Genomic DNA, 103,087 nt, shown 5'->3' with positions numbered 1-103,087 from the left:
CTACCGACGTTTTGTCGACGGCTTAGCTAAACTGGCCGCTCCCTTACATCGCAGAGTGGCCGAGCTGACCGGGAGTCGGTTGGGTAAGAGAACCTCTCAGCGTGCTGCAGTCCCTTGGACTGAGGAGTGCCAGCAGAGCTTTGAGACCTTGAAGGCCAAACTCACGTCTGCCCCACTGCTGGCATATGCAGATTTTTCTCTTCCCTTTATCCTGGAAGTAGACGCCAGCCATGTGGGCTTAGGCGCAGTTCTCTCCCAGGAGCAGGAAAGGAAAGTCAGACCCATCGCATATGCTAGCAGAGGACTCCGACTTACAGAGCGGAATATGTCCAACTATAGCTCCATGAAACTGGAGCTATTGGCTCTTAAATGGGCATTGACGGAGAAGTTCAGGGAGTATCTGTTGGGCCACAAGTGCGTGGTCTATACAGACAATAACCCCCTGAGCTATCTCGCGTCTGCTAAACTGGGTGCTGTTGGGCAGCCCAGTTGGCGTTGTTTGATTTTGAACTGAAGTATCGATCGGGTAAGTCGAACCGGAATGCTGATGCCTTGTCCCGTCAGCCATGGCCCTCACCCAGGGACGAGTCCGGGGTAGCAGCAAGTACCTCTCTACCGCAGCCATTACAGCAAGCCTTGCAGGGGGTGCAGACGGTGGCAACTCAGTCTGTAGTAACAGTCTTCCCCCACCATTCCCCTGCTGCTCTTTATACACTCCAGCAGGCTGACCCAATCATTCAGGAGATCCTGACTTTCTGGGTAGAACAGCGCTGGCCCACTCGTGAAGAGCGGCGTGTCCTCTCTCAGCTGGCCTCGGTTCTGGTGAGTCGGTGGGACCATCTGGTGGAGCTGGGCGGTTTGTTGTACAGGCAGGTGTTCCGCTCAGACGGTGGTGGGGCAGTTTGCCAACTCGTCCTGCCTAGGGCCTTGGTTTGGGAGGTCCTCAATCAGGTCCATCAAGACCATGGGCATCAAGGCGTGGAGAGGACATTGGCTCTGCTTCGCCCCCGCTGTTATTGGCCAGGTATGTCCCAGGAGGTTACCCAGTGGTGCCAGGCTTGTGAGAGGTGTCAGTTCACAAAGAACAATGATCATGCGGCACATTCCTTCATAGGCCACCTACTCTCTTCAAGACCAAATGAAATTGTGGCTATTGATTTTACGCTGTTGGAGCCAACCGCAGCTGGCCTAGAAAATGTTCTTGTGATGATTGATGTCTTCAGCAAGTACACAATGGCGGTGCCAACCCGCGACCAACGTGCCAGTACGGTTGAACAGGTTCTGGTAACGGAGTGGTTTGGCAAGTTTGGGGTTCCGGCCCGCATCCACTCTGACCAGGGCCGTAATTTTGAGAGCCAACTGATCCAGCAGTTGTGCAGTCTGTATGGGATTGTGAAGTCGCGCACTACTCCTTACCACCCTGCTGGTAATGGGCAGTGTGAGCGCTTCAATCGGACACTGCACAACTTTCTGCGTGCTCTGCCTGTGTCCCGTAAGAGGGACTGGAGCGCTTGCTTGCCACAGGTGCTCTTTGCCTATAACACCACCCCACATCAGTCGACTGGGGAGTCTCTATTCTTTTTGATGTTTGGGCAGGAACCGCGGCTCCCTATCGACATCTTGCTGGGACAGGTACAGGACCCACTTGGCTGGACTGTACACGAGTGGGTTAAGGAGCACCAGGCCCGTCTGCAAATGGCTTTCGATGGGGCAAGAGAGAAACTGCGTTTAGCTGCTGCCCGTAGAAAGGCAACCCACGACCGACATGTCCAGGAGTTACCCCTTAATGAGGGCCAGCTCGTGTTGCTCCGGGACTACGGTGTGAGAGGCCGCCAGAAAATTCAAGACCAGTGGTGCCCCACTAAACATGTGGTTGTGCAAGTTCCACATGAGGGTGGAACTGTGTACACAGTTGCCCCAGTTGGACAACCAACTAAAATCAAGAGGGTGCACCGCTCCCTGTTGAAGTGCCTGATCCAGAGTGAGGTTCCAGATCTCGCTCCAGCATCAGTCCCTCCAGTGGAGCCCACGGTGCGAAACCCTGAAGAGGGGTCGTCCCACGAGGGCGATTTGTTTCTGCTTCCGCAGGCTTTACCACCCGTTACAGAGGTAACACCATCTCAGCTGGCTGCAGCGCTTGAACCACCCTCTGGGGCAATATGGTGCCCTTCCCCAGATGCCGCTGGACCCATTTTGGTTCCACCTGATTCCTTTGCCGACCAGCCCCAGTTTGTGACAGTCACTACCACCATGACTGGTCCAACTGAGCGGTCCGTGCGTAGGTCCACAAGGCCAACAGCTGGCAAACATCAGAACCTCCATCTCCCAAGACAAGCAAGTCAGCAGCCTCAAGGGGAGTCAGAGTCCCCGGCTCCTTCCACAAGTGCCAGCTTCAAGGCTGTTTTTAGGCCATCGGCGGGGCGCCGATGCAGATTGGGGGAGTGGATGTGGCCATATCGCATTTTGGGCCGCCCTTAGATCTGAGCCCGCGTTCTCATTGGCCATTCATGCCGGTCGCCATTCATAAAAATGCCCCCCCTGATTGTTACGCTCCCTCTGGCCTCTCGCATTGTGCCCGCCCACCGGCGCCACACTTCCGCGTTCCTCCAGCGCCTCAGGGCAGGTAAGCGGAGCTCTGTCTCCCTCCTAAATTTTGTGGACTGTCTTCTAATCTTAGACTCCTTTTTGTTAGCACGGACAGTCACCTGTAACAACAGATGCTGGTCACTCACTACCGCAAGCTTAAGTAAGCGCCCCTCATGTTGAGATCCGCGATCGTCTGACGCGCTTAGGCTCTCGTATTTTATAGGCTTTGACGCAGCTGTTCGCTCTCGCCTCTCCCTCATCGGAGCTCTAAGTCGCGCTCCGAAGTGTAAGTATGCCTGGGTCAGTGGCAAACTAGTGTTAACAACCAACTTTAGTGTTTGATTCCTCCTGTGTATGTAAGAGCTGCCGTTCCGCTTTGTCGCTGCTTGGCCGCGCTGCCGCTTTGCTGCTGCCACTGTGCTCGGAGGAACCCGCTTTGCGCAGACTAACATCCTCCTGGTCGGACTGACGGTGCAGGCCGGCGCTTGATTGTGCCCCCACGCTGCCCGATTGTGCTCTCCCGTGGTCTGTACCAGCTCTACGCTGGGTGTATCGCGCTAACGCGCATGGGCGCGATATAGACATTTTTCTGCTGCTCTACCTGTATATCCCTTTGCCGTGCCTACACTGGACTCAAATTATGTACCGCTTTTAATACATGTTTCTGTGTTATAGGGGCTGATGGTCTGACACCGTGGTGGATTCCCCTGGTGGTGGTTCCCGCGTTTTGGTTTGTGGTGCACCGTTTTGTTGTTTTGGCGTTTTCTTATTAGGTTACTGCCCCATTTGTTTTACCTCCACGGCTAAACCTCAGCCCCCCTCCAACGGTCTTATTGAGTTTATTCATATGTGTGTGTGTGGTGTTGAGTGGTAGCATTTCAGCTTTTAGATTAGATTGTTTAAAAATATTATTGTCTTGCTTAAAATGTGTTTTAGGTTGTTAGCATTATCTATTTAAATAATCATGTTGTAATTTATGGAACTGTCTCTGTCATCAGTAATCCTTATCTGCGTGCCTTACTAATTTTCCCAGGTTTAAATTGGGGTGGTGTTGTTGGACAACTTACCATTCAAACAATATCAAAACACTCGTACTGCCACATAGAGGTGATCCAACTTGGCAAACGCTTAAACATTTATGAATTTGCGGGTTCCATTGTGGTCCATTAGTGCTGGGTTTGCTAATTGTGTGTGTCTCTGCTGCCCATTCACACACAAACATGCAAACACACACGGGTCCTGCATGCACCTGTCCAGGACACCTATTTCAAAGCACTATTCATCGGACGCATTATATTCGTCATTGTACATTATTCAGATTTAAATCAAGGGCTGTCAGCTTGCACATCTAGACTCGGGATTTAATATTGCCGCCCAGAATAGATGTGACGGGACTTTTGGGTGCGATCTGGTGAGTTTTGAGACAAATGTGCGGCACCACGTTGTTCTCTCTGCTGTCAAAAATCCCGTGGTGTCTGTCACGACGCAGTTCATATCCAAGGTGGCCTTCCTAATCAGGGGACCAGCTGTTTCCTGTGATTGTGTCCCCCACCACGCTTGTCAATCTGGGCTGTGCATGGTGGGCCACTGAGAAAATGCATGCTAGAGGTTTATGTAAGCAGGAGAAAGCTGTTCTTTAATGGAAACTTTGGAAAACGTTGCAATTCTTGTTAAAGTGGTTGGACTTTAATTTGAATATTTGAGAAGGATTGTGCGTAATCATTCCAAGATCTAATTTATGCACAATTCCTCTAAACCAGGGGTGGGCCATAGTTTATTATTTTTTTGCCCATAGGCATCTGTCTTGCACTTAATACATACGACGTGAAATGAATTAAATAATAGATTAAATAGCCTATATTTTACAGAAAAGTGATTTTATTTTTAATTAATATTTTTTTTCTTCACACCAATGATCGCGAGCCGGCCCTCTGCTACTTGCCTGGATTCGAATATGGCCCTCGGAGGAAAATAATTGCCTACCCCGGCTCTAAACCGATCACTAATGCTATTTCAATAAGATTTGTACTTTCACCTGTGGGATTATTAAGAGTGATGTCATTTCCTGGTCCAAGCAGCGCAACAAAACTGCTGATTTTCTTTTTCACACTATAAATTAAATAAAATAAAAGGGCACATTTATGTAACGCTTTTCTTCCTTCAAGCCACTCAATGCGATTTTATTTATTTTATCTTTATTATTTTTCCCCTCCATCCCTTGTTGGGAAATGGGAGGTTTTGTCTATAGGAGTTTTTGTTTATAAGAGATCTTCTATTGAGAGTGTTTTTCAAACTTCCTATAAGTGATCTGTTCTTTTCCTCTGTATCTACCTGCATTGCAACAATGAAATTTCCCCATGTGTGGACAATAAAGGATTATCTTATCAAAGCACTTTACATCAAGGTACCAGTCACAGTTTCATGCACCAGACATTCGAGGCTCAGGTTAAGTGTCTTGCCCAAGGACACAATGGCAGTATTCACCTGAGACAGCTGCGATCACACTGCCAAGCTGTGAGTCAGTGGATCTGGTGGATCTGACCGCTCTGCCAGGATGTTAATGTCGAGAGCGGGATTCGAACCGCCCATCAGAGGATGAGCCACTGAGCTCCTGCCGCCCATGCCTTTGCCTCCGTGTTATGCTTTGTTTTGGTCAAATAAATCAGCCGTCAATGTAAATAGGACAGAGAAGCTTTCCTTTCATCAATTTCCGTGGAATAAGGATAAAGATGTGGCTTGAATTTATAAGGTGACCTGAAACAAAGGCCTGGATGGAGAATTGTAGAAAATAAAGAATTAGACAGAAGAGCTGTCCTTAAATATTGTTTAAAGACAGCCTGAAAGTTGTACCTGATGTCTACAATCTTCATTACGAGCGTCCTAATTATTCCGTTTTCAAGTGTTTTCACAGCTTTCGGTGTGGAAATTACCGTCACAGTAAAGGTGACAACTAGAACGATAAGGGCGCATTTCCAGTTTGAGTATGAATCATTCTTTAATTTGACACAGACAACACAATGTCTCAAAGAGCTGCTTTTATAATGTATTTATAATAAGCGAGAAATATGCAGAGTGTTAAGTCACACAATCCCAAAGTCTAAACCCCACCCACATAATAAGATTTAAACTTTATTTGACCACATTATTATACGGTCCTACACTCCCATGCGGAGTATACTAACTGTAAATATATTTCAGAAAGGACAATGAAAGGTCCGAGAGTCGTAACTCAAACCAAACTTGGTTTCATTTATAGTGGCAGTTTGGATTTTAATTTGACCTTCTATTGAGACATAACTGCATGTAAGGGCTGAATATAAATGGTGTGTATGTATAAAATATATATTATTTGAATATGTGGCAGTTGATTGTGCAATAATGTGTTTTTTTTTATAATTGTATTTTTTTATCGATGGCCCTTTTGTGAACCCTACGGCGATTATCTGGTGTGTTTACATTCATGTTGTCATATCTGTGCACAACTAAACATTTATTAAATAAAACTACCATTGTATGCTGTTCTTGCTTTTTAACACTTTTTACTGTTTGCATTTTGGTATATGTTGTCAGATGTAAAAACGTTTTCCTCTTCAAATCATTCTGTAATGTTTTATTTAATTTTTTGGTCCCAGGGAAATATGTATTTCATTTCTTTCCAACTCATTGCAGGTTCCCTCACTAATGTCTGACTTGAACCAAACTAAGTGACACGATCCGTGCACAGAATTATTCATCACTCATGCGAACACACATGGTTTAATAGGAACATGTTATTCTGGACATAATATGTTTAATCCCATGAGAACACACAAAAACAAAAATACATCAGCAATGGTAATATAACCTCTTTCTTGCGTACATTGTTTCGCAAGATGCACAGTGAAATTATAACATAGAAAAAAACATTAAAATAAAATAAATAACTGGGAAAGTTAAATGTTTTTCTTAAATTGTGATCACATTACATCAGTATTTGCATGCCTAAAAATACCCTGTTCTTCTTCTATTCAATGTTTTAAGTGATAGGGGCATGCAAGTTTGGTTGTTAAAAAATACATAAATAAAAATGTTAAATCCTAAAATATCTTCTGTAAGTCCAAATAAACTGAAAATGGATTACTAATTATTGGCAATAGATACTACCATTCTTCATTTCGTATTGAATGATAATAACAATAAAACATATATCATACATACATTTTTTCATTTGTAATTAAATATTCATTGAGCAATGTAGACAAATTAGGAAGATTTCAAGTATTCTTTTTAAAAATATATATAAAATATCAACATCTTCATTTAAATGTCATTCGAATGAGATGTGACATGCATCGATAGGGAACAGTGGTTTGTCACTGTGGAGAATTCTCTCAATAAAGTGTGCTTCAGGTCCCAATATGACACACAGTTATTGTATCTGTGTGGCTGTAGTTATAGACAGAAATATATTAATAATGAATAGCCCTATGGTCAAGTTGAACTAATATACCGGTAATTCAATGCAAAATTACACTGGCATAAACATGTTGAAGCATTGGGATTGATTTGCTGAGTATTGAGCCTCAATAAACAGAACAAATCATCTGTTTTCCTTCCAACAAAGTCCAAGCAAGGCAGTGGACTTGTGCAACTTTTATCTCCCAAAACTATGAACCTATTCAAATCATCAGTGAATAAATATGTCAAGATTATCATTAAAACAGTGTCAACTCATTTTGCACTTTTTTCCATCAAAAGTGTCACTGATTGTGGAAGACTAGACAAAAAACAAGGTGAAAGTAACTCAAACTTATTTTCCAAATATGATAGACACATCTGACATACAGGCCATTAAAGATAATACTGTGGGCAAAGAAAAATAAATCTCAGTTTGCTGATTTTGTAACGTTGTTCTGATACTCACAGCGTGATTCAAATGGAGTAAATATCGTTAATAAACATACAAAAAACAATGCCATAGGAAAAATACGTTTCCACAAGTCAAGGGACAAGAGGCACTGCCCTCTTGCAAGTTTTAGACAAAATTATACAAAAAATGAAATAACCAAACACATAGACAATATAGATATTAAGTCCTTATAGTACTCGGATATGGCTACAAGTGTCCACTCAAGTTTACATAATAAAACTTGGAGTGATTATAGCAGTAAGTGGTCTTTGCAATTATAAAATCTGAAACAGCAATGTTTCATTGTACAGTTGTAGATATCTAATGTGCAAGTGTGAGAGCAATCTACAGAAGACTATAGATTGGCTAGTTGTGGGGTATTGCATGGGGATGAACAAAGATGTCTTCCAAAGCACTGCAATGAAACAAGCTGATTAAATTAAGCAGTGTATCGTCCCACGTCCTTTTGTCCTTTGTCTCTCCTGGGTCTTTCCTGTGTCCATCACTGGGGCAGCCCATCTAGAGTGGACACTTGCTCCAAAGCTGAAGCAGAACCATTGCTATCCCCTCTTTCCTCTCTTATCTCTGTTTCCACAATGCCCTCTTCCTGGGTTAGCGGATCCTGATTGCTCAATTGATTCAAGGGGTCAAATGTATGTGTTTTGGGTTCGGGGCTGAGCAGAGATAGCTGAGGTAATAGCGGGCCCTCGCGTAGCTTGGCGGCGAGCTCCTTGGCGCTGCACGCCGGGGTGTTGGTTTCGTAGACGTCGTGGAAGTTGTTGTAGTCGACCTCGTAGAAGCCGTTCTCCAGAGACAAGACGGGAGTGAAGCGGTAGCCCCACAGCACCTCAGTGTCCAAGTACGAGCTGCGCGCCTGGCACGTCATGCCTACACCAGGAACATAGAGGAACTTTATAAATACTTCATCACCTAAAAATACTGCTAGTAAATATTAAAAAAAATAAAAACAACATGATAATAATACTACCATCAAGAAGCCATGATTTGCTTCATTTATTAAAAAAAACTCTAATTCAAAGCTGTTCTGTTAAACAGTAGTGTTAATTGTCTCCATTAATAATTAAATATTTGCATATTTGGCAACATTAGAAACATGCATCTCTTCTGTTCCTGCCTACTTTGATTCCTACTCAGAATAAAACAATATGAATATTTTTTTTACAAATAATCTGTCTTTAGGTAAGAGGTGAATGTAGACACCAGTTTGTCTCTGTGGTAAGACAAACAGGTCAGCTGATCCCACAGGCATTAGTGAAAGCACACGATGATTTAACAGTAGAACGTAATATCTATTCTGAAATGATTGATTTGTTTACAGTGAGTGCATGATCAGATTAATATAATATAGCCTATAGCCTAAAACGGGGTCACAAAAATAAACCAAGGTCCAGTTTGTGAACATTTCCACAAGCCAAGGTCCACTTCACTCCACTTTAATATGATCATATGAAGAGGATTACGATAGATTGTATTTGATATCAAATAGCCTAATAGTGTTTTTAAATGAATGTAAAATATAATGCTTTCCTCCTCTCAAAACTTCACTGAATGCAGTGATGTGATTGGCTGATTGGGTTACGCACCTGCCTGCTGCAGTACACATGCAGCAACATAAAGTACAATACATAAAGTGTTGGAAAGAGAACTCTCTCTCTTCTTTACAGACATTATGACTGATTTTGCAGTAAAAGCTTTCTCTGGTGGCGCAGTGATCTGTCGCAGGATAGTGATGTTCTGACCCGGTGTGGGGGTCGGGACAGCTGATGAAATGAGCCTTCATAACGTGGCAAGTTGAGGCTCATAAAGTGCCTCTATGGTACATGAGCACCTTTGCATTTTATTAGTTTCCTCGTTAGACTCGTTTCTCCGTGAATATGAGTCAGATTGTAATAAAACACACATTTCACAAGCAACTGTTAAGAATAAGAAAGGGAGAGAGACCGAGACGGGATGTGAAGGCGAAAGACGAAACCAATTTATTTTAAATGGAATTAGTCCCAAACTATTTCTTCATACCGACCCATCACTAACACACAGTACCACGCACTGCTCGTTCCCTGTAGAGGGGCTTATGCTTAAGGTTTGTGTCGGAGGAGACGATGCTTGGATCCGGATCTGGACCAGAGTCCACCTATAAGTGACCTGAGGCCTACAAGATGGAGCATGCATCACATCTAATGTTAGTATTTTCATTAAGTCCCAAATTTGACTTTTTTTTTTTTTTTTTTTTTTGCCATATTCACAGTGTAATAAACATATTCACCATACACGGAGAGCCCCTGAAGCTTTTGGGATGTTTCCTGGCTCTTGGTTCTCTTTTTATATTATTTGGCTAATGCTTATCTTTGGACATTCAACAAACTTGTAATAAACATGGCGGTTTTGACACGTACTATCTTTGAAGTGCAATCTCAAACTATTGTATTAAAAAAGAAGTGGAACATTTTGAGAAACAATGTCACAAATCTAATTAGGAACAATAATTTGATCTATATGAGATAAAATAGACATTACAATGCACAAATATTGGTATAATTTAGTATTTTGTCTTTTTCCTTATTTGAATGACAATACATTTTTGCTTTGGTTTCATAACCATGACCTCATCATCAGTAACATCTGACTCACCAGCGACTGCCTGTCCAGCTGTTTCATTATGTAACATGCTTCTTTGAATGCACAACTAACCAATGATTTAAGGCACACTTAGAATAGACTTCATGGGCACGAAAACATATGGGCATGAGTCGTGAAGGAAGTCTCTTTTGCATCTCTTCTTCTGCTTTTGAGAGTGGCCTAGTTTCCACATTTAGCTTGCAAAGTGTTTATTTTAGTAATATAGATCCCAGATGACAAAAATGTAGTATTGTATAAAATAGCATTATTTTGTATAGACTTGCATGGGAAGAGAATACAAACTTTGTTTTTGTCAGCAGCAAGGAAACTGAAATCGTTCTTTTTCGTGAAGCAATGTTTGTCTCTGAAGCATGAATTGGCTTTTTTCTCTCACTGTATTGGAAAAGTGTTTTTTGTGCCAGCATTATAACTCTGCTTCAGGCTGCTGTGTTAGAGACACTTGGCCTGTAGTGTGATTTGGAGCTTTGAGACACCAAGACTTGCTTTTGGAAAATACTTCAAATATTTGTTAAAACATGGTTACCACTTTAAGATAACTGTACCTTAATACACACTCGAACAAAGACTTAATTCATAATGAACAAATAGTTTATTAATAATGCCTCAGGCTTAGTAATTAAGGGGTTAGGAATTAGGGTATTAATTGAGTTTACATAACTTACTAAGTTACTAAGTTCCAAGCCTGTGAATTTCTTTCACTTACAATGTCAGTACATCTTTTCAGTTTCTTTCCCTCTGCCGTGAGACTCATGAACACTTCCCGACACCACTTTAACTATAATTTAATCAACAGCCACTCACTGCACTGTTCACTTTCTGCACTATATCTGTAAATGTAACTGTAAATTGAATTTACATACTAAATCTATTTTTATCTTATTGGTGAATTTATATTGTTTTTCTTTAATGCATGCCTTATTTGATGTATCATGCTTTTACTCTTGTTCATTGTTGTATGATGTACCAAATCACAAAAGCGCATTTCTAGCCTAAACATTTAGATTTTTGACAATGGTAATAAACCCAATTTAAAAAAATATATATAATTATAATAAATAAAAATGATACAATAAAAAATAAAAAGAAACAGAACCAGACACAGAGAGCAAAAAGACAAAAATAAAGACAGTCGGTTCCATCCCTGTCTAAAAGTTTTTTTTTTTTAAAGCAGCCAAAAGTACATTCCGCAGGTATTTATTTATTGTTTCCATGGTTGGAGTTTCAGCCTGAATCAATCTGAATAGACAGTTTGTTCTTTATTTATCAATCAACCACAATCAGTCTAAAATCACATTATTTATCTGTTCAACTTTGTTTGCACGAGCGCCAGCACAAATATGGACGCTACACAAAAATCCAGAAATACACATGAATCATAACACATAACATCATGCTGTATTAAGGCTAACTAAGTAGATTTGCAAATTAAATCATCATTCAGATCACATGTACATTTGAGAGAACACTCAAATCTGAATCCCACGCATTCCCCAACAGATTTGCAGAGGTCTAAACGCCCGGTTGTGCAGATAAGATCGGACAGGTCATTCATTTCTTTGCAGAAGACGATATGGTGCATAAATAACTTCAGCCTTTGTCATTTTTTGTCACATTTTGCCTTTTTTGCCATGACGGTGAAGCTAACAAACATTAGTATGCTAAAGGTGCACTCGCTGCCAGAAAGAAAAGCTCTCATTTTCACCCGAATAGATGCGTTTACAATATATCTTTACTGGAGCAAAACAGATTTAATTTAGTTGCATGCAAAAGCCCTTTAATTAATCGCATACGTTCACTTTGATTAACTTTATACTTTCTCACATACACTTGGGTTACTGTGACAAAGTGGTTTTACAGTTTTAGTTACCACCATCAAGAGAAGTGGTTTTAAGATTGCACCTGATAATTTGGCTTTTGGTCACGTCTTACAATAATATTTATCCTACAACTGTTTTATTCTCTATACATATCAAAGCTCACATGCTGTTGATCCTTTCATACTACGTAATGTATATGCTGGCCAACATGGCTCACTCCAGTGGAAAAAGGTAAAAACAATGGTGTTTTATGGTGCACTGAACCCGAATGGAAGGGTTTGGATGTCAGAGTTTTCCTGCAGGATTATTTGTTTATTTTGTTGCTACCACTTTCACCTTTACAACGCTCACCTGGTATGACTCATGTCTGCATTCAGTATTTTCACTGCTTTGTCAGTCAGTTTGTTGAGGCTACCTTCCAAAAGTAGGTCATAAAATATCTGCGCCTATGTGAAAAATAAATTGATGTACAATGATGCCTCTGCGGATTTTAATGAACTCTTTTTCAGCTGTCAGTAAACAGTCACATGATCTGTTCAATACACATGCAAGAAAATCTGAATAAGAAATCAGAAAGGGGTTTATTACCATTGCCAGTGAACAGAATTCATAAACTACCAACCAATTGACAAATGCAGTGATTATCAGGTGCAAGAAAAGATAAAGATAATACAATTGAACGTATGTGATTAATTAAAAGCGCCAGTACCCACTTTACTTTGCTCTAGTACATATTCATTGTAAAAGCATCTATTCGGGTGAAAATGAGACCACAGCGCCTTCTCTGCATCTAATTATAAAGCGCTTTATTCTCTGTGAAGCAGGGAGTGCGCTGTTAACATGCTAATGTTTGTTAGCTTTACCATCAGGGCAAAACTCGCTCTGGGCTCAGAGTTGTGAAAAACACATATAAACTCATCACAGTGAATATTTAGTTTTACTTTCTAAAGAGTTTTTAGAAAGTTAAACTCACGCATTTAACCAACCACACACTTTGACCTTTACAAGTCACTATATAGGGCCTTCAAGGAAATGCTCCATTGTTTTGTTTGTAGGGCAACAAAATAATGCTATTTTTTTTGGATTCGGAGAAATGGCACGAAGTGAATCTGTATTTAAAGTATAAACAAAGACAAACTAGACATAGATATATGCATTGTTTTATCAGCAGAGCAAATTGCTGTCCTCTAGAGAAAGTAATACATTTCACAAATTACAGTTTATGAAAATCTTCCTTGTACTTTTTATACATTATATCATGAAAACATTTTTATGCAACTATAGCCTGACATTTTTTAAACAATCCAAATCATTCAAAGAATCAATTTGCTTTATTACAAAATGTTCAACGTGATTCATTGTAATGCACAAGGCTCATGGAGAACCACTATGAAGTATCATAGTATCGTCTGGACTTTTTAGAAAAAACAAAACGTTTCATCTCTTCGAGCCATTCTTGATCTGCGAATCGATTATGGGATCTAAGGTATTAAAAACACCAGGTTAGAAAACAAAAATAGCGTAACAATATCCATGCACCTTTAATGCAATAGAAAATAGAGGAGCTTTTTCTGATTTCTCTTTTGTCCACACAGATCACATGGAGCATAAAACCTTTTGAAACAAATCAAACCATCCATTTGAACTTCCACCTTTTCCTCTGCTCTATCCAATCATTACAACAGGAACAGGGTGAGGATTTTTCATTCTGGTTTATAGGAGATTGGTGAAGGACACCGATGCCATAACAACGGCAGGACTCCAGTGACTGTGCTGTGACGCCAACTGTGATTTAATATGTGAGTGGAGAATCCAGCAGCGCGAGGAGAAAACGGGATGACTACTGGTGCTTTTGGAGGGGGAAAAAAATTGTAAATGAAATAGAGCAGAAATGTTCGTGTACATGCAAAATGGTGTCTGCCACATTAGTGAAGGTCGGTTGCTTATGTCAGTGTTTTTTCCACCTTTAAAGGAGTCACAACAGTATTTTTTATGTTTTTTTCTGTGGCACAAATTGCTCAAATGTGCCAAAAGCCAGCGGTAACAAGGTGAGGTTGGTAATATCGGTTATAATATAATATAAAGTGCAGACTAAGGAATCAGATGGAGCTGTACATGATCAGTGCAGGGTTGACATAGCACACCAGCAATTGTTAATGACACTGTATCGAAAATAATGCATCACTGCTTAAATCTGTACCACTGTCTCTTTGAGTGAGGTTGGTTTGTTTCTTTTCATCACCATTTCCTTTGGTTGAGTCGTTTGCTCAGGGTTTGTGTCAATGACTTTTGGAGAACACAATACCTAACAGCTCAGTATCAACCACAGCCCAGTTATGGAGAATTATGAGCAAAAGTGTGAAATGAGGACTGGTAATCAACAAGGAATGTATGTATCAATTTGAAAATGCACTTGGAAAACAGTTTGAATATTTGGGTTTAAGTGTGAATGATTTCAAACTATTTCTATGGCCTGTAGTACTTCAGTGCTCTTGGATGAGATATTTTCTTATTTCTACTTTGAGCAGAGTTTGTTCTTTTGCTGCTTCTTTAAATCCAAGCAAGGACACCCTAAATGTTTAACATTATGAAGAACTTCCTATTTTTCATAAAAATACACAATCAAAACTGATTTCTGGATATTTTAAAGAAATTATCATTTGTGCGTCCATTATAACTGTTACCAGCCTTGAGCATTTTTCAGGCCCATCTGTCATGTACTTAAAATATAGATGAACTGGGTAGCTTTATTCATTCTGAAATAGACAATATCAAAGACGTAACCTTGGACTGGCAACAGTGTGGACGCGGGCGGCGTGAGATTGATGGGAACCACTCCCAAATGTAGCAGTAAGAGACGGCGCTCACATTCAGCATTATGAAACACAGGATAGGAAATGTTTATAGAAATGTAACACACAGTATACATTGAAGATTTATTACCAATGTTTCAAAATGGTTTCTTCATTTGCCATCTACATTGTATGAAAATAAGAAGTCATTGTTAATTGTCTCCACCATTACAATAACAACATTGTTTACAGTGCAGCACTTACGGATGTGGATTGTCTGCTTCCACCTCTGAAAGCAATGCACCTTTATCAATAAGACATTCCTTTCTATGGAAGCATACTATCAGCTCATTTCCGGTTTGTTCGTCAACGTAAATACCAATGAAACTCTATTATCCCCCTTCAAGGACAAGACCCACATTTAGTCGGTGATGAAAATAGTCATTCATAGTATTTCAGGCATATTTCTAACATGTTTTTTTGGAGAGAGATGAATCCTAATGTATAATAATGTGCAATAATGTAGACCTGTAACAGAAACAACAAAACAAACATTGGAGTTTTAATGCTACTCTACTCAATGACCCTCAATTTAGAAAAAGTCAAATGACATTGAGACTTATGTTGAAGATAACGACAATGGGGACGTTTCTACACCCATTCTCTGGGATGCAGCTAAGGCAGTTTTGAGGGGTAGTGCAATTGCGGTCGTCTCGGTCAAAAAGAAACAAAGTAAACAATTTACAGAACAAAGTAAAGCTGTTGGAGGCCAAACATGCCAAAAACAAGGCTCCTCAAATGCTATAGGAAATGAAAAAAGATATTAGGTGCTGCCCAGTGGTCGAGTGGCAGTGCCAGGCTTCAAGTGCAGCTGGCGGCAGTGTCTTGAGATTGAATCCCGACTGCATGTTCTCCCCTCTCTCTCATTCCCCATTTCACCCTGTCCTCTCCTGTCTAATAAAGCCTACAGGCAACAAAATATTTTTAAAAATATATACATATTTTTTATTAAAAAAGAGACAAGATTAATGACCAGACCTACCAAGATGTAATAAAAAAAAAAAAAAAACCTCTTCACCAAACAAAGTTATTATAAAATTGGTTCAAAGATCATATACAATCATCTTTTGAATTCTTCTACTAAAATATTAAGTATTCAGGGACAGCTATTCTACTAAATATATTAAAAACAAATGGGAAAGAGAAGGTAATCTTGCTTTGACAGACAAAGAGTGGGAAAGTGTGTGTACATCCCAGTAGTGCACAAAATCATGCTCATTAGTGCACAGGGAAACGCTAACTGTTGGAGAAATTGTGGCAGCCAGGAGGCAAACCATAATCATGTGTTTTGGGACTGTCCTGTTGCTCAAAAATATTGGACTGAAATCAACAAGGCACTGAAGACTGTTTTTGACATCCCACTCAATTTCAGAACTCTGAATAATGTACTTTTGGCTGCAGGAAAAAAGGCAATCTCAAAGAAATGGCTGACACAAACCTCACCAATCATCAAGGACTGGACTGACATGGTAGTAGACATTAGAAAAATTGGAAAAATGATATTTGGACTGGGAAATGCACAAATTTGGACCAAGTGGAACCTTTATTTTTATTTAAATGTGCCATGATTGTGTTTCTTTGGATGTTCAGTCAGTGTTTATTTGTATTTTTATAAACATGTTTGCTCTTTGGTCGTGTTCTGTGTTTTATGTTTATTCTTAAAAAATATAATGATGATAATAGATAAATAATGACGACTTTATGTATTCATTAAGTCTATTAAGGGTAATTATTATAAAATGACCCAATGACCAAACTCTTCCAAACATAATTACAGAAATATACATACCCGTTGCCTCCACCATGCCTTCCAGGATGACCACGATCTCGAACTCCTCTTTTTCCATCTGAGGCATGGACAACTCCCAGAAGGGGCTCTTTTCGTTGATCTCATGGGAGATGATAAGCGGAGACACCAAGAAGAGCCGATCGTCACCGGTGTCAAATCCGATGTTAATATCTGTCTGGTTCAGTGGGATGAACTCTCCTTCTTTAGTCTGCTGAGATCGGATCAGCTTGGCCCGGATCGACGCCTCTACGATGTGGGAATTCCTCAGGTCTCCCACCCGGAACATCAGGCACATCTTATTGTCCCGTACGGATATAACAGCATTGTGCGAGAACATTAGAGTTTCTGCGCGGTTCTTTGGCTGGGATATTTTGACAAACATGCAGCCTACCATCATGGCGTTCACGATGGATCCCAAAATGGCCTGCACTAAAAGCAAAATGATACCTTCGGGGCATTTTTCCGTGATTACCCGATACCCGTACCCAATGGTTGTCTCTGTTTCAATGGAGAACAAGAAAGCGGAGACAAAACTGTTGAGGTTCTCCACACAAGGGGTCCAGCCCTCTTCATCAGCGTGTAACAAGTCCCCACGAATGAGCGCAATCAGCCACCACAGGAAGCCAAAGAACAGCCAGTTAACGATATAGACCAAGGTGAAAATTAAGAAACTAAGTCGCCAGCGTAGGTCCACAAGTGTAGTGAACAGGTCGCTGAGGTACCGGTAAGTCTCTTGGACGTTTCCGTGGTGGACGTTGCACTTGCCGTCTTTCTGAACGTAGCGCTGCCGTGGCTTCTTCACGGGGTCTGTGATCAGATGTGTGCGGTCCGTTGTGATCTGGGGGTCTCGTAAGTGTTTGGGTAGTTTCTTAACCTGTCAGAGAAAGCAAAACCATCAAAAAACATTATTCAAGAAGAAACTGTAGACTGTAGGAGAAACTGATTGTCAGATTGACACTTTCAAAATTGTCTTAAGAAGCAGAATTTATACTTTTTTTTTTCTTTTGTAGCTTCTGCATTTTTCTCATATCCAAGAAGAATACATCTAGATAGACTTACTTCCTTTTAAAGTTGACATTTTGTTGCCAATCCGTGTCTGTTTCAGGCCAGCCTTTCATACATTGCCTCCTTCAACCTTCTTTCAAACCACTGAGTTCCATCCACTTAATTCTTTCAACAAACTTTTTAACAAATAACACTGATGTGGTTCACCCAAATATGGTACACCCGGGACCCGTAACAAACTGTGGGGGCTCGTCCGGGATCTCTCCTCTTCAAATGTCGAGGGCAGATCCAGAGATATAAGAACCACGACACAACAGTGACCAGACCGCTACTCCAGCCAAGCCAGCCGGTTGGTGTCCAGGAGGAAGATCGAGGTAAAAGGGATCTTTGCTTCAACGTGGAACCGCACTGCTGTGAGGGAAGAGCAGCATAACCAAGTCACTACAGAGCTACTACACCAACAAAAATACACAACGACACAATGTCATCACCAAGGAAGGAATTGATCTGGAGTATCAGGGTGGCGCTTGTTCACACTCTCCAGCCCAGAGCTCTTCGAGTTGGCCAAGAGCATAGAACAAGAAAATGAGGACACAGTACAGTTTGATCAGGATGATAAGTACAGCTACATGGACTATATCACCTCCTATCTACAATCAACTGCACTGCTGCAACTAGAAGATGAGGGCATGAGTCAGCTGTTAATGCTGGATGATCTTATAAACCAAATTATCCAGACAAGTGGCCTGGTTGCGCAGCCTGCTGACAGAAGTGAAGCACTAAACAATATGCCCAGCCCACATCCGTCTAACATGGTGCCAGAACCAGCAACACCTGATCGTCAACCAGTTATCCAACCAGATGTAAATGCAAACACTCAAACACAGTCAATAGAGGGGTTGAGGAAAGCTTATGAGACGCTGGGTGAGAGATTGAGACTATGTGAAACTGTTACCCACCCAGTAACACCCAGCCAGTCCAGTAACTCACAACTGCATCTAAGATCACAAGTCAGTCCAGAGAGACCCGTCACCCTCAAAGACCTCTCCTACTTGCCTCGCAGAGAATTCAAAGTGTTTGGAGGACAGATTGGAGACAACAGCGCTGAAATAAGTTACAACAGCCTCACAAAACAGATCAATGAAGGAGTCAAAGAGGGATTTGCAGAAGCTGAAATTGTCGGAGGTGTCCTAAGAATCGTCAAACCCGGCACCTTCAGGGATATGCTCATGCTCAAAGATGATCTGTCTCTCCAGGAACTTCAGGGTTTCCTAAGATCTCATCTTGGAGAAAAAGTAACAACTGAGATGTTCCAGGAGCTGATGTGTGCTAGGCAAGCTGAACAAGAATCCCCTCAGCAGTTTTTGTATCGGATGATTGAACTCAAACAAAAGCTGATCTTTCAGTCAAAACAGGCCAACACAGACATTTCCTATAACCCAAGAACTGTCCAGGAAGTGTTCCTTCACACAATATATCAAGGCCTTGGAGTCAAATATACAGACCTGCGACAGAGACTAAGACCTCTCACCTCAAACAACAATGTCACTGATGAAGAGCTTCTTAGTGAGGTCACAAAGATAATTAGCGATGAAAATGAACACCAGCGAAGATTAAGCCAAGTAGCCCACCAGAAGACACACGCTCGAAGTGCTGTGGTCGAAACTGATTACAAGGTAGCTAAAGAGCAACAAACGTCACAAACAATGAGTCAACTTGCTGCCCAAGTACAGACTTTAACTAACATGGTGGCCAGTTTAATGAAACAGAAAGAAGCACAACCCTACTACTCTCCCCCGCAACCACCACCAACCCGACTATTCCAACCTCCCGCAAACCACCCTACACCTCCTCCAAAGAAAATCTTTCTCTGTCCAAAGTGCACTGAACAGAACATGCAGGATTGCAGTCATTGCTTTGTGTGTAGTGAGTCAGGACACAGGGCCGTGGGATGCCTAAAGCGGACCAAGGTTCAGGGAAACTGGAATCGGTCTCTGTCCAGGGACAGCCAAAGGCCGGCACACAGCCACAGTCCCACTCAGTAAAGTCCACTCCTGCAGAACCCTCAGCGCAGCACGCTAGACATCACAGTAAGTTGACAAGAGAACAGTTAAAGAGAGACAAAAGAAAACAAAGCGTCTCCTATTGCCGAAGTTCTACATTGACAGGCCGCAGGGTACCCCTAGTCGGTAAGAAGAGTTTACTCAAATGTCTGATGGGTGATTATCCTGTGACCGTATTATTTGACTCAGGCTCACAAGTGAGTATGGTTGACAGACAGTGGGTCAAAAGATACATCCCAAATCATCAAGTGAGGTCACTCCAAGAGCTGCTAAATGACGAGCTAGAGGTGTACGCAGTTAATGGCCAAGCAGTACCTTACGACGGATGGGTCGAGCTCACAGTGACTCTAGCTGGTCACGAAGACCCCAACCTCACTGTACAAGCCCCATTCCTAGTCAGTAAGCTGTCACTCCCTCAACCTCTAGTGGGAGCTAATGTTCATGGAACCATCCTCCAACTACAAGAGTCAGATGAAGAAGCCAGTGCTTTAATGTACAGTCTCCTATGCAGAGCATTTGAAATGGATGAAGAACAGGTAGTGGCTATGGTTAACTTCATTCAGGAGCCACAAAGACCAGACTGTGATCCAGCCACAGTGAGAATCGGCAAAAACAATGTGAGTGTTCCAGCTGGTAAAGCAGTTCAAATATGGTGCAGTGTGCCACAAAACTTTGACATTTCTGATCCCCTTGTGCTGTATGAACCTGAAGAGAACATTGCTTTAAGACATCTGAGTGTGGGAGAAGGAGTCCTAGAGATTAACAACTCTCAAAGACCTTTTGTCAAGATCCCCATTTCAAACCACTCAAAACACGAGATAATCCTGCCAAAGAGAACAGCCCTTGTTACTATCCAGCAGATCGCTAAGATTATTGAGACAGACTTGCCAAACTCAGTCCGTACAGACCACAGCCGCATCACTCGAGTTTGATAAAGCAAACACCCTTCGTGATTCATCAGCTGAGTCCTGGTTGCCCCAAGTAGACCTTAGTCATCTAAGTCCAGACCTGCAAAAGTCAGTTGAAAAGGTTTTGAAGGAAGAATGTGCAGTGTTCTCCCGTGACAGTTCAGACACAGGCTGTATTCCTTCTTTGCAAATGGAGATCCGACTTAAAGATGATACACCAGTCCAGAGGGCCTATGCCTCCATCCCAAAGCCTCTTTACAGGGAAGTAAAGGAGTATATACAAGAATTGATTGTTGTTGATTGCTTGTGCATTGACTATCGCCTTCTAAACAACAAAACTGTACCAGACAGGCACCTGCTTCCCCGGATCCAGGATCTAACAGACTCCCTCGGCGGTTACAGCTGGTTTTCGATCTTGGACCAGCATTTACCACTTCGTGGGGCCTCTATGAATGGGTGAGGATGCCCTTCGGGCTGTCAAATGCGCCAGCAGCTTTTCAAAGGAGCATTGAAGAGATGCTTGACACGCTCCGTGACGAGTGTTGCATTGCTTACCTTGACGACGTGCTTTGCTTCTCCAAGTCATTTGATGAACATGTCCAAGTGCTGCAAAAAGTCCTCCAAGCCTTACAACGTCATGGAGTAAAGCTGAAGCCCGAGAAGTGCGAGTTGTTCCGCAAAGAGGTTCGGTATGTCGGCCGTTTGGTGTCTGCAGATGGAGTGAAGGTGGACCCCAAAGACATTGAGGCTGTGCAAGCGCTCAAGCACAAGAGACCGCAGACCGTCGGAGAAGTCAGACAACTTTTGGGATTCCTAAGCTACTATCGGACGTATGTGCAGGACTTCTCGCGCATAGCCAAACCGCTGTACGACTTGCTCCAAGTCAAGGCTGACACACCACCATCTAAACCAACCAGAGGCAGAGCAAAATATGCCCAACAATCTTCTCGATCTCCGGTGCAGTGGAACAAGGAACATCAAGAGATTCTCGAGCGCTTGATTGACATGCTCACTCAACCACCAGTGTTAGCGTACCCTGTCTTCAACTGCCCCTTCATACTACACACAGATGCATCTCAAAAGGGCCTTGGAGCTGTCTTATACCAAAACCAGGACAACAAGTTGAGAGTTAACGGGTATGGATCACGCACGTTAACACCTGCCGAACAAAACTACCACTTGCACAGCGGAAAACTGGAGTTCTTAGCTCTCAAGTGGGCAGTTTGCGACAAGATTAAGGACTACCTCTATTACGCCCCACATTTCACAATTTTTACGGACAACAATCCGTTGACGTATGTCCTTAGCACAGCTTAGCTCAATGCAGTCGGACATCGTTGGGTGGGACAACTGGCAGATTTCCACTTTGACGTAAAATACCGTCCAGGAAAAATCAACATCGACGCAGATGTGTTGTCCCGTCGCCCACTGGACATTAACAACTTCATGGAAGAGTGCTCAGAGAAACTGTCAGAGGAAGCTGTAGGCGCAGTATGGGAAGGGAGCAGAAGAGCCAAGCAAGATGATGTAGCATGGGTTGCAGCTCTCAACCTCGCCACACCAAGCCAGATCCTCAAAGAACCTCTGCAGTCAATCAGTCATGACGGACTTGTAAAAGAACAAAGAGTAGATTCAGCCATTGGGAAAGTTATTGAGATGAAAGAGAAAAACATGTCACCAACAGAAGATGACAAAGTTGACACAAATACCAAAAGACTGTTAAGAGAGTGGAGTCGGCTACACGTCGAGAATGACCTTCTCTACAGGAGGACCACTGAACGTAAGCAACTGGTTCTGCCTGCTGTTTATAGACAGATCGCTCTCACACACCTCCACAACAACATGGGCCATGTCGGTGTTGAGAAAGTCCTGAACCTGGCCCGTGAGCGATTCTATTGCCCTTTCATGAAGAGAGAGATCGAAGAGTATGTCACAAGGAAGTGTCTATGCATAAAGCAAAAGAAGCCAGCTACACATGAGAGAGCACCAATGGGCAGTATAACATCCAGCTCTCCACTTGATCTTGTTTGCATCGACTTCCTGCACCTCGAGACTTGCAAAGGTGGATTCGAATACATTCTTGTAGTAGTGGACCATTTCACCAGGTTCGCACAAGCATATCCCACCAAAAATAAGGCAGCAAAGACAGCAGCGGACCGTCTTTTCAATGACTTTATTCCAAAGTTTGGGTACCCTTCCAAGCTTCATCACGACCAGGGTCGCGAATTTGAGAACGAACTGTTCAGGTCACTCAGAGAACTTGCAGGTGTAGGTCACTCAAGAACTTCTCCCTATCACCCTCAAGGCAATCCGGCTGAAAGACTGAAGCAAGTGGGCGACAATCCCGTCTACAAAGTTAGTCCAGAGAGGGGAGGCCGTCCCATCCGTACTCTGCACAGGAACCTGCTGTTACAAGTAAACGACTTGCCTGTTGACATTGTTCAAAGTCAAGCTACCAAGCCAAACAAGAGAAACAAAAAGTCGACAGAAAGACCTAAGACACCAGAACAGTCTCACAGCCCAGAGGCACGCGACTCAGAAGAAGATGAGCCTCTCTATTGGTTTCGTGTGCCCAGATGTCTTCATCAGGACCAACGTCCAGTGAATCAAGTTTGCAGTGAGTCCCAAAGCGGACCTCGCCCACATCAAACCCGATCAGCAGAGAGATTTTACAGGCAACCTGAACCAGGAAGAGATACTGTTACAGAAGGTGGACAAGACTCCGACCTACCACAGCTTCACAATGAAGTGGACGTGTCTGTGCCCATTCCTGGCCCGGCAGCACATCCCAATCCCGAGCCGGCACACAGCCCTGAGCCAGAGCCTGTCATCCAGCAAGAGTCACCACCCCTTCTGAGACAATCCACCAGACAGAGGCGACCCCAAACGTTCTTCACCTATCCCTCCTTGGGCCTGCCAGCCTACCAGACTCGCCCCACGGTGAACACGATCAACGTCCAGCTTTCACCGTATCCTTTTCTGTATTACCCTCCCCTTTACCCCCAACCTCGTCCTCCCTTACCCCTAACCCTTACTTACCTGTTTCGTATGCTATTCCTTGCTATTAAACTGAACAGATATCTCAAGAGAGAGACTACTTGAGAAGATTAGGAACTCTGAAAGAAAGACATTCCAGAGACTGGTTGAAAAGAGACTTTATTACTTTATGGGTTTTGGTTTAAGTCAAGTGTCAGGAGCCACTTTTTTGTTGTTGGGGAGCGTGTGGTACACCCAAATATGTGTGAACACATTGTATATTGTTTTTGAGACAATTGTTTATTGACACTTTATTTTGTGCAAATACATCTGAATAATTAGGAATATTGATATTTTACATTTGGGATATGTAGTCCTGTGTTTGCATTGGTGAGAAAGAGGAGAATGAGACAAGCGGAACCTTTGGCACTGTGGTCGCGCACGTGTGTTTCGTTCCTCTTATCTTTCGTCTGTATTACAGGTCAGTAAGTGGTCGAAATCGCCATATATTGTAGCTTTATGCTTTGTATCACTGCTGTAGCAGTTAGAACGTAATACTGTGAGTATTTATGTGACTTTGGCTCAGTTTAAGACCAAATCACGTTGTGCTGAGATCTCGCGAGATTTCGGGCGGTACCCGCGAGAGTTCGTCGTCAGCTCCGTTGATAGTGTTGTTTACACACTAGCCTGTACTTTTGATTTATGAACGCTGTATATTATACCAGTTAATTTGGTCATCCTCCTGACATGACTTTAGTAGAGTTTAAAGTACCCAATATGTGTTGTTTATGTACAATAGTAAATGTAATAAGAAATGTTAAGTGTGATTGATTATATTGTAAGCACCTTAATGTACATTTAAAGCTGCATTGTCCACATTAGTAAGCTTGAAGCACTTTTAGTTTATTCCTGATTTTTGCACTAAGGCAAAATGTATATAATTTAATGTAACAGTTTTGAAAAAAGTGAAAGATGCACATTGAGGAGCATTGACTTTATTTTGATTTTTGTTTAAAGAACATTGAAATGCACTGAATGTAAATTATAGTTGTTTATTGAAATAAGAAATAATCTGGGAAAAGACACAAGTGCACGTGTGTTTCGTTCCTCTTATCTTTCGTCTGTATTACAGATCAATTATTCTTTTTGTTAACGTGGTCGCCGCACCCGGGACCCGTAACACTGACAACACCAAAATAATAAAAAACAAATCTTTTCATATCACTTCTTGATTATTGGTAAACAGAACACAAGGTCAGAAGGCATCAGGTCTTTGTCAATGCTGGTTGTGCTCTAGTGCACTGTCCTTATGTCCATTTGTCCCTTCACTTTCCTCCCTATGACACTTTGGCAACTCTAGCCCTCCTCCATCCTCCCTCAGACAACTAAATCAATCACTAGATTAAACTTTGTCTAAAAACATAACTGAATGACAGGTGCAAGGACAAAGGGAAGGACAGAGTTGGTAAGGCACCTTTACAGAAGACAAAGGACGTGTTGTCAGCGCATTAACACTCCAATTCTAGTTGATAACTACAGTGTATTGTGTTAAAGCATAAAAATAGAGTATTGTTCTGCTAACAGGACACCTGTGTACAACTAAACATGTGTGTCACTAAGAGACGTTCCTTTTGTGCCCAGAGTAATGTTCTGGTTTATTAGACAGTGAAGGACAACCAGCTTTCTCGAGGTTACAGCTGCTTGTCCTAAAAATATAATAGATGTCACTATATTTTTCAACACACACACACACACACTCACACGCACGCACGCACTCGCACACGCACGCACAAACACACACACACACAATATGTCTTTTAGGAAATCCTAAACATTTAAAAAAAAACTAAACAATGTGCATTGGTTAGAATTAAAATCAGTGGTTAATGAAAAACAGCCGATCTCATTAACGTTGGAGTGACCTTTTAAATCAAAGACAGACAAACAGATGCAAAGAATCAAGTGACAAGGTGACATGGCATATGATGTTGATGTTAATTAGTAGGAGACAATAGAAGAAATAGAAGCTTTGCCATCCATTTCCTCACATTTGTGTCAGGCTAATTGAGTGATAGATGAAGCCGTCACAAGTAGTGTCAGCAGGTCTGGCCCTTCCTACCATCAATATATATCCCCCGGGGCAACGGACCATAAACAAATTCATTAGTCCACTCCACATGGCCGAGGTAAGTGGTGAGTTTCTTATCTCATTGAGCTTCTCTTTCTTTGTTCTGCTTGAATGGACAGCGTGAGCTCCAATCAGAGCGCAGGTCTAGACAGATATCGGTTTCAGTTGGGTCCCATCCTTAAATGGCTTGTACTGCACGCATCAAACTAAAAGAGATCAAATGTGACCTCTTCAGTTAGTTGACAATTTTTTGACTATTTTTAAACTGACAGTGCCTAAGGAAGTGTGTCATCAAAATATTAAAGCATATTTTGGGTTTAGCTATCTGAGATGTCATTGCACAAATCTGTAATAGTTAACATTACATCATGCTCGTAATATGGTGCTCTTGATCCCTGAAGAAATGTCTACTAAATATAACTAATGTAACTAAATATACGTGTGGGGAATCATTGATTGAAATTTGCAGTCTTCAAGGCCTAATCTGTTGCTAGTAAATATGCACAGTGAGTATCTTGACCTTGCTTGAGGCAAAAGTAAAAAGACATGAGTGTACATATGAAGTACATAGTCCATCCATAAAACATCATACATAGCCTCCATTAAATGTTGATGAGTGCAAAAACACAACACACATGGAAAGTCATGTAGATGAGTAGATGCATTTTGCATCTTGATGTCATATATTTTATAACAGTCGTAAGTGGCCTGCTGTATACTCTCCCTGATGAAATAATCGTGATATATTTAATAAATAATATTCTTTCCAACTCAACTGCTTTGCAACATGTTTATGAGCACTCTAAATACTATAGAGAACTTTGTTTGAAGCCTCACTTTACCTGTGCGGGTGTGATTCCTATCTCCATGTTTTGGTCCATTAGGACTCGAGAATCTCCTGCCATCCTCAACTGCTGCTCAGCACCTGGAATTAAGCAGATTTAAAAAAATATATTATTATTTTATGTATGCACCCTTTATTTTTGTTGATCCGAGCTGTGAATTACCCCCCTTCCTTTAATCAGCTGCGCACAGACGGACTAGTTTAAACTAGTCCATCTTTACCCACAAGACAATAAGGGATATTGTTGGCCATGCACTCATATAACCATTATGTTTTCATTTTGTCTTTTCAATTTTTAAATTGCTACAATTTACCAATTGGGCAATATATTAATATATATAATCTTGGGCAGCCGGTGCAATTAGCACCTGCCGACACACACCGTTAGAACTTTGGGAGTGAAAAGGTCAGATCATAAATAAACTATTATATAGATATTTGCATTGGCTGTGAAAGAGAAGAACTTGTCACTATAAAGGTGTCAAATTATGCTAAGTCATCTTTCAATCAATTTCATACTTTTTATTCTTATTACATATAACACTTCAAGGCTAACCTTCCATCTAATGATATACATTTTCATTTCTTGTGGACTTAAGAGCAGGATCAGGAATAATAAGCACATGGGAGCTGACCTCGGGTAGGTAATGGGTTCTGCCTTGACTGCATTGGTATAACATCACAGTTCCCGTTTTAGTGGCAATACGGAGATTTGTGTATCTGGTCAACCACTTCAATATTTTCAGAGAGTGAGAGAGAGAGAAGATGCACAAATCAACCTGTAGGGGACCCATATGTCCCAAAAAGACGATTGAAAGATAATACCTTTTCACAGCTCAACACAGTTGCAGAAATCAAAGCATAGTGTTGGGTGTAAAGGAATGACCCCCCACGGAGAGGACACTGTCTTCACCAGAGCCCTTCCCCCTGAATCTGATAAGAGACATTCCTCAGGACTACGTTTCTTTATGACTATATTTCACATCTAAACCAACTTGATGCTGACTGTGTGATCTAAACTTGTGACTAAATCATGTTTTAGTTTCGTTTGCCACAAGAACTGGTTTGAAGTGTGTTCATGTCGTACTTAATGTACTTTCTCATTACCTCATTACTCTCATTATCATTCATGCTATTGATGTTATTATGGTCACATGTCATTTTTGCTGGTTTGAGTTAAATTTGCCCAAACTGAGAATAAGTTTGACCAAGAGTTAAAGCCACTCCCACTAGGCCACTCCTCCCAGGTCAATAAAAGAGCAGACTCAGCTCTGCTTCCCTCTCTTCTTTCGCCGGCACGTGACCTGCCAGGACGACACACCAGGTCGGGGACCCCCGCAGGGGCCCCTCCCCCACCAGGGAGGCTGCATTGTCTCCCAAACTCGGCTTTCACCAAACAACCCGAACATCTTCATCAAAAATTGCACAGTTCAACGAACCCTGGACCCATCAAACTCTTCGAATGCTAAACCTGCTCAAGCATCAGCTCCCGGACAGCTCCAAGGACGCAAAGGACTCTGAGAACGCAAAGACGTGGGAGGCCTCGCTCCACACCTTCCTTGGACACGTGAGACCTGAGAGTGGCTGATTACAGAGTGGCATTTAAAGACCTTGAATTATTCCCTAAAACCAATCAAAACCTAATTCTTAATACCAGCATTTCTTCTAACTAAGTTGAGCCCAGGCACAGCCTGTGTAACCAAATGTGTCATTAATTTGATTTTATATCTTTGTTTATTAAACCACACAAAACCATCCTGGTTTATAGAGCCTTTGTATTGATCTTTATAGAATTATAATTGTCGGTCAATGAATCGTGTACTCCCCTTCAGAGAATGAGACTGAGTAGATGTTGATGTTTTGCTGAACAAGCTTCAGATGGTGGCCTTTTAAATATAAATATGAACATTAACTACCTAAAGTGCTACACGTGTTGTCCACGATGAAATGGCTAGTCCCAGAGAATATACATTCCATATTGGTACAAATGTGTGAGCAAGAAACGAGTATAATTACCCTACAAACCATACATGTCAGTAACCCAACTGCTGCACAATAAATATGCAGTTGTTAAACTTGCTATGATGCGAGAAAAGATCACACACTTATGACACAATTCTTTCCAGTTGACTTTTCCCTTCTGTTGTAATAATGGCAGGTTATTTGCCTCCTTCTGTGCAGTGATTCATATATCGGTTTGCAAATGTCTTTATGGGACAGCAGTGGCTTAGGACACACCCGTTGTGTTTTTGTTGGGATTTTCTTTCAGTCATCAGTCAAACAACTCGTAATTTGCACATATTGTATAAGTAAATGTGAGATAAGTTTCAAGCGAGCTGTTTTAATTAAAGGTGCACTACACAACATTTTTCAATGGGGTGTCTGCCTGGTGCTTGTCTCCATGAATACAGTATGTTAATGCTTTGTCAAAGACGTTCACAATATGCCATATACAACCCTAACCCAGATGACCTACTGGGCCAAGGTATAGGTCAGATCTGTTATATATTTTATTGATTTATTTAGCAATAAAACACCTATAATATACTAAATGCAAAATAGATAGGTTTAAAGCCATGCTGTTGAACATTTCAATAAAAATGCAATGTAACAACAAGCAAGTGGAGGACCCACCACCAACAAAAATGACATTGTGCACATCTAAAGTATGTTTTTGCATAGTTCCTAGCTTGGAGCTCCCAACTTATTAAATCATAAAGCCTGTGAATTCTTCAAAATAAATAAAACACATTTTAAAGTTGTTAAACTCGTAGTCCAAAAACTAACTTTTTGGAGACCTTAAAAGCTTGTGACAGTTGTTCGTCATCTGAGTTTGAAGCGAGTGTGGATGCAAAGGCGCACGTCACACATCAGAGCCACACAGGACTATAGTGTTGACAGTGATGGTCTGAGCAAAGGGCAGACTGACGTGACAAGCATCAGAGTGTTGGAACACGAAGGAACAAAAAAACTCCAGCTTAGGTGAAAAACACACAGCGAATACATTACAAAGAGTCTTGCATTCTGACTCATGTTTGGGTTTTCATGAATTAAAGATGATTACCACCCGCAAGATTTGCAAACTCTAGAGGTTTTGAGTGTTTTTAGGAGCACAAGACAGCTTGGAAATGTGGCTCAGAGCTGATACAGATACTAGGGGAAGTTTTATCTTGGCTTTAAGAGTGTAACAAGCATTTATCTTGTTACCCGGAGAGCGACAGAAAGCCTAGGTTGAATTGAGCCGGTCCTGATAAGACAGCACTCATCTGTTGTGCTTAAGGCAAAAGGAGTTAGGACTGGAAAGTGGGGATATCTCAGCATATTATATGTTTCCGTATTTGCTGATGGTGCAGGCAGTAAACAATCATAGCTACAATAAATTGCTGGATGTTGCGGCATTTTGCCTTTCAATTTGAGATTTCTCTCCAAGGCTTTTAGGAAATAGCTCTGGGACGAAATTCCTTCAATACATTCTTAAACTGTGCCCTGGCCAATGTACTAAATGTCTTTACACACATGAAAAGTATATAATTGGTGCGAAAATACCCAAAACAATGCAGTGTGGCTAGTAGAAGTGGGAGAGAGACTGAATTAGTAGCAATGATGTGAGTGTTATTTGAAGATATGCTTCTATATGTATGAAGGAGGTAATTTTACAGTCTTTTGACATTTGTCTGACGCTTAACCATCAACTAATATATTTAAAGACATGTTTTAGAACATCTTAGTTGATTGACCAATTATTGTTATCGGGATCTTGTCAATGTCTTTCACCCCTATTGTGGCGGTTTTGGATTACTGTAATGGATTACTTCTGTGGAGTTTACTCGCTCTCCCTGTGTAAGATTGACTGCATCAATTTAACACAATGTTTGGACACATGTCTGTCATTTTGGGTTAAATGTGGAGGACAAACTTTTCTTCTTCAAGTCATATTTTGTCAGGCAGCCACAAAAGGAAAATGTGTTGTTCACCTGAGTAAAGCTCCTCTCTTGCTCCTTGATGTACACAATATAATGTATACATTATATTATTATTATAAACATGAATGCCACTATTTGTGTTTTTCCAATTATGGTAAAGAGTTGGATGTCTTGTAGATGCAAAATGTGCCCACTTTTCCATAATAGATCATTGAGATTTTTGTGCACATCAGTGACCTTTGAGAACCCCGAAGCATTCCCCTGCCAGCTTTGCCTATATAATTCATTTATTTTTTTACGTTGCTGCTGCCCCTGACCGTGACCGGGAGAGATATGGCATCAGGACAGAGCACATTCAGCCGTATCTTCAGGTTTACAATACAAATGACTCTATTATAGAGCACTGATCCATATATTTTAAGGTCAAGGGTGACAGTTTTCCTCTCACTTCATCTAATGTAAAATGATGCTGGCAACCGACAAGGCACCAGGGCTATAGAAATCTGTTAACCTAATCAAAAAGTCAAAATTTAGTTTTGCTCCAGGCTTCAAAAGACAACAATGACCTGCAGGAATTGTCTATGATCTGCTTGTTGCAGTTGATTTTTTGTCCATTTTTGAAGTGAGTGAAAGTGAAAGGCCATGGTTATTGGACATGTCTCGATTATGTCCAGGGCCAAAGCTGACCCATAAAATAGCATGCATTCTACCCTCTATCGCGTCTCACTTATGACACTTTGAGGTCGGGGGGGTCAAATGACTAAAACCGTTTGGCTTGAGGCCCAGCACACTCACGCAGACACACACAAACTCAACTAGCCCTTTCCCATTATGACCGATTGTGAGCTGAGTGTATCCAGTGATGTCCTTCTCTTGGATAACCTTCTCCAGAGTGACACTGCAGCTCTAAGTCTTGTACTTCCACTCCACTAATGATATGCCTCCCCGTCCGTCCTTGTATTCCGCACAGTAATTTCAGTCACTGTAGAGTCGACATGAAACGCTTTTAGTAACCGCTGCAAAATGTGGTTTGTAAGATGAAAAAAGTAACTCTTTCATCAATTATTTGCAGATACTATACTTGTATACAGTCTTTATCTAAGTCACCAAAGCAAAGTTTCTGATTACGTATGCAGAAATAGTTACCTCTCTGCGAATGATGATCTCCTTTTACCTAGTCTTGAAACCAACACAAGTCAAACTGTACTACGTGGTTGCAAAATTATAGCACTTTTAACTTGCAGTTACAGTCAAATATTACTGGAAAGAGCCAAAACAGTACATGACAAAAGTATGCAATGATTTCCATATTGGTTGATGCTAGGTTAAATGATGAAGATGAAGGTAGTAAAGATGGCCAAAATATCAGTGCTATAGTGGGTAAAATTTCCCAATATACCTTTTATATTTCTAATGGAAATAGAAGAGCAATGGCGCTAAAGAGATATCTATATATATATATGCATATCTATTTTCAAACAAAGGGAAAACATTTTAAGTTTGACCTTTACTATATCTTCAATCTTTGGCCCTATCTTAGCTCTGGAAGGAACTAGCCCAAAGAAAATAATATTCATATTCATATAATATCACATATTCATGTGCAATTACTGTCGTGATCACATGCAATGGTATTTATGTATTTATTTATTTGTCTATGGGAGTTTTTGTTTATAGATCTTCTACTGAAAGTGTTTTTCAGACTTCCTATAAGCAATGTGATCTGTTCTTTTCTTCTGTATCTGCCTCTGTATCTTCCTGCGTTGCACCAATGAAATTTCCCCATGTGGGACAATAAAGGAATATCTTATCTTATCTTATCTTACTTTTTCCCCATTTAAATGAATTCGGGCATTATAAGTGTCTGCGGAATTCTTTAGGCTTTATTCTTTAGGCTTTATTCTTTAGGCTTTATTCTTCAGAATTTTGTGATGGAGCCAGTCGAGCGAGCGAGAGATAGAGAGAGAGAGAGGGGGGAGAGGGAGCGAAAGAGGGAGGGAGAGAGAGAAGGAGTGAGGGAGAGGGAGGGAGAGGGGGAGGGGTGGAGAGGGAGAGACGCAGACACTCCAGCAATGGCTTCAGCCATTGCAGATTTTCTAGTCAGATTTTTCTATTGTATCTAAGAACTTGAATCCATAACCAATATTGTTTGTGCCCAAGGCAGAAACAGATGAAGTATGGCATGTTCTGTAGCCACTGAGTGACTGGGATTAAAGCTCAACACCTACTGTTGCCAAATGACACCCATTCACATCGAGCTGGTCTGAAGTACGTGGCAAGGAAACAGGAGGGAAGAGAGGAATGTGAGAGAGAGATGAAATGGGGGGTTGGGATAGGACATGGATGGAGAGAGGAGCGCGAGAGATGAGAGAGATAAAGAAGGGAGGGTAAAAAGAAAGTGATGGAGAGCAAGAGGTGGAGAGAAGACAGAAGAAATGAGAGAAGGCAAGTGAAATGCAACAGACAGGACGAGAGAGAGGAAAGAAGAGGTGGAGAAGAGGAGAAGTGAGTGGAGAGGGAGGTGAGAGAAAGATGAGAGAGAGGAAAGTGAGAAGAGGAGAGGAGAGAGAAAAATGAAAGAGTAAAAGAGGAGGGGGATAACAGTGAGCAGAGGAAATAAGAGAAAATAGAAAGAGAGCATAGAGTGAAAGAAGTGAGAGAAAGAAAGATGAAGAGAGAGGAGTGGAGAGTGGATCGCAAGAGGAGGGTTGTGGAAATGAAAGAGAGAGAAGAGGGGAGCAGGAGTGTGAGGCTGGGTGGCCATGCTCTCCGACACGTCCTCTTCCTATCAGCCGTCACTGTCACAGCCCTGATCTCACCAACTCTTCATCTGGACAGCTATAAAAAGTCCAAGGACAGGAAGTTTGAAGTTCTATCAGTTCTGCATAACTTAGAAGAACTAAGACCCCATTCAGGCAGCCTGATCTGCCATTTTACCTCAGAATCAGAATCAAGAAAAACGTTTTATTGTCATTATCTGTGAACAAAATTCATAAATATAGGAACTTGCTTTGGTGTTAAGGCTCAACATACAGCAATGAACAATAATAAAAGCAAGATACTGTACATCAAATAAGGCATGGAAAATAAATTCATATTGAATTCACTAATAAGATAAAAAATAGTCTATACACAAAGTTAAATTTACAGACATAGTTCAGAAAGTTAACAGTGCAATGATGGTTGTTGATTACATTATTATTAAAGTGTTTTAAAGTTTTCATGAGTCCTACGGCAGAGGGAAAGAAACTGTTCTTGTGGTGGGTGGTTCTGTTCCGAATGGACCGTAGCCTCCTGCCTGAGGGGAGTGGCTCAAATAGTTCATGTCCAGGGTGAGAAGGGTCGGCTTTGATCCGACCTGCTCGTCCCAGAGCCCTGGAGAGGTACAGGTCCTGCAGAGATGGAAGTCTGCAGCTGATCACCTTCTCATCAGAGCGCACAATGCGCTGTAGTCTCTGTTTGTCCCTGGCTGTGGCACAACACGGTGATGGAGGAGGTGAGGATGAACTCATTGATGGCCATGTAAAACTACACCATCAGCTGCGCTGGCAGCTTGGCTTTCTTCAGCTGCCGCAGGAAGTACATTCTCTGGGCCTTCTTGATGAGGGAGCTGATGGTGAGCTCCCATTTTAGGTCCTGGGTGATGGTGGTGCAGAGGAAGCGGAAGGAGTCCTCTGTGTTGATGGAGAGTCTGTTGAGGGGGGCTGGGAGGCTGTGACTTTCCTTAAGTCTTCTTAAGTCTTCTCCACTGTCTTCTGGGCATTGAGTTCCAAACTTGAGCAGTTTGTGTATAAGGAGAAGAGCAGAGGAGAAAGTACACAGGCCTGTGGAGATCCTGTGCTGGTAGTCCGAGTGTGTGAGACATTCTTCCCCAGCCGCACACACTGCCTCCGATCCGTCAGGAAGTCAGTGATCCACCTGCAGGTGGGGTCGGGCACGTTGAGTTGGAAGAGCTTGTCCTGGAGCAGAGCAGGGAGGATGGTGTTGAATGCACAGGTGAAGTCCACAAACAGGATCCTGGCATAGGTTCCCAGGGAGTCCAGATGCTGCAGGGTGAAGTGGAGTGCCAGGTTGATTTCGTCATCTACAGACCTGTTGGCTCTGTAGACAAACTGCAGGGGGTCCATCAGGTAGGAGGTGAATCAGCCCCACAGGCTTGTAGTCATTAAGTCCAGTGATATGGGGCTTCTTGGTAACAGGGACGATGATGGACGTCTTGAAATAGGCTGGGACCTGGGGCATGACTCCAGGGAGTTGTTGAAAATGTCTGCAAAGATGGGAGTCAGCTCCTCTGCGCAGTGTCTCAGGGTGGGGGGTGGAGACACCATCTGGTCCAGCAGCTTTTTGGGTTTGGATTTCAAAAAGAGCCTGTACAGATCCTGTCTCTGAACTGAGAGAGTAGTGGGGGAGGTGTGCAAAGGTGGACACAGTTGGCTGGTTGGAGAGAACCTTGAGTAAAAAGTGTAAGAGTTCTTACATGAATTTTGTCCAAACAGTGTGAACAAAGCTAGAACTGATTTCTCTGCAGGACCTAGGGTCATTACAGAGAATTTGCAGGGTTGACTTTTGTGTAAGTGTTAACAGGTCAAACCCAGCAGTGTTCTGGCTGTTGTACTTCGTAGTTCTGGTCAGGACCCAAGCAGTTTAGAGAGGCCAGTAAGCAGCCTTTTACAGTAGTCCAACCTACTGTAGATAAATGCATGGATAAGTCTCTCCAAGTCTAGTTCAGACATTAAACCTTTGATTTTTGATGTGGCTGTTAAAATTCAAGTCTGAATCCAATATTATCCCAGAATTCTAACTTGATTCGTAGATTTTAGAGCGAGAAACTGGATGTGACTGTGACACTTTATCTGTGTTTCTGTGGGCCAAAGATGATTACTTGTCTTGTCCGAGTTTCGCTTCCACGGACTGATCTGTTGGATGCGGTGATAGAGTGAATCCACCAGTCCATATTCACCTCCCATCAGGGAGAGATAGACCTGATATCTGCAAAGTTGTGATGGGAAACATTATTACTGCATATTAACTGACCTAACGGCAGGATGTAGAAGTTGAACAGAAGGGGGCCCAGAATTGACCCTTGGGGCAACCCACAGGTCAAGGCGATGTGGTATTTCCTTTCTTCTATAGGACCTGAACCAATTAAAGGCAGTACTAGTGATGCCCACCCGGTCTCTATGTAACTGTCATGATTGACAGTATTAAAATCAGCATTCAAATCAAATCAAACAGGATTAAGACTGTGACTCTGCCCGCATCAGTGTTCACGTGGACGCAATTTATCACATTGACAGGAGCAGTATCAGTGCTGTGAGGGGTCTAAAATCAACAAATGAGTGGTTTATTTAGAAAAAAGTCTATTGACAATCAACCGTTTTAAGCCCCAAAAATATCAAGGCTTTTAGGAATTTGACATGTTAACTATGTGAGTAAGTTGTGCTAACAAACTGTTCAGCACAGACTTTAGAAATCTTTAGATGAACTCTACTCTGGTGATGAACTCTTGGGCAATTTTGTCAGTTACAGGTGCAAAGTGAGGCAGCTCTAAGTGTGTAGGTGACTGTGGGGTTGTTATTTGTGTTGTGGAATGGATGGCATTTTATTGCCCTGAATTTGATCATAAAGGAATACTGCAAAAGCATTGCACTTAAATGTTGAATTGTTCTGCATAAAATTTGGTTGTACCCATGCAGGTTTTCTTATCATCATTCCGCTGTGGCTTCTTCTGCTTATTTGTAACCCTTTTAACCTTCATAGAACATTCAAACACTAGATGCAACAGAATCAACAAATCATCAACATCAAAATATGAGTCATTTTCAAAGTGTATCATGTCCATGAACACTACACTTGTGCTGTTATTTATGTGCCTCCTCCGAACAACTGGAGGACCAGCCGGTGGTTTGAGAATAACTGACACAAAGAAGAAGACACAAAAATGATCAGACAGAGCAACATTTACCACAATGATGTTTGAAAGATTAACCCCCTTTGTAATGTGTAGGTCCAGAGTGTGCCCTCTGCTATGGGTGGCCACTCACATGCTGAGTCAGACCAAAGGTTAAAAGGACAGAATAGTCCATAGTAGTAACTAAGCCTGAATCATTCACATAAACTATTTGTTTCAACCATTTGAATTATTATTTGTCCTTTGTTTATGCTTAATTAAGCTAATTATGATGTAGTTATTGTAAGGAAGTTATGTCTTTCAAAATTCAGATGAACAGATATTTGTGCACGTCAACATTATGCACACAATGTATGATAGAAATCTAATATTGCTTAACAGTTATCACACACATATGCACAGAATCCACTTGTCATAGGCCACTTGTTCAACACTGGCCAATCCTTAGGCGCTTCAAAGCCAGGGTTCACCTTACTGTAAAGGACAGTGAGCTTGGAGGATGGGAGGAGGAAGAGGAGCAGTGTAGCAGGATTAGGGCGGGGCTGCAGAGGGGAGCTGCAATAGAGTGGAGGCAAAGGTCAAAAGGGTTGATTGGAATTCAGGACATGCTCTTCAGGGTGCTCACATGCATTCATTGGAGGGAGAGATTCCTCAGAGTCAGTATATTGAGGGTCAGTTTTATATTAGATTCAAAAAATCTCACCACAGGGTTGTTTACTCAGTAGATTTTGCATTTTGCAGTGCTCTATCCTACAATATCATTCTCAACATTGTCTGACTCCGGGCGAGATATTTTTGCACAATGCACATTTATTTTCATTTTTTTTACAATTAAAGCTATTTTTGTTGATTTCGATATAAACCTTTTAATTTAAATGCATGTTTTATTGTTTTCATTTCACCATATTTCTTTTACAGCATAAGTATCATTTGACATATTTTTGGTGCAATAAAAATACTATTCCATTATTTTTTCATTTTTTTGAGCAAATCCATTCAACTGCACTGTACTTAATACATTGTGTGGAACATGGTATAAATGTCGGTGTAATCCCTCATTCGTCCAGGAGTGTGAATGTTTTTCTACAACATGGTATGAAAAAAACAGAATCAGAGATATCTGTTTTTGCAAATGAAATCATTGATACAGTAATTGCATGTATATAGCACCTTTCAAGATAAATGAAGATCTTCACATTGCATTATTCATTATTTCCTGGTTGAATATAGGTCAATCATCTCATTCCCTCCACTCTTGGTGGTAAGCTACTTGTAGCCACAGCTGCCCTGTGGCAAACAAGTGAAAACAAGCCTGCCAATCTGCACTCTGACACCTTCAGTCACTCATGGACGCTGCAGCCCCATATGTTCATAAACACAACTGGCCAATATGGCTAACAGTAGAAATACTGTATACCAACATAGTTAGGTAATGTAAAGCCCTGATATAATATACACTTTACGAGTAGGTTTTACAGTACATGCTGTTCATACAAGATAATGAGCTGCTTAATGTAATAGGATGTGATTCCCAGGGGTGACGTGTAGGCTTGATGTGTGAGCAGTGAGCTTAAAACATCTCCTAGATCCAAACCGCTGCTTGAAAGGTCAGATACTATTCATCTTACTGTATATAACATGCTCTAATCATTTATATGAGTGATATTGTGTAGTAGGGGTAAGACTGTTTACACAAAGATTTACGCAAAATTGCTAATGTGAATTTTAAAGGTGATGTGACAAATGGACCTACTCTTGTGAATCAGGAGGCTATGATTTGTAATCCACCGATCACCATCGTTTATAATAAAGCAGCACTATAGTTTCACCTTCACCTCCTGTGATATGATCAACCCACTTAGCAGACTAGATTAATTTCACTCCGACTGTAAAACTCCCTTTACATCTTCAATGGCAAATTAACAAAGAAGCCTTTTGAAATCATATGCGTAATTGTATTGAGTGTCCAGAGGGGCATCACATTTACCTAAACTGATAATAGGTTTTCACATGTCAAATTCCTGGATAAAGAAAAGGGATTTATTCTAGAATTGCCTCCATGTAAAACCTTTGATAAATTACTACATTCATATAACTTCCTCATGATCTTTTTTTGTAATTTCCCCATATTAAAAAACAAAAAACAAACAAACACAAAACCCAAACTTCCTTGTGAATGAATGGATTTTGTGGCACCTACAGCATGGCTAACAAATGGGTGGGATCACAGTGGGAAGGATCCTTTTCTATAGAAGTCATTTCACTTGAAGACAGCACCAGAGGCTGAGCCAGGAGAAGCAGCAACTGTTCGACTTTCATTTTACATACGGTAAGGTGCTGCTGACAGATAAGGGTAGAGGCCATTATGGAGATCCCCATAACCAAAAGTCTGTTCACCAGCACATATACATTCGCTGAATACAAGCTGTGGTTTACAATTGTAGCTTTGTGGTATTCAAAATATAATGACAGTGTTTTCATAATGGAAGAAAATGGTAGGCTGGTAACTTTTACTTTCCTATTTTGTCCTGATTTAGGTGTTTTTAATGCCATACTTTGGAACATTCCAGGAAACCAATAATATCTCTAGAGACAATCATTATACAAAGTTTTCGAGAAAACATGTAAAGCCTACAAGGTTTACAAGTTACTTGGTTTTAAAAAAAATTGGGAAAGAGTAAAAAAAGAATAGACTATCATGTTTTTCAGGTTACAGCCTTTGCTGCCACAATCAGATCCATTGTTGCAGCTGAAGTGTGCATTGCTCTCACATGAAACAACAGAGGATATAAGCCGCATTGTTCCCCTCTTTATCTCTTATTCAGAATGGCTCATGTTAGATGTTTGTACAAGCGCCTGTGGGCTTAAAAGACTGGTCGACACGGAACCAACGCTGCCGCACTGTGCTGCATGTGTGCACGTCTCTTGTGAACTGCATCAACTTCATGGACGGCAATGCTACAGAGCAAACGCACTACAGGCATTGCGTTGCTACAGAGTGGATCTGATACGTGAACACTGTTGCTGATGCTTTGAAATACAGTTTGCTCTGGGCTGGGAAAATGTGCTCCTACGGATTTAATAGGACATAAACTGGGGGGAAAAAACTGTGAGGGCTGTAACATTGTATATGCTTCTTCTCCCTTCATGCAAATACTATGGAGGGCTTAAATTGTATTCATACATGCATCTCCCGGAGAGCAAGCTTGCTGAATTATAAAAAAGGTATTAGTGGAGTGCACAGTAAGAAAGCTGTTCGGAAGTGTTGCGTAAGTAAGTCAGCCGTATAGGTTGATCAGCTGTTTTACAAATAGAGCTGTGTTTTTCCTGTTACCTGACATGCAGATCCAGGGCAGTAAGTACTGGGGGGAAAAAACATCATGCTCGACTTAACTTTTGACACAAATGTGGCACAGAATTGCTGAATGTCGATGTACTTGAAAAAGAGAGCTCCCTGGAGACACGCAATCTTGACTAAATAAACCCATCCAATTAATTATTTGCAGTGTGTCTTCTTCAGCGAGGCTCCTCAGTGGCTGCTGAGCACTATATCTGCCCTTTGCCCTGAGTGCTGGCCACTTGTTAGGAGAACGGGAATAGTAAGTGTGCTCTCTTACGATGAGAGATATGAGTGAAGCATGTATAGCAACAATCTGTTCTGCTCCTTCTGCACAAAAAGAGCCTGACTGCCTGTGATAAGCTGAATTATACTAAAGAAAAAGAGTCTATGTTTCCAGATAGATTTTCAGCCATTGTCACCGCTCTTTACAAAGACACGCTCAAAGTGTTTCAGCACTGAATTAAACCACATTTCTTTTGTTTCAAGCCTAGTCTAATATTTCAATCAGAGCTTTCCCCCAGACACAAATGCTTAATTAAAAAGGTTGTGTTTTCCCAAAAATTGCTTCTATAATGTGCTATAATGTTTTCTTTCTGTACAAGTCATCAAAATGGTGCATCTTTAAATTATGTAATTGTGTTGGTTATACAATGCCAGGAGTAATGTCTATATCTGTTTTTTCAGGACTCCACAATGGGAATGAGGGAATACTTGAATTGACACGGCCACTTTAAACCCACTGCATTGTCATCAAAGTTTTAAACCAGCTCCTATTAAGCCTGCAGTGATGTGCAATGAACCGGTACTACTACCAACACTACTGTACATCAGACAGTAAACCAAGCAGACCTAATCCTCACTCAGAAGACACTGTGTCAGGGAAATCAATAATATGAAGGATTTTATCTCAATGTTTCGATATGTCATGCAATATTCATGAAACCAATGGGTCAAACATGCATCTTCAGCTTTTAATCAGAGAAAGGCGCTTCTTGCTTTGTGGTTTTGGCTTTGCACTTTAAGGATCGACAGTTGCATTGACTTTACTGGTGCAGCTGCTGCGCTTGTGAAACTCCTGCATTGCTGTGAGAACTAAAGCGCGCCACATGCAATAAACGGCAGCAGTGTGGCCAAGATTTACAACGCCAAAGCATTGTCTAACTCCACACCAAACAGAGATGCAAGACAATTGATTACATACGAATCAAACCCAGAATGGAAGTTCGATTTGGCTGTTGCGTGTCTCAACTTATTGTCTGCCAGGTGATCTGGACGGAAATTGCATAATGAAAACACAGCACGCATCACCATCGTTTGTAGCAACTGGACACACTCATCACTGTCGTCTTACAAAACCTTTCTCTGTTATATTTCTGCCACCCATCTCTTCCTCCTCGCAATGTGTCCTACCTTCAGTTCAGCGTAGCTTGAGGGCTCCCTCCGAGGCATTGCCCAGAACTGCGCACTCTTTTCCCCCCGCGTGGTTCGCTCAACAACAGACCGCCTCCTCCAGCTCTTCACTCTCTCTATCCGTTTGCCACCCCGCTTCGTCTTCTTCTGCTACACTCACCAGCAGCACTCGCGATGCACTCCGGCGAGAGGGGGGTCTGCCAATGCACGTCTGTGTGCGCGAGTCTGAGGAGGAGGAGGAGGACGAGGAGAGAGAGCGCTGAGAGGAAGAGAAAGAGGAGAGGCGAGAGAGGGATGTAAATTTGCATCTGCTCTCTTTTTGAATTCTTCTCATCCACAAACATGCATCAGGACTCTTGTCGCGTAGCAATCGCCTGTTAAGAAATGCGAGTACCTATTCGCCTATTTGCACGACTCATCGACGTGTGAATATGCAAGTGCGTTCTGAATGTCTAACCGCATGGGTCATTTTACTATGCAGCAAAAGGTAGAGTAAGGAGAAATACCCCGTGAACCAATGAGAGGCAGGATACGAGCGGGTATGTGGTGATTTATATTACGGCGCAAACAGGGGAAGAAGGTTTGTAAGGTTCACCGTACTATAATCAATTGCACTAAAACTGCAGTTGAGGACAAAAGCCCTGAGGTGTGAAAACAGCTATAGACAGAGATTGCAGGATAAGGCTGGGGAGGAAAGAAAAACAAAGATAGAGCAAAGTGAGTATATACAAGAAGAGCATGGAGATAAGAGCGGGAACATGGAGAGATATTAGACATTTTGACCGCGCGTTCTATTTCTGCAAAAATGGGAAAGAGTCAAGCGCTACTCCACAAAATGTTCAATTATTTAGTTTAATAAGAGATGGCAGTGATTTGGTTATGCAACATTTATAATAATAGTAATAATGAACAGTTAGTAGTACAGCCATGCAGTCAAAACCACCATATGCAATGCCATTACATAATACATGGCGTGCATGAATAAATTAGCATATGATTCAAAAGTTAATTAGTTCAATAGTTCAAAGTGAAATGTGCATTTTATAGACATAAGCCACAATTTGAGGAAGCCCCAAGTCAGAAGAACAGGCCTTAAACCCATGCCATAGTCAATTATGCAAATCATGGCGTTCTTAGAGACGGATATCAGTGCGATCAAAATAGAAATAATGTCTCTGATTTAGATTAACCTCTCAAATCTAGATACTCAAAGTGCTTTGTATTGCATTATTTATTTACCCCTACTTACGTGGAAGCAAAGCTAATATCACCACTAGTCATTCATTCACGCACCACATACGTACATCAACAAGACACTTCTACCTTACAAAGTATACAGGAGTGAAATAAAATATAAAATGAAATATTTCTAACACACACACACCTACACATACTTTTTTGGTCCTAAATTGAGCTTGTTTAATCCTGATGTGGACCTGGTTTGGTACTGCTCTTGTCTTTGTTTAATTTTGGTCCAGCTTTATTTTCAAGTTTAGTTCTGGTTGAGTCAGTTGATGTGGTGAATGTAACGACAACGGGAGTAAAGAGTTTGGAAGAAAGCTATCAGCAACCACAAATCACCAGTGTGCCTTAACATTTACTGGCATTCATATACTTCAAAAAAATTTTAAGAATATATTAAAAAAACAATAATGGAAATCATCTATTATATACATTTATCATCTAATACATTTTAGTTAAAACATGATGATAGCATTAACCATTCTTATGAAAGCTGTATCATTTGTTTGTTGTCGAGCATGTCTCCTCTTCAGTAAAAGCCAGCGATTAGTGGGCGATCAATGCTGATAAGTGCTCTTACACAAGTGGACAGAGGAGGCGATGACGAGCTGGTTCTTCTTCATGGCTTAGAGATATTACCTGCGCGGCTCTGAGAGGAATCGACTGGAGACTCCTTACGAGAAGAGGGGAGGGGCCGAGAGAGCAGGCACACGACACAGTGTGATGAGTGCAGCGATAAGAGGGGGAGGAGAGCTCAGATCGGCTCCACTGTTCTACATGATACTTTATGTCTTCATCATGGCCACACGTCCATGTTACAAGTCTGTATTGTTTTGTATATAATGGTACAGTAACATGCAGCTAACTTAAAAGGCTTTTACTACACGTTTTTTGAGGCTGTTTAGTAATGAGCCATGGACATATTTATTTTTTTCTATATACATTTGGAGTTTGTGGGACATTTGCTCTTCTTTGATTTTCTATTTTCTTTTGCTAGACAGGACTATTACTTGCAAGTACTTTGACTTCATTATTTATACCACTATCTCTATACAGTAGAACCATCAGCCACCTCATCTCACCTCATCTCACCTCATCAGCCTCTTCATCTCCTCCTCTGCCAGCAATGCAGGGTGAATAATCTATTCTATTCAAATTAATATGTTGCAAAAGTTTTTTAATGTTCACTATGTGATTGTAATTGGGTGGTTGATTGTGTAGCCCATCTGCCTGCTCAGTGGGAGCAGGCATATGGGCTACCGTGAGTTTTAATCTGGCTCTCAACAATTTACTGCATGTCATGCCCTGGGTTCATTCCAGTTTAACGCTGTCTTGTTGAATAAAGCCTATGGGCCAAAAAATCCTTTTAAGAAAATAAATGTCCCTCAGATGGCATTAAACACATTTTTTCTCGCAACAATTGTAAGTCCACAAACTCTTGAGAATCCATTTTGACCATCTCCTGCTGTGTAGGCCATCAGCGGTTCAGACCAATCAGAGCAGCATTGTAGTTTGGATGAAAGAGGAACCAAAACAAAAACGGGCCAACTAATGTCCTTGTGGAAATACAGATTATTGAAAAATATGAAGTGCTTTGCACATTTTTTAAGTGAAAGATGCACTTTAAAATTTGATATGTAAACATTACTTAATTTATTTATTTATTTTTAAGATATTGCGTTACTTTAATCAATTCACATCACTTCAAAGGAACAGGTAAAGGTATACCAACCTTTACTCCTATCTTTAGAGTAACCTTTACTCTTACAGGTTATGAAGATGTTACCATTTTCTGTACTGCCAAGTAAAGGTTATTTAAATACACAATTACATCATCATTACACTTTCCTTTCTTTCATCCACTGCTGTTTTAAAAACATGATTTTGTTTGTGCTTTTCTCTCAATTGAATTTAACAAAAGTTAGATTTCTGGTCTTGTTCCAGTGTTTTGACCAATCCGTTCTGTGGTAAACTGATGAAACCGAGGCTAATCTGTGTCTTTGGCCACCACTCACACACCCACCACATTAATACCAGACAATGTGGATGAAGCGTCTTGCCTCAGGATACATCGACCACTGTCACTCTAACGTGGAACCCGGTTTCCCCAGCACCCACCTGTGTCCAAGTATTGACCCCGCCCGGCCTTGCTTGGTCTGCGAGATCAGACAAGATTGAGCTTTGGCAAGCAGGTATGGCCACTACAGGAAGAACATACATAAGTCATACCATCCTTAACCATATGTGGAAAAGGGAGAGCCAGATAAAAAAAAGCCTGTCCTGGGAGATTTGATGGGGCAGAGCATGACCTCGGTGCTGTCCAAACCTGTGACAGCACATTATGAAGCATCAGCATCCCAGGCTGCTGTAATGAGGAACATGGGATTTGACTGCAGGCTGAGGGGGTTTGGAGCTCCATTCCCAGAACACAGGTGCTGATCCTGGACCACGCTCCGGACATGATGGTGACGTTCATTATATAAAAAAAAAAAAAACATCTCTGTGTCTGTTGTGCACTATATAGACTGTAGATCTGAGTTATGCTGTGGTGTTCCCCTGGAGGTTGCATTATTATTGATTAAGGGTGCTCCGTTAGTGCTGCCATGTTTTTTGATTGAGTTGTTTTGTCGCATAACTAACACAAAGGGCTTTTGTGTTGGTGTTTCCCACATAACCCAGTTGAGCCATTGAGCCAGAAATCATGGGTCTCTAAAGGTACAAACTTTTACCATCATAGTCAGCTCTTGATTTGAACCTGGCCCTGGAAGAGTCAGAAGACGTTTAAATAAAGATGTGAGTAAGGATGTCAAATTCAAATTGTTTAAATTGAAGCTCAGAATTGATTTCACAGCTTTGGTTGAAAATGACACATCGCCAATAAAAATAAGCATAAAAGACCAGCCAAAAATAAAATGCAATGAAAAAAATGCTGATGTTAAATAGATGTTTTTTACAATTTTTTCCCATATTTATCCATTTATTTTTCCATTCAAATTTAGCCACTGAAACAGTTATTGTCAACTAAATTACAAAGTAAGAGTGAAAACGATGTTACTTTCCTACACTTGTTTAAAGCCTTGTCTTTGTCTTTTTGAGGATACATAAATGGAACTTTACGGGAAGGTTTATTTGTCTAGCAAGTCTAAACCAATACAAACCCTGCTCCTAATCTCTTTAGTATGCATGACGCAGATGAGGATACTTTGGGACAGATTTTTTATTCAACACTTGCAGCATTTCCATATGAACTAAAAAGAGCTGTATGTTCCCGTCGCTGCAGGAACCACCTATTCTTAGTCTTTCTTCTTCACATAAACAGATATGCATGCCTTCCTCACCCCACCATCCTAAAAGAAAATCCATGAGGAAATGAAATATATGCTGTGAATAATTGATTGGTGTGTAACAGCGGGAGGAATGAGACGAGACCTGTACAGCAGAGATTCTCCTGAGCAGCTTGTGGTCAATAGTGCGGTGAAGTATCTGATCCGGGCTTCAGTAATGAAAGAGGGAGCATGAAGCCTGTCCAGAGGTGAAGGGTGAAGAGAAAATGTTGTTTTGTTAAATCTACTGGTGCTACTCGATGGAACATCAAAAAAACAACCGTGACCATTTCGTTTAAAACATCAATCGAACAACATTAGTCAAAACAATATAAAAAGCTAAACAAAGAACTGAGGAACAACTCGAATAAGCTTTTTGGTCACTACTGGTAAATACATTTATCACTCAATAGTGTCAGCTTACAAATGAATGAATGTTAAGTTGAGTATTTATTTAGCATATCGTCTTAAAATCTCCATTTGTTTAACATTAGGCTAACTGTGATAAAAATCTGAGCTCTGTTGTTTCCTCCCATGTTAAGTTTGTTTTCCAATGCAAGTTTTGGAACGTGAACACAAGTATTTAGCATTCATTTGATTATCATAAAAATATAGCAGAATCTAACATTTTTAATATGAGAATATATCTAAATTTGGTTCATTAGAGGTATTTTAAATGGATTATAACCCACTGCTGGTAAATAAACACATCCGGATATATAATATCAATGTAGTGCCAGTGCTTCCTGGTCCAATTCCGATCTATTGGAGGTACTTCTTCCACGTTAAAAACAACTTGCATACTTGTATTTCACATTGCACTTTCATGATTTTCTTCAGAAGTTAGCAGAAGACACCTAACTTTGAAATGTCAAATTGACTTAAAGTTCCTACATTAAGGGCGTTTTCACACTAAGAAAATCCCACATTAAAATTGGGATTAAACTGGAACTGAATTCATAACTAAACCTGAATTAGATCAGGACTAAACAAGGACTAGAACAGGACCAAACCGGGTCCACGTCAGGACTAAAATGGGCTCAATTTGTGAAGTATGAACACATCCTAATTCACTATAAAAATTTAAAAGTAATAATGCCACAAACACCTTGTTTTGTCAACTTTAAGTTTGAATCTGAAACACGAGAAAACAAAAAAGGGGGTGGAGTCTGTGCTGTCTTTAGAGATGAAATAATTACCCGCAGGTTGTTTTTTGGGGTGTTTTCATCATTTGAGTATGTATCCTTTAAAATGGAGCTAAAACGGTCTCCATCCATTCTCTTCATTGTTTTATACAAGCCTCCCCAGCACTGCCAACGTTTTATTGATGATTTTACTGAGATGCTTTCAGTCATATGCACAGACTTTGATGGTTTGGTCATTACAGGTGATTTCAATGTGCATGTTGATAATATTTGTGACAGAAACGCTAAAGAGCTTGATGCTGTCCTTGAAACCTTCAGTCTTACTCAGCATGTGAGAGGCCCCACCCACAGCAAAGGACACACTCTAGATCTCATAATTACAAAGGGGGTAAATATTTCAAATGTTAATGTGATCGATGTTGCTCTGTCTGATCATTTCTGTGTCTTCTTTGACCTGTCTGTTTCTCCCAAACCTCCGGTTGGTCCTGTAGTTGTTCAGAGGAGACACATAAGTGATGGGACAGGTGCACTGTTTATGGAAATGATAAACTTTGAAAATGTCTCATGTTCTAATGTAAATGATTTGTTGAACTCTGTTACATCTAGTGTTTTGAATGTTCTGGACACCATCACCCCTATAAAGGCTAAAATGGTTAAAAATAAGCAGAAGGCGCCATGGAGAAATGATGATTCGGTCAGGGCACAGAAAAGGGAGTGCCGCAGGGCCGAACGGAAATGGCGCAAGTCAAAGCTCCAGGTTCAAAAAGAGATTTACAAAGAAAAGCTGAACATGTACAACCTAATCTTATGTAGAACTAGGGAAAGATATTTTTTCTAAAATAATTGGAAGCTGCAGTAACAACTCGCGTGTCCTGTTTGCCACAGTAAACAGATTAACAAACCCTCCAGCTCAGCTGCCGTTAGAACTCATTTCCACATCCAAGTGTAATGAGTTTGCATTATTCTTTAATGACAAAGTTCAGGGCATTAAAAATGCTATAAATCCCACAATGCAAAAAATTACCCTAAAACCACCTAGACACTTAGAGCTAACTCACTTTGCACCAGTAACTGACAAAACTGTCCATGAGATCATCACCAGTCTGAGTTCATCTACATGCTGCCTTGATGTGTTACCCACCAGATTTCTAAAGTCTGTGCTGAACAGTTTGTTAGCACCATTCACTCACATAGTTAACATGTCGCTTCAATCTGGGACATTCCCAATGTCTTTGAAAACTGCGGTCATAAAGCCTCTCCTAAAGAAGAGCAGTCTTGATGCCGCAGTACTGAGTCATTACCGGCCCATCTCTAATCTGCCATTTTGGGGCAAAGTCCTTGAAAAGGTTGTTTACCAACAGCTCACAGATTTCCTCTTAATAAACAACTCATTTGATGTTTTTCAGTCAGGTTTTAGACCTCATCACAGCACTGAGACTGCTCTTGTCAAGGTGACAAATGACATCCGCCTGAACAGTGACACGGGCAAAGCCTCAGTCTTAATTCTGTTAGATCTGAGTGCTGCTTTTGACACTGTTGATCATGGGATCCTCTTACAGAGACTAGAGGACTGGGTGGGCATCACTGGCACTGCCCTAAACTGGTTAAGGTCCTATCTGGAAGACAGGAAGTACTTTGTTGAAATTGGTAGCTGTGTCTCAGACCACATGACCCTGACCTGTGGAGTGCCCCAAGGGTCAGTCCTGGGTCCCCTTCTGTTCAACCTCTACATGCTGCCGTTAGGTCAGTTGATACGCAGTGAAAATGTGTCCTATCACAATTATGCAGACGACACTCAGATCTATGTTTCACTATCGGCAGGTGACTATGGACCAGTAGATTCACTCTGTCACTGCATCCAACAGATCAGTTTGTGGATGCAAAACAACTTTCTCCAGCTGAACTCAGACAAGACTGAAATAATCGTTTTTGGCCCACAGAAACAAAGAGAAAGTGTTAGCGGTCACCTCCAGAGTCTCGCTCTAAAACCTACAAACCAAGTTAGAAATCTGGGGGTAATAATGGACTCAGACTTGAACTTTAATAGCCACGTCAAATCAATAACATCAGCAGCTTTTTACCATCTAAAAAACATTGCCAAAATCAAAAATATAGTGTCAAAACCAGATTTAGAGAGACTTATCCATGCGTTTGTCTCCAGTAGATTAGACTACTGTAACGGCCTGCTCACTGGCCTCTCCAAACGAGCTGTAAAACAGCTGCAGTTCATCCAGAACGCTGCTGCTCGGGTCCTGACCAGAACCAGCAGGAAGTATGATCACATTAGTCCTGTGCTCAGGTCTCTGCACTGGCTCCCTGTGGCTCAGAGAATAGACTTTAAAGCAGCTCTGCTTGTGTACAAGTCTCTCCATGGCCTAGCACCAAAGTACATCTTGGATATGTTAGTGCCATATGAACCATCTCGGACTCTGAGGACCTCAGGGACCGGCCTCCTGCTGGTGCCCAGAGTCAGGACAAAACATGGACCGGCCTCCTGCTGGTGCCAGAGTCAGGACTAAACATGGACCGGCCTCGTGCTGGTGCCAGAGTCAGGACTAAACATGGACCGGCCTCCTGCTGGTGCCAGAGTCAGGACTAAACATGGACCGGCCTCCTGCTGGTGCCAGAGTCAGGACTAAACATGGACCGGCCTCCTGCTGGTGCCAGAGTCAGGACCAAACATGGACCGGCCTCCTGCTGGTGCCCAGAGTCAGGACTAAACATGGGGAATCTGCGTTTCAGTTTTATGCAGCTAAAACCTGGAACAGTCTTCCTGAAGATGTGAGACAGGCTTCTACTCTGACAATGTTCAAATCTAAGCTAAAAACAGTTTTGTTTAGCTGCGCATATGACTGAAAGGATTTTTTTCTTTGCACTCTTCTCTTTTGTTTGTGATTTTATTAGTTTAGAAAATCAGTTGGATTGATAATTTTTAATTTAGTTAATTTTATTGTATTTCTGTTTCTGTAATTTCTTTGTGATTTGAATGCATTTTTCCTGCTGTGTGAAGCACTTTGAATCCCTTGTGTATGAAATGTGCTCTACAAATAAACTTGCCTTGCCTTGTTGACAGTAAATTTGACATATTTTATATATATATATTTTGACACACTCACAACTCAAAGCTCAAAGAAAATGAGTATAAATATCAGCAATTTCAGGAAATCTAAATTATATTCTAAATGATTCCAACTTGATGTTGATATCTACTCCAGCCTAATGCCCCGCCCCCTCCCCAGCTCTCATTTACACCCAGATCTAACCCTTCATCTCACTTCTCCTTGCCTTTGTTAGCGCTGATTGATCTCCTTGTCACCACTTATGGTAGTGCAATAAACTGCATTGTAATAACCCATGTCAAAACAAGCAACAGTCAGTTTGGATGTTGTACAACTGAATATTCTAATGTAGTGCTGCAATATGTAAAGTATTCAACCAAATGTTTAACAAGGTTGAAAGTATGATAGCTAGTGGTGAAGACATGTGCAATGAAAAAATAAAAAAGTATGAATTATTAAAATGTACGTATATATCTCAGCACGATACAAAATAAATTGTATGCAAACAATTTCTCTAAGCATTTACACAAGATTGGAATGTTATGGGACATTTAATTGTGTCCTTTTTTGAACACTGAGAGGAAACCATTCATTTAAATTGTGAATTGCGAGGGTGTGAAACTCTACAGTGCTCTCCTCGGCTTGTTATGTGAGATGCATAATTTAGATCTTGTACGTTTTCTTCTTTGCACTCAAATGTCAAAGGAAATCCCAATATGTATGTTAAGGCAGCCATTAGATATATGCCATGATTAAATATTGACAATATACCGACCCAGGATGAGCATGGAAGACTGCAAGATGTGGTTGAATGAACTGCACACATTTATAAAGGGGGAAAAGAATGTTTTAAGATGCATTGTTGATTCTAATAAAACAATTATGAATCAATGCAGACATCAGGATTTTAAGTTTGATTGAGGCTGCTTTTGCCTGTTGTCTCCCCCATGTCGCACACTCTGTTTCAATTCAATTAAATATTTATGTAAAGCCCAACAGCGGTCGTCTCGCAGAGCTTTCCAAAATTGTTGCTTTTATCAGTGGAAAGTTAGAAAACTAAACAACGAAACAAGCATTGGTCAATGAGAGAGAAGCAAATTAACCAAGGTTTGAATGAATCCCCTTGTTTTATTTCTGCTCCTGTTGCCTAACCATAAGATATTTCAAAGACGAACGTTTTAACCCTGGTCTTAAATGTAGAAACTGTGTCGGTTTCTGATTCCATGACTCAGGAGCTTGATGGCTAAATGCTCTACCTCCGGCTGTGTTTTTAGAGACTCCAGCATTATGAGAGTGCTGTGCAGGACAGAGCCTTGCACCCCACACAATTAGCAGGCTCAAACATTATGTGGTTGATGTACACACAGAAGCTCCTGAAGACCAAAAAACTTCAAATAGATTATTGTCCTGTGGCTGCGAGAAAGCTCTTTAACTACAACTCTTTCAAGGATTTTGAAGACAACTTTCAATGAAGGCCTAGTTACCAAAGGTTTGCTCTTCACTTGTAAATAAAAAGACCACGTGCGGGATTCTCTCTCAGTGGATTTAGCGCCACGCCTTCTCCAGCGCACCTGCTGTAGAACATGATGTGCGAAGCGACAAAGAGAAAATTCAGATCAGGATCAAGATTAGGCCTTTTCAAAAGTGGTTTAATGACTGCATGTTTGAAGGCCTGTGGGACATAACGTTCTATCAAAGTCTTTATTAAATAAAGAATAGGATCTGTAATTAGGGGAGCATTTCTTTGAGGAGATTGCTTGGGATTGGGTATAAAATATAAATTGAGGTTTTAGAGGACATAATGGCTGGAGTTACAGTAGCTCTGCTTGAGGAGCAGTGAAGCTCAGTATTACTGATGGATTTACTGTATGGGCACTAGCTCAACAGCTTAGGCTTGATCAATACTATAATGGGATTAAAACTGTATTTAGTTTATCTCTAATAAATGTGATTTTGTCGTTAAAATGGAACAAAGTCATCACAGCTGACCTGGGATGGAGAAGTCTGTGTCAGTTTGTCAGTGTTGGAAAGAAACCTAGTGTTATTTTTGTTTGAATATTATCTTGTTTGGGCCTTACATGCAGAGCCTGCAGATTTTCCATGCTTTCAGGGATTGCTCCTTGTGAGAGCGATGAAAAGGTCTCTCTAACTTCCTAACTCCTTGTTTCAAGCTCGTCTTAGCCTAATCTTCTGTTTTCACGGAGCTACAACATCAAGAGTGGTTTTCAGGGAGTGCATAGACCTGTCAACAAATTGATAATTGGGACGAAGCTGTTGTCAGCCGGGTCACGTGACTTATCGCTGTCATTATTTCACTTTAAAATGTATTTCTCAGATGTTATCCTTTTTAGGGTAGTTTTATTCTGTAGGGATGGATAACCTTCAAGTATAATCTGAGTAGACAATGATCTGATAATATAAAGTTTGGAGAAAGACATTTGTCACTGATCTCTCCCTCAGAGCAGCAGTGACACCCTGCAGGCAAACCCATGCCAGAGCTGTCTACTGTGCACAAAGGGACCCACTTGAATAACTATCTGCTCAAGACTTTTTTGTTCACGTATACGTTTTCTAGAAAAAGGCGTTGACATGCGAGACAGCTCTTTTAGTTCATGGCGATAACTACTATACTTTGTTACTTGTCAGCTGGCTTCAGGTTACGTGCAGAAAACGCGCAGATAAACTGTCCCTACAGAGGACAGAGGTGTGTGGGCTGTAGACCTTGTTTTCTCATAAAGATCTGCACTTAAACAGATTGCATGGTCATTGTGTATGTGCCGCCAATATCACTTCACACCTGCAAAACAAATAGCTTTCAGAGAAACACAAATAAAAATGATAAAATTGCCATATTATATTATTATTAAGTATAAAGTAAGACAGTGTGCGGGATTTTTTTCAGTACATTAAGCTTTACACATGACTTTTCCCTACGCACCTGCAGAGCACCGTCTTCATATATATTATTATTCAAAAATATATGACAAATGTACCATTCAAACAAAGTAAAGATACATTATTTTAACATGATGCATTTATGGTTTAGCGTTTATGTTTAATTCACACAAATTAGCTTGAGCCTCTTAATTGTAATCAAATTGAATTGTAATACTTTAACTCATTTCTAAACGATGGTTCGTTTTTTTCCAACAGCAAAACAAAGACACTACTGTTGCTGGTTTGCTCGATTACTATAGTTCTTACATTTAATATAGTTTCTGTTGATGTTACTGGATCTGAAAAGTTTGGGATAACTTTTATGAATAATCAGCAGTGTTGCTACATTATACTGTGTGTATAAGAATTGGTATTGAAATTGGAGGACTTATATAGGTTGTTTTATCATTTTTCATTGTTTTATGTTGCACCGAATGACCAAGCAAGTTCCTATGTTTGTGAATTCTGTTCATTGACAAAAAAAAAAAATAGTATTCTTGGTATTGTAGCTCAACATATCTCTGTTTACATTGGAGTTTGTTGAGATAAAAGGCCAGGCAATAGTTCAAAACTGTTGCTATACATCATAAGAATGTTTAAAGATAAAATTACTTTCTTATTAACTTGATAAGAGCTGGTTTCTTTTCAGCTCTTTGAAACTGTTGTTCGGATTCAATGTGCCTACTAAAAGGGTCATCTGAATGTGGGATATTCAATAAAGTACACAAGATATTTAGTTGGTCACTTTTCTTCTCCACAAAGTGTTTAGTGTATTTTGTACACTTTGTGTCACACAAAACAAAGGCATTAATACTGGATTTAGCATTACAGGTTATCCCCCTCCAAGGTCTAAACCCACAGCCTCTAGTAATCTTCCATCATCGTTAGTACATGCTCTGCATTGACCAGGGATCTCTCCTATTCTATCATTGTCCTGTCTTTCCTGCTTGTTGGTCTCTCACACGAGGTTATTGCAGTACAAGCATATTTGCAGAAGCTGGCATTTCGAACTCTGCCATTTTCACACACAGAGGGATGGATGTGGAATATGAATGATGCCTGAGTATGACCCAGCAAAACAGCAGCAGCTGCACATGGGTTTGTGCCGACTCTCCAAATGTAACAGGAACCTACTTGAGCAAACCTAAAAACACAGAATTAAATTGATCCCTATGAACAAATTTGCACGTCATGCATATCCAAAATATGTTGCTTTTCAGTGAGCATTTTGTAGTGGTATCATAGTTGTACTGCTGTGTGTTCTGAAGCGGATTGACAGAAACTGACAGTGAAACTGCCTCTGAATATGAATAGGCTGCACTTGTTTAGAGGGAAACCGCCTTTGTCTTCACCAATCACTTAATGTATAGTTGCTGAAGACTCATTGTTCTGGCACTAATCCATACTATTACATCAGAAAGAAGAAGAAACACTCAGATTTCCTCAAGACCTGTGCAAATGATCCAAAATAGCTTCAAGTCAATATTGTACTATAGTTATGTTTTCTATGAATATGCCTACTGCGTGAAATCCTATTTACATGAACTACCACCATTACTCACCAGCATTGCACCAACAACTTTTCCATAGTGTCCACTTCCTTTATATGTCCTATATCCTTTGACCTAATGACCTGACCGGATCAAGTTGCTGTAAGGGTCAATTGCAAAGAACAATAGACAATTTAGCACTAATAGCCTACATTGTAAAATTGTTCCATATTAATTAAAAAATCCAACACACAAGAACACACACACAACACATCAAGAATGCCACATTTAGATAATGTAAACAAAGTAGCTGCCACAAACGACCCTTTTTGACCCTTAAACTGTAAGACAATCCTTCTGCCTTTTCTGCTATTTGACAAAAGTTTTGAAAAATGAAACCACGCTTCATGGTTTCTTCTTCCTGCTTTCTCTGCTCATGGATTGATGTGTTTCTGTTGTGTTTCTGTTTGGATCCAGAAATCTTTTTATCTCCGCTGTCTGAATACAGTCCGACTCTGTTAGCTTACAGCCGTTGGGGAATAGCCCTTTAAACAGATGATACTGACCCAAAAAGGCTAGATGTTTTTATAGATTGCATTGTTGTAATTATATCAAGTACATTTTTACTTTTTACATATATTACAACTAATACCATGAAAATACATTTGAGACATTTAACGAGTTCTAATAAGACACTAATGTAGCCTTAATATAACATGAACAAATACCTCCTTTATAATGACCAAATAGTTTACTAAGCATGATTAAGGCTTAGTAACTACATAATTCAGTGGTTAGGGTTTGACACATGGGTTAGGATATTTATGAAGTAGCTACAACGCCTAAACTATTCTTAATAAACAATGTGTTCATTCTGAATTGAAGTCTTTATTAGTTCTTATTGTGTAATTAGTTATAAACTGTTACCAGTCATTTTTACTACAGACACAACTTGCAAGATTGACAATTTATTCAGTAAATTGTATCATGACTTACAGTAATTACTTATCACTCAAATAAGAGAAAAAGGCATATTTTATTGGTAGTATGTGGATAATTTCACGGCATGATCTACACGATTGTCTGTGTGCAGTCACAACATGGACTGTTTGTTATACAGATGCAGAAATTCAGAAACATCAATACAAAATACATATGACTATTTCATACACTTGACGGAAGGCAACCTTTATAAATGGTACATGAAAATATGTAAAGTCCAAACATTGACTCTAAAGGAATGCCCTTTGTGATGCGGGCCGGTGTCATCTCGACCTCTGGTGCCAGGCGTGTGTGGGGTAAACAGAGTAAGGAAGAGGAGGCGGAGGCAGCGGGGGAGGGCAAGGGGTACTTCATGTCTCCGTGGGTGTAAACATCACCGGGATGGTTCTGGCACATGACAGCAGCTGCATACAGTATATAAGCCCAGCAGTGTCTGCGGGACAAGGACACACCTCAAAGCATCCCACAGGTGACACAGGGAACGGACTGCAGTCTTTTCAGCGCTCAAATAACGAGGCAAGTCCATACATCATGTTTTTAGCGATGGGCTGCATTAATCAAACACTTTATTTAAATGTCTAAGTCTAGTTTGCAAGATCTACTTTCTTAAATACTAAAATGTGATTCTGCATCTAACTAAACTCAACACTTTTAATTACTCCTGTGTGTATCTTGTTACATTATGAACGTGTGACTGTAAGTCTCAATACTAAAATGTGATTCTGCATCTAACTAAACTCAACACTTTTAATTACTCCTGTGTGTATCTTGTTACATTATGAACGTGTGCTGACATATTTGTTCAAACCTTGAAAATTGCTAAAACTTTTAAACTGAATAATGCAAGCTAATGCTTATAAATTACCTTCATAACTACTACTACTACAAAAAACACACACAATAGCACTCAATTTCATCTTCTAAATAAAATGTATTTCTGAGTGAGAGTAAATAAAAGTTGTTGTTACATGAAAGTTATAGATTGAAGTTTATTCTTTAGTTTACAATTACTTTTAGACATTATTTTAGAGGAAGTCACTGTGATGCTCAGTTCTGTGTGAAAGTACACTGACCCATCTCAAATGTTTTGTTAGGTGCTGGAGTTAAGATGTGTGGGTCACTACGCCAACGTCTCCACGACTACCTGGCTGAGCGCAGAAGCCGCAGAACCAGATTAGTAACCAAAGACGGGCACTGCAACATTGAATATGGGAACATCAAGTACAGCAGCCACTTGTCTTACCTGGCTGATTTTTGGACCACCGTTGTTGAGATCAGGTGGCGTTTTGTTCTGTTTTTCTTCATTGCCTCGTTCACCCTGAGTTGGTTCATTTTTGGTCTTATCTGGTACTGGATTGCTCGTGTTAATGGGGATTTGACCTGGCAGAACCCTGCTAAGGACCACAAACCCTGTGTGACAAATGTAAGAGGACTCACCACATCCTTCCTGTACTCACTGGAAACACAGACCACTATCGGCTACGGCGGCAGATCTATCACCTCCATCTGCCCTGGGGCGGTGGCCGTCATCATCATTCAGTCCCTCTGTGGAGCCATCATCAACTGTTTCATGTGTGGAGTCATCATGGCCAAGATCTCTTCACCCAAAAAGAGAGCCAAGACCATCACGTTCAGTGACATGGCCGTAATCAGCCCTAGAAACGGTGCCCTATGCCTGTCAATCAGAGTAGCCAACATGCGCAAGTCCCTGATGATCGGGAGCCAGATCTATGGCAAACTGCTGCGCACAAGAAACACTCCAGATGGAGAGACGATCATCATGGACCAGGTCAACATTGACTTCATCATGGAGACGGGCAAAGACAACCTCTTCTTTGTGTGTCCTCTGACTCTGTACCACATTATAGACAAAAGAAGCCCCTTCTTTGAGATGGCCGTGGACACGCTCCACAAACAGGAGTTGGAGCTAGTGGTCTTCCTGGACGGGACATCGGAGTCCACCAGCTCGTCATGTCAGGTGCGCACCTCCTTCATTCCTCTAGAGATTATGTGGGGGTACAACTTTCTGCCCATTATCTCCAGGAGCAAAGAAGGCAAGTACAGAGTGGATTTCTCCAACTTCTCTAAAGTGGTGCCTGTGGCCACAGCACACTGTGCCTATTGCTTCCACAACATCAAGGGGCACCATCACTTCTCCAAAACCGGACATGACAACCTCGGCATGGAGGTTATAGATATCTCTGACCCTCCAAATGTCACCAAAATGTGAAAAACTCAGAGACAAAGACTTTAAAATCAGGACTTCTATGGTGTTCTTTTCTTTTACAAGATATGTGTGATTAAGGACACACACGAGCAGAGGTCAAAAGGTGTTACCCTGCATATGTAGCATGTAAATGCTTGGACGTATATTCTTTTGTGCTGAGCAGTTAAAAGGCTGTGGGTCAGACAGTCTTTGTGTACTGCAGCATTTGTATGAAAAACCACACCTCTTACTGTTGGCCGACCAAGAACCTATTTCAAGGGGACACACAAGTTGAACGAGATGGGATTTTTATGAAAAATAACTTAAAAAACAGTCAACTTTTAATAGATTTGTTGAATGATGAAAGTTTTAGAATAGAAGAATGGGAAATAATAGATTTACATATGCACTTGATGTAGAAACACAGATAAACAGAGGCAGTAATAGACCATGGAAAGAAAGTGCCTTCTTAATAATGTATGTTAGCATGTAGTGCTCAGAGAGCTACTCGGGCATGAACCAGGACAGGACTGAACTATTAAGTCTCAGAGGCACAGGGAGAAGGCTGGCTCAGGGATCTGCCTCTGACTGTAAGTCTCAAACGAGACACTTTTACTTGACTATTAAACGCTTTATTTGTATGCTTTTGTATGTGTTCTCAGGGGAAATACATGATGCATTTGTATTAAAACATTGGTTGTGTGTCATTGTGCGCGTCATTAAAACACATCAAAGGTCAGAGCATCATAGTGACAGGTATCAACCCTTATCCAGGCTCTTCTCTGTAAATATATGAAACTGTCACACCAAACAGCCACACTCTGGGATAAGAACCATGGCCCAAGGCCCTGTGTTTACCAAAAACACTCATGAAACATGAAACCAGAACTCTACTTTAGCAATTACATCACACATCTGGGCGGACCAGGGCTGGCCCATGCCAGGGGCCCATGCCAGGGGCCCATGCCAGGGCTACACTGTCTGCTGTCATTTATCTTAATATTTACAAACAAAACAGCCCCAAACATTAGAGGTAAAAACATTTATTTTGTCACATTTTCTATACAAAAATCCCTTTTTCAAAAGGTATAACTTCATACATTTCAGGAATGACAATAATAATTACCCATGGTTATTTGTAAATTATACACATATAGATTTACATAATATACTTTAATATCCAAATTACATTGCATAAATGAAGTAGCACAAGTCCCTTTTAATTAATACTGCAGGTGAAAAAGGAAGAAAATGGCACATGCCGAGCATCTTCCCTTTATGCTACAAAATACATATTTATTTTACAGAGTATTCCAACTTATACTAAAATCCAAAGTTGTTGAGAGTATTTATTGATTGTGTTGCATAATACCTGATAATCTTCCTGGTTCAGAGCTTTGAGCTGGAGTAACTTTATAATAGATCATGCATAAAGTTTCAGCATCAGAGCATTAATGGAGTATCCTAGTAAATATGTTGTGCTCTTAAATGCACTTAAGGTTCTATAACTGAATTCCAGAAAAATAATATTAGAAAAAGGAAAAAGAAACTTTAACGAGTTGCTCTAATGTACACATATAAAATGCCTAAAATGTTAATCAAACTTAGAAAAATTGACTCAAAAAGTTATCTCATTTTTGACCGAGGTCAACTCGTAATAATTCTCATGACTTTTAATACTGTGTCACATATGAAAATAACTCTGCATAATTTATACAGTAAGTTGCTTTAATGCCTAGTTGACTGATGCTCATATAATAATAAAAATACTTCTGACAAACGCACAGCGTTTGCGAATCTGATACTGTTTCACCTCATACTTCATGGATTTGTTCTGATAAACTTTGCCCAAAGTCATTTCTTTTCAAGTGTCTATTCTTGGATATATGCTTTAGAAATACAGCTTTGAACACCTGGATATGTTTGTAATACATCCTGATAAACCCTTCATCAGATTCATATGCATTTACTGGGCTCCACATCAGTGAGAAACTAACATTCAAACACAAACTGGGAGCCAGCCCTATAGAAAAATTACATTTCTCTTTGGTTTAACTGTGGTCCTCGAGGACACTCACGGGCCCTGACAGCCAGAGGGTCAGAGTGCTCTTCTAAATCAGACATTGTAAGATCAACCACTAAGGCACATTATGTTAGTGTAATAAGACTACTGCTTATCTATGGCCCTCCTCCCTGTGTATGGCACTGGTAAAACATGATTGGACTGCTAATTTAAAGCACTTACCATATGTATCACAAAACAACACAGTGCTTTTAGTTTCAATAGGATTGCTAATACCGTGTGTTCGTAAAGCTATCTCTTACAAATGGAAACATTTGACAAGTTTCAATATGACTGTAGGGCATGCTCCTGCCACGTGTTTCACAAACCAGAAGACATTCACATTAATACTGACATGGCTGAGCAAACAAACATCTGGAGACAACATGGCTGAATTACAACAGTCAAAGCCTTGTGTGTGGCCCCTGAAAACAACAGACCTGGGCAGAATTATTGTTGCAAATTACTTCAATTACATCTTTCCTTTGCTTTTAGTGCACCAGAGTAAACTGTACTCAACAGTCCCTGAACACTGCAGGAGGCCTCTGGGCTCACCCAGGCCCACTACATACAGCGCTTTCTTATGGCATCTGACTCTCTAGCTTCCAGTTTGGAGGATAAATTAAATCAAATGAATGGCATATTCCAGTTGCCAATTTCAAAATTCAGTGCTGAGAAAAGTTCATGACATTGACAACACAAATTTCTCCATGAAATTTAAAAATTCACAAAAAACCCCCCCAAAAAAACAGGTGGACAGACCTCAAGGGAAAACAATAGTCAACAAGCTTTGACAGGAATCTAGGCTGAGCACATTGGAGAATAGCTAATGCAGTTCAAAGCATAATGTACATAGTAATGGAGAATGAATTAAGACCCATAAAACACAGGCCTATGTCTGACAGCAAGACCTCATCATATGTTTCAGCTTGAGATTTAGCTTGTAGGTGCAGTAGGTTTAAGAAAAAGGCACAGACAGCGACGTGGCAAATCAGTCTTTTATAAGTAAGTAGTATTCCATTTTGGACCGCTGCATCCAGTTATAACTTCTTACAAGTAAAAACAACTTTAAAATCCTTCACTTAGGGTTGGAGGATACTCTCTCCTGTTAACTTCATTTGATCGGCATCATCTGGAGTGCAGGTCAGCATAAAGAAGTGGTGGCGTTCTAATAGTAACTGCCCAGATGGGACGGCACGTGGGTGTTTGGGTGCCGTGGGACATTAGGGTTGGGGTAAATGCCTGCAGTGGGTGAGCTCCAGTACGGGGCAGTGGGTCCGAAAAAGTTAGACGAAGTGACTGGCATGGAAGGGGGGTGCGGGGAGACAAAGTTGACCTTTTGCTGGTGCGCGTGGTAGGACGGCACATAGGCCAGATCTGACGGATACTTATACATGGAGGACTCGGTGGGGTGCGGTTGTAGTGCCTGCGCGATGCCATGAAAGTCAAACTTGTAGGCGTATCGCTTGCCGTGCACTTTGGTCATTATGTTCTTGTCGTAGTAGTAGCGCAGTGCACGGCTCAGCTTATCGTAGTTCATGTTGGGTTTGCTCTTTCGTTCTCCCCAGCGCCGCGCCACCTCGTCTGGGTCGGTCATCTTGAACTCGCCGTTGGTGCCTTCCCAGGTGATGCAGCCCGCGTTGGCACTGTCCGACAGGAGCTCCAGCAAGAACTGCCACAACTGGATCTGACCTGAGCCTGTGAAATAAACAAATGTTTGAGTTGTTGCGAGGATCATGGAGCAGTGATCTCATGATTCAGTTTGTGTTTTTACCTGGATTAGCAAGACGACTACTGGTGGGGCCTAGAATCTGATATGGATCTGTGGAACGAAAGAAAACTTAGCAGGTTACACCAAATACGTTAGAATATCAGATTGATTTTAGTTGTTTTTTCCCCTCTCGGCCCATTTTGGCTTTGTTCAACAGGACAGACGAGTATGGAGAGGGATACGAGTGGGATAAGACATTTAGCAAACTGTCAGAGCCATGAATTGATTTCACAGAGCAGGGGCAGAGACAAAGACTTGTATGGGAGCTGCGACCTAACCCCTGGCTATCCATCATCCCGATTCATTTCAGTGTATTTCAGAATTTACAAGTTAAAAAATCGTATTCTCAGTCACTCATTTTACTCAAAAATTAAACAAGTCAGCTGTGAAAATCAAAAAGCTGTATCACAACTAACGTAATTATACATGGCCTTATAAAGTCTTAATTAACCCAGTGAGGAGAAATTACAAGGCTCTCATTTGCCTAAAGCTGCAGAGCAATTAGGCCAAGTTACATGAGCTGTGTTAAAAAGAATGGCTGTGTTTTAAAAAGTTTCCTTTGTGAAGAGGAGTGTGCTGTGAGTACCTGGCTGAGCTCGGGGCTGCTCTGTGGACTTAGTCACATTCTGGGGCACCACTGGAGAGCCTGCTGCACACACACATTAAAGAGGGATTAACAATAGGTGGCAAAGGGCTGTGGGCCAGACAGAAAAGGGCTGGTCAAAATGACACAAGGAGCACTAGTCTTTGGTCTGAGATGGATCCAATATTGAAACTATACAGGAGGAACTACAATTACCCGTAAATGGCAGTTGAGAGAGTATCTCACCTTTGCCGCTGTGCATGTTGTTTGACCACCCTGTCCTCCGAACGGCATCATACGAGGAATCTGTGCAAAACAAAAAATAGAAAAGGAAGTTAAGCTAAATTTGCAGTTTACATGTGCATTCACTGTTACTGTCTCCATCCCAGAAAATAACCCCGGTTTTAGATTGATTATAGATACTAGATGTAAATTGTGTTGTGTTCAGACTTCACCCACGATGATAACTATGATAAGGTGACAAGTCCCAGGATTTAACTGACTTCATTCAGTTTGTTCGTCTAGATTAGACAAAGTGTGACAACGTATACGTTTGAGATGCAGCTGAGGAAGTGGTGATGTGGTGACCAGACTGAGAGAGCCAGTCTGTGTCCCAGGCTACCATTTTATTATTTATATTCAATATCCACAAACAACTCGCAATGGTACTGAGCAACAGAAATCTATTGAAGTAAATAAAACATAAAACAACATTGCTTGCTCTGTCTCATATAAAAACAGGACAAAAACAGAATGAAGCAAAGATAAACTCAGAGTCAACCAATAATCAGACTTGAACATAGCAAAAGATCATCAGGCTTAAACAACATCTTGAGCAGGACTAGATCACAGAATCTGAACCAGGACGTTATGATGTTAAATGTAGATTACATCTGATTCAATTGATGTTAAATGCATAGTACAATAGAGTATAGGGCATAGTGCATAGTACACTACGGACAAATTAAGCTATGTTATTATTATAGCTATATTATTAAGCAATATGATCTGGCCCATGAGCCAACAACTGAATAGCTCTCCTACTGTATATACTGTATGGACATCTATTTCAAACTATTGTTGCAAGTGCTACAGATGCTCTTCACAGGATATCTGGTGTATATTGTTGTTACAAAGATGGCACAGTCGGACAACAATGTGACCACAATGATGAGCCGGATGCAGATCAAACTGCACCACAGACACGCACCTGAAATCCACTCTCACTTTTACCCCTCTGAAACAGCTTTTGTGAAACCTTGACAAGCCGCCAAGCAGATCTGCTAACATGAGGTCTATACCTGCTGCTCGCCTGTGCACTAAACCTGCACGCTTGGACAGCTCCCAGGGACAATCAATCACAGTGACACATGCAGATAAACCAGGGCATGTTTGATCTACTGGCATTGTCCCTGAAACATTTGTCTATACCAGACCTGGGCATATGTGGCCCCTCGGCCGGTTTTAATATATATATATATATATATATATATATATATATATATATATATATATATATATATATATATATATATATATATATATATATATATATATATATATATATATATATATATATATATATATTTATTTGTTTGTTTGTTTGTTTATTTATAACTGTCTTAGCTATGTAACATGCGTCTCCACTTATGTCCTTAATAAGATTACATAAAATTAATTAAATAATAGATTCAATAGCCAATACTTTACAGAAAAGTGCTTATAATTAAAATAATTTGTTATGCACCAATGATTGCTGTCTAGCCCTGGTCTATACTCTCAATGCACCTGGCCAGAGCTCCTGATAGTTTGTGTTATTGTGGACCAAAAACAAATCAAAAATAAATGCTCAGTAAGAGAAAAGACCAATTGTACTAAACAAGATCATGAAAAAAGAGCAAAAGAATGTGATATGGAATTCAAGAGCTAATCCTGATGTCAAGCAATTTATGTAATGAACATTACATAATAACATGATTCTAAATATGTGCTTGGTAATTCAAAGTTTCTCATATATCCATGTCTTTAGTGACCAATGAGCTTAATATGGCACTATAGTCCACTGGTTCCCAACGGAAGGGACCATAACCAGGGGGTCATGAAGTGGGGGTCTAAGTAAAAATATACAACTGTGTATTTAATACATTCTTGCAAACAGAATCATTTAGTGTCAATAACAAAATAAACTATTCATTTAAACAACACAATTTAAACGGATTTGATATGCCAGTTAAAATTATTACCACTGTAAATGTAATAAAACTGTGGCATTTTTATGTTGTGGGGTCCCAGGCTGAAGAGTTTGGAAACCCCTGTAGTCATACCTTTATTAACGTTTATAATCGCACATCTAATTGTAAACAGGACATTCACTGTCCTATTCCTGATTATTATTCGTCAAAGCTCAATACTGCCCTCTTGTGGACAAGAAAGATAATAACGCTTGAAATGCATGCTAACGGTGTGTGCGCGCGCGCGTGTGTGTGTGTGTGTGTGATTGTGTTTGTATGTGTGTGTGTGTGTGTGTGTGTGTGTGTGTGTGATCGTGTGTGCGTGTGATTGTGTTTGTATGTGTGTGTGTGTGTGTGTGTGTGTGTGTCTGTGTGTGTGTGTGTGTGTGTGTGTGAGTGATTGTGTTTGTATGTGTGTGTGTGTGTGTGTGTGTGTTGTGTGTGTGTGTGTGTGTGTGATCGTGTGTGCGTGTGATTGTGTTTGTATGTGTGTGTGTGTGTGTGTGTATATATGTCATGCTCAAAAACGCAATATTTACATTTTAATTTCACTTGTGTTACTCATCATAACAAACAACAAATATCTGACACTAATCAGACCTGAACATGGGATGATAAAAGGTAAACGCACACAAAGCAGTAGAGGTGTGCACACGAGGGGCTGCCGTGGCTCAGTGCTACTGTCAGGTCCAATCTGGAGCACGCTGGCGGGACGTCCCGGCAGCAGTGACTGGGGGGTGGTCCTATGAGACCTGTGTTTCCTGCCTGCTCTGCTGCAGACAGCCTCTCTTTGTTTTACTGAACCTTTTTTCCCCTCGACTCCAACCATTCACCCCCTCCACGTCCTCCTCGCGCGCGCACACACACACACACACACACACACACACCACCCCCAAAAACACAACAGACCCACCGCCTTCAAACTCCACAGCCGAGTTAAAAAGCAGAGGGGGAACTTTGCCTGGGGTTTTGAATGAGGTACTATATAGTGTAAAGATCAAGGAGGATGAAGGAGAAGGAACACATCTTATTTCTCTCTAAATGTAGCTGTACTATTTATGAGGTAGCTACAGCTGATTTACACAATTCTATCTGAACTATAGCTCTTATTTTACTTTTTAAATGGTTTTCCGCCGCCTAACTTACACAGGTTTTGTACCATACAGTCTTTCTCTCAGAGCCATCCCTCTTTTTAAGACAAAGTCAAAAATACTAACTCAGCTTGTGATTAATTTGACAGGGTGTACGACATTGAAAGATGAAGTACTATAACAATTTAAGAAAATGTCAGTGATACAGTTTGAGAAATTAAGTACTAGATTGATTTTATGAAATGTCAGTAATACATTTAGCATTTGAAATTGAGTTTTAGCTTATTCTTACTTCAACAACATTCTTTTAGTCTTCTTTTTATATTCACAAACTTCTTAAAGACAGTAAATTAGGTTCTGAAGATAGCATCCAACAAGGTATAATATCTCCTAACGTATTGTATTTAAAAACTTTGAGAATTTAGAGAATTCTGTAAAATGTTGAAGTATGCAATTACAAGATCTCCCATTTTTGGTCGACACAACATGTTCCTTTTGTGGGACAGGACACTGGAACAGGCAGAACTTTCCATTTGTGCATTTTTGTGCGCCAGTATGCCTTCAATAACCTTTTCTTTGCATAGCCCTGTGAAGTGAAACAACTGCACTAGACACCATCTAAAGTGCTCCAGAAGCCCGTGGCAGGGGGTACGCAGCCCAGACATAGCCCCGACCCCAGAATCTGCACACACAGCGGACTCTCTTCCCAATCCCGCCCACCTCCTCTCTCCTTCATTTTTCCAGGCCTCCTCGACTAACTCTCCGACTGCGACTTGAGCCAGTTTCCACTCTGGTCTGGGGTGTGGTGCACGCTCCTGGGAGACTTGGGCTGCGAGACCAGTTAGTCAAAACAAGGCTTGAATGCTAGACGGAATGAGAGAGAGAGAGAGAGAGAGAGAGAGAGAGAGAGAGAGAGAGAGAGAGAGAGAGAGAGAGAGAGAGAGAGAGAGAGAGAGAGAGAGAGAGAGAGAGAGAGAGAGAGAGAGAGAGAGAGGGAGAGAGATGGAGAGCAAAAGTGTACAGTAAGTAAGACAGATGAGGAGGGAGCGTTCGTCACCCGCAGCCAGGGCCAAGCACAGAAATGCAGACAGGGTAAACTTTTTAATACCCATAATGCAGGTGCTCAAAAAAACAGCTGTCTGAGAGGAGCCCTGAGAGAGAGCGGTTGCAGCCCGTGGACAAAAGTAATGATTTTCACTGACGACAATAATGGCGCAGCTCTATAAATGAAGGGGGAAAACACACTTTAACTAGCTTTAACTAGCTTTAACTAGCTTTAACTGAAACATCAAATGACGCACTGATTTGCATGGATTTTTTTAGGCCAAACCTTTATCCTGGACATGGCTGGCTTGAGTCTTACAGTGACGCTGGGCACTATTTTTTTCATTTTATTATTTTATTTATACAGGGAAAACAAATCACTGGGAGAAACTCTCTTTTTCATTTGTACCCTGTTGAATACAAAACACATAAAACAAACAGGAACAGTTATTGCTAGGGAACAATACAACGTATTACTTGAAGCAAAAAGCAATACCACAATGTACCAAGTCCAATTATATGATGACTAGTGCAGTATGTAGTGTTCTTAAAATACCAGCATTTTTAACTAGAATTGATTCAATATTATGCTAATTTCGAAAGCACAATGTCATTTTTGAGTCAAATAATACTTCTTTATGTAACCATATGGTCTTATACTGTTTCTGAAAAAGCTAAAGATCATTCTATGTGCTTTATTTTTTTTACAAGTACTTGCTCAAATGAGTATTTAGTTTTAGTACTAGTATCAATCTGATGTTTCCTGATACTTTTGACAACTCTGTATGACAAAAGCAAAATGAGACACACAGTTCAATCCTATAGCCTTTAATAGCAAATGATTTGAAAAATACACTAAAATATAATAAAAAATGTCTTTACTTGTCATTATATTACTCAAAATTCAAATGTTTAGTCGGTCCGGGCACTTTTTTGTTATTCTGCCATTGCCAGGTAGGAACTATATCTTGACATGTCTTCACACCGAAAACTGTCCCAGACTACATTCAGTATTATTTTTTATCTTTAAAACATAGGCTAACTGGTGTAGAGTCTGCACAGAGCTAGACACAGCAGATTGACATTGGTCCATCGCGGCTGCATTCCATGTTTTATATGCGCTCTTTTATTCATAACATTGCATTTTACACCAGTCAGTCTGGAGCAGATTAAGGGTTGTCTCCTGCTGTACACTCTTATGCTCTTGTGCTTACTCTACCCCAAACAGCCTGCATGGTATTTGACCGTACAGTTCTCAAGGGGTAAAATGAAATTGAACATCTGGCAACGCTGATCTGCTCTCCTCAAGCAAGACTTCGATAATAGAAAACCCAATTCTGCATCTTTGTCAGGCTCATAATTTAACTTGGAAAAACAATATTCCAATCGATGAGACGGACTATGATATGAAAGAAACATTTTCAATAATTCTAATATAGAAGAGATATTAACAGATATTAGGGCTGTTCATGTCTGGCCTATATTACTATAGCCCTATCGCAACGAAATTACTACATATTAAAAACAAATTATCAATTTGGACAATTTTGAAGATTAATGGTGGAGTAAATCTGCTTTTGGGAAGTACGAACTAACAATAAATTGAGAATTATTTTGGACCTTGACCATTTTTTAGTTAAAAGTTGAAGAAACCTGGACCTGTCATGAAGATAAAACACGTTATCAAATTTATTACAGTATTTGATTTGTGGGTTTGGTGCACGAACTGATATTGATTCTTCCCGTAATGGTTGACTTGAATAAATAATATGTTTTTTAAGTTTCACATGCCCAGGAGGTTGTAGGAACTGAAAAATAAACTATCACTGTCTTCAACTAAACTTCACCTCCTTTACTGCTACTTTATCAACACTTTTAGAGCTTCTGCACTAATGCCACTGCTTTTACCTTGAACTGAACAACTAAAACACTGACATTTCCCACATACATTCAATTCAATTTATTTTCGTAACGCCCAAAATCAAAAACAGTAGTTGTCTCGGAGGGCGACAGTGAAAAACAGAGTAAAAAATTTCAATATTGTACAATAAGAATGTTGAATGAAACGACAAATACAATATGAATGGCAGTGCTGTGAATGACATTTGGGCCCTTCCCTGGTCACAAGTGCAGAATAGTATCATAGAAATCCCCATTTGTACAAAAGGAAATACTATTGAAGGGAGTGACCCTCTATCCCTGCCAGTGCAAATACCTGCTGCTGAGAACCAGGAAGAGCGGGTCATAGGGTGATCCAGCAGAATCTTATCTGTGCTACCCATTAGACTATGGTATTGTAGCGGGTCAGGAGAGAGAGAGAGCGGGGCAGATAGACAGGGCCAGAGGGCATTTGCAGACACTTATCGGATTGGCTGTTTCCTCTCCTCTCGCCTCGATAGACGCACTCATCCTGTGTGCGAGGCTATCATTGTTTTTGCAGCCTTTTCTACAGCCTGCGATGCTGACACCTTATAGCCAATGTAAAGGATGTGTATTTGGTTTTACAGATAGGCAGGGCAGCCAAGGACTTGCTGGTGTGGTGTCAGCACAAAATCGTGTTTTTAGAGCGAAAGGTAACGAGGGAAAGAGATAGTAATTCACAAGTTGCTGTGATGAAGTTGGCGTCTGCTTGTGTTGAACAATATGAGCAACATTTAAAAATACCTAAATAGTCCTTGTGTAAAATGATGTGGTACTTTGGGTTGGGTTGTACTAAAAGAGCTATATTTTAGTTATATTTTTTCCTGATATTTAGTATAAAATGTATGACATACGTAGACCAATATATTACCTTTTGTTCATTGTAAACAGCAATATTGATCTATAACAAGCTTGACTATCGAAACAGGTGCTGTGACTTCCTGTTCAAACCTGAAGAGCTCATTTCACCAAAGCAAGAAGCAGATTTTCATTTACTTGTTTTTATGGTTGATAGATGGCCTTTTTGAATAATGTATGAATGGCCCAGAGTCTGATTTTTTATGTTTTTTAACAGAAATTGTTCTGAACACTCATGCCTCAACAGCAGGACAGGGAGGATTACACAAACATGCATGAATCCATCAAAATACAACTCTGAGTAAACTTGTGATGAGGAAACACCGCTCAAAATGTGAAAAACGCCCCAAAAAAAATATCTGACACGTTCAAAAAATGTACTACTTCAATCATCTTAAAATAGACTTGATTGTCCTACTGAAAAAATAATCTCGGGTTGGCACAGCCCTGCACCTGCCGCAGATCTCGACGACAACAATCAAAATCACAACAATATTTTTCAGTTCCACCCCACAATCTCTCTATCTTTCCACGGAGCTGCTTCGGAGCCGTGGACAGACGGTCTTTGAATTGTTAACAGTTCCCATTCTGAGGTAAAACACTGTGATCTGAAATGTTCTGTCAAACGTTAAACTATCAAACCACACAGACGCTGCACCTGTACCACAGCAGCTTTGTCATTCCCGCTCAGGCCCGCGTTTGACTCCACTCTGTATTTTTCTGAGTAAATGCTATTTTGAAGCTGCGATGCATAATTTAAGGCCTCGTTTGTAATGACAGCTCTTCACCTATGTATTTTCTTTCTATTTATGTGTTTGTCAAAGTGTCAGGTTGAAAACGGGAAAGCGCAAAGTGAAAAAAAAAAAAATCATAAATCTTACCGTCTTTGGGAGCAAGACGCGGGGAAGGATCAGTGTGAGATGGTGCGTTGTAAGACAATGATGAGCTACCTGTAATGACAACATATCAGGATCAGAGATGCATTCAAAACATAGCTTATGTGTATAATATTCAAACAATATTCATAAACAAACAAACAAACATATATCCTAGTATCTCGTTTTTTGTCTTTTTTTGGTCTTTTTACTTTCAAACCTCTAATTAAAGGTAATCTAAGTAGCATTGTGGTCATTTTAAACTCTAAACTGCATGTTAACAAGACAATACATTCTTAACTAAAACTGGGACTATTGAGGACACATCATATCACAGAGAATCCTTGCCTTTTTAGGATTATTGATGCGTCAAAACCTTTTCTTGTCATTCTGAATATGAATTTATAAATTACTACAGGATTTAAACCGGTTTACAATACTTTTTTTTTTTTTTTTTTTTAATGATGGAATATTAGTTTTTACTGTTTGTCATGGTGACTTTTATCAGAGTTGCCAACAAGTATGTACAATTCAAAACATACAGTCATGTTGTACAGTACACGAGAAAAGACTGCGGCGGTTTGTGTGCTGTATTGGCCTGACTTTTTACAGTTTGACACTTGGGTTCTGTTGATGTCATTGGAGATTAAACGTCTGTACTCCCCAAATAGTGAAATGAAACGTTTTTATTTCACTTTTATAAATCTAAGCCAAGAGGAACACAGAGGCGGTTTGAGTTTTATGGCTGCAAAATCGTTCTGATTGGCCCAGGAGGAAGCCTATGACACCTGAATGAGACAAAATGAAGGAAAAGTTCAGTTATGAGGCTGTGCTCTTTCATCCCAGATCATATCGTTTGTGCTTGGCAATGTCTCCAGTAGATGGCAGCAAATGGCCCAAGCTCAATTAACCAAACCTGCACAAAATGCCTTTCCATTTTTCTTGAATTGTGTTACTGTTTTGTCTTGAGCGAAAGGAAAATAATTAATTTCACAACTGCGGTTCCAAGCGGCCAATCCAGCACCGGGAGTAGGAGCCTTACTGGAAACGCTCCGGGCTGTCAGCATTCAAACCCCGGCCCAAACTGGTGAATAATAAAGTCCAAAATGTCAGAGTGTGCATATGGCGGCCTATTCATTTCACCTTATGGAGCAGAACTCGGCACTGCATTCCTGCACTTACACAGGCACCCTGGGCGGCACCAAAATGCTCTCTTAATTTTAGCTGCCCCCAGGCATAAATCAGTGAGTGGAAAAACAGACCCAAAAATGCACAGAGAAAACTCGCTACTACATCAGGAGAGCAGATTTAACACTGAGAAAGAAAACACAAGGAAGTGAGGTGATATAAGCATAACAAATGGATCTGACAATTTAAGAGCATATTTACGTTTTTGTCTGTTTGTCTGATTCATAGTAAAACGATGGGACTCCTGCATCTTAATATTGTATAAAAATGAAAAATTTTCCCAGAAATTGTTTGAGCACAAATATATTTTTGTTACGAAACTACACGTTGCTCAAATAAGAACCTGAACTAAAACCTCTAGACTTCTTATGGACAGTTATCCATTTACTCTATTCCTGTGAACTTTGGTTAGTATTGAGTGTCATTATGGGTGATTTAGGGCATTACAAGAATAAACTGAATTGAAATTGCATCCCCTGATTATTTCGATTGTCTTGGGTGAGGTTTCTGTCTTTAAGCATCATGTCACAGCTGTGTTTTTATGATTTACAGCAGATCCCTTTTTGTCAAACTTTGTCTCACTCTCTAGAGTACCTCCAAACTTGTACGGTACTTGTGTAACTTTGTATATTAGCATTTATTCCTATTATATGTTCTCGTTCTCATGAGATATTGATGTCCAAATCACCCAACAAAAGGATGTCGATTGTACATTTATGTCCAAACAACTGTTAAATTTCAGCATCCATCTAAATCTAACATTACCGCACCTCTGGTTGGGAAACACTACTCAAACATTTCCAAATGTTCAAAGGGAAAGAAAGTAATAATAATAAATAATAATTTAGCCACAGAATACTAAATACCCGCATTAAAATGTATTTTGTATTCCATTACTTTATACTGTATTCTGAATACTTTCACTCATAGTTTCATTATATTGTAGTTTGAAAGACATCTGATAATGTGTTTGATTTACCGTTAGTTTTGCATCGAATTTATAAGATAACTTTTGTCAAAATATGGAATGAAAAATGGCCCATGCACTTATGAGCTGCGTTTTCTATTTTTCTGTGTAATTCAGTGCAATTCAAATCAAACACCACATTGTGGTGTTTGGAACGTAAGTGTATTCTGAATACCAGCAAAAGGTAGTATTCTGAACACATCTTTTCGATGTATTCAGTTACTTCCCAACACTGCATATCATATACATATAAGACTATACATTTTTTAAGTTGTAAAATGTAAATTACCGCAAAAAAAAGTTAAAAAGGAATTGATAGTTTGAACTTAAAACAGCTTTAATAACGCACAGCTTTGAAATGCTACTAAAGTGGGTTGTGGGTGAAAATGGCGTGCAGGTGAAGGGGGTGAAGGGGCCCACGGTGACAGACTAGGGGTCTGTTTTTTTAGGGGGTGGCCCGAGGAGAAGGGGGCGCTCCAAACACCTCACCCCACACTCCCCGCTCTCCACATTACCTTCTCCGGCACCCCCAAGGCTCTGGGTCGAGTTTAGAAACCAGGGGCCCGAGAACAGGGGAGCCATTGTATGAGGGCCGGGTCCCTGCTCTGCAATCAAACGCAGCTCCCCATACAAAAATAATTCCACACACCGAGCGTATAAGCACACAAGGCTCTGCACCATCAAAGCTTCATGTGAGGAATGAGCAGAAGTGTAGAGAGGATGAAGAGCGAAGAGGAGGCTGCTTCGGAGGAGGAGGAGGAGGAGGAGGAGGAGGAGGAGGAGGAGGAGGAGGAGGAGGAGGAGGAGGAGGAGGAAGGAGATGAGCCCTTTTCCTACTGTGGGCCACATGTGGGATGACCCAGACAGGCAAACAGGCCGCTCTGCTGAGAAAACCTCACTGCAGCCCACAGAGAGCGCAGGCTGCAGCACCACTACAGCTGACACTTCAGGACTCCGGTCTGTACAGACTATTTATTTGGATGGCCTCTTCCTCCTCCAGAAAACAAACTAGTCTTGTTAATCTGACAGCACAGTGGGGGGCTGGCCAGTGTTCCCCTTCTCTTCTACTCTCCCATCTGTTCAGACTCTGTAAGATTGCATAACAATTTCCAACTAAATGCCTTTCGCTCCACTTTATGACTGACAGTTCGTTCAGAGATATTGTGGCCCGGCCCACATTTCTGAGACCTTTTAGGGCGCGTTCAACACAGTGACGGACCTCGACTGGGCCCCCGCTGTTTATTCTCTTGGGCTATATGATACTGTTGCTTTAAACATGTGGACTCTGTCAACAAACTCTGGATCCCAAGTCACAGAGTTTGGGCAAAATGCCACCATGGAGTGGGAGTAAGTCATTCCAGTGTCAGAATGTGGATGGAAGTGAATTAGTATAGGCTACCACAACTATATCACACATTTCAGGATTTCCCAAATGTTTGAGGCCGGGACTCACACTGCAAAAGGTTGATGGAACAATTTCAAGTGGCAAACAACTTAAATCTGATATAATGTTATCATTTTAATAGTTTGTTCAACAAAAATATATGTATTCTTTAAAGAAATATATCAAATAATATCAAATGTTTTATTTATAAATCATAAAAGTACCACATATTAAAACTTTCCTGCTTGAGCTTAAATTCTAGCGCTACTTTTGATCAAGACTATACAATCTAATTTCTTAAAATGAATGAAAGGTTAAGTATTAATGTCTTTTTTTGTTGTTGCATTCGTTAAATAAAATAGTATTGACCATAAAACAGATTACTAAATGACCATAGAAATTACCTCAGAAACAGGTTTTTCTGTTTGGAGGAAACATCGCATCTTTGGCCTATAACTGCTCGATGTAGTGATGACGACACTCACAAATGACAATATCAAGCATTATTACCACGAAGCCCTGGTGACTCTACACATCTGAGGATGACCAACACCAGCATGAAGAGGACTCCGACCAGAGGGAACTGAACTTTTATCCGAGTAAAGCCCTCGAGTCCCGACACTCACTCTGCCAGAGGAGAGTCTTCTGGTCAATGAGCTCCACGAGTAGCTGGAGCGAGGATCAAGCTTAAAAGCCAAGTCTAAGTCAGCAAGTTCTTGGATCGGATGCTAAAGCCTCAAGAGAGACTGGTCAAAAAATAGGACTTGGCAACAGCAATAAGAGCAAAGCAAGGCAGATAAATATGTTTGTTATCTTTATAACACTGAACTACAGGACAGTGTGCAACTCAAACAAGAACTCGCCAATGCCAATAGTGTCATGAGAAAATTAGAGAAAGGAAAACACGAAGAGCAGGTCATTGTAATTACTGAGCTGAAAACAAAGACAGGTCAGTGCAGAGGCCTGCAGCAGTGAAGAGAGAGTCCAGAGAAGCTGCAACACCAGGGCCACCGAGCAGAAGAGGGGGAAAGAACGAGCAGCAACAAGCCAGGCCTGCTTTCCAATGCCCCATCTCATCAGCTCTCGATAAGCAGGACACGGCCTGGTTACTACTTGGTAACCGTGGATGGGAGAACACCACCAAGTGCCACAGTCGCCTTTTATGGTCTTTGAAATGACAGCAACACAACAGCTTTCACTCACTGCAACAGTTAAACAAGTATTTACCATCACACTATAGGTGATTTACTGTGTGTCAGATCTCAAAGACTCCCAAAGTACCACTTAAACAGTCCCAAAGTTTGAAAGTGACTGACCTGTTACTTACTCAATCAATCACCTACACTTTTAAAAAGAATAGGCTTTTGTCGTGGCTTTAAAGGCAGAGAGGTGTCATTTTGCACAGAAGGTTGGGCTTGATCTTCTCAACTTGTACATTTATAGTCAACAGATGGAACTTTTTTCGTGCTACAGCTTAATGTATAATAAATATAAATAAAATAGCGTATTGTCTTTTCATAAAACAACTTTCTTAAATGATGAAATTGGAAAAATAAACCCATTTTCTTGTCAGACAACGCAGTCACATTAGCAGTTACTTTATCCTTTCTTTTTGAACGTACTGTATATACAAGTTCAAATTGTACTCTCTGTATTCATTTTTCTACCGCTCGTTCCCGTTAGGGGGCTTTAGGCCTTTGGGTGCACCCTGGACGGGGGCCAGCTCGCCGTAGGGTCAACACAGAGACATAGACACACAGACAACCATTCACTCTCACATTCATTCACTACTCTCTACAATACGTTTTAAATAGACCTCTGTACTCTCAACTACTCCTTAAATAGACCTCTGTACTCTAAACTACACCATAGTAACACAGTAACTTGCAGCTACTCAGTGAACAGTACAAGGCGGAGAGCCAGGTGCCTGAGCCCTTGTGCACCAGTGATAATCTGCCAAAATAGAAAAAAATGAACGCAAAAGTTGCTCAATGAAAATGTTGTGAGGAGAGAAGTGAGCCCTCCGCAGAAGTCCTTTCTTCTCACTCAGTCTTTGAGGCCAGATGTTTATGAGCTGTATAAACTATTGAGAATGTCCCCCACTCCGGAGAAGGCAGGAGCCCAGACTTATCACTCTCTCACTGGGACAAAACCTCCGACTGTAAATCCATCCGGACGCACCAGAGCAGGCGACAGCTGCGAAACACAACTACTGCTCTTCTGGCTCATAACCACCTCCAAATATTACATACACGTCACAGGATGTCCAGATGCTAAGTCAGCAGCTCCAACGTGTTTTCTACTTCACAATCACGATCTTTGAAGTCGTGTGTGACATTATTTTGGATTATTTAGTGTACTTTAAATGACCTGTACTGGAAATAACAGAAGGGATGGGGTATAAGCAGTGGTAGAAGTAATAAAACGTTGGCAGAGGATGGATGAGACGTCGTTGAAACATCTATGAATGTGACCAATATTGTTTCAGTTGACAATTACGGTTGCCATGGGGCAGACGAGCACCTTGGGGCTTTTCAATTGACATTTTCTTTCTCCAGTACTATATATACAATTGCTCTAAAGTGGCATGTCTTGCCTATTGACAGCTTTACTATCGTAAGAAAGGTCAAGCATAAAATTGGACAACATACTCACCAAATAATGTTAAAAAATGAATAAAAATCAACTTTTCCACACCTTTTTAATGACCTGCCATGCAATTTAGCGACATTTGGAGTGAGGGCAACATTAGCAGCAACTTAAAAAAACAAACATTGTGGAATACAGCGTTGATGCTTACATTTTAGATTTGTTTTACAGACATTTTGAAACCATCATCAAGGCCAGGGCTATGAGCCACTGTGCTGGACGATATACAAGTCGAGTTGAGGTTTGTGCTCCAGCATGTGGTATCAAACGGACCTACATGGGTGCAATAAAGCAAACAGTCTACAGTCCTTCCCTGACAGACTAATTTGGACAAATTCTCAAATTGCTGCCCAAATTGAAAGCACATTGGGGTGCGGGCGGCCATCACTTATAAAAATCCAGATAAGTGACCAACAATGAAGGCAGAAAAATGCACAGACAACTTCCCCTGTTACTGCACACAGCTGGGCACAGACAGATGGTGCAAGACATGGTGTATTTATGATTTACTTGTAAGATTAAGCCTGGTTTAATCCAAATGCAGACTGAATTTGCCTTTTTCTTCTTAATTATAGTTTAGGCCTGTATTAAGCTCCTGTCATGATCCTTTACTGACACAGGTTTTGAACTGGTTTATATAGTTAATTTAGAAGTTAAAAGGTCAGTTTTTGGATCGATCTCATTTATATGTTTTACTGAAATGTTTAGATTTTTTTGGTCCGAGTTAAATTCTTTACCCTTAAACAATTCCGACCAAACATCCCTCACATATTTGCGTCTAATGCGGGACATGGCAGTGAGAGTTCTTGCATGGCTTCAGGCTGGGGAAGTGTGTCCCTGCCCCATGCTGCGTGCACATACGGCGCTTAATGACTCCGTGGAATGTTAATCAGAGGCTCAATAAACAATACACTAACAGGATAAACACATGTGTATGAAAATGATTGGGAGGTGATCTGGCATTTGTACGGAGCATGACCAGGAGTAAAAAGCGGAAGACACAACATGACCTTCCAATCTCCTTTTCCCCCCGTTTTGGGCCGTTCGACTCCAGCTGTTGCGAGCGAAGCCAGGAGTCTATTTTCTGTATTTGTTTGTGCTTCGGGGGGGAAAGAAAATCAAGCAGCTAACTTCAGTCTCCGAACCATCAACGCTAGAGGCTAAGTATATAGCCTCATAGCGCTGCCTTTCCCCCTTCTGTATCTCCTTTAGAAGTTCATCTCTGCGTAGATAGCTTTTCTTTGCCCGTAGGCCGCCATGTCAATATCACAGCGTTCGCATCGCCCCTCAAAGACGTCCAAAAGCAACTGTATTCATCTTTTTCGGATTGTTGGGAAGCGATCCAAAGCAATTTTAACTGGCAAGTAGAGAGGATTCCCGAGACATTTCTTCTGTTTCCAAAACATACAAAGTTTAAATCAGAAAACGGGGCAGAGTCCTAAAGCCAATGGCCATAATAAAAAGTGCTGTGCGAAAGTGTGCCCGACAGCGGTTAGACATATTCAGCACTGCACAATGAGGCTGTTATGCTCACAACAGCCTTCTCTCTCTGCCCGCTCGTGGTGCATCGAGAAAACTGTTGACACCCACAAAATACAGTTCCCATTACATCACGCTGGGCCCATCGCAAGTTTTTTGGGATGTTAAATTTAGTCCAGGCCATCATTCACTCCACCCAGCAGTGTCATGATTCTCTGCAGCCACAGCAATGCAAGCTCTTACACTGATTATATGGTCAACAATGCCGTCTTTAGCTTGGGTTTAGCCCTGGTTTTGTTTGAGTTTAGCACTTGTTTTGACATAGTTTAAGCTGGATTTAGGGTACATTTGGTGCGTGATTAATGTCTAAGAACACTGGGTTTCTTGTCTTTTCCGCTTGTCTTGGTACTCTGGTTTAGACCTGGCTGTGGACTGGTTTAGATCTGTTTGAATCCACTATTTGGTCAACGTTTTTTCCAAGTTTTGAGTAGTCTCAGCGATGCGAGTACACGGCCAGTCGTCTATAAATGCCCAATAATGCTACCTACTCATACTGAAGCTATTCTGAGCCCTATTTGTCAAAACATGTGTTTTTGCCAACCAAGATTACTATGAAATTTGCATTCTTCTTTGGACAGCTGGCTATTTACCAACCAAAGCTAAAGGGATAGAAATAAAACAGTCTTTTCTACCTCTTATCTTATCGTTTCCTCCATCTTTTTCGACATTTATTCCATGCAGTTCACAGCGATTTGAACATTGTTTTCACAGTTTTATGCTGGCTCCTCTGTTTGCTGTTACCCCTGGTGGTAACTAGTAAGATTAATAGCAAGAGCTCCTTAAATTGTGCTGCCTTTATAGTAAATAGCAGATCATCTTTCTTTGCTGAACATAGAAAGCCTCAGTGTGGCTCCTGGGGCGGTTCACCTGGCCTTCATCTCTGAGTACAACATGTGGTGGAGGGGACCACTAAGTGTATGTGTCAGGATACAGTCGATGGTTATCTCGAGAGAGCTAGAAGAAAAACCCATTAAGAGTTCCACAGCTCTGTCTAGGACCTACCAACCACTAGAATAATGTTCGTTTTCCAGGGAAATACCATGCTCTTGTTGCGTGCTGACAAAAGCGTTATTGAGGCCAGAGTTATCGATATTTCTTAATCGCAGGCTTTACAAGTTGCACTTCTTTCTTTTGGCTGGTCTCTGCCAGGGACTTGCCAATAACCGGTCTTCTATCGAGCAGGGATTTGCATATTAAATCATCCTAACTTTTATACCACATGTTCTTTGTCTCTATTTACTCAAGCGTAAGATTGAGAAAATTTATGTTGAGGCTGGGTTTCTTTTGCATTTTTGTTGCTTTTTAAGGCATTTTAATAATAATCTGTTCTAGCTCAACTCGACTAAACGTTTGTGTGAATTTGAATATTAAAGGTTTTATAGTGGAGGTTTAATGTCCATGAAGATGTTATTGCTTTGTCTCTAATGTTCCACAGCATGGTATTAAACATATCTATGTATTTATTTACGGGTGTTTTAACGGCTAAAAATACTTTGAATAACAAGCTTTCTTACTGTGAGCTGGGTCGCTTCTCCACAGATATGACCTGTAACTTGGCATCATTGCGTCACCTGTTGTTGCCATGGAGACACCTTTAAGTCAGCTGCTTGTCCCGACATGACTTGCACAATATCACGTGTTGCTGGCGTAAACTACATTGTACAACTGTCTAATTGATTTCTGTCAGTGTACAGTGAAATCCACGTGTGCCAGGACTTACTTTCCCTGAGGTAATTGAGATGAGACAGGAGCACTTCGGCGTTGTACATGTTGGTGAGGCGGAGGAAGTCTTCTTTGCTCATTTTGCAGAGCTCTTTGCCATCTGTGTTCTGAAACATAGTCGTGTCGATCTCTAACAGGCCGTACTCCTTTATGGCCCACTCCAGCCACTGGCGCACATGGTCCTGGGACCACAACAATGGGTCTGCAATCAAAGAGAGGAAAGGAATGGATTTAAATATTTACAGTGTTGATCTATCGCACGGATTAGACACAATATATATATCACTGATTAAATGGACATGAAACTATAAATACTAGATTTGGATACGCAAGATTGAGTCGCAGGGATTTAAGTTTATTTCATGTTGCTTTAAAGTGGAAAAACGTCAAGTTCTTTCATTCTTTGAGCTTTTAAATCATTTGCATATTAGTTTGCGCATGCAGACTAATAAACTGAGCTGTTCCTTTTGTGGTTCGTTCAAAAACATGTTTACATTTTAAAGAATAAACTGTTATCTATTGTACAATCATCAGTCGTCAGTGTGTGAAGACACTGTGTAAGCTTTGTTACAGCTAAATGTGTCTCTTTAAGCATATGAAACTAAAATAACAAGCTTTATGTTTAATATTCTCGGTATTTAAGTGCAGATCTGGATCACTGGCAGGTCCTAGATATTTTTACAGGATCGGAGCCGCATTTTTTGCCTAGTTTTACAGTTATGAAAAACTGGCAGTCCAGAACACTTTTCTACAAGCCAGCAATCAGTTGGGCTCCCATGAGCGGCATAAAGTACTCCTACAATACTTTTTACCCTGCGAGTGAGCTCTTTAAAAGTGGAAACCTTTTACAACAATGACCATATAAAACTAAGACTGATTTTGCACCTGTGTGTTTAATGTCAAGATGAATTATTGTGACTTGGACTGGCTTCTGTTCATATTGATGTAACCTATTGCCCACAGTTGCTGGGAAATGCTCAAACCGCCAATCATTCTTATTAATAAATAGTTTAAACTACTTTGTAAATCTTCCCTTTGGTGCTATCTGTGGTATAAACTACAAATTATATTCCCTGGAATTACTTTATGGCTTTTCTTGGTGTGAAATTTGTCTGTACACGCTCAAGTCTGGTGAGGGTGCACAAACTTTAAAAACACAAAGGAGCTTCATGGATCAGAGAAAGGGACCTAGTTTTTTGTTCTTTGGAGGGAAACGGACTAAATATGTACAATTACTTAAACATGCATGACTGAAACAACTCTAGGAATAATCTTTTGATAAGAATACAACAATTGAACGTGGTCCAAAGCTGAAAAAGCGCATTTACCGGCGGGGACGATGACTCTCCTCTCATTGGTGGTCATGTTTGGGGGAGGAGCGCTCTTCTCATCCATGTAGTTTCCATAGTTCATCTGAGCAGTGTCACTACCCCCCACCATCTTATTACATTTACCCACACTGCAGTCCACTGGAGACTCCCTGCAACAGATATTGTGAAAATGAGTTCTTCATTCTGTCTAATCTACACAAGCATGTCATGTAGGTTTATGTATATACCCTCCAAAAACATGTAAAGAGGATGTAGTGATCTGCAACACTCAGAACTATACTATACATACTTACTATATATATATAAAATAACTTGTAGTAATTTTGCTGAGCGGACTAATGCTCTATTTTATCCTTTATGTTGATATGAACAGCAAATAAATGCGATATTTGATAACTACTTTTAATAAAAATGTACATTATCTAATTTACTAAATGTTGTCTCAATCACAACAAAACCAACACCAAAACTAGGTTAAAATTTGGCCTAAAAGGTAACTAATAAATAAAATATGTCATCTTTATTTTAATACAACAATAAAATATAGAGAAATGAACAACCCTGTCTGGCTGATATATGTTTTAATAATATGGATATTAGATTAACTAATATTGCAGTATCAATATAACACTTTTGCGATAAGTTTCATAGCCATCAAACCATCAGATATGTCTTAACCGAATAAACAAATTGCATCAAAAAATTCTCAAATGTTCAACCCCTGTAACATTCTCTTTTGAATAAAGTGTGTGTGGTGCAGTAATAGACCTGGATCCATTCATGTGCTCATATTCGCGCTTGACGTTGACTCGCACTGGCTGGTTGATCCACTCCTGCTGAGGCGGGAGGGAGTTGATCTTGTGAGTCTGACCATAGTCCTGTGCTCCAGATGCGGTCATGTCTGTCTTGGGGAGGGGGGCAGCAGCAGCGTACGGAGGCTCGAACAACGACTGGTCTTCACTCACCACTGATAACGCCTCCTGCAAACCAACAACAAACAATCATTAGTACTAGTATTTAGTGTTTTGTACATACATGCAGGACGCTCATGTTGTCATTATTGTATTGTAAATCTGTGACTCTTTATCACTGTGAGATGCGGAGGAATGCCAACCCAACCCAAGTCTTGTGACCTCTCAATTTTCTCTTTTTGTGTATTTTTGTTTGGAGTAATTATGTGCACTTACAGCTCATATCTGTGCTGCCATCCCCCCAAAAAGATCTCTGTACATACAACACAAGTTACAACTGGAGCTTCCTGTTGATTTTAGAAGAACTGAAGCCATCACATCAGGCTTTGCACATTTTGTATTTGATTTGATTTATTACGAGTGGAATATGATGAAGTAGCCAAAATCACTATACTAGGGATGTCAGGATATAAAATTTTTAGTGGTGGCAAAATACACAAAAAATCATCACAATTACTGAGATTAGTTCTGACAATTGTTGTGATCTGAATCATCACGATTATGGATTTATCTCATAATCTTTCCTTTTTTTCTGCCTTAAGACTCATGATACTTAGAGCGCAGTTTATAGTTTAACATTTGTTCTCGTGTTTTCGAATCAAATAAAACCGAAACTCAAAACCATTACAGTTTTCACTCCCATAATTGACTCATTTAAAGTCTCCAGAAAAGGGCAGCAGACTTATTATACTAATCACAACTGATTGCGCAGCCTGGCTATGTCTTTTCGTACAGTTTCTTGCAGCTCTCGTGTGGATTAATGCGTGTGTAATAACCAGCAGTGTCCAGCCTCTGACGTGTCTGTTATGTCTGGGCCGGGGGCTTTCCCTGATCTCAGCTTCAGACTCAACAGAAGCACCACTGCTAAACCGGCCTTCTCTCCCCTGTCCTGTCCCGGTGCGAGCAATGTAACTTTATTAAAGAAAACAAACAGCGACTCCAAACAGGGCCAGCACAGTTATTATTATGGCTTTCCGCACACGTCATATGCATTATTGTGTACATGGCACAAAATGGAAGTCCGGGAGAATTTGAATTTTGTGAGATTAAAATGTGATATGAATGAAGTACAACATTGAACGGTTGTATTTAACTGAAGCGGGAAAAGTAGCAATCAAATTGACAAAAGTCATTTACAACATTTAGAGGAATAACATACTTAGTTTGGTTATGTTGTAGAATAACTTGATATAGACTTTACTGTTAAAGCAGTCTCTATCGTGCATTGGTGTCAACCCCTAATCCTTCTCCTCAACTACAACTAATTCTTTGTAAATTTATTGCTAAGCCTATATCTTAAAAACAGATTACATTATTATCCAAAAAGTTGCTGAACTTTACTTGTGAAGGCTCACTTTCACCAGCATTTTTTCACCTCACTCAGAGGTTTCCACCGTACTGCGACGCACAGAGAACTTATTCATTGAGGAGCGATACAAAAATAAAAACAATATGTTCTCATATGAAGTGAAATGATAACTGTCATGTTTGTGTGGAGGATGTGGAGTCAGCTGACATCTGGATCTCATAGGATCATATGGCACAGCTTAGACTGAGAGCTGTCTAATCCCTCAAGTCTGAATTATTTCATTTCAAAATGCCACATTTCCGCTCCAGGCAAAAGGCTACTTGATATTCACCGATCAATATTTCAAACCAGTCCTTTTCCATTCTTTAGACTTATTATATATTCTTTACTTAAATCCTCCTGATATGACTGTTACTGCAGGGCCATTCCTTTCAAAGACTTGTCATGCAACCAAAGACAGCATTCAGTTGCTGCAAAAGGAAAATGCAAAACTGTAAAAATGCAGGATAAGACTATGTCCACTCTATTCTGTAATAAAATACAAATTGAGTTGCAATCTTATTTAGGAAATTAGTAAAATCTTCTGTCTTTTCTTTTTCATATTGGCCTTTAATTATGGAAAGTTTAGAAGCTGAAGGAGTTTCAGAGAGCTCCTGAGGTAAATGTAAGGTACTGTCACACCAAAAATAGCAGTCTGGTGATTTGATGATCAGCTGTATCTCTCTGGTGGCAGAATTGACTATCAAGTCAGAATACAGCACCAAGTCTGGAGATGATAACATGTAGAAGAGTGAGGGAACGTCTCACTGTCGGCAGATAAGGGCTCAGTCCACTATTTTGACTGTTACAGTGACATATCAGGTTGCACATTTGGAGCCTTGATTGGCAAGTGGTGAGCACTGAAGACTTACAGTTTCAAAAGATAAAACACTGATGTCGTGATGCAGACTTTCAATGTATGTGTGCAATACAATATTGAATGTTATATATATATTATTTGCATATGGTATAATTGCAGTATAATAAGTTACTTTGAGTCTTTGAGTGAATATGAAAATAACACAAAGCCTTATAAAAGCATTGTGTGAGTGTGACTCCCGCTGAGAACTGCTTCTGCTCTGTTTACATCGGCCTTGTCTATCTCTCCAAATGCGTCACGACGCACGGCTGGATGCAGCGTGCAGCATCCAGACTCCACGTGTGTCTGTTTGTCGATCACACACTGCACAGCCACGGCAGGAGCCACCCAGGGGGGCACATTCCGGGCCTTTGTTTTAGGAGGAAAAGGAAACCTGTCAGGAAAAGATTGTGTAGAACAGGAAACTCTCATGGCTAGAGAGCCCTTCCTTTCTTTTAGAGCATGTGAATTCAGCCACAGCGGCCAGTCATCTACACCCGAGGACCAAATCATGATTACATTCAGTTACAACAGTGTTAAAAACACAAAGTCTGAACGTCTCTGCTGCATGCCATTCATCACAACACAAACCATCACCGCGCGCGCACCAGGGCTGAGTGGCAGCGTTTAAAACACGGCTCTCTATATACAGCTCCACATATTTGTCTGGCCAACGTTTACACTCTTCCAAAACTCACACCACACCCAGCCGCCACAAACCCGCTACTTTAAGTCTCCAAAAGAAAACACGCTGCAGTGCATCCGCGGGAGGAACTGCAGACGCGGCGTTCGTGCGCGGACTCCACTTGACGGACGAAGCCTGTGCGACTGCAGCTTTGGGCACTCTTTGCACTTTAACATCGAGCTGCAGCCGCCATAATGCATCTGAAATCTGACTGCATACACCAGAAGCCCCGTGAACTGTGCAGACCTTAAAACATTTCAAAACCGTTGAGTAACTTTCAGGAGGAAAGTCTCACGTTGTGCAGACTTGCGGTTAAAGTGGTGCAAACTATAGTTACAAAATGATGGCTTCACTGCAAAAAAACGACTACACCATCGACTGGGGCCAAATGCGACCAAATACATGCACACAAACGACTAAAACTTCAGGTGAAAGGCTTTTTTCTAACCACGACTCTGCTCTGTGAGGAAGCCGGAGCGGCGAGCCACGCCGCTGTTGCGCACGTCTCTCCTCCAGCGGCGCATCCACTCGCGCCTGTTGCTCAACCCCAGCTGCCCAGACTAAACCGTTAAACTGAAGCTTTTTTACTTACACCTTTGCGAACGCGCGGTCAACACATGACGCCACCTCAGACAAGTCCTCCGCGCCTTCCCACACACGCGCGTAAAAGTAACCGCTCGTTCTGGAGGGTTTGCGCAACAAAAAAAAAAACAAATCCCCAAAATCTCGATTAGAATCCACAACTGTCCATTTGAGCGGGACGTGTATTGAAGGGGAAAAAAAAAGTGACCGCAGAGAGGAAAAAAGGGGGAAACTATTAAAGCTCCGAGACCCAAACAAAAAAGCCGCTCATCGGGCGTCAGATCCGCGCTTCCACTCCTCACCGCCAAACACACGGGAGCAAATCAACCCATTGCTTGAAGAAAAAAAAAAAGGAGGCGCAACTCCGACAAAAGCTGTATCCCACAAACTCATACACCCCGCTCTCCACCCTTACCTTAATAGTTCCGTCCATTTTGCGCAATTTTCAGCGGAGCCCGACGATATCCCAAACATGACACGCTCCTGAATTAATTCCTGCCCCCGGTACGCGGCGCGCAGAAAGAGACACTTTTACCGGATTGGCTTTTTTCTTTCCTCTAAATTTGGGAAGTGAAGTCACCGCTGTTGAGAAGGAAGCTGTGTGTCACCGAAAGCCCTGCCTTCAAAAAAGCAGGATACTGTCCCAGGGAGATAAGCGGGGAAAACAATTGAGTGTTCGCTCGGCTGTTATGTTTTTCTCCTCGGAAATATTTACAGGATGGCTGCCTGCGTTGTGCACAGACATTGAAGACCGCTTTCAGAATGATGTTTTGCTTTCCCAGTAATGGCACAGATGGTGCTGACGAGTTTATCATTTATACACCAGTTTTAATATTTGTTTTAGTTTCGTCTCTTTTTTTGTATAGCCTTTTTGAACAGGACCGCCATACCATTAAATGAGTGGTGTATTTTCGGACCATTTACATTGGTGTTATGCGTTTAACGTGTGATTGTGTATTAATAATCCGTATGGCCAAAAGCAGTTCCCTAATTTGTTACATCCACCTATAAGCTGTCAAGTTGTCCTTGTAAACCATGGGAAAAGCCAAGTTTAAACCAAAGGTGTCTGTTCCACACGTGCCGATGCTTATGGGTGAATTAAGCATCAAATACGCACAAACAGACCAAACAAAAGTCTCTCAAATGTTTGTGTTATAATAGAAAGTCTCCTACTTTTTACATCAACCTCTTTTCTTCCTGAGTATAGGCTGCTATGAAATCGCCCTCATCAATTTACACATATTTTAACTGCAGATGCGTAACTGGGAGCCAAAAGTGAACCGAATGTTTTAAAATGATTAGGGCAGTGAAACATCATCTTTGTTATTAAGGGAAGCAGATTAAGAAACCCAGTCTAACTTTCTTTTCTAGCATGTGAATGGACGTAGAGGTCCGTTATGAGGAATCCTCGGAGCATTAAGCCCAGGGGAGAGTCTGCAGTGCGCAGCAGCGACTGACAGCGGGGTCGGGCTGTCTGCTCTCAACTTGGGGGTCTGCTCGGGCTGAGGGCCCCCACCCTTGGGACCGTCACATCTGGATCCTGCTATGGGTCAAGGCTTCTCCTGCCTGAGGCCAGTTCAGCCTCGTGTAATTAAGGGAGACACCTTGTTTAACTCTTTACTGGCTGCTTTGTGCACTTTTGTTTTTCCATACATTCCAAAGTCTGATTTTTCTCGACTTTCATGTTGTTATGTGCAATAGTTCGACAAGAGTACTTCAAGTCAGCTATAGGCTACATTATTTCTTTATCAATTTACATTTTAATCTGGCTTTGGCATAATATTTCCATCACTAGAATTACAAGAGTCAAGGGTCCCTGGTTCTCCACCAAGTCCATAATGAATACAGTGGTAACAAACATTTTGGAAGTCCAATAAACAGATGCTGGTCGGTTTACATAGTGAACCACAAAACATCTGGTTCGACGCTGGATCTAGACAGACAGACATTTCTTCGATGCACCACGAGCAGTAGCTCCGCGTCAGGGCAACAGGCCAGAGGGGCGGACACTGAAGTGTAGGGTCAGTACGCCCCCTCTGTGTGTACCAGGTGAGCAACTCTCAACCAACTCATCAAGATGATGCTTTTAAAACAGAGCAAGTTAAATATGCATTGGGCAACTAAACATCATCCTGTCACTGATTTATAGTTTAGATAGATTTTAAGGAGACAGAAAAGGGTGTGTGGGGGTTTGCAACGGTATAGTATTTTAGACCTATATTTGTTTTATTATTTATTAAATTAGAATCGACTCTCTCAAATGTTGGTTGTTCGTGATGGGCCTCGTCCTGCAAGCCTGCATTATTTGGCCATTTGTTGTGGCAAGATTAAGTCATTTGATTTAAAACCTTTGTTTTAACAAAAAAAATGTGTTCCAGTCCGAACTGTTTACAAAAATCAAGACTTCTATTAAAACAATTGCTTCTCTGGCTGAAGCCAGTCTTATAGTGAGGGCATGAAGTCTGCGGCGTATAGCGAGAACTGTCTGGCCCCTGCTCTAGGCCATAATTAATTTGAGATTTATTTTTATTGGAGAGTTCCAGTCTCGCCTGGCCTTAACCAAACAAAACCAAATACTGGGCCGCAGATCCGACTCAATAAGAAAAATTCTTTGTACGTTTTGTCTCAAAGCGTGCCACACTTTGCAAGCGGATTAACGCGTGGCTGCAACACATTGGTACAATTGTATTGGAAACTGTCAAAATATAATAACCAGAAACGAACTATATTAAATAAAAGTTCCCAAAGATTTTTAAAAAATATTATTATTATTATTATTATTATTATTATTTTTAATAGCAATATCCATAAAACGCTCATAAGCCAACCTTTGAACTAAATGTATTTCTGGACCAGCCCCTCTTATCTGGATTGAATTTAAACTGAATATTTTGAAGTCAAACATTTAGGACAAAACACCAGTCGCGCCAAGTCCCCGCCTGGGATAAAAGGGCCTCTTATTTAAAGAGGAAATCACTTTTCAAAACATTAACACGTTATCCGTGACCAAACAGATCAGCTCAAGTCAAGGCACAATACTCGATTATAATAAAAAATAAATACAGCAGCCACGAGCCACAAAAGTCACTTTAACCACTATAAACACACCTGGAATCAGTCAGTCACTGCGTGCGTGACAGAGGGCCACAATGCTCTCTGCATCAGGATCAGAAACAATAAGAGGCTGTTACAGTGGCTCACTTGTGGCAGTTACAGGTAAGTGCTACAACATACTCGGGGTCAATGTAAAGAACAGATGTGCTGCTGCTGAGCGGGTTATGTTAAGCAAGAGGAAAGAGGAGAAAGAGAAAAAAGAGAGGTAGAGAAAGAGAATGAACAGCTTCGTGACGTTAAACTCATCCTATGTTTTTAGTACAGGAATAACGTGTAGCAATAAATGTCGAGAAAGCAAAAAATAAACGAAAAACATTTTGGTCATATCACATTATACATACACTGATTACTAAGTCTAATCTAATCAATTGAAACTGTCGGCTACACATGCAATATTGTTTGCCTAATTGATAATGGGACATTACTGCGGAGTGTGTTCAATAAAAGTTTGCAATTTACAAGATTGGCTGAAGGAGGGTGGTGTCTTTACCTTGACGTAAGACGACGTGTCAGGGACAGTCTGAAACATGTTGAAGGGACAGCCAAAGGTGACACCAGACCTGAAGAATACTGAGGTTAGAACATTCAAAACTGGCATTTACTTAGATTTTTGGGAAATAAAGCTTGACGACTCATGCGTGATTTATTGTGATCATGCAAATGTTCAACTTTATGACGTGAACCAAACGATAAATCGAACTATGAAACATTTGCATTTTTTTTTTTTTTAATAACACAAAGTTAAAATCAGAAAGACTAATGGCTAAATCAGGTCTACACCCAACTTGCCCAAGAGTTTGGTAGCACAGAAAAGATGAGGGCCCCATCCCAACCCCCATCAAGTTTCCCCTAAAGCTTACCACATATTGAAACACTTTTCGCTTTAATAAGTGCAGCTTACAAAGTCTAGGGTGAAAGGGCACTTAGAGGACGGTGTCTTTAGCCCTTCCCTCTCTGAGCAATTATTAAGGGGGTTGTGGCATGTGCCATCATGCAAAGCGCTGGCAAACGACAAACAAGGTAAACAGTGCAAGTTGATTTTTTTTTAGCAAAAATATTCCAATAAAAGAAACTTTATGGTTTGCGCACATTTTCAACACTATTATTTTTATATTGAGCAAATAAAAGTGCAGAGACGAGGTAAACTAACTGAATTCCATCATACTAGTGCACCAAATGGTTCAAGACAAGCATCATTTGATGACAAATTACACACAACAAGTCATATGAACGTGGCACTAACTGAATGCTGCCCATTCCTGCAGGCAAATGCAGGGCTCGCCCCATAAAGATCCCCCAATACCTCCAATTTCTGCTCGGTAAAAGACGTATGGGAGCCGGCATCTGCAGCCAATTAGGCAAAGGCGGACTGGTGAATAACGGCGTGAACCTTCCTCCGAGACAGCCCAGTGGGCCGGGACCCCTCTTGTGTTACATTTTAAGCATCTTACCTCGCAGTTATCCATCATAACTGATTTCTGCCAAAGTGAATTCAATGTTTTTCTTCTTACGAGCAGGCAACCTATAACCAACACGCGCAAATGAAATGTCTTTATCAACTTTCTTAACGAACGTTTTTACTCGTTGAATTACCACAACGTTTATAAGGAAACCTCTAATCAATCACACGGAAAAACAACAGCAAACAACAGTGACTGAATTCGTTTCTCAAAAGCCACATGCATGTGCACAAAATTTGCACGCGCGGCGCAGAGCCTCAGACGCATGTCACGTCACTCACCTGTCGTTGCGCGCGACTCGTTTGATCCCAGTCCCAGTCGCTCCTCCTCAGATCTCGCAATAATTAGTCCCGTGCAACCGAAGCCGTTTCCAGACGATGATGAAGATGATGATGACAGTCGGTTATTTTTCTGAAGAAGCGAAAAGGAGCAGGCTCGTCTGTATGAATGGAAATGTTACAGCGATGGGGAAGAGGCGACCAATGAGCAGAGAGAGAAAAACCTCCCCTCGCTTTGCCTTGTGAGGCCACTGAACCATGAAATAAGGGGAACGCAGACAGAGAAAGAGCGTCATAAATCAGGTTTGGAAAGTGTTTGGAGAGGTAAAGTGTCGATAAAAATGGTAACGATATTTTTATTGGTTTACGGCTGCAGATAATATAGGTGCTTCCTTGTGTGCAGTAAAACAAGACACATTTGAAAAGGTGGGGCAGTTATTTACATGTTTTTTCCACTTTTCAAACATTAAACATACGACTGTTAATACTGCAAGAGACCTTAGACATTACAAGAGAAGAGTCACGGGTCTAATTTCCGCTTTGGTACAATTAAGACACACATTGAATAGGCTATAGTTAATAGGTCTATGTTGTTGAAATCGTATTGCCAGTGCTGGCCGTTTGAGGAAAAAAAATAAGAGTTAAAACTGACACTTTAAAGCTCGTGAAAGAACTATTGCAAACATCTCAATAACGTATGTGCCCCCGTGCGTAATTCATCTTTACGCACTCTATTCCACGCCTTTTCCCGCAGGAATAAAACGGCATCACGAGTTCCTCAGCAGAATGTCTCTTTTCCTGCTCGAGTGACCCCGCTCACTTCACTAACTCCATTTCCTTCACGTTGTCCTCTTATTAGGAGTTCTAAAAAGGGGCCAATACACGTTGGGGAAAGGTGCCCAACCATGGCACTTTATAGCTCAATCAAGGCCGCAATTTCACACTCGGAAAGCTGAAATTTACAAGAAAAAGAAGAACTTTTCAATTAGAGATACTGTAGTTTTCCATCACAGGGGGGAATTATAACAAGCCAGTCATTTTACAATACAAGCAGGGGTCATCTGGTAAAATGCTTGCCTTTCATCACTCTGGACGGCTTGTTTGTTGCACGGTTTCCTAATGCAATGATTAAGAACAACAACACTGATAATAGCGTTCCCAGCGCAAAACAATGGCAGGAAATGGTAACATCCGTTTTAGTGAAAAATGGCATTCATGTGCATGCTGTTTTGCCTTCCTCAGGATACAGTAGGAAGGGTTTCTAACACATCTGTACAACAGCAATTAAAGCAAATTCAAAAGCTAATATTAGTTTGAATATTAAAACCCATTAACACTATTCTTTTAGCGGCCACATTGAAGCATTCTAAATTATTGTGAAAATATTATTGAAAGGCTGTATAAGAAATTACACCTTACTTCTCAAATGTAACATGAGGCAGGGAACCGCGGTCGCCTTAGTGACCCAGGGGTGTCTGAAGAGGGAGCTGCACAAAACATTTGGCGAGGGATTTGATTTTGCCGACGGGTTGCAGAGACGTTTTAGGTTCTCTCACATTTTTAATAAGAAAAACCCCTCTGGAGGTAAAGACATTCTCAGCCTTGATGTCTCTGGTAATGCTAACTAATCTACCATCAGCAGTAATATATGCAGTCCAGTGTGTCCTCACTTCAGAACTTTGTCTCTAGGGATTCGACCCAAACGTTCACATTTGAGATGCTGTGGTCGACCTACAGACATCTTTGATTACATCGCCCTGAGTAAATGAAGCTCCCTACTCAGAACTGTAATGACTTATTTATTTAGTTAAATGGGGGCTACCCAAGAAGATCTGGAGATGGAGACTGAGCCCATTCCAGCCTTCTTTCTGCTCCATTGGGACAAAGAAAATGGCAGTGTGGCACCAGGGAAGGCAGGGCCCAACATCAAATCTCTTCACGCAAACTTCAAACTGGCTGAACATGCAGCAGCTTGTGTTCACTTTAGAGGGCCGATACACACTATACAAGCTTCAATTCAAATGTGTAATCTCTGGTTGGTCATCTCTTCATATTAGGGGGGAATGGTGGTGCAGCGGGCGACTTGGTGCTTTGCTTTTTATAGTTTTGCCTTCATAGGTTTCTTAAAAACATGCACACTTTGGGTCCCAAATAAAATGAGATAAGGTAAGATAATCCTTTATTGTCCCACATGGGGAAATTTCATTGGTGCAACGCAGGTAGATACAGAGGAAAAGAACAGATCACTTATAGGAAGTTTGAAAAACACTTTCAGTAGAAGATCTCTTATAAACAAAAACTCCCATAGATAAAACCCAACAAGGGATGGAGGGGAAAAAATAAAGATAAAAATAAATAAATACATAAATACCATTGCATGTGATCACGACAGTAATTGCACATGAATATGTGTCACGACGGCACATGGATTGCAGATGAATTTCACAGTAATTGCACATGAATCACGACAGTAATTGCACATATGACAGAATTGCACATGGTTAGGTCAGTATTGCGAGTGTTCAGGACTAACAGTGTTTGTTATAAAGTCTGACAGCAGCAGGAAGGAAAGACCTGCGAAACCTTTCCTCGTAGTGTCTATCCTGAATAATAATAATAACAATAACACAACTTTTTATATGTAGTTTCCTTTGAAGGTGCAGTTTTCTGGAGTCCACCACCTGCTTGTCTCCATGCCAACGAGTGCCATTACCAGGGCCTCTTGTTGGAAGGGACACATTCCCCTTCTCTTGATTTAGTTGGGTAGGGTCTGGTAGAACTTTGAAATATCTGAGAATATTGAGAATGGAGGGATCTCACAACTGTTTTGTCTTCCTAACTCCTGAGAACCGTCCAAAACTTTTCCACAGATCTTACCTGTAACTTGGCCTGCTGGTGCCCTATGCTTTTCTCAATGAAGAGAGATAAGTTTAATAACCTACTGCGGAACATTTTCAGTAAAGCAATAACATGAAGATAAGCAGACGACAAACTCTCCACCAGAAAAGTTACACCTTTAAGCTTCAAGTTCAACAAAGTATTATTTAAAGCTTGGGTACACAATTTTCTAAAATTGCCCAAGGAAGATTTTCTAATCATAAAAGAAAGTAATATTTAACCAATAGCTCTCACAAACCCTTTAGAATTTCCTATACATGCAGATGAAAAAGGAAACCAGCGCCCCCCCTGCACAGGCAATCATCCCTCACCCAATGCCGAGGAAATACATAAAATTCGTTCATTACTGGAGATGTGAACTCTTGCTGGCCAGCCAACTCCTCGGAAAGCAAAGGGACACACATGGTTCTTCGCTACAAGTTTGCCATGGATACAATTATTTTCTAATTACACAAAGACAGTGTGTGACACCACAAAGTTTTGCTTTGCTTTTACGTAATAGCTTTATCTATTGTTGTTATTCATCTCCATTTCCAAAGTTGAAGTTTTGGATCCAGTCACTTCTGATTGTCTACTGCATGACCTCACCCAATCATCCCCTTGGTATTCTTGCCTCCGGGGCAAGATGTGGAGATGGGCCTGTGGATCATGGATGTTTGAGGGACAACATGTGGCGTCGAGACAAAGCACATGTCGCTGTACAATAGGCTCTGGTATGTGCTGCACCCAGCGATGTCGTGCACATGGTAAACAGTCAATATCTAGCCATGGTTGTGTTTTGTATGCATGAACTTCTTTTATTTATTTTTGTGGACACACCCTGACTTCACTGGCATGTTCATGTAAGGTGCTCGCTGTCCTGATTTTAAATGAGTTTCTATTGCCCAGCAGCCATCATCTTAACATTAGGCTGAATCCTCTAAATGGCCGGCCCTTTGGAAAAACACAAGGTAAGTGAGACCAAAAGAAAAGCAACACCATGCAAAAAACTGAAATGATTCCCTGCACTATAAATCCACTGACCGCTCATCATTCAGCAGCATTTTAAAGAGCTCTTAAAGCAAAACACTGGCTGAAATGAATATGCTGTCACTTCTCATTTAGGTCTGCCCACCAGCTCCATAAGAAAAGTGTTGTTCCCTGAAAGACGGCTATAGCTCGAGCTCTCAGGTTTAGAGTTTACCCCTGTCCCACATTCTCCAGGCGTTTTACTTTGAGGCCCGTGTCTCCCGTTCCTCCCCCACGTCCCCCCAGACATGTCTGACAGGCTGAACTCGATGTGGGCTGCTGAGCAGACTACAAAAATCATTCATCTGTGCCTTCAGACGGTCAAATCTGGATCTAATAGAGGGGCTCGTCTATTGACCCTATTCATATGGAGTGGTGTGTTCATGCGGCCACTAGGGGGCTCTGTGGCTCAACATTGCAGCAGCTCTGTTGCGTTGGGACAAAAGTTTGGAATATTTTGTTTCCATTTCTGCATATGTATGTTACTCTTTAACTTTTAGAGTCAAACTCAAAATAGTAATTAGACTAAGATAAGTTCCCTTTTTAACCTTTCCCAACTTCATGTTGAAACAAACATATTTAAATAAACAGAGAGGCCCTTTTGGGAAATGACTGATGCTGATTATATCATTCTACATGGTGAAATGAAAGGTTTAAAACAAAAAATCACCAGGTTTCCAAAATATAGAGCTGTGGAATCAACACCTAAACTGCAGCAATCGAGACAACGAAATGGAGAGTGACTCAGTCAGAATGACTTTAAGGTTTGTGTTTATGTGTGGGTGAAGGCACTACCCCAAAACGCCTGGGCAAACCACAACATTCCACCCGGCTCTTAAAGAGACAGAGTGACGCTGTCATCGTGCATATTTGGGAAGTAAAGTGTTAACATATGGTTACGGCTATTTGAGACGCATGGCGAGACACACGCACAGAAGCCAGGAGGTGGTCGTGCCAACGTCTAATAAGCCACAGCAAGCAGGGCTTAAACATGCAGTTTAGAAACCTGTTTTTTCTAGGCTATTTAGAATGATAACATGCAAACTTGACCTTCATAATGAATATAGAATTATGTCAATTAGTTCAGTTAGTAATAACTGATATCGAGAAAACAAAAACACGTGAAATGATCCTACTGCGTTTCTAAAATTGGCTGATAGAGGGCACCATTGAGCCAAGAAAGAATGTGACTTGGCGTGGCATGGATTTAAAAGGTTTGTTTCAAAGTCTGACTTCTTGAAGTTTTATAACCACATTGCCTGGAAATATTATCCAGAGTTTGAGCATAAACCAACAATAATATAACTATTTAAAATGGAGGTATATATATCTTTGGTCTATGAGAATAATGTTAACTGTGCACAATCCTTGCTTTTGAATGTAAAATAATGTAAAGACTTGTATAGGCGTGAGGTATTTTGTACCACACTTAACAATCACTTCATTATTTATGATTTGCAACTGAACAGCTGTAATGCAAATCAAATTTGATATATCTTTCTTTTATTATTGATCATTGTATGTTGCACTGAATCACCAAAGAAGCCAGTCTGTGAATTTTGTTCACTGACAAAATGTCTGATTCTGATTTTGGAATGTCCCTTGCTCCACAGCCTTGTGTCTACCTAACAGTATAACTATTCAAATTGACTTAACTTTTTGTGCATCTGAAGCACATACACTGACCCTCAATGTCCTTTGTATGAGAATGTTCTTGCTCGAGAAACCACAGTGACACATGTCAGGCCTGAGAAGCAGAGTTGCTGTGTTGAGTTCTGTGTGGGCGTGAGGAGCGATGAGACCTTGCTGGTGTTCTTCACTTTGGGGTTTCGGCTCAGAGGAAGGAGAAAGTGTTTGACAAAATCACTGTTTAGGATAAAGGCTTTCTGAAACGGAAAGTGAGGATGTAGTGCACAGTGAATGAAATGAGTGTTGGGGGCAAAAAGAGGAAAAAGACTATTTCCTGAAACAAAAATACATGTTAAAATATCCTTACATCATCAATGTTGGTCTAAAAATAACTGGGTGGGACAGGGGAGGAAAAGGAGGGGAGCGCAAAGGGGCTGAGGTGTGAGTGAGTGAGGGCAGCTGGTGGTAAGGGAACAGAACCAAATGGAACAAAAGAAGACCCCAAACACACAGCAAACATGAGAAACGTAATACAAACTCTAATCATGTGTGTTACCTTACTGCTGTAAGGTAACAGTCTGAGAAGTAGGTTTGAGAAAGGGAAGAATACAAGAGGATACAACAGAGGAAACAAACTAAAAGTGCACAAGTAATAATGCTTTAAATAAAAGTTAAACCGTTTTAGAGATATGATAATCTGTTTTCAAAAGTGCTTTAGGTCTTTCCCAGGGCCTCCAGCAAAGCGGTACTGGCCATGCCCATTTTGAAGCTGCAGCGGCTCTACTCCAAGCTTCTCCAGCCATCCTGCAGAAGACAATTTAGTCTGCCTGTACCTTGAATCTTGCCATTTTGCTTATTCATGGACTTTTGATTTTTCAAAGGTTTTAATTTCGAATTGTTAATTGCTTTGGCAACAGTGCTAATTTTGCATCACTCAGAAACCCATGGACAGAGGACCTCAACATTTGGTAAATATATTGGATCATAGTTGTGATATACTGTTTTTGTTGTTGTTTTTTTAATTAAGTGATCTTGTTAAGTGATTAAATTGCTTAGATTCAAAATAAGTGTGTATCCACTGTGAAATATCAGGATTTTGTAAGTAAATGAAATGCATGCCAGAACTAGAACATTTCTGAAGTTAGGAAAGATTTATAATTTATTTCCACATTATTGATTCTCACAAGTCTTTTTATTTTCTAATAACTGTCTTTGACACAGTCAACTATTTAAACTTTGACACAGTCCTGTTGAATTAATCTGTCAGACAGAAGATTCTGTTTCTAAAATACTTTTTATTGGATCAGAAAATAAAAATTGGCAGTATGAACAGGAAGCAGATGCAGAACAGAAGACGGCCTTAAGTAAAATCTGACAACAGCTTTCCTCACTCGCTCACTTTTTGTGATAAGAGCTGGTCTGTGGCACAACACATCAAAGACCAGATGAGATGGGCCGACGTCTCTGCCAGTGGCACTCTAGTTGTTATGTGTGATAACAATAGCAATCTAAGGATACATGACACTTCAATATTACTGTTAAAATACTATTTGTCACTGCAAAGTGATGTGTAACTGCCCTTTTCCACAGCAGCAGCAGAACCATCAGCCATCTCAGCCATGAGTCTATGAGTGTGGATTAAGCCTGGTCCTACTACAATACAATATATAATGTGTATAATTTGTGAAAAAAGGGTTGCTCCCCAATCCCCTTTTAACATTTTTTTACATTATGTCAACCACAACATTATAATACACAGATACCTTCTAACTTGGCCTCCCCCTTCTGGACCCCCTGCACTTCGCCTACAGAGCCAACAGGTCAGTGGACGATGCCATCAACCTGGCACTCCACTTCATCTTGCAGCATCTGGACTCCCCGGGATCCTATGCCAGGATCCTGGTTGTGGATTTCAGCTCTGCATTCAACACCATCCTCCCTGCTCTTCTCCAGGACAAGCTCTCCCAGCTCAACGTGCCCGACCCCACCTGCAGGTGGATCACTGACTTCCTGACGGATCGGAGGCAGTGTGTGCGGCTGGGGAAGAATGTCTCACACACTCGGACTACCAGCACAGGACTCCACAGGCCTGTGTACTTTCTCCTCTGCTCTTCTCCCTGTACACAAACTGCTGCACCTCCGGCCAAGACTCTGTAAAACTGATTAAGTTTGCGGACGACACCACCTTCTTCAGGTTCATCTCGGACGAGGATGAGTCTGCCTACAGGAGGGACCGGCTGGTGTCCTGGTGCAGCGCCAACAACCTGGAGCTCAATGCACAGAAGACAGTGGAGATTATCCTGGACTTCAGGAACGCCTCAGCCCCTAAGGCCCCCTCACTATGCATCCCCCATCACCACCGTAGACTCCTTCCGCTTCCGCTTCCGCTTCCGCTTCCGCTTCCTCTGCACCACCATCACCCAGGACCTCAAGTGGGAGCTCACCATCAGCTCCCTTATCAAGAAGGCCCAACAGAGGATGTACCTTCTGCGGCAGCTGAAGAAAGTCAAGCTGCCAGCGCAGCTGATGCCAAATAGTCTATATATCACCCTGGATACGTACTATTTGAGCCACTCCCCTCTGGCCGGAGGCCACTCCCCTCAGGCAGAAGGCTTATGGTCCATCCGGACCAGAACCTCCCGTCACAAGAACAGTTTCTTTCCCTCTGCCTTTGGACTCATGAACACTTCTTAAACACTTGTCACTTTAACTAATTTAATCAATCACTCACTGCACTGTTCAATTTCTACACTAAATCTGTAAATTCAACTGTAAATTTTATGTACACATTAAGCCTATTTTATTTTTATATGAATTGTTTTTCTTTAATGCAAGCCCTTTTGGATAATAGGTTGTTTTATCATTGTTCATTGTTTTATGTTGCACCGAATCACCAAAGCAAGTTCCTATGTTTGTGAATTCTGTTCATTAGCAATGGCAATAAGCCTTTTCTGATTCTGATTCCAGCTGAAGAATGCACCAAGTGTCACCAAAGATCACAAATCCAGTATAATAAACTCTGAAGGTACAATGCAATTTACAAAATTAAACTGTATTTATTGTCAAGATTTTCCAACACTTTACTAATTACCAACACAGTAAACCGGCCACATTTTTCCATTGCAAAGTTCACTCTATCTGTGTCGCTGATTAGTCATCTCTGCTCTTTTAGCATAAACTGCTTCCCAGGCCTGTTTCCACCTCTCCCACCTTGTTCTACTCACTCCAACACTTCTTTAATGAGAGCATGTTTCACAACCGTCCTGAAAAACGTCTTGGTTAATTACATGACAAGCGTCTTGTTCAGGTCACTAATGAAGAGGAATAGTGGAGGGCCGACGCCACTAGAGAGCTGTATTGGTGTTGGGGGAGTGTGGGTCAGATAGGCGGTGGGTGGCGTGTTTGTGTGTTTGTGGGACTCGAGGAGGGGAGGATACTGGCGCCGGGCCAACAGCATATCAACCAGGGCACGTTGGACTTAGCATCTCGTACTCTCCCTTCCGCTTCAGCCCTTTTCCACTTTCATCTGGAAATACTCTCATCTTGTCCTTACCACAGAGCATTGGGGCAAAGACATTATTTTTTCAACTGTATTTTTATTTATTTTTTCATTCTCTGCTGCCTATTAGAAAGTCAATCACTTTTTCTCTTTTTCTCTTTCTCTCTCTTTCTCGCTCTTAACAAGGGATTTTATGTTCCATCCCATCATCAATTGTAACACCTCTGATTGTTTTTGATTTTCTAATCCAAACTGCTTTTTATACTGTACATGGAAAATATTCTCAGGTTCTGTAATGGCCTTCCTACTGAACTGTGGTCCATGACTGAACTGTCATTCTTTTGGCCACATCTTAAGGAACATCTCTTTAGGTGGGCATTTGACATTTTTTTAATGTCTATATATCTTTTTGTATTGTTTTTGTTGCTTGTGTGAACTTTGTGCACCCTTTGGCTGACGGAAAGTCCCATACAAATACAGTTTTATTGATTGATTGATCATATCAGCAGTTTTTTTGCTTTTTTGGGCTTGAGTATTACAAATCTTTTCCTAAGATTGAGGCTAACTTGACAGTACCTACCCGACAGATGTTTATTAAAAAGCACCAATGGGAATAAACAATATGGCCTACTCATGCTCATTTACTTGTTCAGTGGGACAAATTCCCCGAAAAATCTTCTGCTTAAATGGGTTAGTTTTATAACAAATCGCTGTTCCATTTCTACATAAAAATGTTTTTGTGCTCTACATGAGGAAAGTTTAGGAAAGAAGAGGAGGAAATGTGAACCTAGGCACCAGTCCAGCAGCCCACCATGTGATTCAGAGGAGCTCGTTCTGTCAAGAGGCACACTCAAACAGAGGATCGCTGTCCCATACCATCCCCAGTGAAAGGCTTGAGAAACACAAACCATCTGGAGGCTATAGTGTGCACTCTCAACCCATCAAATATGGAGGATGTTTGTCTGATTTACAGGGCCTATTCCAGGCTATTTGGACAACTCGGTTGAGGGATTGGTGCTTTAATTAAAGATAATATTAAGAACTAATATGACCCCCAAAACCCCTGCTTCATCGTCAACAGAACAACAAAGTCACAGTTCTCTGGGTGTAGATGGGTGACTTAGCACTAAATGAAAGTACTTCTAACAGGGGCTGGATAATTTAAGGTGAGAGTGAATGGTTGTTTATTAATGTTTCTCTTTGTGTTGGCTATGATATGAGACTAAATCCTGCCGTATTTGCTGGGTTGCTAACCCTAAGGGCAAACCCTGGGACCTTTTGACCCGATATATTTATTATTACAAAAAATAGTGAGCAACTATAAAATACCAGTGAGACTCTTTTCACACCTTAATACTTAAAAAAAATATTTGGCTTTCCAAGTACTTCCAACTAGAACCAGAATTCATAATTACAACTAAAGTAAGGACCATAGTTCTAAGTGTGGACTAACACAAATAAGGCTAAAAAGTTGAACTGTTAATCACATAGGCAGCTCCAACTATCCTCTACTGTCAAAAGGCTTTGGATGAGTGACTTAAAGAGGCAAAATGGTTTTAAAGTGCTTTTAACCCTGTTCATTTGTCTCATTTATCCATTTGAAGTTGTATTTAGAGTGATTCATGCACGTTTGAGTATTCTTTTTCGCCTGCGTTCAAGACCATTTTTCCAATTTCTCTGAAAATCCACTTTTCTCCAACACACATACACATCCACTGTACTCTTTTCATAATGCAGTGCAGCACTTGATGAAGTTTGATGACGTTGATGGTGACTTTTTTTTATATGAAGTTATTTTAAAATGTCCAAATTATAAAAATAATTATACACGGTTGTAACTATATAAAAGGCAAATGCATTAAATGTCTTCAAACTTTTCTGAATGAATAAAGCTCAAGCTAAAGACCTTCTCCATGTCTGTGGAGAAGGTCTTTTTGTGATTTGTGGAGCGCTTTCTGCTGGTGCCAATATCAACCTGGCCTATCAGACTTACCACTGAGATCCCTTATTGATACTGTCATACATATTACATGTTCTTTTCATTCATAATAGCAGCGCTTTAATCTAAAAATATGATGGGCAGAGAATAAGACCAAAGTTTTCAGCAGCAGCGAGATTGGGCCCGCGCTCCTCTTGCTCAGCGCCACATCTCGGAAACAGTGAGTCCAAAAATAGATGTTCTTCTCATAAAGGGCTCCTTCTTTGTAGTCGGCGTACAGCAACAACATCTGCAGGGCAGTTTGTATGAGAGGAAGAGATTCGGGCAAGCTATCAAAGAGAGAGGCGATCTCCTGAGAAGTGGTGGGCGGAGGACTTCCATATTATATCCCATTCCATCTTTTTTTCGTTCCTCTTCTGTCTCCATTTCTCGCTCTTCCAAAAATCTGCAGCAATCAGGATGATGCTAATAAAAGGTCATTAATATTACCTGTCAGAGCTATCTTTGGAGGGTCCAAATTGAGATTGTGGAAAAAAAGGGTTTTACTGTTGAAAATAGATCTATCAGAAATCAGAACACCAACTAAAACATTATACCTTACATTATCTACATTATGCTCTAAAATAGCACCAAAAGCATAGCCTTTCTTCTTATGTTCTGTCCATATTTTCCTGTACAATAATACACATACAACAAATCTAAACCTTGGTGTATAAGTTCCCTGATGTGGTGTTCACACTTGCCCATGCTACACATAAAAAAATAATACAGCCAAAGACTAAACCTGGATTAAAGACCAGACCTAAAGACCATAATTCTCAAAAAAAATCTGTGTGGAAAATGGTCAATTATGTGTGTAATGTAAAACACAAAACGGTGCAGAATTTGGCTCTATAAATTGATAAAAGTTAGCGCCATCACAGAGAGGTGAAGGCAGGGGGGCAGAGTGATGATAGTAGCTTCATGTGGCGCGGGCGTATATCAGGCCCTATAGCCTTTGAACCGCTGATCCACTTAATTGAAACAACATTGCCAGGGCATTGGCTACAGATCTGGATCGCATTCATCTCGCTTTTATTCAATTTTGTCTGTCCACATGTCCATAAGTCACAGCTTTCCAGGGGCTGATGCCCCTGGACGTGCTGCCCATCTGTGTCCCATGAGGGCCTTGACGCTCACACAATGGGAGCAGCGACCAGGACTTGAGAAACTGCAGTCCCTGGAGCCTCTTATGGCTCTTCTTCACGCCTCTCACCTTGGACTTGACCCTCCCTTAGATAGACACACTCTCACACACACACATACGCACACACGGGCCCCCACCAGTTTGAAGATTTACTGTTGGGAGCAGTGGCTGACAGGTAGTTTGAACCGTGCACTTTCTAATTCAAACAAATGGGTCAGAGCATTATCATGGAGTCACAAGGTGTTTCGGATGACTCACAAGTGTTGAGTGCTGATAAGGAAGAAGAAAGAAACACACTGCTATTTGCACTGTAAAACGTTCATCCAATCCCATGAATTTTGTGTAGATGTTATAGATGTTGTAGATGTGTTGTGTAGATGGCTGATTGTTATCAATTATGTGAATTGCATTATCTTTACTGTAAAAGTACTGGTGAAAAGTAACGTTAACTTGATGCAAACATAACCACAAAGAACAGTCCAGAAAAGGTACACACGAAAGTCAAATGCAAATTGTTTAGACGTGTTTTATTAGTTTCATTCATTTGGATTAATTGACACGGCCTATAGCATCAACATCACCCTTGACTGTCTGACTTTGTTGAGTAAAGTTGGCTTTTGCAGTGCTCGGTTTGTGAGTCATCCATGAGGAAATAAATAAACAAACACAGCGGTATAAACGCAAATGAACAGATAAACTCTGGATAGACATCAGCATCTTGTAGATCTCATGCTGAACATCTCATTTCGCAGAAGAATGGTCAGCCTTTCTGTCACTGCCTTAATCGGTGCCCCTGCATGCACCAGATCACAGTTGGATTTAAGCCGTTGGTAACATTCTATGATAACCAGGTAAAAAAAAAAAAAAAAAAGTAAATAAATATTCAGCAATCTCTGTGTGCATTCTTGTAAAAC

The 103,087-nt window shown here is 40.9% G+C and overlaps 3 protein-coding genes across 9 annotated transcripts; 1 reads left to right on the top strand and 2 right to left on the bottom strand.

Moving 5' to 3' along the window:
* Positions 1-6,194: 6,194 nt before the first annotated feature.
* Positions 6,195-41,308, bottom strand: kcnj5 (potassium inwardly rectifying channel subfamily J member 5). The gene is made up of 4 exons (XM_072453793.1): positions 41,099-41,308; positions 26,513-26,595; positions 16,591-17,464; positions 6,195-8,362 (listed from the first exon to the last, which is right to left on the bottom strand). The coding sequence occupies exons 2-4, from the start codon at positions 26,573-26,575 to the stop codon at positions 7,977-7,979; spliced, it is 1,323 nt and encodes a 440-aa protein (XP_072309894.1). The 5' UTR covers positions 26,576-26,595; positions 41,099-41,308; the 3' UTR covers positions 6,195-7,976.
* A 15,086-nt stretch (positions 41,309-56,394) lies between these two features.
* Positions 56,395-58,209, top strand: kcnj1a.1 (potassium inwardly rectifying channel subfamily J member 1a, tandem duplicate 1). The gene has a single exon (XM_072453673.1). It carries the CDS (start codon positions 56,405-56,407, stop codon positions 57,524-57,526), a length of 1,122 nt encoding a protein of 373 aa, XP_072309774.1. The 5' UTR covers positions 56,395-56,404; the 3' UTR covers positions 57,527-58,209.
* A 320-nt stretch (positions 58,210-58,529) lies between these two features.
* fli1 (Fli-1 proto-oncogene, ETS transcription factor) lies at positions 58,530-90,138 on the bottom strand. Of its 7 annotated transcripts, none has more exons than XM_072453612.1 (10): positions 90,018-90,138; positions 88,767-88,836; positions 81,486-81,697; positions 80,715-80,866; positions 79,385-79,588; positions 69,944-70,012; positions 62,165-62,224; positions 61,922-61,984; positions 61,339-61,386; positions 58,530-61,262 (listed from the first exon to the last, which is right to left on the bottom strand). In XM_072453612.1, exons 2-10 carry the CDS (start codon positions 88,803-88,805, stop codon positions 60,733-60,735), a joined length of 1,377 nt encoding a protein of 458 aa, XP_072309713.1. In that variant the 5' UTR covers positions 88,806-88,836; positions 90,018-90,138; the 3' UTR covers positions 58,530-60,732. The 7 variants fall into 7 exon arrangements, with proteins under 7 accessions (XP_072309713.1, XP_072309721.1, XP_072309751.1 ...); XM_072453620.1 differs by having other exon boundaries at positions 61,922-61,981; positions 90,014-90,134; XM_072453650.1 differs by having other exon boundaries at positions 90,014-90,129.
* Between the last annotated feature and the right edge of the window lie 12,949 nt (positions 90,139-103,087).

Source organism: Eucyclogobius newberryi, unplaced genomic scaffold (assembly GCF_026437365.1).
Source record: "Eucyclogobius newberryi isolate DKJ021-1_F unplaced genomic scaffold, fEucNew1.0.hap1 SCAF_10, whole genome shotgun sequence".
In the NCBI taxonomy this organism is placed as follows: Eukaryota; Metazoa; Chordata; class Actinopteri; order Gobiiformes; family Gobiidae; genus Eucyclogobius; species Eucyclogobius newberryi.
This window is presented reverse-complemented; position numbering and strand designations above follow the sequence as displayed.

Coding starts and splice junctions, on each gene's coding strand:
- kcnj5 (XM_072453793.1), bottom strand. CDS start 26,575: ATGGCAGGAGATTCTCGAGTCCTAATGGACCAAAACATGGAGATAGGA. Junction 17,465..26,512: donor TAGGAATCACACCCGCACAG/GTAAAGTGAGGC, acceptor TTTCTCTGACAG/GTTAAGAAACTACCCAAACA. Junction 8,363..16,590: donor AGGCATGGTGGAGGCAACGG/GTATGTATATTT, acceptor TTCCTGGTGTAG/GCATGACGTGCCAGGCGCGC.
- kcnj1a.1 (XM_072453673.1), top strand. CDS start 56,405: ATGTGTGGGTCACTACGCCAACGTCTCCACGACTACCTGGCTGAGCGC.
- fli1 (XM_072453612.1), bottom strand. CDS start 88,805: ATGTTTCAGACTGTCCCTGACACGTCGTCTTACGTCAAG. Junction 61,985..62,164: donor CAACATGCACAGCGGCAAAG/GTGAGATACTCT, acceptor GTGTGTGTGCAG/CAGGCTCTCCAGTGGTGCCC. Junction 61,387..61,921: donor GCAGCCCCGAGCTCAGCCAG/GTACTCACAGCA, acceptor TTCGTTCCACAG/ATCCATATCAGATTCTAGGC.